The following is a 115023-nucleotide window of genomic DNA, read 5'->3' on the forward strand; positions in this document are numbered from 1 at the left end:
ATCTACCAGTAGATCCAGAGGTGCTTCCAGATGAGGCTTTTTATTGTGCAGCTGCCTCATTCACAGAATTTGGGAGGCAGGGTGTTTGAGGCATCATCGTCTTCCATTTGTAATGCTCCTGTGTTTTCCACAGCTTCTTCCATCTTTTTCTTACCACAGAATATCTGCTAAGGAGGTAAAGAAGGAATCGGTGTTGTGATGTTAAATTTTGAAGTGCAGGTGCTCATCATGATAGCCCCCATAGCCACACCCCCAAGGAGAGTGCAAAAATGCAGGCAGATGTGTTGATCCATCTCTCTCTCTCTTTCTCTCTATATTATAAGAGCCATGCTGGATCAGAACTAGGGTTCATCTAGTCCAGCATTCTGTTCACACAATGGCCAACCAGTTGCCCATAGGGAACCCACAAGAAGGACAGGAGTGCAACAGCACCCACCCACCCATGTTCCCCAGCAACTGGTGTACATAGGTTCACTGCCTCTGGTACTGGAGGTAGCACATAGCCATCAGGACAAGTAGCCACTGATGGCCTTCTCCTCCAGGAATTTGTCTGATCCCTGTTTAAAACCATCCAAAGTGGTGGCCATTGCTACATGTTGTGGAAGTGAATTCCATAGTTTGATTTTATATATATATACACACACACACATAGAGTTAGGGCCAGAAATATTGGAACAAGGATAACTGTTTTGGCAGTTGGCCTCTGTACACCACCACATTGAAGTTGAAAGGAAACACACCCAGATGGGAGCAAAGTCAGAACTTTCAGCTGTAATTCAAAGGGTGTGACAAAAGTGGGGCACTAACCATTCAGGAAGTACAGCCAGTGGCATACACACACACCCATTGTGGGTGACTCATAAGTAATGGAACAAATGGCTGACAAGCAGCTGCATGGCCAGGTGTGGCCTGTTTCCTGGGTGCCCCATGACCAATCAAGCAGATAAAAGGCCTGGAGGTGGTTCTGAGTGTTACATTTGCATTTGGTAGCTGTTCACTGGAACCCCCAACATGACGTCCAAAGAGGTGTCCATGTGAGTGAAGGAGGCCATCATTAGGCTGAGGAAATGACATAAACCCATCAGAGAGATAGCAAAAACAGTGGGAGTGGCCAACACAACCGTTTGGAAAATCCTGAATTAACTGGCAAGCTCAGCAACAGCAAATGGCCTGGCAGACCACGGAAGACAACTAAAGTGGATGACCACAGAATTCTGCTCATAGTGAAGAGGAAACCTTCACAACATCTAGCCAGGTCAAGAATGCTCTTGAGGAGAAAGGCATGTCATTGTCAACATCTACAGTCAAGAGACGGCTTTATGAATGTAAATACAGAGGCTTCACAACAAGGTGCAAACCACTGGGAACGCTCAAGAACCAAAAGGCCAGATTAGCCTTTGCCAGCAAACACCTAAAAAAGCCTGCCCAGTTCTGGAATAAGATTCTTTGGACTGATGAAACCAAGGTTAACTTGTACCAGAATGATGGGAAGAGAAAAGTGTGGAGAAGGAAAGGAACAGCTCATGATCCAAAGCATACCACATCATCTGTTAAACATGGTGGAGACAGTGTTATGGCATAGGCATGTATGGCTGCCAATGGAACTGGGTCACTGGTGTTTATTGATGACCTGACTGCTGATAAAAGCAGCAGGATGAATTCTGAAGTGTATAGGGCTATACTTTCTGCTCAGATTCAGCCAAATGCTGCCAAACTGATAGGACGCCGCTTCATATTGCAGATGGATAATGACCTAAAACATACAGCTAAAGCTACCCAAGAGTTTCTCCAGGCAAAGAAGTGGGATGTTCTTCAATGGCCAAGTCAGTCACCTGACCTCAACCCAATGGAGCATGCTTTTCACTTACTGAAGACAAGACTGAAGGCAGAAAGACCCACAACAAGCAGCAGCTGAAGGCAGCTGCAGTAAAGGCCTGGCAAAGCATCTCAAGGAGGGAGGAAACTCAGCATTTGGTCATGTCCATGGGTTCCAGACTTCAGGCAGTCATTGACTGCCAAGGATTTTCATCCAGGTATTAAAAGTGATCCTTAAGTTTGAAATGATGTTGGTTTGTTCCATTACTTATGAGCCACCAACGACAGGGGTGTGTGTATGCCACTGGCTGTCCTTCCTGAATGGTTAGTGCCCCACTTTTGTCACACCCTTTGAATTACAGCTGAAAGTCCTGACTTCACTCCCATCTGGGTGTGTTTCCTTTCAACTTCAATGTGGTGGTGTACAGAGGCCAACTGCCAAAACAGTTATCCTTGTTCCAATATTTCTGGCCCTGACTGTATGTCTTTTCTAGGGTTTTTTTTTTGCAAAGCAAATTTGTATTTATTGACGTTCAAGAACAAGCCACACCCAAATAATTTGCAATGCGTTACAAGAGGGGTAGCTCACAACAATGGACTGGTTCTTATGGTCACTGGTTGTGGTGTGTGCCAGCAGCTATCTTGAATATTCAACCCCCAGTAGGGGGTTGCCATGGTTTGCTGTGTCATCCGAACCCAGGCGGCATGGCTTGTTGGAGGGGGAAACAACCCTCCACTTCGGCCGCTAGGGGTAAATCCTGGAAGTGTTCTTATGTCACAGGAGAGATCATTCTGGCACCAGTGGCTTCCGCCATCACCACAGCATTGTTGGCCAGATAATCTGAAGCAGGGATTTAAGGCTGCAAGAGGCAGAAGAATGGGGTGCTGAACTGGAGATCCCAAGTTGAATGGAGCAGCCAATCCTTTGGGACCGTGAAGTTCTGGGAGAAAGATGTCCCTTAGCATCATGGTCAGGCACCTGCTGAGGGCCCACACCCCAGCAGGGGCCCACTGACAGAAGCGCCCTGGAGTTGCTCCTCCTCTTCCCCATGGCAACTTGTCTGCTCACCTGCCTCTCACTCTGGCCCAGACTATGGAGGTGGTGAGACAGAGAAACAGTAGATGCCACTGCCTGCTTGCTCACCAGTTCTCTGCCTGTCAAGCAAGCGAGTGGTAGCCATAATGAGGAAGAGGAACAGCAGCAGCTGACAGTAATGCTAGTGAGCAGGTAGAATTTGTCCACACACCCCTTTAAAGCCATCCAAATTGGTGGCCATCGCTACTTCCTGTGGTAGTGAACTCCATAGTGTAACTATGCACTGTGTGAAGATGTCCTTCCTTTTATCTGTCCTGAATCTCCCACCAATCAGCTTCATAGGATGATCGGTTCTAGTATTTTGAGAGAGGGAGAAAAATGTCTCCCTCTCCACATTCTCCACACCATGCATAATTTTGTGCACCTCCGTCATGTCTCCCCTTACCCTCCTTTTTTCTAAGCTAAACAATCCCAGCTCTTGTAACCTTCTCTCATAGGGGTGATGCTCCAGTCAGCCCCTTGATCATTTTAGTTGCCCTTTTCTGCATTTTTTCCTCCTCCTCCTCCCCACCCCCACCCCCACTACCATTGTCTGGGCGAGAGTGAGAGACAGGTGAACAAGCAGGTTGCAATGCTGAGGAGGAGGAGCAGCTCCAGGGGGCACTTGTCACTGGGCTCTGCTGGTGTGTGGGCCCTCAGCAGCTGCCCAGCCATGCCTACCCTTGGCACCATCCCTATACACACGCACACTAGCATGGTAAGGGAAAGTGACAGAAAAAGACAGAGGTTCACTGGCCCCAACATGTCCCACACAGCCTGTAAAACTAGCTGCTTAAACCATGGCCCTGATTAGAGGTGCATCCTGACATTCCTTCCATCACTTCACATCTGCACGGCAATTTAATTTCATCTCCCCCCACTTCCAGCAGCTCCCACTGTGACCCAAATGTCCACCATTGAACACCTGTCATCTTGTAAGCCTTTCTAAGCAGCTCCCTTTTTCAATCAGAATTGTGACGGGAATCATGTCCAGAAGATAATTGCAGTGTTTATAAAAACGGAGTCTTCTCAGCCTGGGAAAGGGTGGGGGAACGGCCTTGGAGCTGGGCAAAATCCAGGTCAGCAGTTGAGCTGCTACAAATGCCTTGACTTGTATGATGTGTTGCCCTCCCCCAGAAAGCCAGCTTTAGTAGATGCAGCATTTCTGGGACTAGATGTCATTTTTTATTGCAAGCCAAAGGGAGAAAGCTCAGGAGGATACTGGTTGCTCACCAATACTGAGTGACCAGGCAACCGATTGATGCATGCAGTATCCACAACCAGGTAAAAGTAAAAAAAGCAGCATGTTCTTTATGGCAGGCTGCTATCATTTATGTTTATTGCTAGTTTTCCTCTTTTCGGCACTGTTTGGTTGGAACTGCAGGATACTTGGGGCAGGGGACTTCTTTCTTTCTCTTCACTTTTATGATTGATAAGGTTGGGTAGCCACTCTTTTCTCCCTCTATAGCACCTGTCACTCAAAAAAAAACCCACCTGCATGACAGGCTGAAATACAACTGGTGCAGCTTTCCCCCAGCAGCAATGAGGAGAGTATCACCGGTTGAATTTCTGGCTGCTGTCATGCAGGGCTTTTTATTTTTAAAGGTACATCATAAATTCTGCCTTATAAAAGGTGTTTAATCTATATGTATTGACATGTCAACTGTATATAGAACGTTGCTGTGCTACAGACCTTAGGGTTAGTTAGAGACCTAAGTCAACATTAAATTTTCTCACCTGTGTGTGTACCCCCACCCCTATATCTTGCTATACGGGGAGTGGAATTATTTTTTTTCCTAAGGCTGCACTTACTAGAGAGTAAACTCCATGGATTGAACACAGTGGGACTTGCTTCTGTGTAAACATGCAGAGGGATTGCACTGCACAGATCTTTCCGATGACAGCCCCTCACCCCTCCTTCTGCATATGTGGGGAAGGAGATCTGCGATCAGTTTTCCTGATGCCTGGGTTGGAGCAACATTGCTGGAGGGAGGGGCTCAGCCTCTAATCTGTTTTCCTGTACTGTTTTCCCAATCAAAATCCCTCCCCCGCCCCCAAAGCTGCTACTAGCCCTGCTTGGCAAAAGAGAGAAGTACAATATGGGGGCAGCTTCAGAGTGTAGGGGAGGGCAATTTTAATCAGGGGACATAGTACAGAGGAAGGGTGAAGCATCCCTTTCTCCCCTGGAACAGCGAAGCAGATCCAGTTTGACACCCTGTGCCATACAGCTGCCTTTAAGCTATGTAGTAGTAGTATTTTATTATTATTATTATTATTATTATATGGGGAGAGTAGTTTACAGCTCTCTTGTATCATGTTTCATTTGGCCATAAGTGACTGGAGAGTGGGGAGATACATTTTCTCCAGTCATTTGTATGGAATCAGGGAAGAGTAGCTACAGATGGAAAAACTGAGAGTGGGAGGTTTATCTATGCAATTTCCAACATCTAGGGAGGTGGGAAGGGAACTGCTGGCTCGGGGATGCTGGGAGTTGTAGTCCAAAACAGCTGGAGGGCAACAGGTTGGGGAAGGCTTGTCTAAAGGGGAAACTGGAGGATTGTCTTGCATAGTCCGGACAATTTTGCAGCTTTAGCCAGGTGCTTGTACCACCTATCAGACTGGGCTGCCTTGACAATCAGTGATCTGGTTTGGTCACTTTATGGTCTGGACATAATGCTCCTACATGCCCCCAGCCCCTTGTACGGTAATATGTCTTAGTTCACTTACTTCAAAATGTGATACGCCAGGTCTGCTGTCTTTGCGGAAGGGAGAAGAGAACCAGCGATGTTTGAACTTGACAGAATTCTCCAAATGTCACTTCGAAGCCCAGTTCCGCTCACTCTTGTTTTCATTTGCGACCTGTTTTGCTGTTCATTCGAATTATAAAAGGGCACATTTCTGTGCACATTTTTTTTAAAGTGCGCATTTGCCTCTCATTGACTAAAGCATGAACATGCATATTTTTTTGAAAAATGCACATCTCAAACTGCACATTTTTTCAAACATACACTTTTTAAAAACATGATTGAAAGTTTGGGAATGTGCAGACTTTTAAAAAAAAAAATGTGCTCCTGTTTGCATTCAGGGTGAATGCAAACAGGAGCACATTTGTGTGAATGGAGTAGGTTCAGATGATTTGCCCCAAAGTCCTGCTATGACTGTGCCACTGTCTGTTCTGCAGGTTTATAGGTGGAAAAGATGAGAATGGTTGGGAGAGAGCCATTATGGAGTGGGATAAAGTAGAGTCAGACGGAAGTGAAGTTGTAGAAGGGGAGATGATGCAAAGGTGTTCTGGAAACATTTGTGAAAGGCTGGGTATGACTGCTCTGGGAAGGTTGCAAGGCTGATATACCTTTACAAATTCTGAGTAATGGTTTGCCAGCTTTTCTTTTCCTAGTGGGGCTCCTGGGCTTTTTACAGGTGTGTAACTAATAAGAAATGCTGCTTTCCCTCAAGCTTTTCTCAGCCCACAGTGATGGAGAAAGTTTTGCCTGCTGAATTTCTGCTTCTCATCGCAGGGTCCATGCCAGGAAGAGAAAGTTGGTAACCTTACTCTGAGGCAGGTAGACATACCATAGGTACAGCTTTTCCCATCACTGGTAACAAAGGGAAGCTGTTTCAGTTTCAGCATTTGTTTCCTAAGGATTTTTAAAATTATTTTAATTTTTAATTTATTTTTTTCATCTAAAACTGACTGGGGGGAGCCAATGTACAAATTTTGCAACTCATTTGCATATTAATTAAGATAACTTTATTAAATCTGAACTATTAGTTGAGAACTAAGGTCATGCAAGCAAACCTGGGAAGAACTTAGATGAGAGAAATCTCCTGTTCAGGCTTAGCAGTAATTTCTAATTTACTCCTAATTCGCCCATTAATTAGCTCCCTCCCCAGCACACTAAGTAGGAGTTGTCTAGACAATTTTTTTTACTCTGTTTACAAATTTTATCTACTGCTGGATGCTCAGCCTTAAAGAATAACTATGAGCACCATCTTTTTTCTGGCAGGTTTTTTTTTTTGGGGGGGGGACCTTTCACAGTTTTGTGACAGGCAGAAATTCAACAAAAAAGCTTTCCTTTAGGAAACTTCTCACCTGTTGAACTTCTGCCTTAGCCATGCAGTTACTGAAAGGAACAGGTGGCCTAATAAAGAAAATGGGAAGGGGGATAACCACAAGCACAGAAAAATGGGCCATCATAAATACATTTGCTATTAATACCAATTTAAGATGGAGTTCCCCCACCCTTAAAAAAAAAAAAAAAGCTTTGCACTTGCGTCTCCAGCAGATGAGTGAGAAATAGATATTCAACCCATGAAGCTTTTCCCACTATATATATTTAGGGAACCAGGTAGAAAGGAGGACATAGCTCCTGTGCCTTCATAGTGGTATGCAAGCAGGTTGATGCTGCTTGCCAAATAGGGATGAGAACAGCTGTATTAGCGAACAAAACCCCCCAACCAAACAAAAACCATCTCCCCTATTAAACATAAAGAGCTCTCATTCTCTCTTGTGCTTGATAGGAGAGCCAATGTAGTGTAGTGGTGAGAGTGATGAACTGGGAGCCGGGAGAGCTGGGTTCTAGTCCCCACTTAGCCACGGAAGCTCACTGGGTGACTTTGGGCCAGTCACAGACTCTCAGCCCAACCCACCTCACAGGGTTGTTGTTGTGAGGATAAAACAGAGAGGAGGAGGATAATGTAAGCTGCCTTGGGTTCCTTGCAAGATGAAAAAAGGCGAGATATAAATGCAATCAATCAATCTTCCTTCCATTTTTTTAAAATCTACTCAGGTTTTCTGGTAGGCGGTGATGGTAATTACATTTATATCCCGCCATTTTTCCTCTTGCAAGGAACCCTAGACAGCATACATGGTCCTTCTCTTCCTTTTATCCAATCTACCGGCAGAAAAAGGTCCAGTCTGCTACTGGGTCCCTAATAATAAAAAAGGCCTATAGAAAAGGTGGAGGTGTTCGCGGCATAAAGATCAACAGGGTCTCCAACTAATGACTGCAGATCCAACTACTGTTGAGTGCAGAACTAAAGGATCCAGTTGAAAAGCTGGTAACTTTAACAAAAGAATGTGTCACATGGTTGTTTTGTTTATATTTATTAAAATAAAAGGTTGAGAGGGGATAGGGAGAAATAATTGTAGGGGTGGGAGAGATTCTAGAAGGAAGTTTATAAGTAAAGCAATTGTCTCTTTCTAAATCCTTTTTGTAAACACATTTTGATTTAACACTCCTGGTTTGGCTGTTTATCTTATGCTTGTATTTGATCTGCTTCTGTAACAATCTATCAGGAATACTTTTGCAAACAGCTTTCATTGGACACAGTAACTGCTGGTCCAAGGTCTTCTGAGAGGCTGAGAACAATGTGGGAATTTACATCATGCACTGGTGCTTTGGAGTTCAGGAGGCCACCTTTTCAGCTGGTGGCCTGGTCTTGAATGGGCAGTTTCATGAGCAAGGCGTTCGCGGGTGACCCTGAACGTTTATCTCCATCCTGTGAAAAGCTTCACTTGCAGATTTGTGTGCATCAAGCCACTGTTACATGCACAAGAGCAGACTAGGGTAGGGTTTTTTCTGAGCAGTTGGCAATCCTATTTGGGGAACACTTTATTCTTTTATTGTTGTTGTTATTACATAGGTGGTGGTGATGATGATGATTATACATCAGGGGTGTGGAACCTCAGGCCTGGGGGCCAAATCTTTCCCTCTGGAGGTTCCAATCTGTCTCTTGGAGGTTCCCCAGATGTCCATGCCCCCACCTTCCAGTTTTCCCCTCCCCCCCAACCATCAATCATTTGGTGGTTTCCTGGCTTTTGTGCAGTTTTCCCCCCATTCTAGAAGACTGAAATGCCTCTCCTAAGGCTTAGCTACTGGGAGTAAGAGCTTTAAGGTAAAACATGCTGGTATTGGGGGGGTGGCCCACCCCTTTTGCCTTTGGACCTGCTCACCATTTGAATGCACCCCCCTCCCCCACCACCCTGAGAGCTTCTCCGAAATGGAACTCAGCCCTCTGGCTGAAAGACGTTCTGCCAGAGAACCCCAATATACAGATTCGGACTTGCCAACTGACTTATTATTCCGCCCATTTTTTAAAAAAAAATCTGAGAATGGATCCCCCTGCCCACTGCCTAAAGCAGAATGATGCTTGTCCAACCTCCAAAGAAGAAATTCCACAACAGCCACTCCCAGCCTGGTGCCTCCCAGATGTTTTGGACCACAACTTTCAGGATTCCTGACCATTGGGCCATGCTAGCTGGGGCTGGTGGAAGTTGAAGTCCAAAACATCTGGAGGGCACCAGCTTGGGGAAGTCCTATTGCTGTACTTGTCTTATACAGCACCTGGAGCTGGTGCAGGATCTGGTCTTGGCCATTCAGGTCCTAGTCACACCTAGATTAGATGGCTGTAATGTGGTTGACATTGGGCTGCCTTTGAAGGTGGTTCAAAAACTCCAACTAATTCAAAATGTGGCCACCAGCTTAGAGCTAGTGTAGGGTGGCCACTTCTGAATCACAAAAAAAGAGGAACCGCATAGCCAAAAGGAGTGTGCTGATTTGCATACAATTTACATATGCTAATTTATATGTATAGATGCAAATTTAGAATGATTATAATTTACACAAAAATACAGAACATCTCACTGTAGTGTGAAAGACTGTAACCAGGTGACCTGTGTGCCTTGTTCAATCTGCTGCCCAGGTGCTGTTGATGGGCAACTTCAAGGCCCAGCTCTTCCTTCCAATGGTTCTTTATCTTTATACCAGACTTGGACCAAACAACCTCGAAACCAAGGATGCCTTCAAAATAGAGGCCGGTCCTTTGGCAGCCTTTCAAATACAGGACTGTCTTCTATAAAAGAGGACACATAGCCACCCTAGTTGGTCAGACCATATTGTTCAGTCATTAAGTCGTTTCCGACTCTTCGTGACCCCATGGACCATAGCATGCCAGGCCTTCCTGTCCTCCACTCTCTCCTGGAGTGTGCTCAAGTTCATATTCATTGCATCGGTGATGCTATCTAGCCATCTCATTCTCTGCCGTCCCCTTCTCCTTTTGCCTTCAATCTTTCCCAGCAGCAGGGACTTTTCCAGTGACTTTTCTCTTCGCATTAGGTGGCCAAAATATTGGAGCTTCGGCTTCAGTATCTGTCCTTCCAATGAGCACTCAGGGTTGATTTCCTTTAGGATGGACTGATTGGACCTCCTTTCATGCCAGGGGACTCATAAGAGTCTTCTCCAGCACCACAGTTCGAAAGCATCAATTCTTCGGCGCTCAGCCGTCCTTATAGTTCAGCTCTCACAGCCATATGTTGCTACAGGGAAAACCATAGCTTTGATTATACAAACCTTTGTGGGCAAGGTGATGTCTCTGCTTCTTACTATGCTGTCTAGGTTGGCCATAGCTTTCCTCCCAAGGAGCAAGCGTCTTTTAATTTCATGGCTGCAGTCACCGTCTGCGGTGATCTTGGAGCCCAAGAAAATAAAATCTGTCACTGCTTCCATTTCTTCCCCTTCTATATGCCAGGAAGTGATGGGGCCAGATGCCATGATCTTAGTTTTTTTCATGTTGAGTTTCAAACCAGCTTTTGCACTCTCCACTTTCACCCTCAACAAGAGGCTCTTTACATCCTCTTTGCTTTCTGCCATTAGGGTGGTATCGTCTGCATATCGGAGGTTGTTGATAATTCTCCCGGCAATCTTAATTCCGACCTGTGATTCATCCAACCCGGCATTTCTCATGATGTACTCTGCATATAAGTTAAATAAGCAGGGCAACACTATACAGCCTTGTCATACTCCTTTCCCAATTTTGAACCAATCGGTTGTTCCATGTCCGCTTCTTACAGTTGCTTCTTGTCCCTCGTACAGGTTTCTCATGAGACAGGTAAGGTGGTCTGGTACTCCCATCTCTTTAAGAATTTGCCACAGTTTGTTGTGATCCACACAATCAAAGGCTTTAGCATAGTCAATGAAGCAGAAATAGATGTTTTTCTGGAATTCTCTTGCTTTCTCCATGATCCAGCGAATGTTGGCGATTTGATCTCTCGTTCCTCTGCCTCTTCGAAACCCCGCATGTGCTTCTGGTAGTTCTCGGTTCATGTACTGCTGAAGCCTAGCTTGTAGGATTTTGAGCATAACCTTGCTGGCATGTGAAATGAGCACAATTGTACGGTAGTTTGAACACTCCTTGGCATTGCCCTTCTTTGGAATTGGAATGTAAACTGACCTTTTCCAGTCTTGTGGCCACTGTTGAGTGTTCCAAATTTGTTGGCATATTGAGTGCAGCACTTTAACAGCATCATCTTTTAGGATTTTAAATAGCTCAGCTGGAAGACTGTCATCTCTGCTAGCTTTGTTGTTAGTAATGCTTCCTAAGGCCCACTTGACTTCACTCTCGAGGATGTCCGGCTCAAGTTCAGTGACCACACTATCATGGCTATCAGGGACATCCAGATCTTTCCTGTATAGTTCTTCTGTGTATTCTTGCCACCTCTTCTTAATCTCATCTGCATCTGTTAGGTCCCTGCCTTCTTTGTCCTTTATCATGCCCGTCTTTCCACAAAACGTTCCCTTGAGATCTCCGATTTTCTTGAAGAGATCTCTAGTCTTTCCCATTCTGTTGTTTTCCTCGATTTCTTTGCATTGTTCATTTAAGAAGGCCTTCTTGTCTCTCCTTGCTATTCTCTGGAAGTCTGCATTCAGTTGGATATATCTTCTCCTTTCTCCCTTGCTTTTCGCTTCCCTTCTTTCGTGAGCTACTTGTAAAGCCTCATCAGACAGCCACTTGGCTTTCTTGCATTTCTTTTTCTTTGTGATGGATTTCGTTGCTGCCTCCTGAACAATGTTATGGACCTCCGTCCATAGTTCCTCAGGCACTCTGTCTATCAGGTCTAATCCCTTAAATCTATTCCTCATCTCCACTGTATATTCATCAGGGATATAATTTAGGTCATATCTGAATGGTTTAGTGGTTTTCCCTACGTTCAATTTAAGCCAACATTTTGCAATAAGAAGCTCATGATCTGAGCCACAGTCAGCTCCAGGTCTTGTTTTTACTGACTGTATAGAGCTTCTCCATCTTTGGCTGCAAAGGACATAATCAATCTGATTTTGATATTGACCATCTGGTGATGTCCATGTGTAGAGTCGCCTCTTATGCTGTTGGAAAAGAGTGTTTGCTATGATCAGCGTGTTCTTTTGGCAAAACTCTATTAGCCTTTGTCCTGCTTCATTTTGTACACCAAGGCTATGCTTGCCTGTTATCCCAGTGATTTCTTGACTTCCTACTTTAGCATTCCAATCCCCTATGATGAAGAGGACATCTTTTTTTGGTGTTAGTTCTAGAAGGTGTTGTAGGTCTTCATAGAACCGATCAGCCTCAGCTTCTTTGGCCTCAGTGGTTGGGGCAAAGACCTGAATTACTGTGATGTTGAATGGTTTGCCTTGGATTCGTACTGAGATCATTCTATCGTTTTTGAGATTGTACCCCAGTACTGCTTTTCCCACCCTTTTGTTGACTATGAGTGCTACTCCATTTCTTCTACGGGATTCTTGCCTACAGTAGTAGATATAATGGTCACCTGAATTAAATTCACCTATGCTTGTCCATTTTAGTTCGCTGATTCCCAAGATGTCGATGTTCAATCTTGCCATCTCATGACCACCTCCAGCTTACCTTGATTCATTGATCTGACATTCCAGGTTCCTAAACAATATTGTTCTTTACAGCATCGGATTTTCTTTTCACCACCAGACACATGCACAACTGAGTGTCCTTTCGGCTTTGGCCCAGCCGCTTCACTCTTTCTGGCGCTACTTGGAAATTCCCTCTGCTCTTCCCAAGTAGTATATTGGACACCTTCCGACCTGAGAGGCTCATCTTCCGGCATCATATCTTTTAGCCTTGTGATACATTCCATGGGGTTTTCTTGGCAAGAATACTGGAGTGGGTTGCCATTTCCTTCTCCAGTGGACCACATTTTGTCAGAACTTTCTGCCATGACCTGTCCGTCTTGGGTGGCCCTGCACGGCATAGCTTATGGCTTCACTGAGTTACGCAAGCCCCTTCACCACAACAAGGCAGTGATCCATGAAGGGGCAGACCATATTACTCCTGTATTATGCCAGCCTCACCAGCCACTGTTTGATTTCTGGGCCCAGTTCAGAGTGGTGCTGGTGCTGACCTTTAAAGCCCTAAGCAGTCTGAGGCCAGGTTACCTGAAGATTCACCTCCTCCCGAAGAAAACTGCCTAAGCTTTGAGATCAACATTTGAAGCTGGACCCTGATCCATATCTCTCTGGTGCTGGAAGTGTGTCAGGCAGACATGAGGGGCAGGCTCTGGAACATTTTCCCAAAGGAGGCCCACCTGGCCCCATCTTTCTTAGCTTTTAGATGTGCTGTGAAGATGATTTTATTTCAATGGCTTTTTGGCTCTTCTTAATTGCTTGGCTGCCCTGATTTTGCTTTATCAGTAATCCTGTTGTATTGTATCATATTGTATATGTTTTACTGTGTTTTAATGGTAATAAAAAACAAACAACCCAAACTTAGAAATGAATGTATGAACGATTCTCAGGAAGCTTTCCCTTTAAGTTTGACTTAAATCTGTATCGGTGTCACTTAAGCTAGAGCTGTGCGCAAATGGCCTCTCAAAATTCTCCAGAGTATTTGCGGGCAGAGAAAGTGCCCTGAATTTCACTGAATTTCTCCAAGGGGAGGAGAAATTCTCCAACAGTTTCTCACAGATAGGGCTCACCATTGGCAGGGGTTGTAGCACAGCTTCTTTCTTTTTTCCTAAGGGTTTTTGCTTTTTTCTGCTGCCACTATTAAGTGTTGAGGCTTCCACTTTTCCGCATAATTCTCAGGGCATTTTATTATTTATAAATTACTGCAATGTGGGGAAGGGTGCTGTGTGTGTGCGTGTTTCTTTCTATTACACATCTCCCAATTGCTCTGCAGCCTCCCAGGCTGCCTGCACTTCCTGATCTGCAAAAGCCCTGTGGGAGGAATTACCTTACGATGTCTTCCCCTGGGCTTTAACTAAAATGTAGGAAGCTGAGGAGGCCTCAGGCAGCCAGAGAGATGATTGTACAGCGAAAAACAAGACACTTGTGCTCACTCCGCAGCCACCTCCTCAGTAACGTAAGCCCAAGAACCCCAAACCCAGCCCATGAGATTTTCTCCGAAATTTCTTCTCCTTTGAATTTCTTTTCAAGAGCAATTTCTTTTCTATCAAATTGAATGAGAATGGTTGAAAAAAATGTGGGAGAAATTTTCAGCACAGCACTAATTTAAACCATTTGCTTGTTCAATAATAAGCCTTATTGGTACAAGAGAAGATGAGCAAGTGTTTTCCTTATTCCTACAGACAACCTTTTATTTCTTTGTAGGAAGAACCTTGTTCTTCCATCTGCCACCTACACACAGGCAGCCTCGTCCTATGCATGTTTCCTCAGATCCAGGATAGATAACAGGAAGTACTTCTTCACACAGCACGTAGTTAAACTATGGAATTCGCTACCACAGGAAGTAGTGATAGCCACCAGATTGGATGGCTTTAAAAGGGGGTTAGACAAATTCCTGGAGGAAAAGACTATCAGTGGCTACTAGTCTTGATGGCTATGTGCTACCTCCAGTACCAGAGGCAGTACACCAGTTGCTGGGGAACATGGGTGGGAGGGTGCTGTTGCGCTCATGCCCTGCTTGTGGGTTCCTGGTTGACAGCTGGGTGGCCACTGCGTGAGCAGAATGCTGGACTAGATGGACCTTTGGTCTGATCCAGCATGACTCTTCTTACTTAGAAGTAAGTCCCACTGAGTCCAATGGGGCATCCTTCCCAGCTAGGATGTGTAGGATTGCAGCCAAATTCTTCTTCCCATGAAAACGGGTGTCACTCAATCCAATTCTAGAGGCCCTTTCAGTCAGGTATGTCTTTGGGCAGAACACCAATAGGGAACCTCCTCCATGTGTTTTCTACCAAGCATGATATTTGAACCACATAATTAATCCTTGGCAGGCCCAGTGCATAAACAGAAGTGTAGTGTTTGGTTTGGCACAAGGAAACTGCTATGTAACCGGAGGAGCGGAATGCCTTGACCTTTTAATACAAACACCTTTCTTGTGGCAGAATAGAATCCCTTTCTTAAAAAAAACAGAGGGCAGCAAGAGAGAGTGGAGCAAAGACTGAACGCCTCCCCTTGAACTAAGCTTCTCCATCAGACACTCTCACATCCAGCTCACATCCTGCTTAAGCCAAGCTAGTTGACGTTTCTGCTTCAGCCATGTCAATTTGATGGGTTAGCCAAGATCCAGTGTGTCTGGGGCAACATTAATCTAGGAACTCGGCCACAGTTCCTGCTGGGTTGCTAAAATCTGTGCATGTTGCAACCTCAAATGAACAAAATAAACTCTCAGGGAGTCCTGATCTGAACCTCATTTTTCACCTTCATTCCCTTTGCCATGTTGGCAGAAATGAGCAAACAGGTAGCTGACAAGCTGAAGCCACGAGTCAGGCTGGGGACCAGCCACAGTAAAGCCTATGGTTGCCTAGGTCAAGGCAAGTCTGGGCTGCCACAGGAAGCTTTTATAGTTCTATCTGGTGAGGAGGGCCAATGGCCAGCCTGGATGGGTGGAGTTATTCTGGAGCCTGGAACACTTTGTTGCCCAAGTTATGCTCCAGACTATAGCAACAATGGTTCACCAAATGGGGCAGCAGTTTCCAAATCCATGGGATCCTGTTTCAACCTACTAACATATGACCTGAAGTTCCATCATCGGATTGTGGATTTCCTGTTTCCTGTGGCCATCTATAATGGCTTCTAGAGAACATTGTGGCAGTCACTAAAGGGGGACATTGAGTACGTAATCAATGTAGTATGACCAGAGCTTCACCATGGGTCATGGCTGGATGAGGATTTGCAGAACCCACATCCAGCCATGTATGCAGAGAGCCATGTGAATTGGTCACAACTTCTGCAAAATGTTTGTCTTCCATTTATTGATTATTGATTTACTGAATGTATTTCTTAACCGCCTTTCAAGACTATACTGTGGCTTATGCAGCGGCCTGGTTCACACATAATGACAACCCATGGGTTGTTTAAACTATGGATTGTCAGGGCCATGAGCACATTGATTTCTGCACACTCGCCACTTCTGTTTTCAATCAGCTTTCATCAACAACCCAGGAATGCCCTCCTGGGTTGTTTGGTGTGGCATCTAAACCTGGAACCATGCGTGATTGTTGGGTTAAACTCTGGGTTGTTTAACCCTACGACAACCCAGAGTTCTGGGTTCTGCTGCCACATCTAACAACCTGATTGAATGCTGGTTGAAAGCAGAAGTGACAAGTGCACGGGAGGCAGTGCGCTCCCTCCCTTGCTTGCAGCCCTGCCAATTCAAGGGTTAAACAACACATTATTGGCATTATGTGCAAACCAGGTCAATATAAAACAGTGACAAAAAATCAAGACATTGATGCGGCTGGGTCACACAGAATGTCCTTTATCTGAGCTCTGCATCCTGTTGCATGAGTAAGAGTACATTTTAAAGCACAAAAGAGACTGTTCCACGAGGGAAGTGACTTCAGCAATTAACCTGGGTGAGCACCACAGACCCGCTTCCCAAAGACAGAAGTCTTGTCCCAGCTCTGAGACCATGAGTGACACCCAGGAATGTACAGATTTCTTCCCTGGAGTTCTGATTTGTGATAATGTTTGGAGAAGGTAAGAAACAAGCATTGGGGGAGAGAGACTCTTTGCTGTATCTAACTTTCTCTGTGTTAGCACCAGGAGCTGAATAACTGAGTCTACAAAGTGAAGGCTGGGCAAAGCAAACTATACTTGGTTGCAAAAGGCACACCCAAATGCTGAATGGAACTGAACTTTTATGTACAACAAGCCCAGGCTTATAAAAACAAACTTATTTGGTTCTACCTGGCTGTTAGGCAGTGCTCTCCACCCTGGTGACCCCTGTTTACATCCAGGGCTCTCAGCAGACATCCAGGGGTGTTGATTACCTCTGCACCCTGGGGGACCCCTGCTACTATATTTTTGAAGCTGTAACAACAAAGTGACCCTTCTTGGCATGATCTCCTGCCATTACTATTCCACCATTCTTTAGCCCTGTATGAATGGGAGAAGGCCTCACCCCTCTCAAGGGAAGAGTCTCATCCCTTTTGTGCTGAATGGAATCTCTCCTGCAGTTTCTGACATTCTCCATACTCTTCTGCAAATGAGAGAAGACCCCCACTTGACTCTCAAGCACTCTGCACATGCCAGAGTGGAAGGAAGGAGGCTGATGGCAACCACAAATAATGACTGGCTAGGAAGCCTAGCCATCATATGTGAATCCCTGAATTAACTGATATGTTTTGGAGGGAACAATCCTATGCGGATTGACGGTTGCCTCTGAGCCCGGGAGGCAACCACCTATCCAGTGCAGGGCAGGAGGAGTGGTGAGGAGCGGATCTCCTCCCTGCTCCCACCATCCTGCTTTCGTGGCTAGACAGCAGATTTCGGCTGCCTAGCCACGGGACCTTGGAGCGCGGGAAGGGGCAGCCGGACGACACATAGAATGTATCGTCGTACTGGCACTTCCAACCACCCCAGGCCAGCCCCCGGGAACACCCTGTTTCCCCCACTCCATGCGGGTCTTCTGAGCGCAGAATATGGGGCTGATCCGCGCTGCCTATGAGGTGGCGCAGAAGGGGGTAGAGGTCGGTTCCTAGGAACTGACCTATCCTACAGCCCTCTAACCGCTGAGTAGTGGGCATAGGATTGCGCCCTTAAGGTGTGTGTGTGATTAAAGCCTAAACCAGGGTGGCCATGTGTCCTCTTTTACAGAGGACAGTGCTCTGTTTGAAGGGTTGCCAGAGGACTATTCTCTATTTTGAAGGGCTACTCAATTCAACTCCGGTTGAAAGGTAAAGAACCATCAGAAGGAAGAGCTGGGCCTTGAAGTTACCCACCAACAGCACCTGGACAGGAGACTAAGCAGGGAAGCAAACAGGTCATCTGGTCCCAGGCCTCCACACTTTGGTGAGACGTACCGTATTTCTATTTAAATTATAATAATTATGACTAAATGTGCATCTATCCATATAAATTATCATATGCAAATTGGTGCCCTCTTTGGGGGCAATTCACATGTGGCCACTCTACCAGTTGGCCTGGCCAATCAGTGTTACTCCGATGCAGTGCACACAAACACACCTCTGTGCCTTCCTGCTAGCTACCGTCTATACCGTCTGGCATCTCTGCTGTTGTTGGTTGCCACTGATCTGGGCCTGGCTATTTGAGGAATAGGGGCCCACAGGCTTGCAATCTCTGGCTGACAGCCACTTCGACCAATCAGAGCAGCACTGTCAGACATTGCCCCCCCCCACCCATATCATAGATGCAGCCTGCAGCACACATCTTGGATTTGACCAAACTAGGCTGTGGGCGCTGATATGGGAAATGCCTTGTGGTTCCTTCAGCAGGTTTGCGGCAGCAGGATTGCAAAAGTGCAGTCCCAAGGTTTTTGAATCGCACCATTAATTGATGAATCACATGGATTGTTGTTCCGTGAAAGCTCGAAGCCATGGTCACACTTGCAACTGACCCTTTAGTTCTGCAAGCTTGCAAACACACACACACACACACAAGCCCAGGGGCGAATTCTTGACTCTCTGCAATCAATAACCGAACTCTCGTTGCCTGCAACAGGGTCAGAATTCCACCTCGGCCATGAAAGCAGTTGAAATCTTTCCTAGATAAGTCTGAGACAAAGTAAACATACGTTACAAATGATTAGCTAGCTTAACCCCGTTTTTCAACAGCAACAATGTCTTTTATTTGGAAATCTTTCAAACACCCCAGTGAACATCTGAGTGTGTGACTGCAATTAACATTGATTATATGGCACTTTGATCCCCACTCCTCCCCCACTTTTTATTATTATTAAAGGAAAAGGCTGGTTATAAAATGTGGTTAATGTTTAAGCTTTTTGAAGGCATGTTGCACATGAAGGGCATGATCCGGCCAATGTTAAGCAGCTTTGGCTGCAATCCTATAACCACTTAGCTGGGAGTAAGACCCACTGAACTCAGTGGGGTTTACTTCTGACTAGACATGCATAGGATTGCACTATCAAAGTCCCATTGATTTAAAGAGGAGAGAGGAAAGCATGTGCTCATGTCTGTCCTACCAAAACTTCAGCTTCCATCATCTCCAGACAGCATAACCATTGGTCAGGAATCCTGGGAGTTGTGGTCCAAAACATCTGGAGGACACTAGGGAAGGCACAGAAAATCAAGTAGATTTTGTGGAAAATCAAGTGGTACAAAGTAGGGCTGTGCACCGCTTCAGCCAAAACCCAAATCCTGAAGTGGATGGGGTGATTTGGACTGATCAGTCCAGTTTTAGAGTGGGTCAGGATCAGGCCGAAGTTGTCAGGATTGATTCTGAGCGCAGGGAGATAGTTAGCAGCTCAGATTCAGAAGAGGAACAGCCAGAACTGGGGGAGGCATTTTCACAAGCTAGTTCAGACATGGGTAGGCGTGCTTCTCAGGTTACCAACTCCCAGGTGGCTGGGCACGAAGCTTCCTCCTTACCCCCCTCTGTGAGAAGCAGTGAGCAGGAGGAGGAGGAGATTGAGGACTGTGACCTAAGAGATGCAAGGCGAAGGTGCAGAGCTAAGAGAGAAATGTCAGGGGCGGAGCTCAGACAGTCAAACCGGTTAGCGATGCGTGAGAGGCTACGCAGGGAAGCATCATGTGACGGGCGGGACCTCCCTCCCTAAGTTAGCCTAGCCAAAAAGCCTCCCTTTCAAACTGCGGGCAACTTTCGGTGATCCCATTTGAATCCCCTGGAGGCATTCCTTTGCAGCCAGAGAGTCTTCAAGGATTTGCATCTGTAATGCATCTGTGAATAATGAATTAAAGGCGTGAGACTGAAGCCTCTCATTTTGTGTGTGTGTGAGAGAGTGCTTAAGGAAAGAGGGGCCCAAGGGTTTTGTGACAGAAGTGGTCCAAAGCAGGTCGGATTGATCCAAAATGCTTCGGACTGATCTGGACAGCTGCCTGCCCAGCTGCGCGAGCCCCCTGCTCCTTACCTGGACCCATGGGGAGCGCCACAGCCTGCGCCCTCTTTGCAGGGTTCCCATTTTCTTTTTAAATGGTGACTGTTCTTCTTCTAGTAATTAAATGTTGCATGGATTGCAGCTGTAGCCATCTATGCAACATTAAAGGTGTAAATGGACCATTTATGCCCGTAATGTTGTGCAGATGGCCCTTTTATGGCTGCAATCTATGCAACATTTAATTTCTGGAAGAAGAGTCACCATTTTAAAAGAAAATGGCAACTCCCTCGAAGGTGGGGGCAGCTAAGGGCACTCCCCACAGTTCCAGGTAAGGAACAGGGGGCTTGCACAGCTGGGCAGGGGTGGTGCACAAGTGGGCGGGGGGGCATTTGGATGTCCAAATCCCACTTCAGCTCCAGAGTCTGTAGTGGGTCAGACCGGGTCTGAATCAGGCCAAGGAGTGTCGGGGCTGATTCGGAAGCCCTGAATCGACCACAGAAGCGGGTTGTGAGGGTCCCTGCACAGCCCTAGTACAGAGTTCCTGGAACTTGACTGTTTCAGACCACAGATTGGGGAGTCACTTAAATTAGAGTCTGATGCAACCCTACACACACCTTACATGGGAATAAATCCATTGACCTCAGTGGGGCTTATGTCTGAGTAGACATATATAGGATTGCACTAATGGGGAGTATCCCTATTTTATTTTCATCAGTGAAATATTAGAAGGTTGTGCCATGGGAAAACCCAGTTGAAAGCCTTGAGTGTTTGCAACAGTTTTCAGTTCCATATTGATAATTGTTTTGCGTGGATGAAGAACCTCAGGCCAGGAGGCCAAATATGGCCATTTGGGGGTCCCAAGCCAGCCCTCTGGAGTTCCCCAGAAGGGCATGCCTCTTCCCCTGGCCTCCTTTCCTCTCAAATGATGGTTTCCCAGGTTTGGGGCAGCATTTTCCCCATCCTGAAAGGTTGAAATGCTTCTCCTACAGCTTAGTTTGGGGGTTGGACTCGATGGCCTTGTAGGCCCCTTCCAACCCTACTATTCTATGATTCTAGTTACTCGCAGTAAGAGTTTAAAGCTAAAATATGCTGGTATTTTGGACCCACCCTCTTTTGCCTTCAGCCCCACCCACCCACCACTGGAATGCAGCCCCCGAGAAGTTCTCCAAAATGGAATTCAGCCCTTAGGCTCAAAGACGTTCTGTACCCCTGCTGTACTGTGCATTCAGATCTGCTACAGTGTTTCTGACTGAGCTTCTACTTGCCTGAAATGACTTACGGCACAATCCTATGCATGTTTAGATAGAAAAAAGCCCTACAGCTCCCAGCATCCTGCCATCAGCCATGTGGGCTGGCGAATGCTGGGGTTTGTAGGATTTTTTCTGTCTAAACATGCACATGTTTGAACCCTTAAGATATTTGTATATGCTAAGCATCCTTACTATCAACAGAGCTCTTATTTTTGGCACAATCCTACTGATTGCACCCTCGCTGTTCGGAAGCCTCTGAACTCAGAGGCTTCCGAGATTCCCATGCCCTGCCATGCTGAAGCTGGCAGGGCAGGAGGAACGGTGGAGGTGATCTTCACCTCCCCATCCTCCATCTTTGGCAACTGAATTCTCAAAATGATCCTGAAATCAGCCAAAATAAACTTATAGCTGAGCAAAACCAAAGCTGACAAATTTGCCAGTCTCAAGCTGGAAGGCTTCAGTGAGAAGGAATGGAAAAGAGCCTTGCCTGCATCCTTGGAGAGCTATAGGTAAACAATGGACTAGATGGGCTAAGGGTCCTTGACTTGCTATGAGACAGTTTCAGTGAAAGTCAGCTTCTTCCCAGCTTCGCAAATGAAATGATAAATAGGCATCCAAGCAAATCAAAAGCTGGCTAAGCCATCAGTCTCACCCTTTCCTCGATGACTGGCTGCCCACCATTTTATTTTTTTAAAACACTATAATATTATTTAACCATTCACCCTTTCCTCCCTAAGACAATAGAGAGCAAAAACTCAACATTTTTAAAAAGTGCAAAATTTTTCTAGACATTGACTTAGTTCACATATAATGCTAACCCATGGTTTATTTAACCCATAGTTTGTCTGGCAGATGATCAAACAAACTGTGGTTTGTTTTCTCAATCTCTGGGGTGTGTTCCCTCCTCCTTCCCAATCCATGATTTAAACAACCTAACACACAGCCTAATAACAAACTATGGGTTCTCTTTCTGGGTTGTTCATGGTTAACAAACCACGGTTTCTTAGTGCAGCCATGTTCACACATCATGTCAACCCAGAATTCACCCATCCAAACCATGGGTTAGTGTTATGTGCAAACCAGGTCAACAGTGGAAGTAGGGATGTCAGAGAAACCCACAGCAGAGCCAAATGAGTTCAGATTTTCATGAATCTGACCAACAGATTCTGCATTGGAATGACTTTTCCCCTGTCTGGCGGATTCCACAAATTTGCGGACCATTTTTCTAACTTTCCCAAATTTTGCACAAATTTTGTCACAGAAAAATACGCAAAATTTTTAAAACAAGGCCAAAAATGTGAATTGCCACCATAGGCTAAAACGTGAAAATGTACATATGGGGGAAATTTGTGCAAATTTGGAAATAATCCAGTTCCGCGATGGGCGGATGACAGAACAAAAGGAGCTTGACAGTCCATGAAACACAGATGGAACAGATTTTACATAGTCCATACATCCCTAGATGGAAGTTTACTGCTTGGTTACAGCTCTTCAAACTTGCAGAGCTTTGGGGGATTTTTTCTTCAGAGCTCAACCTGTAGCGGTAAGAATTATTGGATCAATCACTGTAAGAAGACATCCTCCAATATTGGGGGTGGGGGTAAAGAAAATGTCCAGGTGTCTAACATCTAATCTTTTATGCACTGGATCTTATTGTATTGTGGTTCCCACTTCACAAGCCATGAGACGTTCAGGGGGAAGAAGTGCAAAAATTAGTTTCTTTTGGATGAGACAGCACTGACAATTTGTAGTATCTTTTAAATATCTGTTTTCATCCCAAATATGGAAGCAGAACATAGAGGAAGCAAATAAAGTCCTAAAGCAGGCAGTACAACCACAGATCCTGCATCAGATTACCACAGAACAACTTTTTCTGCTACGTCCAGCCAAAAACCCATCATGGAGGGGGATAATAAGCCATCATAATAAGCCCCACCATCACCCATGCATTGGGGGGGGCATAATTACCCTCAGCAGTGCAGCTTGTCGTGTCATGTAAGCCCAGCTAGAATGGCTTGTTGCCATGGATAACAAGCTACCCAGAACACTACAACATCCCATGGGTTCTGGATGGCTTGTTACCCATGGCAACAAGCCATCCTGGCTGGGTTTGCATGATACCACAAGCCACAGTGTCATGTGAAATCTGCCCAGCATGTGACCAGCATGTGTGGTGAGTGAAATAAATCACTGTGGCTTATTTCCCTCTCCATGATTGTGCAAACTCAGTCACTGTGTCCCTCTCCCAAACTCTGATAGGTGTCACATTCCCAAAGCTGAGAGATTCTAGGCCATGAAAGACCACCAATTCCTATGGCTTACATCCCTGGTCACCCATCATTTGTCATTGAAAAAGGTAAGACAGGACCAATTAATGCTAAAAAAGGCAGCCAAACTTGTAACACCATCCTTCTCTCAAAAGAGGTGTTCTTTGAACCTTTGAAATACTAGATAGCCTACATTTCATCCTGGGAAAATAAAACAAATGGGCAATTAGACAAAAATTAAGAGTGTTAATTTCATAATTCAAGGTTGAGGTTATTCATTTGGTGGCAATATCCAAAATCCAGGGTCTTGTATTCATCCCCCATTCAAGGTTGGCCCATGACATTTTGCCACAACAATTAGTTATACTGCATGCTCGTAGAGGTGTACCCCCAAATCCCTTAAAATATCAAGTCACATGCTGCATGCTGCTTCCTTTTCACCCCTAAAAAGTCCTGTTGTTTGTGCAATGATTCAGGAGAAGTACTGTCTTGGGTATTTGGAATAAATGATTGGGCAAATTGTGTCGATCCAAGAGAAAACAGCTGTATTGGCACACTCTTGTCTCACCTTTTTCCCCAGTTCTTTCAGCCTTGAGTGGATTTGTTGTTCCACTTGGATCGAAAATGTCAGCAAATTCCTGGCTTCTCAAAATGATCAATTTCTTTGCAGAGCAGCATTCCTGAAGTTTGTTCTAGTCAGTTCTGCGCTTTGGACTGGACTTTGGTTCACAGTGTATTTTACACCTAGCAATTGCCTTCTAGGCTCATTCTTTGTAAATACAAGGGTCTTGATTTGTCTTTGAAGGGGAAAAAATGGCCCTTTGCAAATGGTAGTTAGCCAGGGGCTTTGTCCCCAATTGCACAAAACCTAGGAATACAAGAGAGCTTTTAACAACAAATGTTGTTGTTTTTAAAGAGCTACACCAGCAGAACAGAAGTTGGGAATATTTATGCATTGGTTACCCTAAAAGAGTTGGGAAAGTTTGACAAATGATAAATGGAAACATTATTGCCAGCAAGATAAACTGTGCTCCCCTTTAGAATCCCCAGTGGGACCAGCAAAGGCTGCAGTCATAGTTTAGAAAGAATTAGAGAGACCAGGAGCTGGTGTGCAAAACTGAACACATCTATAGGTTTGCTGTGTAAAGGCAGAACATGTTTTCTGGTATGGGGTATGACCCTCCCTCTCGATTTTTACTTTTAACAAATGTTTCTGGCCTCATGGATACCAGCTGAAGCTTTGGCAATATGGAGGTAGTGTTTTGTTCTGGCTCATTATGAGGTTTTTGGAAATCTGGTGGCAATGCATATCTCATTTTGTAAATTAGACATTCAGTAGAGATTATTTCCCGTGATATGGCATCCAAAGACCAGCATGCAACCTGTTGAAAGAGAGGATTGTCTCTCCCTTGGAGCTATCAAATGGAGAGAAATGTTATCAACTACCTCCATTACCAGAGGCAGTGGGCCTATGTAAACCCGTTGCTGGGGAACATGAGTGGGAGGGTGCTGTTGCACTTATGTCCTGTTCGTAGGCTTCCCGTAGGCAAGTTGTTGGCCATTGTGGGAACGGAATGCTGGACTAGTTGGACCCCTGGTCTGATCCAACATGGCTTTTCTTATGTTCTTTGGACTCTTGGACCAGCCACATTTTGGCTGGAGATTGAACCAATCTCTCTTGGAGAGAGACAATCCTTGGAGTCCCACCACCACCCCCATCCTCAAACAAGCTCAGAGAGAACAGCCTAATACAGAGCCCCCCAACCTTTTTGGACCCATGCGCTATATGATGCCACCAGTATCAGAGGTAGTATTCCTCTGTACACCAATTGCTGGGGAACATGGGCGGGAGGGTGCTGTTGCGCTCACGCCCTGCTTGTGGGTTCCCAGTCGACAGCTGGTTGGCCACTGTGTGAACAGAATGCTGGACTAGATGGACCCTCGGTCTGATCCAGCAGGGCTCTCCTTATGTTCTCATGTTCTTATGTTCTAATCCCATGCATGTAGAAAAAGTCCTACAACTCCCAGCATTCTCCATCTAGCCATACTGGTGGGGGAATCCTGGGAGTTGTAGGACTTTTTTGCTGTCAAAACACGCATAGGATTGCACCTTCAGTGCAATTCTTTGTCTTTTGATAAGTTAGGGAGAGAGGGAAGTATAGCTAGCCTCCAGGATGAAGGGGGAGACAGAATTGACCGGCTACAGATGCTAGTGCAAACAAATGCAAGCTTGCAGGTGCCTAGATTTTAGTAAGAGTGCAAGCCCGGATATATTGTACACACCTCTCGATTATGATGCTGTGTTTTGATATCTGATGGTCAATGTGAGCCACTTTGGGCACAGGCTGTTGTGGGGAAGTGGCAATTAAATTAAATCACCTAAGACTCTTTTCAGAGTTAGGCAGAATGAAGTGGGAAACTGAGTTCATTGATTTCTGAGTGGTGACAACCTTGACTACAAGTGGGGTGCGTTCATCGTGTTTGTTAACACTTCTCCATGGAAAAAGCTCCCTGACTGTAATAAACTAGCACAATCAGGAGTGGGCTATGCAAATGCTTTCTTTCTAAATCAGGGGTGTTAGACCTCTCTCAGCCCCAGAATCAAATTGAATTTGGAGATTCTCATGAGGGGCCAGAGAGCCTTTATCTCCTCAGTTAATATGAAAAATTCATCAAGCTTTTCTGTTTTGTTTTGGCAAGCGCCTTTTCCCTTTAAAGTGCATTCTTTCTCCTTGCTTTCCCTGTGCTGGCGGTCCCCTGCTCTTCGGGAGGGCGTTTCTGTAAAACTCTTTTGTCTTAAAGTGCTTTGGGTTCAAAAGCATGAGTTGTTTATTTCCTCCAAGCTCTCCCGCAGGCCCTGTTTTTGGATCGGATACGTTGCAAATTACTCACTACCGTAAGTTGGCTTCCACTGCAACCATTATGAGTCAGTCTTGCCTCCCTGCTCGCAGATGTCACGAGGATGTGTCTACTGTCAGTGTATTGATTCCATATTACTTGGAGTGCTTTGTAAGTTGCCCATTAGGGATACACACAACTGCACCTGAAACAACTGTTCTTCTTTGGAAGATTTATTTGAAGGTCTTCAATTTGGGGTGGTTGGGGAGGTGATATGGATGACAAGACCAATCTCTCACAGACCTTATGCTGATCTCGTTGAGCCTGGGTGGTCGTAATAGTAGCACTCCTTCTAATAGCAAACACGGGGCTGCATGCCAACAGAAATGGAGCCAAAATGGGGTCACTGAGAAAACAGAGGGAGGTATCAGCATGCCTGGGGGGAGACAGTGAGATTTTCAGAAGTCCCCCCCCCAACCCCATAAAAACCTAACTTGAGGACAATAAATAAATAAAGAGCCAATGAGAACGGAGCATGCTCAGTAGCTATGGTATGTTGCATATCAGTTGGAAGAGAAAAATGGAAAACCTGGAGGGGGGGAAGTGGAATGGCCACTTGAACAGAGGCACTCCAGTTAGAACAGAAGGGTGCACTGCAACATTTTGTTGTAGGTCCCCCATTTGTTGGATGGATGGATGGATGGATGGATGGATGGATAGATGATAGATACACACACACACACACACACACACACATGGGCATGCTTCAGAGACAGTGTGACATAGTGGTTAGAGTGTTGGACTTGGGGTCAAATCCCCCAGTTTCCCAAGGGATAACTTTGGGCCAATCATTTTCTCTCAGCCAAACCTACCTCGTAGGTTTGTTGAGAGGATACAATTAGGGAAAGTGAGCCAAGCCTGCACTCCTTGGGGGAGGGGAGTGGTAAAAAACGTAAGAAATAAATCCTTGTGGATACAGGGCTCACATGGGGGGCAGAGGAGGCTGCATTGGGTCAATAACAGCACAGTACATTTCAGATTCTGCCAAGCTCCACCCATGATAACTCAACAGATTGTATTTGGGCTCCGCCTATGACTGGTCTGGTTCTGCCCCAGTCCCCCTGATTCCTTTAGACATGGCCCTAAAACAGCCTGGCTCTGCCATTGGCTTTAGCATAACCCCTCCCTACTTGGGGAGGGGCATTTTTAAAAATCCATTTTTAAAAACCATTTTTTCAAAATCAAACATTGGCAATGCTAAGTAAAGAGAGCCAGTGTGGTGCCGTGGTTAGAAGCAGCCTCCCCCAACCTGGTGCCCTCTGGATGTGTTAGACTACAACTCCCATCATCCCCACCCAGCCATGTTGGCTGGGGATTATCGCCATTCAACACACCCAGAGGGCATCAGGTGGGGAAGCCTGGGTTAATTTGATTAGGACTGGTGAGACCTGAGTTCTAATCTCCACTTGATTATGAAGCTCACTGTGAATTTGCAGCCTTGGCCCAAACTCTCTCTCTCTCTCTCTCTCTCCCCCCTAAACTACCTCACAGGATTGTTGTGAGAATACAATGGCAGGGACCACATCCACCCTGAGCTCCTTAGAGCAGGGGTGGGGAATCGTTTTTTGGCCCAAAGGCCATATTCCATTTCGGGGAAGCTCTTGGGGGCCACATTCCAGTGGTAGGCAGGAGAAGCCCTTATCTCCAATCAGTTGCTGATCGGAGCATTTCCCTCCAGGGCAAAGGGGACGGGGCCAGGAGAAGAAGCTGCCGACCAGATGGGGAATCGGGGAGCTGGAGGATCTCCATCTCTGCCTTAGAGGAATGCTGGGATCAAAGTATAATTGAAAATAATAAGAGAACGTATCAAATGCCTTTGAAAGTCCCATGCCAAAGGTTGCATTTTTCTCCCCTCCCACCTTTTCTTTGAACAGGTAATCACAGAATGCAGAGAGAGGGTTAGAATAACAATGTTTGGTCCAAAAGAGTTTTACCAAGACAAAAGGCCTGTTCCCCAAAGGTCATTTCAGATAATACCAGTTAGACACAATACCAAGGGATCTTGAAAAGCCATGTTACACAGAACAGAAGTGGGTTTTTAAGTTGGCTTTGTTTCCTGGAATAATACCTTGGGAAGTGAGCTTTCACTGCCCCACAAAGCAAATCAGATGGTGAAATAATGAGGCATTTTCAATGCTGGATTTTACAGCTCACTAGCTTCTATGTTAGTACGCAAGGGTTGTGATTTATTGATCACCATTTCCTTATGCTTAATTGTGAGCTGCAATTAATTAGCCAGGGACAATGGTCCAGAAAGCCATGGCCCCATCATTGAGCTCTGTCCGGCAGGGACTTTGAGACACACACAGAGGCCACCTGTGTCCCCAAATACATAGGTTGTTATGAGTTTCCAATCAGATTTCTATCAGTAGGACTATTGGTGTGGGTTGCTGTATTTGGTGAGGCAACACCTGGCTAGCACTGACAATAGGATGGCCACTTATGCATCACTAGAAAAGAGGATAAAAGAGAACACAGATTTGCAATATATATATATATACACACACACATTGACATGCTAATTTATATGTATTGCTAACTGTAGATGGGCAACTTCAAGGCTCCTGCCTGCTGCTCCTTCTTAGGGTCTTTATCTTTAAATTGGACTTGGACTGGTCAGCCCTTCAAACACAGGGTGCCATCAAATAGAGGACTGTCTGCTGTAAAGTAGATGGCCACCCTACCACCAACCACCGTTGAAATGAATTAAGAGGCCTGGGGGTGTATTGTGTTGTGGGAACTATCTGAGGAGCCCTCTACATGGCACCGCTTTCAACCTTCACTCCGTTGTAACTGCGCAGCATTGTAGCTGTGAATCAGCTTCTGTTATGGTACATCATGCACGGTTTACTGCAGAATTCTCCAACAGGAAAATCCGCTGTGCCCTGACACATAGCTGTTGAAGAGATGTAAACTGCTGCAGTCATGCTGCTCTTTTTTTATCATTATATTTAAATGCGCAGCTGCACAGGCATGTGAAGGTGATGGTGCGACACTTCGGGTTTTAGTGGCTGTTTTGCATTTTCGGGGTTCTTTTGTGCCTGTCTGTTCCTCATTAGGTAAAATGTGGGTGGTCTGCTCCTTTGTTACCATCCCAACTGTTTGGCAGTTCTCCAGCCCAAGACTCTCATGATGGTTCACACACGCCAAGGCGTGTGCCCATGAGAGGTATGTGCCTACCCTTCCATCAGAATGGGATCGGAGCCCATAGAGCCCCAAAGCAGTTCTGATTCTGAGGAAGAGATAGAAACCGTGGGAGAGGAACCCACACGCTGTTCAGAGCTGCTGCCGGAGGGAGAGTTCCACCCTGCTCACATTCCTGAGAGTGGTAGTGACCCTGGCAGGCAGGGGGAGGGAGGGAGAACTGGAGCTTCGGGATGCTAGGCGCGGTGCAGGGACAAGTGGGAGATGGAGGGCGCCGAGAGGAGGCGCTCAGCCTGCTTGGCGCGATGTCAACAGCTGTGCCCTGATGCCCCATGAGAAAAGGGTGGACTTTTGCCTCCTAGCCCTTAAGTTCAGAGGCTTCCTGCCTTTACCCTCCAAACGGAGATCAATTGATTCACTAAGGCTGCCCAAGTAGGCAGCTCTCTTAAGTTTCCCTCATTAGGCTCATGCAATTAGCATCTGTAAGCGTCATTAGGTTGAATGGAAATAAAGCCTTGGAAAAGAGCCCTATCGTCTGTGTGTTGATTCTGGGTACTTGAGGATTTCAGAAGGCAGCAAGGGTGCTCCTGACACCATCATTCCAAAATGGTTGGTCCTGGACCTTCTCCTCCCCTGACATCACCCCCCTGGCCCTTGGCCACTGACTCCAAAGCAGCCATTGTGAAGATATGAAACTGAGAAGGTGTGCGAAGCTGTGGTTGAAGAAATGAACGTGCTTCTCTGTGCCTCTGTAACTGCACAGCTGCAAAGGAACGGGGAGGAGTGAAGGGTCATCACAGAGTGACACAAGCACTAGGCACACCTACCACATGCCCACTACAAAATGTGAAGTCGGTTCAAGGAAGGGACAGCTTGCAACCATGAGAAACCCGCAGCAAACCAAAAACTTCACAGCAAAACTCCTCTTTGGAAATCCGCATTTTCTGGGTGAAAACCACGGTTTGGCTGCAAAGTGGCGATTGCGTCATATGTCCCAAAGGACCTTGAATCACAGTAGCCCGGGAGTAAATGGCTCATGTAGATGGGGCCTGAGACGCTTCAGTGCATCTCTCCGAACTATTTATTTTATTATAAAACTATACAGTATAGAAAACCTAAAGCAGGAATTTAGACTGGCACAATAGAAAATAACCAAACACTTAGTTTGTTTTACTATGGAGTCCTGGAGAAGATGGCACAACACTTCGAATATAGCCTGAAAAATGCATTGTTTGTATTAGCTGAATGCAAGTGCTCCAAACACTTATAACACTGTTTGAAGTGATTAGCACTCAGTAGCACTCTGCTATCAGCGTCATATATATTCATAGCAATCTGTATTCTCCAAGCCCTTGGCCAAAATGGCACCAAAATGGTACCACAAGAGGGAGGCGCCAGCATGTTCGGGGACAACCCAAAGTTTGGAGAAGTACAAAAAATCTTTAGGGAAAAACCTTCTAGGGGGGAAATTCTCCCCCCATACACACACACACATACACACACACACACACAGCCCAGTGAGAACTGAGCATGCTCAGTGCATGCAGAATGCTGACTGACTATTGGAGGAAGAACAAAAAAGTGGAGGAAAGGGAGCATGAAACTGAGTGGAGTGGCTGGAACTCTGAAGAACACCTCTCCATGCTGCAATATTTTGTTGCAAGTCCCACCACTGGCAAAGTGTTACTGTTGGAAAATGTGCTAAAGACACAGCACCGTGCATGCAGACTGGGATGCGTGAAACAACCATTCCCAGCTTTGCAAACACAAAGTTCTGTGAACTCACCAAACGTCCCTTTCCACAACCGGCAAACAGGAATGTGCCAGCTATGCAGATGCGCATGATCATCTGGATTGCAGAAAACCAGCCTGTCCTGAATTTCCCCTTTTCTTCTTAAGTCCCTTTCACTCTTCATATTTATGCATAATCCAAGGTGTGTGTGTGTGTGTGTGTGTGTGTGTGAGTGGCATGGAGCAGGGGTGGGGAGGATTTTCATCAGGGAGAAAAGAGTGAAAACCCCTTCCTGTGCACCATGGTCCCAATGAAAATATTCCTCTCCTTCATGCCTGCTATTATTATTTTTTAAAGACAGCAGCAACTGATGTGTTTAGGGCAGGGGTGCGTGACTAGTGGCCCTCTTGATGTTTTGGCCTGTGACTTCCATCAGCCCTAGCCAGCATAGCCTATGATGAGGGATCATGGGAGTTGTAGGCAAAACATCTGGAGGGCCCCAAGTTGCCCACTCCTGGTTTAGGGTCCTGTGTCGTTGGACCCTAAATTTTTGTCACAACATATCTCTTCCAATTAAGACTTAAATGATGGACATTGCTGAGTGAAACTAGGGGCATTCTACATTTTCCAGGTGGGACAAGCATGGCACAGTCCTCTTGGGACTGTACCACTTTTTCAGAGAGTAAATAGGGGATTGTATATCTGAATGCTCCCTTAGGCCAACAACTCTTTGCCTGTGGGAAGATGACATCTCAGGGTGAAGGTTCTGTCTTAGTTTTCTAAATTCAGAGACTGGTTTCCTTAAAAAAAATGTGGCACAGCATTCAAACTTAAGAACATAAGAACAGCCCTGTTGGATCACACCAAGGGTCCATCTAGTCCAGCATTCTGTCCACACAGTGGCCAACCAGCTGCCCACAGGAAGCCCACAAGCAGGACATGAGTTCAGCAGCACCCTCTCACCCATGTTCCCCAGCAACTGGCTCACTGCCTCTGGTACTGGAGGTAGTACATAGCCATGGGGGCTAGTAGCCATTGATGGCCTTCTGTTCTATGATTTTGTCCAATCCCCTTTTAAAACCATCCAAATCGGTGGCCATCACTACGTCTTGAGGAAGTGAATTCCGTAGTTTGTGCTCTCTTGTGTTCACCTGCAAATTTTAGGGATGGACGAAAGTCCCTTACCTGGTCCCGCAGCTTTTTTCGGGGGGGGGGAGGCGCTCTGTTTCTCCCCCCGAAATCCTTGGTGGGTGGGGAGGTGCCCCGTCCCTCCCCACCAAAATTCTGGCCGGGGGGGAGGCGCCCCATCCCTCCCTGCCGAAATTCTGGCCAGGGGGGAGCGCCCTGCCTCTCCGGCCGCGAAAGAAAAAAGTAAAGTAAAAAAAGAAAAAAAACGTGATAGGCATAGGCTACGTAAAGATTTAGCTAGATTTTCAAAAAACGCCATGATAGGCTACGTAAATCTTTATGTAGCCTATCACGGCTGACTTTGGGGAAAAAAATAAAGCGTGTACGCAAATGGCGGCACCCATGGGCGCCGCCATTTGCGTTCCTTATTTTGACACTTGCGTTCCTTATTTTGGCTATTTGCGTTGCCCTTATTTTCGCCGTAATCTACGTCAATCTTTACGTAGACTATCCGTGCCAAAATAAGGAACGCAAATGGCGGCGCCCATGGGCACCGCCATTTGCGTACGCGCTTTTTTTCCCCCCCCCAAAGTCAGCCGTCATAGGCTATGTAAACATTTACGTAGCCTATCATGGTGTTTTTTGAAAATCTAGCCGTGATAGGCTACGTAAATCTTTACGTAGCCTATCACGTTGTGTGGTTTTTTTTTAACTTTACTTGGAAATGGCGGCGGCGGCAGCCGGTCGGAAGACTGGCCACTGCTGCCGCCGAACCGCCGCCGAACCACCGCCAGGGCCCGCCACCACGAGGGACATTCACACGAGGTAAGTCCCATCCCGGGGGGGGGCGGGGGGCGGACCGTTTCTCCACCAATTTCGGGGGGCCGAATGCGTTGGCATTCCGCCTCCCGGAGATTCATGGAGAAATTCTCCGACATCCCTACCTGCAATGCAGAAGCTTTACTGTCTGTCTGCGAGGGCTGTGCCATGTGTGTCTTCTGAGTGCACAGAATGGCTCCAATGGAGCAACCGAACTGCTCTGATTTAGGAGTTTTGTAATAACGAGTCAGGAAAACTTCCCCCTGGTATTAAGAAACAGCTTTTAAACTGTGGAACCCCAGAAGTCTGCTCAGCTTATTGCTGGCAAAACCTATTTTTATTCTTGGCTCGGGCTCTTCTGATGTAGCAAATTCTGCATTTAACTTCCTCTCTAGCACAGTGTACTGAGCACTGCTGAACCGAGGCTGCTTGCCTCGTTGAACTTAAGCAACAGCTGCTCCATACCTTCTACCCAACTCAGTCGACGACTGTGTGAAAACCACATACAGGCACAGTGGGCTGCACATCTAATAGTGTGGGCAGCACTCTCTCATCGCACACTTTCCAAAATAGGTTGGCCGCCACTAAGCTAGTTCAAAACAAGTCTGTCACATCAGCTCACTCTGCATTAAAAGTCACGTCCAGACACGCCTCTGGAGCTGCATCTTGCACTCTCCTGCTACTTGGGAGCAAGTCCTATAGCAGGGGTGGAGAATCTCAGCCGCAGGGGCCACATCCAGCCCTCTTGGGTTCCCCAGAGGGCCACTCCCCCTTATCTTGGCCCCACACCCTTTCTCTGCCCCCCTCCCCACAACTGATTATGTGATGCTTTCCTGGCTTTTGTGCAGTCCCCCCGCCCCATTCTAAAAGATTGAAATACCTCTCCTAAGGCTTAGTTTCTGGCAGTAAGAGCTGTATGCTAAACGATACTGATATTTTTGGGATTTGTGGCTCTGCAACAGTGCCAATGGGGACCAGAAAAAACAGCTGTAAGGCTGGAAACCAATGTCAAAAAAGAAACAGCTGCACCAATTTAATTCCCAACGTGCTTCAACACTTGGTTTTTATAAGGGAAAAACTCTTGGATATTTTCTTGGCGGATTCCCTCTCCCTTGCTTCTTCCAGAGAAGTCCAACACCTTACAGAGTTCAATGCGATTGGTGAGTAATCATCGAACACCAGGCTCTGTTTGGCAACTTCAAATTCTCCCATCTGGCTTTTCTTCTTAGGGCGCAATCCTATGCATGTTTAGACAGGAAAAAGGCCCTGAACTCCCAGCATACCCCAGCCAGCCATGCTGGCCAGGGCATGCTGGGAGGTGTAGGACTTTTTTCTGTCTAAACATGCATAGGATTGCACCTTTAGAAGCATTTCAGGGTTCAATGCAACAAAATAGTTCTATCGTACTTCTCACTGCCCTCGCCCCCACAAGCAGCAAGATGTTCTAGCAGCAGTGCTACAGGGTCGACTGAAGGTGTCTTGTTGGCGATGTTTGCTTTATTTACAGCAGGGTTGCGGAGATTCCTTGGGTTCGTCCAGGGGGCAGAAGCCCTCCAGAGGAGGCCCCGCTGTTATGTTATCTCCAATCTGAGATACAGATATACAAGGTGAGCCTCTTTGAAGCCAGCAGATTCCAGAAAGCACACAAGAGATCTGCAAAGAGCAACGTGAGCAGCCCCATTCCCATACACCTACATCTTCAGTTTCCACTAATTCCAGCTAGAAACTTTCCTATCTGCCCCCACCAATTCAAACTACAAAACTGCCTTACTTTGAGCATTTCTACACCAGCCTAAAATCCCACATTTAAAAGGGGGCTTTCTGCTTCCATTTTAAATGCAGGATCACAATGGACTCCCTTTACACATGCTTCCTTTCCCCCCTCCCCTTCCCCCCCCCTTCTCCCCCTTATCAGAGTCTTCCATATGTTTCATTGATCTCGCTCCTCTTCTTGCAGCTTTTCCTTTTTTGTGGAGGGAACCCAAGTGGAACACAAGCGGGGTAATTTGTTAGCTCATTATCTCTGATCTATTTAAAAACTTAATAAAGGTCATTTAGTGCGGGAGATGCCCTGGGGGATCACAATGTCATCCAAAGGCCCAGCAAACTTCGGTGAGGGAGCAGTCTCAATAGCAGGATAAAAGTGCCGTGTGAAGAAGCCCTTTGTTTCCCCCACCCTGCAAGAACACTGGTCTCAGACTCTGCCCACTGCAGGTAGATTGCACTTTCAGGAGAACATCCTCCATCATCATCTTTTTTTAAAAAAAATTGTCACTCTTCCTCCAAAGAGCTCAGAGCAGCCCATATGGTTTGCCCCATTTCATCCTCACGACAACCCTGTGAGATGGGTTAGGCAGAGAGAGAAAGTCACAGGGCCAAGGTCACCCAGTGAGCTTGACAGCTGAATAGGGATTTGAACCTGGGTCTCTCAGGTCCTAGACCAACATGCTAGCCACTCTACCACACTGTCTCTTTGGCCAAGTCTCTGATGTTTGGCAAAACCATAGTGGGAAACCCATTCACAGCCTTTGGAAAGCCAAAATCCATGACAATATGAACAGGTCATCAACCCACTTTTTCGTCCTTTAATGTGCTGAATTATTATTTTTTTTAAGTCACACTGACATAGCCTAATTCTTAGTCTTTTATGATCAGCTCCAAAGACTACACAACCCCCATTTTTTAAATTTCTTTTACTTCTACCAATCCTAGAAAAGTGTATACTTGATAAAAATGGAATGGCCTGCCCGTTATGTTAACAGACCAAATGGAGAACATTAAATACATTCCATGCAGAGGAGGTGATTTGATGTGTGTGTGGGGGGGGGGGGTTTAAAATAATAAAAAAAAAGTGCTGCATTTTATTCCTTATCCATTTTCTTGAGGGACTTTTCCAGCTAAGGTGACATAAATAAAACATCCTCTCTGTTACTAGTGGGATGCACACACACACACACACACACACACACACACACACCCCTGGATAGCTCAGCATGCCTTTGTTTAGCATGATTTTGGGCTTTTTCCTGCCAGTAACTGGAGTGAATCATCAGCCCTTGCAAGTCTTAACCTTGTGTCTGCAGCCCAGACACTCCTTGAAACCTGAGGCAATGTGGTGCAAGGCCATCTTAAAGTCCTGCAGGATGTGGTGATTCAAAGCCCCATGACTGACAAAAGGTACATGAACTGGAGTGGCCTGAAGACAGTTCACAAGTCCCAAAACCACCTCTGCACATCTCGCATTGTCTTCAGCTATGCATACCTGTCAGTTCGCATAGAAGAGAGGTTGGCAGAGGGTAGATCTATGATCTACTGATAGATCCCTGTATGGTTTGTCCCAGCTTTCCCCAACCTGGTGCCCTCCAGATGTGTTTCCCTACAATTCCCAGCACCACCCAGCCAGGTGTAGTCCAAAACATCTGGAGGACACCAGGTTTGAGAAGGCTAGTTTGACCTAATTCAGTCTTCCCCACCCTGGTGCCCTCTAGATATTTTGGGCCACAACTCCCAGAATTCCTGATCCTTGGCCATGCTGACTGGGGCTGATGGGAGTTGAAGTCCAAAACATCTGGAGGATGTTTTGGACTTCTCCAGGTTGGATTCTCCAGGTTGGGGGAGACTCATAGAACAGTAGGGTTGGAAGGTGCCTATAAGACCATCAAGTCCAACCCCCTTCTCAATGCAGGAGGGGAGGGGAAGCTGTTGTAATTATTTCATAATAGCAACAACAAAACACACACACAGTAAATTATTTGCTATCAGGCCAGGTAAGGTTTCGGTACTAGCGTACAAACGGGGCCGCGGTGGCTTAGTGGGTAAGACACTGAACTGCAGACTGGAAGGTCGGCAGGTCAGCAGTTCGAGACCCGAGTGCTGCTTGACGGAGTGAGCTCCCATCTTCAGTCCCAGCTTCTGCCAACCTAGCAGTTCGAAAGCAAGAAATTGCAAGTAGATAAATAGGTACCGCCTCGGCGGGAAAGGTAACAGCGTTCCGTGCACCTCGGTGTTCAGTCATGCCGGCCACATGACCACGGAAGCGTCTTTGGACAGCGCTGGCTCTTCGGCTTAGAAACGGGGATGAGCACCGCACCCTAGAGTCGGACACGACTGGTTGGGGACACCTTTACCTTTACTTTACTAGCGTACAAAGCCTTAAACAACTTGGGACCAGGATACCTGAGAGAGTGCCTTCTCCCTTACCAACCTGTCCGTTAACTGAGATCATCAGAGGGCATGTTTGTAGTGGTTCCACATGGACCTATGGCCTGACTGTAATCCACCCAGTGAAGCAGTGATGAAAGTAGTTAAAAGGTGACTTTTCTTTCTTTCCTTTCTTTCTTTCTTTCTTTCTTTCTCTGTAGAACCTCTGTGGTCCACGGGGTTGGTTACCTACACAAAGCAAGAATGTTCTCTTACCAGATAAAGTATAGCATGTCTGTGTTAAGGAGCCACTCTTGCATACGAACATAAAAAGTTAGTTGCTGGATCAGACCAAGGTTATCTAAGTATAGCATTCTTTGTAAGGCTGTTAAGCAGGGCTAGCTCCAAGCTGTGGGAGGACTTTGACATGATGCCATTCAGCCTCCCCCCACCAGGCAGTGAAGTGCCAAGGGGCTAGGGAGGGGGCAATTCTCCCCAAGGGGCAATTCCGCTGCCATCCCTAGAAAGGGCCAGTGTTGGTGGTGGTGTCAGTGATGCAGTAGCAGGTCAAGCGTCAACAGTGGGCCCTCTTTGGATACTGGGACCTCTGCAGTTGCCCAAGAATGCTGACCCCTCCCCCTAATACTGGTCCTTTCTGTTAGCAGCCAGTAAATACTAGGTGGTCCAGTGGAGATTCCCCAGTTGTCTTCTGGTGGATGGTGCTCTATTGTCTGCCCACCTCTGAATTAGGAGATAAGTAAATAGCAAGCAAGCAACACATTATAAGACTAACACTAATCTCATTTCCCCATATTGGAGAAAGAAAGAAAGAAAGAAAGAAAGAAAGAAAGAAAGAAAGAAAGAAAGAGAGAGACAGACAGACAGTTTAATCCTAGTTGGTTACTACAGTCTTAGTGAAGTTCCTATGATTTTATTTTTTATTCCCTTCTAAGAGTTGCCCACCATTTGTACATTCCTTAGCAACCTTAACCTCTTATTGATTTCATCAGCAGCTAATGCTACACATGCAAGATCACACACATACTCCATGTTAGTTAATATGCAAGAACTACCACATCCTCATTATAAGAACATAAGAAGAAACATGCTGGATCAGACCAAGGGTCCATCTTATCTAGCATCCTGTTCACACAGTGGCCAACCAGCTACCCACAGGAAACCCACAAGCAGGACATGAGTGCAACAGCACCCCCCTGCCCATGTTTCCCAGCAACTGGTGCACATAGGCATACTGCCTCTGATACTGGAGGTGGCACAGAGCCTTCAGGACTAGTAGTCATTGATGGCCTTACCCTCCAATCCCCTTTTAAATCCATCCAAATTGGTGGCCATCACTACATCTTGTGGAAGTGAATTCCATAGTTGAACTATGGGCTGTGTGAAGAATTCCTTCCTTTTATCTGTCCTGAATCTCCCACACATCACGTTCATGGGATGACCCCATTGGGTTCTAGTATTATGAGAGATGAGGGAAAATGTCTCCCTATCCACTTTCTCCACACCATGCATAATTTTATACACCTCTGTCATGTCTCCCCTTACTCGCCTTATTCATTCCATATTTACAATCAAGTATAGTGGGTTAGAATTCCCATTTCCTGTGCCTGTAACTGAATAGACTGTGAGCAATTAAAGGATGTTGGAAGGTGATAACTAACCTGCATTAAGTAATCTTAAGTATGCATCCTTTTTCCTTCTTTTTTTACCTACTCATTCAAATGCAGTTTCCAAAAGAAAAGATTCCAGTCAACTCTAAGCCCAAAGCAGCACCTGCAGACAAACCCCTGATCCCATGTTCCCTTAAATGGAAAGAGAAGTCTCCATTCATCCAATGACAAATGTCTCTTCCTAAATACAGAGCATATAAACACATTAATCAAATTAACCTTAAAAGTGGTGTTTTTATTGCTGTGTATGGGGTGATTATATTTTGACTCCAGAAAAAGTGCATGAGTTCTGGATTAAGGGCATGGGATTACATCCTTTGTTGATGAGGATCCAGGGATCAGGTGATAAAGCTAGTTTCTTTGTATTAGTATACATGTATGTAGCCAGTGAAACTGTGTGCTCAGCATTGATCGAATGCAACCTAGTAACCAAACAGACTAAAGCAGGGGTGGGATGACTTTGGGCTTGTGGGATCTACTTTGTTTTGTTTTTTACTAGAGTCCAGAAGTCCACTAAACAAAGCCAGGGACATGTGTGTGTGGCGGGGTGGGAGTGGGGGTGGAGTCGATTACCTACTGCATCCCATGAACTGTGTATACAAATACAAATCTACATTTGAGTTACCATAGATCAGGGGATTTTCAGACAAAACTCCCAATGTGACCAGTTGAGTGAGTAGACTCACAAAAACCTTGTCAAAGGGAGCCAATTAATTAGACTAGCTGCCAGCAGTTGGAGCCCCAGGCGAACCATGCAGTTGGTGCTCCCACCCCCCAAACCCCCAGGCAGAAACTGGGAAACATTTTTTTTTAAAACTAAGCACTATATCAGCACAGGGGGTCTGATAAAATCAACAAAGGAGAAGAGCAGAGCTGTCTGCTCTGCAAAGGAACAGAAGTCCCATCCACATTGCCCAAGGGAGGTCCCTGGAAGAAGAGTCCTGGTTGCATCCTTGGGGTGACAGGGCCACAAGGACAAGGCGCTGCCAGCCCCTAGGCTCAGCCCTCCAAGGGCGAAGGAAGTGGCTGCTCTCAGGGGCCTCTCACTCCCTGCCTCCAACTGGGAGCAGCAACAGAGCAGGAGGATATCCCACGATGCCTGAGGAAGAACCCAGTCCCAAAGGCGGGCGGGCACCCACCATCCCCAGTCGGTCCCTCACTCACCTCCACAGCCTCAGTTGTATTCCCCCTGTACACACACAGAACTTGGAATAATGACATATTCGTTATTTGTATTTAAAAAAAAAATTATTTCCCCCCCTCAAATGTGGCACCCCTAGTTCGCCTATACGGACAGGCCGCCTTGCTCCCGTTCTACAGGTGAGGATCACTGAGGCTAAGGGATAAGCAATTGGTGCAAGGCCAACCACTGCAGAAGGTTTTGGTGTTGTTGTTTTCTAACTTTCACCTAGACTTGCTATTGTGGGAGTCATAAGCCCTTGCTAATCTACTGCAAAGCACTCAGATATCTACTAGTAGTTCCCAATCTATGTCCTGCCCACCCCGGACTAAAAGTCTGCATTTGATTTTGCGCACATATGCCCCTGACCCATGCATGTTTGGGAGCTGTGCTAAACAGGTAAAAGTTAGCTGGTCTGAAGGACAAAAGTCTGATGGGCACAATCCTATGCATGTTTAGAGAGACAAAAGGCCTACAACTGCCAGCGTTCCCCAGCCAGCTATGCTGGCTGGGGAATGCTGGGAGTTGTAAGCCTTTTCTCTGACTAAGCATGCATAGGATTGCGCCTTAAAAGACTTTAAGTCCTTCACCACCACCCCAACAGGGAAGTGAGCGACACCTTTATCTCCTGTAAATTCTTTCTTCACCTAGTCAGGAAAACCTGCCAGAAGCGGTTTGGTTTCCAAACTATAGGTGGGAAATTCTGCTGGGACGTGAGCAACCACAGGTGAGCCTCTGACTCAAGAATGAAAACAAGGGCTCTGAATGCAGCGACTGCATCTTTCGCCTGGCAGTTTTGATTAAATAACGACATGATTTCAATTCTGGTAATTGAGGCCAGCTTCCCCACGGCAAATCTGCAGTGGGTTTGCTAGAAGGACAATTGATCCAATGAGTGTATGTCAGCTGTCAGCTTGCCCAAAGGGGAAATCAACCGTGGTGATGCGGAGAGTAAGGAAGAGCAAGCTAGATAATACATAGGGGAACTGCAGTTTGTAATTTTTTTTCCAATAGCAGCTATGGGAAGGAGTGGGATTTGGATCAGGACAACAGTACTGGGGAGGGGTTTAACCCCCCCCCCAACACACACACACCATTCCCGATGAAAATCACCCCACCTCAGCTATTTGCTCCACAGGGGAAAACATGCAAGTACCCGTGGTGTAAAAATATGACTAAGTACAGAGGTCAGTGATTCGAAGCCCACCAAGTATTGTATTCATTTCATTTTTATCCTACTCTTCCTCGAAGGAGCTCAGGGTGATGTACATGGTGCCCGCACCTTCATCCTCACAGCAACCCTGTCAGGTAGGTTAGGTTGGGTGAAGGCGACTGGCCCAAGGTTACCTCATGGGCTTCCTGGTTGAGTTGGTCTTGTCCCAATGCTCAGCTTGCTTTAAAATGGATCCTTACTAAAAGCATCACACTTCAGTGACTGCCAATGGGAGCAGGAAACACATTCTTGAGGCTAATAGAGACTGTTCTCCTATAGCACTTTCCTGCCACAGTCCCAGTCAGCTGTAGCTCAGGGGTAGGATGCATGTACCAAAAGTCCCGGGTTCAATTTTGAGCAACTCCATATAGGAAAGGCTTCTTTCTCTCTGGAACCCTGGAGAGCTGCTGCTAGTCAATATTGAGCAGGGGCAGGCAAATAGTCCTCTGGAGATATTTTGGACAACAACTCCCATAATCCCTGATCACTGGCTATGCTGGCTGGGGCCAATGGGGGTTGTAGTCCAAAACATCTCAGTGGTGGCCCCCATTTATAGAACAATCTCCCCGACATTGTCCTCTCTTTTGGGTGCCTGGTTAAAACTGCCCTCTTCTCTCAGGCATTTGGCAACATATAATGGGTCTTTTTGATCAGGTCCTGGATTGTCCCTGGCTGATTGATTGTTTTAAATTGTTTTAGATATATGTGTATGCTGTCTGTTTTATGTCCTGATGTGAGTGGTTTTTATACTTTATATAATGTATTTTAATGGTTTTTAATTTTTGTGAACTGCCCAGAGAGCTTCAGCTATGAAATATAATATAGAAATATAATAAATGAAATGAACATCTGGAGGACTACCTATGTCGTAGACAAGACTGAGCCAGATGGACCAATGGTCTGTCTCAGTATAAAGCACCTACCTACGTTCTCAATGGGGCTGTTCACACAACATGCTAACCCACACTCAGTGGTTGAGTGTGGGTTGTTGTTGCACTGTAAGTTGTTTGTTGGCGTATGGGTTAGCCCAGGACATTTTCCTCAATGTGCCTTGTTAACCACCCTAAACAACCCAACAACAAACTATGGGTTCTCAAGGTGGCTTGTTCAAGAAAAAATAAGCCACACTGCATGATTAATAAGCCACCCTGTGGAAAACGTCCTGGGTTCAGACAACATGCTAACCCATAGTTCAAGAAACAACCCCGGATTCAACAACAACCCACACTCAACCTCTGACCCTGTTCACCTGTACCAGGAAGCCATGATAGTTAGAGAATTTGCACTAACCATGGTGGCTTAGCATGTTGTGTGACGGGAGGAAAACCTGCCAACCATGGTTACAAAACCACTCCAGCTAACCACCCCACTGGAGCAGGGATAAGGGCCTCCAGGATGGCTTACCATAACATGATTCTTGCTCTCCAGTGGTTAAAATGGGCTCCAGGTGGTTTCTAGGCTGTGATCATAGAGACAGCGCCCTAGAGTGTCCCGCACTTCCGGCAATGCTGTAGCCAGTGTAGGTTTTCTCTATGGTCACTGGAGCACTGCAATGGATAGAGCAGCCAGCTCATGTGTTTTCGCAGTCTGAGGGCCACTGGGATCACCAGCAACAGCAGGAGGGTGGTTTAAGGATGGCGGAGAATTTCTCCACGAATCTCCAGGAGGCCAAATGAGTTGGCAAAAAATTGGTGGTGAAATTCTCCGCCGGCCCCCCGCCCCCCCCCTCAGGATGGGACTTACCTCATGTGAATGTCCCTCTCGGCGGCTGGTCCCGGCGGTGGTTCGGTGGCGTTTTGGCGGGGGCAGCGGCGGCGGCCGGTCTTCTGACTGGCTGCCGCCACTGCCATTGCAAAATAAAAAAGGTAAGTTAAAAAAAAAACCACACACACACCCGTGATAGGCTACGTAACGATTTACGTAGCCTATCACGGCTAGATTTCCAAAGTCAGCCATGATAGGCTACGTAAATCGTCACGTAGCCTATCACGGGTGACTTTGGGAAAAAAAAAAAAGCACATACGCAAATGGCGGTGCCCATGGGGCGCCGCCATTTGCGTTCCTTAGTTTGGCACATCTAGTCTACGTAAAGATTTACGTAGACTATGGTGAAAATAAGGGCAACGCAAATAGCGTGCCCTTATTTTCGCCGTAGTCTACATAAATCTTTACGTAGACTAGACGTGCCAAACTAAGGAACGTAAATGGCGGCGCCCCATGGGCGCTTTTTCTTTTTTTTTCAAAGTCACCCGTGATAGGCTACGTGACGATTTACGTAGCCTATCATGGCTGACTTTGGAAATCTAGCCGTGATAGGCTACGTAAATCGTTACGTAGCCTATCACGGGTGTGGGTGTTTTTTTTTTTACTTTACTTTTTTTTTCGCGGCCAGGTAGATAGGGCGCTCCTCCCTGGCCTGAATTTCGGCGGCGAGGGATGGGGCGCCTCCCCCCCGGCCTAAATTTCAGCTGTGCAAGGCGGGGTGCCTCCCCCCCTCGCCTGAACTTCGGGGGGAGAACCAAAGCACCCCCCCACCGCGAAGCAAGCTGCAGGACCAGGTAAGTCCCTTTCATCCATCCCTAGGGTGGTTACAGTAATGATGGGGGGGGTGATGTTAAGGGAACCATGCTGCACCATATGGTTCCCAGTCATGTGACAGGTGCATGTGTCATGGTTTCATTACCCCCCCCCCCAGTTACCCTAACCACCCTCTCTCCATGCATGTCTGAACAAGGGCCACTGAGTGTGAGTTAGTGTGTTGTACAAACTCCGTCATAGACAAGGACCATGGATTGACTGGCCCAGTAGATGGGTCACTTGTAGGGATGAGTGAATCTGTCAGTTTCACTTTCTTCTGCATTCAGATTTTTTTTTTAATTGCAAGTTATTTCTTTCCTGAAGATGAAGAACTTCACACAGTTTTGTAAACTCTTATTAAAAAAAAAACTGAAACAAAATTCTCACCCATCAGGCACCAGCCAAATTCAACAAGTAAATCTGTTCCCAGCATGAAGAGGACCACGTTGAACCTTCCTTCCTGCATAGGCATTAAAGATGAGCAGCCTATAAGAAAAAAGAAGTGGCAACCCTAATTCTGCACTGACATGGGTGAATACACAAGAATTCAAACCCAGATTTTTAAGAGCAAAGCACTCAGCACCCTGAGCCTTGATTGAGGAAGGTTGGGTTTCTCCCATAGTCATTTAAAAAACAAACATTCAACTTCCCTTTTTCCTGAATATGGGGAACCTTTAGCAAATTTTGGTAAATTCTTATTAAAAATCCAAACTTAAACAAATTTTTCACCCATCCCTAGTCACTAAGGGAGGCTTGATGGATGAGGTTTTCCACAATTCCAGACGTTCACAGCTGGGCTAGCTAGATCCAGATCCAGCAAGTTTGTCTTGCATTCTTAGGGCTGATGATCAGCTGGCACATCGAAGCCACTAAAAACGGCTCCCGTATGGTGGTAGCCTTATCACGAAAAGAAACACTGATTCATAAATGGTGGTGTTTTCTGTAAGCATGAGCTAGGGTCACCACAAAAGGCTTGTGTTTCGCTTTGACATGGCTGAGCAGACATTTCTTTCAGTTTTTAACAAACCGCGTAGTAAAAACACAGTAATTGCAGCATGGTGAATAAATGGAAAACCCCAGAGTTGCTCATGCAGAGGCTAATCACATTGCTAGTGTTTGGATGTAAACAGTGTATAACAATATGACACATTTAAATAATACACATTATTCTAACTGTAAAAAAACTTACCTAGTTTTTTCTGTTTTTATGGAAGACTTTTGGCCTCCTTGCAGGTCATGATAGTGGCATATTTTAGAGCTTTTGCAGATTTTTTTTTTTTTGCATTGAAGTGAGGTCTCGTGGAAGTTTCATTAAACTGTTTCCCACTCACCTTTTTCATTGCTGTCACCACCTGTTTTATGGTCCATGCACTCACTGAGACTGTTTCTTTTGGGAATACTGGCTGTAGAAGGGGACCATTTATTTTACCCACAAGGCCACACAACAAGGGCAGAAAGCTCTGGGCAACTACCAGCAACCAACATCGCCCAAGAAAATCATGATAGTATGCTAAAGAATAAACAACTGCTTGCTGGTTTGTGCCCCTCCTCACACATACACACAAGATGGGGTAGCATTCCAGATGTTTTAGCCCAGAACTCCCATCAACCCTGACCATTGCCCATGCTGGTTGGGGCTGATGGAAGTTGTAGTCCAAAACATCTGGAGGACAATGATGTAGTATCATGATGAAGCCATATTAGGTTGAAGATAATGGGATGGATCCAGACTGTCACACTTTAGTCCCATTGGAAGCAATGGATATGTTACTCGCAGCTCACTTACATTCCATTGATTTCAATGGGACTAAAGCATGACTAACGTAATCTGGACCCATGGCTTCCTGATGACACTACATCACTGTGTGGTACTATCAAGAGTCACCTGGAGGGACAATACTGCCTCCCCCCCTCACTCTAGGGCAGGAATCCCCAACCTTTTGGGGTTGGCTGGCACATCTGGAATGTTGAGAGAGTGTCATGGGTGCTCTCACAAAATGACTGCCATGGGTCTTTGTTTCTTTGCTCATTCATAAAATGGCTGCCATGGTGGGCATGGATGGGCACAGAACACTCATTTCCCAGAAGCCGCACTGGTAAGACTAAAGGGAAAGTCACTTGCCCAAGAACCTAAGGCAGAGGTGGAGTCTGAGCTCTAAGGCACAAAAAACCACTGTTTTGAACCCAAATAATGCTGGCGCTAGAGTGGCAACCCTTCACTTTGCAGTATACTAGCCTGTGCTGCAGGCAATCTCCCAGGACCCTCTCCTCAGGAACAGTGGCCATCCTCTGCTTGGCCAGAGCTGGCAGAGCACGGGCAGTTGCTCTGGAGGAGAGGTGTCCTGGGAAACCAGAAGCACAGGCGATCTGCTGGGACATCTCTCCAGTCTCTGCAATGCCTGGTTCTGAGGAAGAAACCCATGGGCGAAAGGGGCAAGTGGAGGGGGGAGGGGCAAGAAACAACCGGAGGGGCAAGCAGGGGAGGCAAGTAGAGGGGGGAGGCAGGGGAGGTGAGCAGTGGGGGGGAGGCATGTGGAGGGTGTGGGAGAGGGAGTGGCGAAAGCAGGGAGGAGGAGGAGGCCTTCAGTGGCACCAGGTCCGAGCGCACCCAGAAGTGCGGCACCAGCCCTCGCTCTCCCCTCCTCTTTTCAAATCAAAAATTCTGGTACCTGAGCAAGGTCTGGGGATGGAACCTCTGGGTTTGGGGAGGAGTCCAAAGTGGGTGCAGTGTAGAGCAAGAGGTTGAAGCCAGCAGTTTTTGGCTGGTCCAGGGGCACATCCCAGTACAAAAGCTGGCTGTTCAACAGATAGTAGACACACACGGGTGCAAACCGCAAATCCATGCAACGCAGCAGCCCCGTAGTTCCCTGAGCTGACCAACAGGGCCAGAGTGTGGTTCCCTTCAGCTGCGCAGTCCTGGGGCAATTGGCAGTTGGAGATGAATGTTTTTTCTGGCTCCCTGCAACTGCTCCTTCATTGCCTGATGGATCTGTCCAGGTTGGTCTCCCCCTTGCCATTATGTTCTTCTTAGGAGGGAGGGGTTGCAACCTCCCAAAGGCTCTTCATCCCCTTGCTTGTGGCAGATGCCAGTGTGTTTCTTAATCCACACAGTCGTCCATCTGATGCAAGGATATCACATTTTCCCATCAATCAAACCATTTTATTTGTTGCTAGGAAATGCAGTGCTGCATGAGATGGACCAATGGTCTCAGAACAAGACAGCTTCTTATATACACAGAGTGCAGAAGCTCAGGTCCAGGGGCCAAAACCAGCCCTCTGGGATCCCAGTTTAGCTGTCTGAGGTTCCCCAGATGGCTAACGCCTCTTTCCTCCAATCACCAATTGTTTGGTGGTTTCTTGGTTTTTGTGCAGTTTTTTTCCCCATTTTAAAAGGTTAACATTAGAGCTGTGTGCAAACTAGGGATGTACAAATCCCACTCACCCATCCATTCCAGGGCATCAGCAGTGGGGGGGCGCTCTGTCCCTCCCCCTGGAATCCTCCCTGCGGTCGCCATTTGCGCCCCTGCTCTTTGCCGTGATAGGCTACATAAGTATTTATGCAGCTTGTCATGGCAAAAGGAAGCCACGCAAATGGCAGCTGCTATGACGGCCGCATTTGCGGCTGCAGCAACCCGGCAGCAGCCGGGAGACCAACCGGAGCCGCCGCATCCGCTGCCAGGTAAGCTCCTTTCCAGGTGAATTCCGTGGGGTGGCGGGGAGGCCATTCCACCACGGATTCCGTGGAGCTGGATTCTAAAGAATCTGGCCTCATTGGAGTCCGTGGCGGAATTCTCTGACATCCCTAGCACAAATGGCCTCTCAAAATTCTCCACCCTATTTGTGGACAAAGAAATTGGGGGGACAATTTCATTGAATTTCTCCTAGGGGAGGAGAAATTCTCCAACAGTTTCTCACCAACAGGACAGACTATTGGCAGGGGTTGTAGCGCAGGTTCTTTCTTTTTTCCTAAAGGTTTTTGGTTTATTGTACTGCTCCTGCAAGTCACAACAGCATCAACTATGGTGAGGCTTCCAATTTTCTGAGGCAGAATTTTTTATTTCTTTTGGTTTCTGAGCTTCCCTAATCACTGCGAGGTGGCCAAGGGCACTGTGTATGTTTTCTCTCTCTGTTAACACATCTTTCCATTGCTCTGCAGCCTCCTAGACTACCTGCCATTCCGGAACTGAAGAAGCCCCATGGGAGGAATTGCCTTATGATGTCTTCCTCATGCTTGCTTTAATTGAACTCTGGGAAGCCGAAGAGGCTACAGGCTGCCACAGAGATTACTGTACAATAACAGACAGGACACTCATGCACACTCCTCAGCCACCACGTAAGTAAGGTAAGCCCAAGAACCCCAGACCCAACCCATGAGAATTTCTCTGAAATTTCTCCTCCTTTGAATGTCTTTTTTGAAAGCAATTTCTTTTCTATGAAATTGAATGAGAACGGTTGAAGAAAATGTGGGAGAAATTTTTGGCACAGCACTAGTTAACAGTGCTAACTAATTAACTAGTTAACTTCTCCTAAGGCTTGGTTACTGGCAGTAACAGCTTTAAAATACAATATGCTGGGATGTCTTTGTACTTTTAGCTTGTTTCTTTTGCCTTTGGCCCCACCCATCCCTGGAATGTGCCCCCCCCAGATCTTTTCTAAATGGAATTCTGCCCTGGGGCTGAAAGAGGTTCAACACCCTGATATACGCAAATGATTTCTGCAGATCGTTGAAAGCACCAGGTAGGTTTTTCTTTCTTTTCTTCTTTTTTGGGTGGGTTTGCAACCCTAGTGATCCCCAGTTCTCCTAGCAGCCAGTTACCGCATCTTTTTTCAAGTACATTTACTCAAGAGTAGGTGAGGATTTATCAGGGTGTCTCAAAACAAGACCACTGTTCTCCCAAACCAAGTCAAAAAGAATTCTCGCGTAGAAATAACACCCAAAATTTAAGATTCTTTTGTTTTCAGTGCAAAGGTTTTTATTCCAGCTGTGGGTTACAAAGGGTAAATCTTTGCAACTCAACCTTACAGCTCTTGGGAAAGATGAGCAAAGATGACAAGTCCAAAGTTGGAGTCCAGAACTGTTTTTAATTGTCATGTTCAAAGTTACCTTGATCATTGGTACCAATGGGGATTAGAAACAACAGCTGTAAGGCTGGAAACCAAAATCATAAAAGGAACAGCTACACCAATTGAATTCCCAATGAGTTTCAATACTGGTCTTTATCAAGGGAAAAACTCTTAGGGATTCTTCCGGAGGATTCCCCCTCCCTTGCTTCTTCCAAAGAATTCTTCTTTTTTCCCTTGATAAAGACCAGTGTTGAAACATGTTGGGAATTCAATTGGTGCAGCTGTTCCTTTTCTGATTTTGGTTTCTATGCCTTGGTCATAACCCATTTTGTTGCTCTTACAAAGCTTTAGAACTGCAGGGGTGTGTAAACTCATGCCCTCTGGATATTTTTGATAACAACTCCTGGAATCCCTGACCAACAGCCATACTGGCTGGGGATTATGGGAGTTGTGGTACAACACATCTGCAGGACACCAAGTTTCCTGCCTCTGGCCTAGTGGAAGGAAAAGCCATGCAGCTGGGGATGTTCTGAACTTTCTTTTCTTTTTTGAATGAAACTGAAGAGTGTGCTCGATCATACAGGTGATTAACTGCCAGGTATCCTATGGCCTTTTACCATATGAACCTGCCCACCTGTTCACTTCATCATCACGGCCTTTGCTTTTCTGTTCCACTATTATCAGAGGTACAATTGGCAGTGATGCAGGATAGGACCTTTTCAGTTGCTGCTCTTAGGTTGTGGAAGTCCTTCCCCATGGAGATCTGTAGTCAAGATTCCCCTTATGACCTGGACCCCCTGAGCAACTCCTTAAGGATCTTGTGCTTCCTTAAGAGTCCCACCTTCCTTCTTTTAATCCACTGTTTCCCAATAACGTGGGGTTTAGACTGTAGACTTGGGGTGATTAACACACCAGACACAAAGTTTAACCACAACAGTCTACTGGTAAATCTAAAGCTAGCAAATCACAACTCAATTGTATTTACACAGTAGAGCTGAGTGATACAAAAGGCCTTAAAAGAAAAGAAAATTTGCAAAACACATGTTTCTTTACCCTAGCTGTCCTTAAACTTTTCTAGGCTGCTTCTTCCTGTTCACTCTTCAGGCTCTGCTCTCACTTCAGGTTTTGGCTGTCTCTCTGCTCTTATTGGCTCTATCGCTCTCTTTATATACCCTCCTCCCTCAAAACCAAAAGTACTGCTTCAAACCTGAAGAAATGAAATTTAAGTGGAAAAATGAAACTGACAAGGAACTGGAGAAATGAAACTGCTCCTCTCAGGGTTACTCCGTCCCAACAGAAAACTCCAGGCCTCTATGCCTGACTTTTTCCCCCTTTGCCTCTGTAGGCCTTCACACCACCACACAATAGGCCAGGGGTACAGAACCTATTTTAGCCCAAGGGCTAAATTCCATTGAAGAGAAGCCTGGGTGGGGGGACACATTCCACTGGTGGTGGGGCAAAAGGGGTAGGAACCAAAGGCAAAAGGAGCAAGGCCAAAACTATCAGCATATTTTAGCTTGAAGCTCTTACTGTCAATAGCTAACCCTTAGAAGGGGCAAATCAACCTCCTAGAATGGGGGGGGGGGAATGGCACAAAAGCCAGGAAACCACCAAACATTAGATGGTTGGGGGAAGGGGGTGGATCCAGTGGAAGGGGGCATGGCCATCTGGAAAATCTTGGATTTTCCAAAATCTTGGATTTTCAGACCTGAGGTCCTGCATCCCTGCTATAGGCATTCTGATAATCTGTAACAGTGGTTTTGCTTTATTGAGAATTTGGTTCTGAATTTTCTTCTTCCTTTTTGCTTCCTCCATTTATTGTCATAATTTTGTTGCTTGATGTTAATTTTCTGGTTCTCATTGCTGGTTTATGTATATTTCATACACACACACACACACACACACACACACTACATGATGTTATGTTGTTGTTGTTTTCAATTTGTAAGCCGCTTTGAAGGCTTTGGATCTTAAACAACAACAACCTAAACCCCTAAATTAATAAGTTCTACTCACTTGTCCCTGCCCTGACTAAGAGTGTGTCCTATTTTTATAGCCTTAAGGGTGAAAAGCCAGCTTTTTAAAAAAGAAAGAGAAAGGTGAAATGCTCAGAATTCTTACAGCACAATCCTATACCTATCTACTTTGAAGTAAGTTTCACTGTTTTCAATGGAGTTTACTTCCAGATAAATGTGTATAGGATTGAACCCTTAAAGGTTCAACAACCAGTACTAAACTCTGTACTATTTATTTGTTTGTTGTTTGTTTGTTTGTTTTTTCATTTATTTTTTCATTTCATTTCATTTCTATACCGCCCAATAGCCAAAGCTCTCTGGGTGGTTCACAAAAATGGAGAACTGCATCTCTTATGCAGAACTGCAGAATATTCCCAGAAAAATTAGTATCCCTACTAGATACTTTTTTTTTCTTTATTGTGTTTGATGCTGGTATTGCCAGCAACCGGGTGGGAAGATTTGACTTCGAGGAACTCAGCTTGGCAACTTTGGTATAATTTGGACTGACAACTTCATGAAAAAGCAAAGGAAACACTTTGTTGCTGGTGCTTTGCTTGCCTGTCTCCAAACATTCAGCTGGCAAATGACAGAATATATAAACAATTTACACAACCTCAAAATGAGGAACACTGAAGACAAAATGTCAACATCTTGAGTTTTAAACATATTTTTTTAAACTTCTTCAGTGCTCTCAAGTTGTTATTCAGTATTTTTGTAGCACTGACAGTGACTCAGAATTATGAGAATCGAACGGTCTCTCCTCGAAGGAAGCTTAACCCATAAACATGCTGTCACCCATAAATATAATGAACTCCAAAATCACATCTCCGTCCAAGGAAATCTTAACCCAGCCTATCCCAACACATGGCCCTCCAGATGTTTTGGACTACAACTTGCATAATCCATGACCATACTGGGCTGAGGCTGATGGGAGTTGTAGTCCAAACATTTGGCAGGCACCAGGTTGGGGAAGACGGTCCTAACCTTGCGCCAACATGGCAAGACCAGGTGAAACTCTAAACTGTGACCATTTCACAGCTGCTTAATATACCAGTGAGTTTTATGTTCATTGCCAAAGTACTGCTCGGGACTAAGATTATCACCAAATTCTGCCAGAAACAGAATTTTGGTCGAAGGTTTGGGACTCTGTGAATATGGAGTCATGTTCTGAAACTGCAGGAGACCTAATTCCAGCATCCTGTTCACACAGTGGCCAACCAGCTGTCTACAGGAAGCCACAAGCAGGACATGAGCGCAACAGCCATGCTGCTTGGGGAATGCTGGGAGTTGCAGAACTTTTCTTTGTCTAAACATGCATAGGATTGCACTCTTACTGTTTTTAGCCCCGGGGCAGCTAGCAACAGCAAGCTCTGAGAACAACTATTTTGCTGGCTCTCCCCAGGATAGGTGGAGTGGGGGGGAAATATGCAACTTAACTGATGTGCATGGTGTTATGCATGGTGGCCATGCATCTGTTAAATGCACAATGCCACTTGTTGGGGGGGGAGGGGGGAAACTGAGAGCGAATTGCTACGTTGCAAGTTTTAAAAGGATCTCTTGTGGCTGCAGGTCAGTCTCAAATGTGTATATTGTTAAATTAATACATGAAAAACTAAATATTGCTAAATGAATGAAGGGTACCATCAATGCGCCTGTGTGCTCTCCCCCTCTCTTGTATAATTGTCATACCTACTAGGCATCTTTGAATTATACTGAACAAGCCAAACATTTGGTTGTTAGCCAGGTGGATCCTTCAAGTCTAGAGGCACTATACCAGCTGCTGGGAAGGAATTTGGCCAGTTTTAGCTGTAGGGTCACAGCTCTGGGATATGTAAATTAGACTTGGGGAACTGGAAGCCTTCCAGAGGTCATTAGATTTCAGCTCCCATCAGCCGCAGCCAGCATGACTGGGAGAGAAAGTGGATAGGAGGACAATTTTCTCCACCTCTCATAATACTAGACCCAAATAGGGTCATCCCATGAAGCTGATTGGTGGGAGATTAGAGACAGATGAAAAGAAGGGCTTCTTCATACAGCGCGTGGTTAAGCTATGGAATTTCCTACCACAGGATATAGTGGTGGTCACCAATTTGAATGGCTTTAAAAGGGGGTTGGACAAATTCATGGAGGAGAAGGCTATCAAGGGCTACTAGTCCTGATGGCTATGTGCTACCTCCAATATCAGAGGCAGTATGCCTATGTGCACCAGTTGCTGGGGAACATGGGCAGGAGGGTGAAGATGCACTCATGTCCTGCTTGTGGGTTTCCCCTGGGCAGCTGGTTGGCCACTGTGTGGACAGAATGCTGGACTAGATGGACCCTTGGTCTGATCCAGCAGGGCTCTTCTAATCTTCCTATGTCTCACAACCTCTGGGGACGGGAGGGCCACCAGTTCCCATCCAGATTTAAATAAGAGACATGCAACAGGTGGCCTTTTCCTTCTCTGTCTGCATCCTCCTGCCTGGGCAGGGAAAAAGCCGCGCCTGTTCCATTTCTGCCTGCCATGCTGCTATTCAGAAGCACAGGAGCCCTGTCCTGCGAAAGGAGGCAGGGGTACTAAAATTCACCATTCACCTGGTCAGGCACCTGGATGAGAGAAAGCAGAGGACGAGTTCGACATGGGCTTTAAAATATGATTCCCCGCCTCCCCCCACCCCAAGTCCTGTACAGGAGGAGCAGCTCTTTTTCCTCCAGCAGCCCGATCCTTGCATGTGCTTACTCGTAAGTAAGTCCCGCTTGAATGCTATGGGGGGGGGGGAGGCGAGGAGGCGGCTGGCTCCCAGTTAGTCAATCTGACTCCATCGAAGTGCAGCCCCGATCCTTTGGCGCGTCTTCTGTTTGGTCGAAAGAGCGGCGGGGCGGGGCGGGGCGGGAGGAGAAGCCCCCCAGCAATGAATTAAAACTCCCCAATAAGCGCGCACAAGGATTGACCTTTCAGGATGCGATCCTCCGCGGCGCGTTTACCTGGGAGTAAGCAGCAGCCCCCATTTAAACGCCGCAGCGGGAGCGAGTCGTGAGCCACGCGGGGGGGGGGGGAGCAGGAAAAAAGAGCAGTTCGTTGTTTCGGGGCCACTCTGGGAAAGCAGCAAGCGGCGCGGGCTGGCGGCTCCTGGGGCAGCGGGGCAGCCAATCCACGCTGGGTTACAGTCAGAACCAGCCAGAACTCCAAAGGAGCTCTCCAGGGTGTTGAGCGCATTTGGGGGGGGGGTCGGGCTCAGCACTCTGGAGAGCTCCTCCGGCGCCCTGACTGAGCCCCAGGGCGAATTCCCTGCCCCGGTGACGCAGGCGCGGCCAGCGGCGCCCCGCCCAGCGAGCGGGCGCCGCGCCGCTGCTTGCGCCGCAAAGAGGGAGGGCCAGAGGTGGGCGGGGCCAGGGGAGAATAGGCGGCGCCCCGCGAGAGGCGCCGCCGGCGCTGCGAAGGGGGCGTGCGTGCGTGCGGTCGGTCGAGTCGTCCCTCGGCGGGGCGGGGCCGGCGGGCGGAGAGGGGCGGGGCCGGCGGGCGGAGGCAGAAGCCTCGGCAGGGGGCGCGGCCCGAGGCGGCAGCCTATAAAAGCTGCTCCGGCGGCGCCGCGCGCTCGGACGTCAACAAAGCTCGCGGGGCGGCGTGGTCGGGCGGTTGGCCGGCTGTGTGGCGCTCGCGCGCGCGTTCTTGTCGACCGTTGGAAGGCGGGCGCGCGCCTCGGAGGAGGGCTTCCGCGGGGCTCCCGCCATCCGCCAAGCCCCCTCACCCGTGTGGGGCCCCTGCCGTTGCGCTGACCGCTTCAGGGCTCCTCGCCCAGGTAAGAGGCTTAAGGCCTTCTCTGTCGCCCTTACAGGGCGCCGGCAGCCTTCCTCCCCGAAACCTGGGCTGGACTACAGTGCCCATTGTCCCCAGCTGGGGGGAAGGCTGGTTAGGGCTTGGGCTGGGTGAGAGCCAGTTTTGAGACCCACCTCAGCCGTGAAGGGTGGGCTTGTCTGGCTGTCCCTCTGTCCCTCTCTCTCTCTCGCTCTCTGTCAAGCCTACCTCGCAGGGTTGTTGTGAGGACGCTATTTATTTATTTATTTGCATTTCTGAACTGTCCGGTAGCCGATGCTCGCTGGGCAGCTCACGAAACAAAAACGAGGAACATACATTGTGGTAGTGTAATGTAGCGGTGGTGGGGAGAATGGTGTATGCTGTCTTGAGGCCTTTGGAGGAAAATTAGGTAGGATATGAATGCAGTAATTGAATCGATAGCACCCCCACCGAAGGGTGCCAGTCTCCTGGATGAGGTCCTGGTTTAGCTTCCTCTTACAGGGTGTCTGGGGTGGGAAGCTAAAGCCGTCTCTGCCCTCCTGTACTTAACTTTTCTTCCCCAAAGTCTTGTGCATTTGTTTTGTTTTCCAGTTCCTCACTTCTAAGTTGGTTGTATCTTTGCTGCCATGGATCTTATTTTGTTTCCTCTCCTCCCTCTGTGCCCCCATCCCAGTGTGAAGTTGGCAGGCTTGATACCTTGTCGTACTATTGGCCCATCTGCCTTCCTCTGCCTGGTGCCCTCCAGATGTTTTGAACCTCAACTCCCATCAGCCACAGCTGGCATGGCAAGTGGACGGGAGTCCTGGGTGTTGTAGTCCAAAACATCTGGAGGGCACCAGGTTGGAGATGTCTGCCTCAGATCATTGATCTTCTGTTGTCGTTTTAAGCCATAGGTCATACATAACCTAGTAGGAAGCTTCACATAGAGTATTAAACAGAGGCTGACAATCCAGCTTTAAAAACACATGCACAAAATGAAGTTTATAATTGGTCATATGCCTAAAGTTTTATAGGGAGGCTACAAAGATGTGGAAATCAACAAGCAATAAAGAGTAGCCTACTGTCGATCCACATTTGGTTTTAGAGCGAGAGTGTCTCCGTAAGAGAAAACTGAATGCAGCTTCTCAGCCCCACTCTGGTTGCAAATAATAGCATTTCTTTTTCAGTGAGGAGGGAAAAGGATCTTTTCCCTGTCCTCAAGTATTTTGAGTTGGAGAGAAAATAGGATTGGTGTAGTCTATCATCCTATTTCATTTTTAAATGGTTTTACTAAGAAGAAAAAGAGCCCTGCTGGATCTGGCTAAAGTAAGTTCCATTTAGTCCAGCATCATGTTTCCAAATAATGGCTAGCAAGATGTCTCTGAGAAGCTCATATGCAGGGCATGGAGGCAGCAACAGGGTTGTTTGTTTGTCAGCGATCTTTGAGATATATTGTATGGAGGCTCCACTTAGTTCTGATGGTTACTTGCTGTTATTCTGAGAAGACAATAATTTAGATTTGACTAATACTATTCAGGTGGTGTTTGAGGGGTGGGAAGCCCTTCAACCATTTTTTCCTTGATTAAGTTTTTTGGGAGGGGAGGAGGAGGAGAGGAGAAAAGGTGTTGATAAATCTTCTTTTCAAGGACAGTCTAGTCTTTAGTCCAAGATAACGGGGGGACAAATGGGCATAGCCTTCAAGCCTTTTGTGAGGCATATCCAGCTGGCAGAATTCGTAGACCAGAGTGAGTGATATGATTCAGGAAAGGAACTTGTATGGCCTATGCAGGGGTTAAATGCTAGAATGCACCCCATGAAAAGTTGACGGGGGGAGGGAAGAGATGGATTTCAACATAATTCATCCTTGTTCCAAAACAGCCTTCCCCACCCTGGTGCCCTCCAGGTGCATTGAACTATATCTCCCATAATCCTCAGCCAGCTGGTTGGGGATGATGGGAGTTGTAGTCCAACACACCTGGAGGGCAACAGGTTGAGAAAGACTGTTCAAAAATGAAGAGGGGGCACTCTCATTAATCTCTAGAGTCTGCGTGCTCTGGAGTGCATGTAAGGGTATATGTTTGTTTGCACTATGCATCCCATGAAGCAATGGAACATTTTCCCTTCTACTGATGGGTATGACTTCATAGTATATCTTATTTTAAAGTGTACAGGCTCTGTCCCATGTTCAGAAGGTGAGCGGACTCTATTCCACTCTCAAAAGTGGAGGAGGGGGTTCTATATGCTATTTTTCCACTAATGGTTATTCTTCCAGGTTAGTGGGGTGAGCAGCTTTTAAATTCAAGACTTCTCTCAGGTAACATATCCAAATCTCAAGTTCCAGAGATGTAGCTGGGAATTTGTTAGAGCAAGCACAAAAACAAAGTGGTGGCATCTTTACAACTAACTGCTTTATTGGGGGTATAGACTTTCATGGACTTGAGCCCTCTGTAACAGTTGAAATGAGCTCTAGTCTACAGAAGTGTGTGTCATAGTGAGTCATTTAAAGTGCCACAGGAGCTTTTTTGGGTAGATATTTAAATAGGTCCAACCACATTCACTCATCTTCTCTTGGATTCTTAATGTTATTATTAAGCAATACCCTTCATTTTTGCTGCAACAGGCTAACATGGCTACCCTTCTGGGATTTGGCTAGTGGGCGTGGTTTGATTTTTCTTATCAGCCAGGATAGGGGTGTGGCTGCCTGAAGTAATGTAACAATCTTGCTGGCAAAAGCATACATAGGATGCTAGATGCCAGAAACAGCTGCCTGCTTGATGAATATTGACAAGGTGTCATAAAATGGGATATTTGGGTGACTGTGGCTATGATGCAAAATGTACTCACTTACTTACTGGAAATTAAGTTGGGATATAATCAGGGATTTTCAAGCCTAAACATGTTCTTTTCAGTGAATGAACATACAACCACCCATGAGCTTCCAAATGTACTGCCTTGGAAAAAGGCAATGCATGCTCATATACCTGGATTGCAGGCATAAACATATGTACTTCATCAGTTGGGGGGGGGGGGGCGGCAGGAAAAGAGGAATCATATGCACAGAGGTGGGGAACCTCAGCCCCTCTGCAGTCCCCCAGATGGCCATGTCCCTTCCCATAGCCCCACCCTGTGGGAGGAGCCATAGCTCTGGTAGAGCACATGCTTTGCATGCCAAAGGTCTTCCATTCAATCCTTGGTATCTCCAGGTAGGGCTAGGAAGAATCCTGAATGAAGCCCTGGAGAGCTGCTGCCAGTCAGTGTTGATAATACTGGACTAGGTGGACCAGTGATCTGATTCAGTATAAGCCAGCATCCCTTTCCCCCCAACCACGGATCATTCGGTGCTTTCCTGGCTTTTGTGCACATTTTCCCCCATTCTAAAAGGTTGAATTGCCTCCAGTAAGGCTTAGTTACTGGCAGTAAGAACTTTAAACTACATTACGCTGCTATCTTATGTATTTTTGTCCCCACCCCTTTGTTCCTACAAACCTTTAACTTCACCTTCACCCACTGCTGGGATCACAGTCCCTAAAGCTTCTCCAAAATTAAATTTAGCCCTCAGACTGAAAAAGTTTTCCCACCCTTGCTTTAGCAAATAGCTGAAGTTCCCCCTAAGAAACACCTTAAAATCCTGTAGAACACCTGACAAGGGCACTCAAATTTGTAAGCTGCTCCTTGAGGCAGGATTTCTCACATTTACATGTAAAACTGAGAGCAAAAATAAGCTGTGTTCGACTGAGTTGGAGAAGGTCACTTCAGGAAAGGAAATCCTAGCGGTTCCCGTTTGGACAGCAAAGACTCGAGATCTCTTCCTTCACCCTTCTTAGAAAAACGGTAGAAACAGCTGGAATCCTCTAGTTGTTGGCCAAACTGGGCTGGGCTTGGAACGGGGAAATGGGTTCTGTCTCTGTAGGGAGGCGGCAGCAGACACTGAAATTACTGCTGGCAAGTTGCAACCACTTTTAAGCACAACAGCTTCCTGTGACTACAACAAATTGCAGCAGGCTGTGGTTTCTTGGCTATCATGGGCCCCTTTGCTGCTGTCGTAGTTTAATAGTCATTGCCTGCTGTAGGAATTGCGCCCAGATGTTGAAGTCAAAGGAGAACACAAGAAACGAGTGCACACTTATAGCATTCCTTGAATCTGTATATTCTACCATTTGTTACCCTGTTTTCCTTTCTTCTATAAAAAACTGAAGGGGTGGGGGAGCGCCCTTATGTTACTAAACAGTAGTGAGGAAAACAAATTCAAACTGATGGCTTTAAAACAATGTGTCTATAACTTTAAAAGCTTAGTAGGGGTTTTTATAATGCTGAACATCTCAAAGCTGAGATACAGATAATTTGAGTTGTATAGATTTGTATCATAATCACAGCTCATGACATTGGGGGCTAAGTTGCTCCAGATGGACAGCCAAGTCCTATATAAACCCTCCCATATATTAAGATATTCTGCCAAAGCCCAGCTTCATGATCATGTGACTCCACCTTCCAAGATAAAATGGGTGGCCACACAGAACAGAACCTTTTCTGTGGTAGCACCCAGAGTTTGGAGCATCTCCCTGGCTTCATTGTCGGGAGTCTACATTATTACATTTTTTGTGCCATTTAAAAACCTTTATTTTTGCTAAGGCTTTGGCAGGTATTTGATTTGATTGGCCGCTCTGTTTCCCCTTTTATCTGTTAATAGATAAGGGCATAGAGTTGGAAAGGCACTTGGAGGTCATCTAGTCCAACCACCCAATCCACAATGCTGGATGCAGCTAGCGTTGATTCTCATTCTGTATGTATTTTTTTTAAAAAACCTTTTTAATTGATTATTTGGAATGATGTTGGCCTCTGTGGAAATCTGTCTTTAGCAGAAAGATGGAATATAAATATTTTAAATATTGATACAGAATTACATAGCCGTATGGGATATTCAGCCACAGTAGTTAAATGAAACCCCTATATAAAGGCAGTTTAGCTCTGAATATCAATGCTGGGCATAAACAGGGGAAGATAATTTGTTTTCATGCTTTGCCTGTAAACTTTCAGAGACATCTGGCCAGCCACCGTTGGACACAATGCCGGACTAAATGGGGCTTTGTCTAGTCTAGCAAGGCAGTTCTTACATTATGTTTTTGTTAGAACAAGCAAAAACCAAACTGAGTGGGAGGCACTCTTATTTGGGATTTCTTATGCAAATTGTTCATTTGTAATCAGTCTTGGGAATAGTAGTAAATTCTTCAGGGACAGAATGGTAGCAGGATGTGCACCTTGATGTTTTGCACAGTATTGATAGTTCTACATGAAACACCAATTTAAACATTTAATATTTAATTAAAAGTGCAGAGGCTGATGAAGTAGGCAAGTAATAGGCTTTAGAGCAAGGGTGGGCAACTCATGGCCTTCCATATGTTTTGGCCTATAATTCCCATGATCCCTCACCATTGGCTATGCTGGCTAAGGCTGATGGGAGTTCTAGGCAAAAACATCTGGAGACCCACAAGTTGCCCAGCTCTGTTTCAGTTGGGCACTGTTAATGGCTTCAAGGCGAAGTGTGCATGCTTTGCAGAAGGTCACTTAACCCAGGTAGCCTGATGAGATGTGCTGTCTATTAGCAGAGCTGTCAAAAGCCCACATTTCTAAACACTGCTTCTGGTTCTTAAGCTTGGACAAGGCTACAGTGAGTTTGTGCATCTCTGAAAGTGAGAGCATTCATTTGGATGTTGGACACAGAGCACAGAGATGGGCGTGAGTGGAATCAGATGAGCTGCCATGTGGCAAAGTAGTAAACAACTAGAGCGGCATGGTAGATCTCTGCCAAGCTTGTGGTAAGCCCTGGTTGGCTGGCTTAATTTCTGCTAGAATTAGTTGTGACAAGTTGACTTTAGCAATTTGATCAGATAATGGGCAGTTCTTGTACAAAAGAATAAGTGGAGATCAAAACGATGCATTAGATCAGTTCACCTATGTGGGGGTTTTCCCTCAGTGAATCTGTAATTCAGCAGATAACAAGGGCACATTTGTTTAAACAAGCAAGTAGCGAGTGATCAAGGATTACTGTTATTGTTTAATTGTAAAATAATAAAGAAGCACCCTTGCATGCCTGAAGAACTCTGCTATGCTTTGTCAATGGACCAGAGAACTGATGTAACATTGTGGCTGAGAGCTCAGCTAGCAGTTGAGAAATCCCAGATTCATATCACGTTGTTGTTGTTGTTGTTCAGTCATTCAGTCGTGTCCAACTCTTCATGACCCCATGGACCATAGCACGCCAGGCCTTCCTGTCCTGCGCACTCTCCCGGAGCGTGCGCAAGTCCATATTCATTGCATCAGTGATGCTAACTAGCCATCTCATCCTCTGCAGTCCCCTTCTCCTTTTGCCCTCAGTCTTTCCCAGCATCAGGGTCTTTTCCAGAGAGTTTTCTCTTCGCATTAGGTGGCCAAAATATTTGAGCTTCAGGTTCAGTATCTGTCCTTCCAATGAGCACTCCGGGTTGATTTCCTTTAGGATGGACTGATTTGACCTCCTTGCAGTCCAGGGGACTCGTAAGAGTCTTCTCCAGCACCACAGTTCAAAAGCATCAATTCTTTGGCACTCAGCCTTCCTTATAGTCCAGCTCTCACAGCCATACATTACTACTGGGAAAACCATAGCTTTGATTAGACGGACCTTTGTCGGCAAGGTGATGTCTCTGCTTCTCACTATGCTGTCTAGGTTTGCCATAGCTTTCCTCCCAAGGAGCAAGCGTCTTTTAATTTCATGGCTACAGTCACCATCTGCGGTGATCTTGGAGCCCGAATTCATATCACGGACTAGTTGCAAATGTGTTGGATGGTCTTAGGCAAGCCATTACTTCTTGAGCTCAGCTCCTCATCTATAAATGGAGATAATACTGGCTTAGCTGTCCTGCTGTGGTGTTGTACTGTGGGGGTTTTGCTGATGTAGATGCCAAAAGGATATTCTAGGTTAGAGCCATTGTTAGCAAAGCATGATGCAGGCAGGCCTAGGTGCTAGAAGAGGAAGGTGCTTCTCTGACTGGCCCAGGAGATGTGGGAGCTCTGCTCTTCCTATTTCTTGCCTTTCTCAACAGAGTAGCGTTGGTTCATATATTCTATGCCTACAGTGGCTTGAGCGATGTGGCAGTTTCGTTTACATAACATCTGGTAAGACTGTACCAGCATTGGCATCTGTGCCAGCTAGACAATGTCCTGTGTTGGGCTTCAGTTGATGCTCATGCTTAATACTTCGTGGATTCAGTGCTGAACTGTGAAATGAGCTCACAGATTGGCATAAATCAAATTGGGCTTCATATTGCCCCTGTCCTGTCTTATTTTAAAACCTCTATCTCACTGATTGTGTCTCCACCTATACAACAGCATTATATAAGGCAGAGGCGGGCCACTTGTGACCCTCCAGATGTTTTGGCCTTCAGCTCTCATCATTTCTCACCATTGGCTATGCTGGCTACAGATGATGGGAGTTGTAGGCCAAAATATCTGGAGGGCCACAAGTTGCCCAGCTCAATATAAGGCTATGTACAACATAAGGTAATCAGCACTACAGCTTAAGTGAAGATGCCCTGGTGCCTGAATCTTATCTCCTATCCTGTGTTTGTAACTTGTTTATGTTGCATTTTTGTGGTATTTTGTAAGCTGCTCTGAGAGCCATGGTTGAAGAGCAGCTACTTTTTAAAATTAATAATATCCTCTGTCTTGCAGATCTGATCACAGGGTCAGGCTATCTAATATTTTCAATTCCAAATTCACTGGACATGTTTTGAACTTCATCAGCAAATGGCTGTGCTTTGCAGATATCTTTCACATGCATAGATACCAGCCCATGGTTAATGGGTGGGTTTTTTTGGGGGGGGGGGCATTTGTGCAGCTTCTAATAGCAGTAATATGAGCTTTTGAAGCTGTAACATGACTTCCCCAGGTCTTACAGGAGATACCTGTTGTTAGGTGTGGAATTTCCTTTAAACTTAAGTTTCTATATATGTGCCATACATCCCTGCTGCTGCTCCTTTGTGGAGATTCAGATTCATGAAATGTGACGAGCCTTCCTAGCAACTGAATTTTCCTGATACTTATTGTGATTAAGCTCCATGTCATAACCATATATCAGGAGAAAGGTTTCGAGAAGAGAAATCAAAACATAAGATGTTGAACTTTGTCTTTCCTTCTGGATTCTTAGGCTTTGGTTACATAAGAATGTTATGTCCTAATCATTCCCAATATGACATGCTAATGGTAACTTTCAAGATTACTACAGCCGTATAGAAAGCTAGTTTAAAGTCTAAACAGCCTGGCACACCACCAAGCAACCACAGCATATGAATCATGGCCCCTGCTGTTTCATATAAAGTAGAATGTGGCATCATTTGCCTTTGCCAGGTTGTCATGTTACAAATGTTGCCTTATGGGAAGTTGGAACTAAAATCCATGTAATATTTGCAGCAAAGTGAGATGCTGTTCTCAAACAGTATGTTGTGTGCCAACACTGCTAAAGTAAAACCTGGGTTAATCTGCTCTGGGGATCAATGGCTAGCAATACCATTCACTACAAAATTCATAGCAGAAACAAAAGGTAGTGCAAAGGGTAGAATAAAACAATCTGTCAGTTGCATAGATCAGTGGCATGTAGATGGTAGGTGGGATCTACTGGTAGATCTCCAGGTGATTTGTAGTAGATTAGCAACGGTTTCAAACTCCCAGTGTTTTAACAGTGATAACAAAAAGACTTTTCCTGCGCCTAGGCTGCTAAAACAAAGAAACGTTGTGGGAAAACAAGAGTAGATTTTGTGCAGGGAAGGATTTGTTTGTGAACTCTAGTTCTGGTTCTGAAAAAAACAAATTCCTAGGTTGAACACATACTCAGAGGCATCTTGGTCCACAACTCTATGTCCCTCTTCCTGAGGTGCTGTTTTGCATCTGGCTCCTCTTGGTGGACTTCGGGTTTCTGATGAAAAAAGTAGATCCTGCAAGCCTAAATTTGGCTCAGCCCTGTGATAGATAAAAGCATGCGTTGTCTCTGATGAGACAATGGCAAGAAACAGAAACAGGCCCTGAACGCAGATTAATTTTGATTCCTCATGTGGTTGTGCGATCATGGTACAGTCCAAGGGAATCCAAAGCAACCTTGTACACATCCTGTTATTTTTATACAACAGAACAGGTTTCCCCAACCTGATGCCTTCCAGATGTTTTGGACTTAAAACTCCCAGTGTTCCTGACCACTGGATCTGCTGGCTCAGGCTGAAAGGAGTTGAAGTCCAGAAATGTGGAGGGCTCTGAGTTGAGGAATGATGCAGTAGAAACTGGGGCTGCTAAGTGATGTGTCCTAACCTAGGAGACCGCAAGCGATCCACAGTGTGCACTTAAGTAGCTGCAAAACCGTAATGGCAAAAAAAGACAATGAAAAAAGATGAAATATAAAGAGTTGGAGGCTTTTTTGACCCTTCCATCACCCCTGGTTGGACTGCTAAAGCAACCCTCTTTAGCAATGCAAGCAATGGCAGTGGACACTTTAAACAAATTCTGTTCCATGCACAGCCCTCATTTCTGAAAGGTGGTATATCTTTCAACATGGTTGCTATAATGTGCAAAAGACCCGAGTTCAACATGGCATACCAATGCTTTTTAGCTCCTAGCTATTTAGTGGGTATCATGATGGATGGTCACACTTGATTTACCTTTATTGTGGTTTGCAAGGCCAATGTGGCCTGACTCTACTTAGCTGCATATAAAATGTGTGGCCAAAGTCCTTAATCTTGGCACTTCTATGTACTTTGTTCAGAAAACCAAACTTGCTGATAAACCTATTCGATAGCAGGAAGTACTTGGCATGCTGGGTATATTCAAGCGTGTTAAATACTGCGGCATACATCTAGGTTATGTTAACAAGGATAGGGAGGCGTATTAAAAACTGTTCGCACAGAAAAGTGCTTGTAGTAGATAAATGTGAACTCCTGGTGTCATACAGTTGCTAAGAGGATTTTGATATTTCGGTAGGGAAATGCAAATAATCAAAAATGCTTGAGTTGGAGAGTAAGCGTTCAGACTGGATTATTTCATAGTGTTTGTCATCCAAGATGACTTCTAAATGTCATTAACCTTGCCAGTTGGAATATGCAGAAGCAGTTACCAATGGAGAAACACACCCTGTTGTTGCACAATGGCCAGATGCTGAGGTGTCAAATGGATCCCAGGGGCTGCCAGGATGGGCTCCTTGTTTAATACGCAAGTACTATAATTTTGCATTTCCCAGTATTTCTGGAAATTTATTTACTAGGCTGGCTTCTCAAATCAGATTACAAAGTAAAACCCTAAAACAATGGAAATATAAATACAATTAAAATAGCACAAATTTTTCATTTCTATTTTTTTAAAAAATAGAAATCAGCAATAGATAAAACTACAGGTTATAAAAGAACTTGCCGGACTTTAAGGCTATATGAAAATAGAGAGGGAACCAGATCTACCTCCCACAGAAAGGCATTATTTTGGGCCATCACAGAAAAGGCTTTGTGCCTGCCAGGCTGATAGATCTCACTGGCAGGGAGGTTACACTGTCAGGGCCTCTGTAACCAATCTTAGGGCCCAGGCAGGTTCATAAAGTTGCAGGTGGTCATTCAATTAACCTCGTATCAAACCTTTTTAGGGCCTTAAATGTAATCGCCAGCACTTTAAATTGAGCCCAGAAATGCACTGGCAACCAATGCAGCTGTTACAGAATTGGTGTTACATGCTCTGATCACCTAGCCCTGTAAGTAACTGGGCAGCTGCATTGTGAACAAGCTGAAGCTTCTGAACTGTCTTTAAAAGCAGCCCGCATAGTGCACTTTACAGTAGTCTGGATGTAACCAGGGCATGAATAACTGCAGCAAGGTCCACTTTCTCTACATTGGGATGCAGCTTGCAAATCAGCTGAAGCTGATAGAAGGCAACTTTGGCTACCTGGGCCTCCATACGTAGAGCTGAGTCCAGGAGGACCCCCAAGCTGTGCACTTGGCCCTTTGGGACAGTTCAGCCCTTTGGAACAGTTCAACCCCATCCAAAACCAGTTGCATACCTCCATCCATATCAGTGGATTTCCCTATCCACGATACCTCTTTCTGATCTAGATTAAACTTCAGCTTGTTTGCTTCGTCCATCCTGAAGCTGCCTTCAGATACTTGTTTGTGTAAGCTGAGAAGCATTTAGGTGCAGGGATGGGGGACACTTTTTTTGGGGGGGGGGAATGACCCTTCCTACCCAGCCCTTGATGGGTTGGATGATGTCAGTGGTGGTGTGGCTTATGCCTTTGATGTCATCCAGTTCCCGACTGAAACTCCAGCTCATGCTTCAGCTGGAGACCGCCTTTGCCTGTGCTGCATACCCCCAAATGGGGGAAGGCATAATGAAGGCAAAGCTACCCTGACTCTGCTGCCTCACAGGCTGGAGATGCTTCATCTGAACCTTGTCCTTCTGAATGGATGAAGCCATAGTACAGGCAAGTTCCCAGCTTTGTGCAGCGCATGTTGTCCCCATGGGTCGACATGTGCTGCGAAGAAGAACTGAGCTGGTACTGGGAAGAGCCACTCTTCTCAGAGCCTGCTGAGCCCTCCACTGCCCGCATCCCCACTGTTATCTCAGATTGAAGATGATGGCAGGGATTCCCCTGCATGCCACTCCCCCTCCAGTTGGGAGGGGGAGTGGTGCACAGGGGAATCCTTGTTATCTGATCTTAGATATTTTTGCAGTGATCTCTGAAGGGATAGTTTACAAAGCAAAGCCAAACTAAGCTAAAGCACTTTAGTTTTTGGATCTCTTAAAGATATTAAGTATTGAAAGTCAAAATTGTTGCTGAACAATCTGTTGATTGCAGCAAAATGTCCTGGCTAGATATTGGAAAGCAGGCAATACACCTTTAATGATGGAATGGTTCGCAAATGTTTTAGATGCAACACAATGAAAAAATGAGCAGATGGGAATTGATGGGAAGTGGGCAAAGGAGCATGATCGTTTGCAGAAATGGCGGGCTTTTATTTATTTATTTTTAATATTCATCTAGATAGAGAGACTTTGGATTTAGCTGTCATTAGAGTTGATATGTTTTAACTGTATAAAATCTAATTGTTTCTTGTCTTTATGGATGCATGTTGTGTGATTGGTTTTGTATTCTGTGTTTTTTAACCAGCAAATGCATTAAAATGCAAGGTAGGATCTAGAAATAGTAATGCCACTGCTTGGAAATAATTAGATTTCCAGCTCGCAGATTTGGTCTTCAACTGGAGACAGAAAAAGTTTTTAAGGGATGATAGTGGTTTTAGAGATGCTTCACTTTTTATGGTGTAAACACCTTTTTCTCCTATTGTTGCCTCTGATCAGGGATGCTTTTGTATTGTTTCAGAGGTGAAGCGGGTGAGTATACGTATCGCAAGCAGCAATTGTGGGTTGGATCCACAGTTAGTTGTGCCTAGAGTAGACCCATTGAAACCAGTGGAGCAACTTAGTCATGCCTAATGTCAGTCCCATTGATTTAATGCGTTTACTGTATGCATGACTGTCTGAATCCCCTGTTTTCAAACCATATTCTGTTCTCCCACCACAAAAACCCACACACACCTCTCTTCTATACATGCTCCTTCCTTAAGGCTATCATTTTGGTCTCCTGATAAAATACTGGGATGTTCAAAATATTTTTTTTTAAACCATCTAAATGCTAAGTAACATGTGGGGGTTGATCTCAGCAAGATGAAAGCCCCATAAAGAAATCAAATATTTTTGCAATGATCCTTGAAGGACAGCTCACAACATTTTAGATAGCAAAGGCAAATTAAGTTAACGCACAATGAAATAACACAAGATGTTCCTTGTAACAAAGTCCTAAAGAACATAGCTGAACAATAAGCTAACAAGAAAGGAGTGGGTTACAAGGGCAGTAACAAAGTTCAACATTCTTAAGGTTAATAAAGGTATTTTATTCAAACCAAATATAGCAACCTGGTATGTGAGTTTTCAGGTTAGAGAACTTCTTAGGCTGGGTTTAAAAAAAAAATAAAAGGGAGAAGATGTTTCTGGACAGGGAGCATGATACTAGTGGAGCTAAAATGAGATTTACTGCTAGAGGATACTCCCCTGAGCAGGAGCACATCAACAGTTATGACTCTTATGGTAGTGGTCTCAATGTCCACATATGATTTTAGCTAAACTAATCTGTTCATGATAACTGTTCATGTTGAGTTATCAATGTGACACAGTAAAATGCAAGTGGTCCTGAACTATTATCTCCATTTCCTTCTCATTCTCTGAGGTAACTTGCCCATCCTAAAATACTTTGCTTAGCAGAAGAATTGCACGTAGGTATTTTGCTATTTATTGTCTGACTGTTTGCTCCACCACCATGAACAAAAAAGCTGTATCCATATTGCAAGTGAATCAGCTGTTAGCAACAGCCACCATTTTGGTGGAGAAAACCAATAAAAAGCTGGTGGATCATCCAGATAGGCACAGAGGTATAAAAATTCATGAACTACAGATATATATTTCAGAAAGGTGTATGAGATATCAATAGTACCCATATAATTTGCATAAAGATGATTTAAAAAAAAATAGCTGATTTGTTTGATGCTCATGATGATCATTGTGTGTATATGCTTCTAAAGGCATTTCTAACATGTAATTATTACACTGTTAGTTAAAACATGACTTACAAAGGTATTGGTCAAACATCAGAGAATTAAGTGAAGATGATGGAACAAAGCCAGCCAGCCACCTCTATACTTTTGGGTATAATGAAGGTCCTAATCCTGTTACGACTTGGAAAAAAATGGCATATGGATTTGAGAAATGGTTGAAGTTCTCAGCCCAAGGCCTTATTCCTGTATACTATACACTTGGAGTAAGGCCCATTGAATTCAGCAGGGCTTATCTTCCACATAAAATAGGGATAGGATTGGACTGGAAGGTGTTCAGTTTTTTCCTTTCCATAATTTTTAACTACTTCTTCAAGCCTTCTGTTAGAACAGTTACCAGTGTCGCATATGTTTTTTACTAGCCAGTGTAGTGGTTTCAATGATCTGTAGTAGTGGAAATAGATAGTAGTTACAAGTCTGATTCAAGACTTCTCAATATCTCCCTGTGAATCCTTAAAGAAAGGAAACCTCACATTTGAATGTTTTATATAAAATGTCTTAAACTAGCTTGCTATGGAGAGGGATTGTAGCCTAGCCTTCTTGGTGACCTCTCACAGCCTGGCCCTGAGCTGGAATCCAAAGAATGTAAAATTCTTTAAATGGAAAACGCTTGGCTTAACAGAGTTCATGTCTATTACATTTGTCTTAGGGATGGATTGAAGAAAATGACTTCTCTTAGCAGTTAATTCTATTCTTTAAAGATAAGTACCTTCAAGAGCAACTTAGGCACATGTTAAATGACTATGTGTATGACAAATTGGGTGTTGTTCCATATTCCCTTTAAATGTGTAAATAGTGACTATGCAGTTAAGAATGAGCCTGTTTTTTACCTATTTTGTCAATGGCTTATTTTTTATGTCTGTCCTGGCTTAGAGCTTCTGTTCTATGGGTAGAATGAAAACTAACTTTTCACCTACTTTGAGTTGATCAGGTGACTTGCTAGGAAAAGACAACAGTAAAGCTATGTATCCAAATACACGCCTCCACACCCCCTTGTGATGATGCAAATTTGGGATGTTTAGATGATCTGATCCAGGGGAAGGTGTTATAGGTGTACCTTAGAACTGGGCCGCTAAATTGGGAATAGTAAATTTGGATCAGGAGGTTGAAGTTGGTTGAGTTTTGGCTAGAACAGTTTGATATAGTTCGCTGCCCCTGTAAAAGTTGTAGACTGTGGCTGTAATGAAGATACAACTGAGAGGCCAGAATCAGTGGACAACTTAAGGATCGCTTATTATCCTCTATAGCTGCCAGGATATGAAGAATTTTGTTCCAAAAGGTTTTTTCGAGACATTAGATTCTTTCCAGAAAGAAGGTTGTAGGGGCTATTAACCACGAGGTGGACTTGGCTTGTGTGATTATGGCTCCTAATTCCACTTTATGCAACTTGCGCCAACAGGACAACAAACATTTTTGGGAAATCACTTGCATAATCAAACACAAATAACTTTAACAGGTTGTCTCTTGATTCCTAATGGGTCATTTTCAACTATGTAAAACTGGCATTAATATTTATTATTTATTTATTACATTTCAATACCACCCAATAGCCAGAGCTGTCTCGGCAGTTTACAAAGATTAAGTCATGTTTAATTGCAAAATGAACTCCAGTAATGGGACCACTTCAGTTGAACTATCCAGCTTGATAGTAAAGGAGTAAAAACTACTTCACAATTGTTGTTTAGAGCTTGGTCATAATGAAACAGTGAAACCTATATTCAGAAGAAAAACCTGAATGGCAAAATTACACCCTTGACAATCTAGGTTTTAATTGTAACATGTTCATTGGTGATCAGGAAATTAGTTGACACAAACACTATATAAGATCTTCTGTGTCCATACATAGGAACAAGAAACTTTATTTATTTGATTTGATTTTTATACCACCCAATAGCCAAAGCTCTCTGGGTGGTTCACAAAATTAAAACCACAAAAATACAACAGAAAATGCAATGTAAAATATAATAGTTTAAAACTACAGAATAAAAATACAACTAGAGTAAAACCTAGCAGCAGTGCAGATATTTAAAACACAATAGCAGATTTAAGACAACAGAGCTAAAAAATCTGGAATGCTAAAAATGCCTAGGGGGGAAAAAAAGCACCTTGTGCCAAAAAGAGTACAACGTAGGCACCAGGCGAACCTCTCTAGGGAGTTCATTCCACAACCAGGGTGCCACAGCAGAAAATGCCCTTTTCTTGATAACCACCTCTTTTGGTGGGGGATCCTGGAGAAGGAACCCTGAAGATGATCTTAGGGTCTGGGCAGGTACATATGGGAGGAAGCGATCCTTCAGATAACCTGGCCCCAAGCTGTTTAGGGGCTTTGAGAGGTTTTAGTAATTGAAAGTGGGTATATACACTTGTACCCTGATTCTGATACTTGGGGCAGTAGAAGACTAGGGATATGCATGTACACAGATGGCTATCCCCTCTTTTGGTCTGTGTTCCATGCAATAAGGCAGTAAAGGATGGAACACTCTGCAGATGTGGATATCTATCCGCTTGGATTCCCTATCCATATGAACTGGTGCAGAGATGTACCCATGATGAAAAAAGTAAACTACACTAATGGTATATTACAGCCTTTCCCAATGTGTTGCCCTATAATTCCCATTGACCATGCTGGCTGGGGCTGATGGGAATTGTAGTCTAAAACATCTGGAGGGCACCATATTGGGGAAGGCTGGTATAGTATGACTTTGTAATGCCAAATTGGTGCCATCACCATGTAATCTGGTGATACATTTGAGGGCTCACTGTGGCCTTGTGTTTTTCCTTACCAGTTTGGCAAATTTGTGCGATCCATTTGAAAAGAATGTGTAACTCAATTAAGAGTCATTATTTTTAACAAGTGTGACAGTGTTGAGCTTTAATCCTTAACTAAATTGGCAGGAATTGCATTTAATGAGTCTGAAGTTGATGGGAACCTATGAGGACTACGTAAGCAGGCTATTCTGTTACAAGACCTGGTGACCTCTGAGTTGGCAAAAGGGGATAGGAGAGAACCTTGTTTAGCATTCAGCTGTACATTTGCCAGCATGAACAACTACAGCTATAAAGCAAGCTTTGTATTTTGACCTTTTGAACATAGGAATAGTTCTAAAATTCTATATATACAACCAGTGTTGCAGTTATGCAATTAAGCTAACCCAAAGTGACAGTACTGTGAGAAAAGTATCTTGTTCAGTGATTTGCACAGAGGATACGTAAAGCAAATCATATTCTCACAGTGACATCCATTAGAAGTGGCAAGATAACCTACTGATTTGTAGATGTTGATGCATCTTAATGGGAAGGGACCAGTTTTAGGGCCAGAATTCTCAAACTCATCCTAGTATGACCTCCAACCAGTTAAGAAATAACTTGGGCCTTCCAAGCAATGCTACTCTCTTGGTTCCATGAAGCTGTAATATTTCCTGATCGCTACACTCAGGGTAGCAACCCTTTGTATTAATTCAGTATTGTTCGAAGACTCACAGTCTTCCCACATCATAGGGAGCTAGGCACAATTCACCCACTGAAATGGGATGTGGAAAGTTATTTGTGAAACAACTTCCTGGGCGATCTGGTGCCCCTTTGCTGTTATACTACTACACATATGAATCATTGAACCTGCCTTATATACTGAATCATGTCATTGGTCCTCCAGTATTCTCTACTATGAAAGGCGGTGGCTCTGGGATCTCAGGGAGAGGGTCCAGTCCTGCTGCCTCATAGTCTTTAACTGGAGGTTCAGCTGAGAACTCCCTAGTATAAAGGGTGTGCCTTGCCAAGGACCCATGGGCCATCCCTTGTTAAACTCAAGTTTTGCTTTGGTGAGAACAGCATGGAAACCTACTTAATATAAATGGCATCCCCCAGCCTCCCCAAACCTAGTGCTCTCCAGATGTTTTGGACTGTGAGTCTCAGCATTCCTGGCCATTGGCCATGCTGGATGGGGCTGTTCGGAGTTGAAGTCCAAAGCATCTGGAGGATAATAAGCTGGCGAAGGTTGGCTTTCCACATGAAGTAAGTTGCACAAAGTTCTGCTTCAAGTACCCACCCCACTGCATGTGTAAATTGGGGCCTAGATACTGGGGGGGGGGAGGGAGGTGGAGAAGAAGGCAAGATCAGGAGGTACATGCTATTTAGAGAAATATCTATAGCTTCATGATAGAGCACATGCAAAAGGTCCCAGGTTCAGTTCCTAAGGTTTCCATGTAGGGCTGGGAAAGACTGAAGAGCCCAAAACCCTGGAGAGCCCCTCCCAGTCAATGTAGAATAGATAATACTGAGCTAGATGCGGTCCCATCTTCTTGAGTCTCTGACTCTTTATCTATAGAGACATTGTTTATGCCATTTGTTTCTGATTTTATGATTTTCTTCTAAACATTAGGAATGCTTCCAAAAGTGCCTTTGTGCCTAATCTTGTAGAAGTGCTGCCCTTTGTCATAATATGGAGTTGCAGAAGCATTCACATGACTTAAATTTATAATGTAGGATGCTGCCCTAAAGGAACTCTTGTCCTTGACTGCTTTGAAGGAGTCAGAGAACTCAGAGGAGTTTGTCCATGTGCTCTTAACTCCCTCTAGAGGCAGGAAGTTGTTGTTGTTGTTGTTGTTCAGTCATTAAGTCATGTCCGACTCTTCGTGACCCCATGGACCATAGCACGCCAGGCCTTCCTGTCCTCCGCTCTCTCCCGGAGTGTGCTCAAGTTCATATTCATTGCATCCGTGATGCTATCTAGCCATCTCATCCTCTGCCGTCCCCTTCTCCTTTTGCCTTCAATCTTTCCCAGCATCAGGGTCTTTTCCAGTGAGTTTTCTCTTCGCATTAGGTGGCCAAAAAATTTGAGCTTCAGCTTCACTATCTGTCCTTCCAATGAGCAGTCAGGGTTGATTTCCTTTAGGATTGACTGATCTGACCTCCTTGCAGTCCAGGGGACTCGTAAGAGTCTTCTCCAGCACCACAGTTCGAAAGCATCAATTCTTCGGCGCTCAGCCTTCCTTATAGTCCAGCTCTCACAGCCATACATTACTACTGGGAAAACCATAGCTTTCATTATGCAGACCTTTGTCGGCAAGGTGATGTCTCTGCTTCTTACTATGCTGTCTAGGTTTGCCATAGCTTTCCTCCCAAGGAGCAAGCGTCTTTTAATTTCATGGCTACAGTCACCGTCTGCGGGGATCTTGGAGCCCAAGAAAGTAAAATCTGTCACTGCTTCCATTTCTTCCCCTTCTATATGCCAGGAAGTGATGGGGCCAGATGCCATGATCTTAGTTTTTTTAATGTTGAGTTTCAAACCAGCTTTTGCACTCTCCACTTTCACCCTCAACAAGAGGCTCTTTAGATCCTCTTTGCTTTCTGCCATTAGGGTGGTATTGTCTGCGTATCTGAGGTTGTTGATAATTCTCCCGGCAATCTTAATTCCGACCAGTGATTCATCCAACCCGGTGTTTCTCATGATGTACTCTGCATATAAATTAAATAAGCAGGGTGAAAATATACAGCCTTGTCTTATTCCTTTCCCAATTTAGAACCAGTTGGTTGTTCCATGTCTGGTTCTTACTATTGCTTCTTGACCCTCATACAGGTTTCTCAGGAGACAGGTAAGGTGGTCTGGTACTCCCATTTCTTTAAGAATTTGCCAGAGTTTGTTGTGATCCACACAATCAAAGGCTTTAGCGTAGTCAATGAAGCAGAAATAGATGTTTTTCTGGAATTCTCTTGCTTTCTCCATGATCCAGCGAATGTTGGCGATTTGATCTCTAGTTCCTCTGCCTCTTCGAAACCCCGCTTGTACTTCTGGTAGTTCTCGGTTCACATGCTGCTGAAGCCTAGCTTGTAGGATTTTGCGCATAACCTTGCTGGCATGTGAAATGAGCACAATTGTGCGGTAGTTTGAACACCCTTCTTTGGAATTGGAATGTAAACTGACCTTTTCCAGTCTGGTGGCCACTGCTGAGTGTTCCAAATTTGTTGGCATATTGAGTGCAGCACTTTAACAGCATCATCTTTTAGGATTTTAAATAGCTCGGCTGGAATAGTGTCATCTCTGGTAGCTTTGTGGTTAGCAATGCTTCCTAAGGCCCACTTGACTTCACTCTTGAGGATGTCTGGCTCAAGTTCAGTGACCGCACTATCATGGCTATCAGGGACATTAAGATCGTTCCTGTATAGTTCTTCTGTGTATTCTTTCCACCTCTTCTTAATCTCATCTGCTTCTGTTAGGTCCCTGCCTTCTTTGGCCTTTATCATGCCCGTCTTTGCACAAAACATTCCCTTGAGATCTCCGATTTTCTTGAAGAGATCTCTAGTCTTTCCCATTCTGTTGTTTTCCTCGATTTCTTTGCATTGTTCATTTAAGAAGGCCTTCTTGTCTCTCCTGGCTATTCTCTAGAACTCTGCATTCAGTTGGGTATATCTTCCCCTTTCTCCCTTGCTTTTTGCTTCCCTTCTTTCCTCAGCTACTTGTAAAGCCTCATCAGACAGCCACTTGGCTTTCTTGCATTTCTTTGGGATGGATTTCATTGCTGCCTCCTGAACAATGTTATGGACCTTCGTCCATAGTTCCTCAGGCACGCTGTCTGTCAGGTCTAATCCCTTAAATCTATTCCTCACCTTCACTGTATATTCATCAGGGATATGATTTAGGTCATACCTGAATGGTTTAGTGGTTTTCCCTACGTTCTTCAATTTAAGCCAACATTTTGCGACAAGAAGCTCATGATCTCAGCCACAGTCAGCTCCAGGTCTTGTTTTTACTGACTGTATAGAGCTTCTCCATCTTTGGCTGCAAAGTACATAATCAATCTGACAGGAAGTCGTTAGGCAACCATTAGTGTTCTGTAGACCTCTGTCCTTTTTTTCATTATGGTTGATATGTCAGGTCCTAGTTCTGCTTTTGCAATTCCTCTTTTGCAGCACATCTATCTAATACAAAGCAACCCAGTATTTAACACAATCTATTTTTTCTTCTATAATTAACTCTACTTGGACAATATTACAGGTTAATAGTGTGAAAATACCTCCTTCTTTTTCTTTCTTTTTTTTAATCCAGAAGTCCTATAAAAAGCTTCATTGACAAAACCTTTTTCAGACTTAATGTTTCGGCTTTTAATTATATTGAGGCAATGTTAAAGGACTGCTTTTCTGTTTAATGCAGCTGACCCAAAGTAATATAAACTTCATTATGTGTTGCACAGTCTGCAGGCTATCTCTGTGAACCACCCCCTGCTGGAAAATGGCTGCAACCCATTCGTCAGCTTCCTCTCCTGTAGTTCCCTTCATTAGTTTTATGCCGCTTACTTGAAATGAATAGACTGGTATGTTCCCTTCAGTGTGCTAGTAGAAAACTAATAGGCCATAATGTTCTAATACTTTGTCCTAACCTAGCTTCTTTTTAAGCAAACTAGGGTGAAGGTGTTATAACAGTGTGATTTGTAGTCCATATCCATGGATCCCCAGATAACAGTGTAATCTTATGTCTCTAGACAACTCTCTTTCTCACTCTCACTGATTTGCTAACTAGGGTCATGTCTACACAAATGCTGGTAATATACTTGCAGATAGCTCATAATAACATGGTCATTTGTGATGGACATAACCATGTAGGAGTAGATCTTGGCATATTTTAAATTGGCCTTGTTCAGCCTTATGCCCTCCAGATGTTTTGGACTTCTCGGCATTCCTGATGATTGGCCAAGCTGGTCACGGCTGATGAGGGATTTGGAGTCCAAAACATTTGGAGGGCACCAGGTTGGGAGACGCTGTGTTGAATAGAGGAGGGGAGATAGCATCTGAAAAAGATTTCACAAGATGGCCATGCAAACTAGTCACATCCCAGATGATGATGGAGGATAACTCCTATCACCCCAGCATGGCCAGTGGTCAGCAATGATGGGAGTTGTAGTCCAAGGACATCTGGGGACCCACAGTTGAGAATGCCTGAGCTAGGAGATTAAATTGATCTCCACCAATCTCAATAATTGAATCAGCGGTTGTTGTGGGGAAGCAATATCCAGCACCTCCAAATAAGATGCGCTCTTCAGACATTGCAGGATTCATTGTGTAGTTGCATATCACCTGTTTATCTTTGCTGCCTGCTATTAGCTAGTGACAAATTTGACTCCTACTGTGTCTGACAATCATGGCTGTATCCCTGGTTATGGAAAATGAATAGCAGTGATGCTACCAGTTAATACTGACTACCCTAGTTATTACAATTCCCATTCTGTAGTGTAATTCTAACTAGGCAAATTGATCTGCAGTTGTTTCAGACTCTTGGCTCAAATAGCCACTGTTGTGGATCTCAGCTCCTGTCAGGTTCAAAACAGTGCTGACAGAAAATTACTAATTAGCTTTGAAAATCAAACATTGATAACAGGAAATGCTGGAACTGAGGTTATTCTTTTCCATGCAACTTTTCATTGCATTACCTAGCACATGCACCACATGTCACATTTTGCCTCAGCAGTGGTTTATACAGCTATACGTCCCCCACTTTGAGGAATTTCATAAGCCCAAAATTCGCAGAAACTTCATTTTGTGTATATTAAATATTTGATATAATCAAGATGAATATCCTTGGCTTTTTTAGGTACCAGCTACTGACAATGTCAGGGGAAGGTCATGACTCGCATATTACGGAGGTGAAACCGTTAGTGGACAGAGAAGAGGTAAGCTTGAACTGCCGTGCTGAAGGATCACCGACACTCACGGAAATCTTCCTGAATGCCCCTGCCTTCAGAGCTTAGGTGGCCCCTGGAGAAAGGGCCTTCTCAGTTATGGGGGCCTGTTGTGGGATACTCTCCCCGGGAGGTTCATGGTGCTGAACTCTGTGCCTTTTCAGCACCATGTAAATAACTTGTTTACCCAGACCTTTTATAACGTAAGCTCTGTTTTAATGCTGCTGTGTAGCATTTATCCTGCCTTGCTTCTTTTAGAGAGAGAGAGAGAGAGTGTGTGTGTGTGTGTGTGTGTGTGTGCGCGCGCGTGTATGTGTATGTGTGTGTGTGTGTATACACACACACACACACACACACGGGCAGAAATATTGGAACAAGGATAACTGTTTTGGCAGTTGGCCTCTGTACACCACCACATTGACATTGAAAGGAAACACACCCAGATGGGAGTGAAGTCAGGACTTTCAGCTGTAATTCAAGGGGGTTGACAAAAGTGGGGCACTAACCATTCGGGAAGTACAGCCAGTGGCATACACACACTCCCATTGTTGGTGGCTCATAAGTAATGGAACGAACCAACATCATTTCAAACTCAAGGATCGCCTTTAATACCTGGATGAAAATCCTTGGCAGTCAATGACTGCCTGAAGTCTGGAACCCATGGACATGACCAAATGCTGAGTTTCCTCCCTCGAGATGCTTTGCCAGGCCTTTACTGCAGCTGCCTTCAGCTGCTGCTTGTTGTGGGTCTTTCTGCCTTCAGTCTTGTCTTCAGTAAGTAGGGATGGCGGAGAATTTCTTCCAGAATCTTCGGGGGGCTGAGCGCCAACGCATTCGGCCCCCCGAAATCGGTGGTGAAATTCTCCCCCCCCCCCCCGGGATGGGACTTACCTTTGGCGAATGTCCCTCCCGGCGGTGGGTCCCAGCGGCGGTTCGTCGGCCTTTCGTCGGGGGCAGGGGCGGCAGCCGGTTGGAAGACCGGCTGCCGCTGCCGCCATTACAAAGTGTAAATAAAAAACAAAAAAAAACCCATGATAGGCTACGTAATGATTTACGTAGCCTATCATGGCTAGATTTCCAAAGTCAGCCGTGATAGGCTACGTAAATCGTTACGTAGCCTATCACGGGGTTTGGTGGTTTTTTTAGACTTTGTTTCGCGGCCGGGGAGACGGGGCGCTTTTCCCCGGCCTGAATTTTGGCCGGGCGAGGCGGGAAGCCTCCCCCCCGCCTGAATTTCGGCCAGGCGAGGCGGGACGGCTCCCCCCCCTCGCCTGAACTTCGGCGGGAGAAGCGAAGCGCCTCCCCCCCACCGCAAAGCACCCCTGCGAAAAGGTAAGTGACTTTCATACATCCCTATCAGTAAGTGAAAAGCATGTTCCATTGGGTTGAGATCAGGTGACTGACTTGGCCATTGAAGAACATCCCACTTCTTTGCCTTGAGAAACTCTTGGGTAGCTTTAGCTATATGTTTTGAGTCATTATCCATCTGCAATATGAAGCGGCATCCTATCAGTTTGGCAGCGTTTGGCTGAATCTGAGCAGAAAGTATAGCCCTATACACTTCAGAATTCATCCTGCTGCTTTTATCAGCAGTCAGGTCATCAATAAACACCAGTGACCCGGTTCCATTGGCAGCCATACATGCCTATGCCATAACACTGCCTCCACCATGTTTGACAGATGATGTGGTATGCTTTGGATCATGAGCTGTTCCTTTCCTTCTCCACACTTTTCTCTTCCCATCATTCTGGTACAAGTTAACCTTGGTTTCATCAGTCCAAAGAATCTTATTCCAGAACTGGGCAAGCTTTTTTAGGTGTTTGCTGGCAAAGGCTAATCTGGCCTGTCTGTTCTTGAGCGTTCCCAGTGGTTTGCGCCTTGTTGTGAAGCCTCTGTATTTACATTCATAAAGCTGTCTCTTGACTGTAGATGTTGACAATGACATGCCTACCTCCTCAAGAGCATTCTTGACCTGGCTAGATGTTGTGAAAGGGTTCCTCTTCACCATGAGCAGAATTCTGCGGTCATCCACTTTAGTTGTCTTCCGTGGTCTGCCAGGCCATTTGCTGTTGCTGAGCTTGCCGGTTAATTCCTCCTTTTCCAGGATTTTCCAAACTGTTGTGTTGGCCACTCGCACTGTGTTTGCTATCTCTCTGATGGGTTTATTTTGTTTCCTCAGCCCAATGATGGCCTCCTTCACTTGCATGGACACCTCTTTGGACGTCATGTTGGGGGTTCCAGTGAACAGCTACCAAATGCAAATGTAACACTCAGAACCACCTCCAGGCCTTTTATCTGCTTGATTGGTCATGGGGCACCCAGGAAACAGGCCACACCTGGCCATGCAGCTACTTGCCAGCCATTCATTCCATTACTTATGAGCCACCAATGATGGGTGTGTGTGTATGCCGCTGGCTGTCCTTCCTGGATGGGTAGTGCCTCACTTTTGCCAAGCCCCTTGAATTATAGCTGAAAGTCCTGACTTCGCTCCCATCTGGGTGTGTTTCCTTTCAACTTCAATGTGGTGGTGTACAGAGGCCAACTGCCAAAACAGTTATCCTTGTTCCAATATTTCTGGACCTCACTGTATATAGTGATTGTTTAAATTTTTGTTCTTTTGTACCCTGAGAGTAGTACAGCCTTCTCCATCCTGGTGCCCTTCAGATTTGTTGGACTACAGCTCCTAGCATTCCTGACCATTGGCCATGCTGGCTGGGGCTGATGGGAATTGAAGTCTCAAACATCTGAAGGACAGCAGGTTGGGGAAGGCTGGAGTAGTAGAATGAAAGGGCCAAGTATAAATAAATAGGAGTTATCAGGAATGGCTTCTCATGACTTAGCATCTCCATGGAAAAGGGGATATTGCCAGCAGCCAAATGTTCCATGCTGGCTCACTTGGAAAGTGATGATAGTGTTTGAAGCAGGGGTGGGGAGAATAGTGCAAAATTATGTTCTTGGCCAGGGGGTTGTAGACAGGAAAAAAGTCAGCTGTCATGCTGCTTTAAAAAAAAGAACACCATTAATCACTTAGACTGCATCATATTGTTGTCTCTATTGTCCTCTGTAGCTTCTGTTCTGGTATAAGAATGACACAGGTGGAGGTGACAGGGCCTTGGATATGCTGCATATGTAACAGCCATGCTGACTGGAATATCCAGATGGTTTCCATGGAGTACTTGGATGTGGTGCGTGTGTGCTGAAGTGCAAGACACTCTCACCCCCTTCTTTATACTGTAATTCCTTGAGTTGGATCCAGACTTAGTCATACCCATTGATATAAATGGGATTTAAAGTGTTTGTTATTAACTTCAGTTCCACTTATTTCAGTGGGTTTACTCTTAAGTATGTCTACATCTGCATCCAACACTATATCTTGGAGTCCATATTTCACAAAACTTAATTCTAAAGTAAAACGTCTGAGCTGTGAAGCCGATATTAACATCTCTACAGCTTTTGTGTTTTAGAACTGAAATGAAACCTTCTGTGTCCTTTTCTCCTGACATGCTGTAATTAGTATACACTCTTTTTCTAGGCAATCACACAACTCCTGCCAGACGTTGATGTTCAGGTAAGTGTGTTTTCAACTTCAGAACTGTTAAATATTGGAACACATCTAATCATATTGTAGATTCTTAACTATTTGTGCCAGTCTTCCCTAGCCTGGTGCCCTCCAGATGTTTTGGACTACAACTCCCAGCATTCCTGACCACACTGGCTGGAGCTAATGGATGTTATAGTCCAAAAGACCTGGAGGGTACCAGGTTTGGGAAGGCTGATCTGTGCTATGCTTAACAGAACTAAAAATGTTCTATAATTATGCTAAGAAACCTTCATAAATCTTTGTAGAAACACAGAGAAAAACGCCATTACAGCAGTGTGAGTGGGAATATAGCTACAGATACACTAGCAGTTTTCCAATTTGTTGTGATCCAGAGTATAATCGTCACACAGCTCTTGTATTGGCTTCAAAAAACCTATGAACAGTGAAGAGTGGTGGCTTGAGAAACCAGCAAATTGAATTGTTGACTGGCCTATATTAAATGTGTCAATGGGAATGTTCACTTGTAATGATAAACAAGGAATCCTGGCTTATTAAACCATGATGTGACTGCGTTGGTGCATGCAGCCTATTCCCCTTTGTGCAAACAGGTAAACAAACCAGGAAGAGGAGAGCTTCACTTTAGGGATGTATGAAATGACTTACCTGTTTTGTTTCATGACATCCGTGGTAGGGGGGAGGCGTTCTGTTCCTCCCCCTGAAATCCTTGCTGGCCAGCTCCGCTCAGCGGCGACTCCGCCCACAGCAACATCCGGCCGCTGCTGGGCTGTGCAGGGACGCAAATGGTGGCCGCTGTAGCCACTGCCATTTGCGTTTCCTTTTTTTCGCTGTGATAGGCTAAGTAAATTTTTACATAGCCTATCACGGCCTCCCATCCCTGTGTTAGCCATGGTAGGCTACGTAAGTATTTATGTAGCCTATCACGGGAAAAATCGTGAAGCGAATGGCAGCCACAGACGCGGCCGCCATTCGCAAAGCAGCACTAACAGCACCAGGTAGGTGCTCCATTTCGCGCACCTTTCGTGGGGGTGGGCAGGGGGGCTTCATTCCACCACGGATTTCAGGGGGCCGAATGCATTGGCATTTGGCCTCACTGAGATCCGTGGCGGAATTCTCCGCCATCCCTACTGAACATGATCTTCAAACCTGAAATTATGGTTTACTGTGCCCAAGCAACCCTGGATTTGGAACTGAAAAACAAACCCTATCTTAAAGCTTGGTTATGATCTGACTTGTTTGGCTGCACTTAACTGTGATCGACATCACGTGAAATCCTCCCCTTCCTGATGTCTTTACCTGTTCACACAGAGGGAGGAACAAAGAAGGGGCTGTGTGTACTAGCACACAGATCATTTGCATTGTGGTTTATTAAGACAAGATTCCTGGTTTATTACATGTGAACGTGGTCAATGTTTGTACTGAAGAAAATTAATGTTGGGCAGATACCTTACTTCGCCTGTTTTAGATTACGTATTTCCTAGGTTTTGCAGTATCCTAGACTTAAAACTACGTGGAGATATTCCAAGCAGCAACAAGTAACCCATGATTATACATGTTTCTCTAAATCTGTGTTTCCCAGACCCTGGTAACAGGCACCTTTCTGAATTAAGGATGGGGGCATAATTCACTCTTAGACTCAAAGTTTTACTTTTGATGTATAAAAGTAAGATTAACCTCAGATAAGTCATACCTTGTATGTCTGCACATCACTGATTTGGAGGTGCATCTTGATTAAGAGGCAAGCTCGGATCAGGCAATCATCCAGAGATGCAGCAGGCAGCTCCTCTGTGGAGGGTTGCTTGGATCTCACAGGTGCCATTGATTTAAGTTCTTTCTCACCGGATGCTAATGTGCTCAAGCACACAGTAGGACTTGCTGCACAGAAGCTAAGTTATGCTGTCAATTGAAATAAACTTGTTGACTCGAGATTTCTTCTTGAGTATCACGCAAGAGATTATCTTTTTGTGTTTGACTGATTCTACTTCAGAAATTAGTCAAGCCACAGATGAAGCCTGACGGAGAATCCTACAGACGTATGTTGAAAACACAACTAGAAATGAGCAGCCTAGTCCTATAGTTCCGACAAGATGACTGGTGTGGTGCTGTTTGCTCAGCACAAAGCAAGCAGCATTCTGTGCTCAGCAGCACCACAGCAACTCAGAACCTATAAAGCAAAAATGGCAACAGCCACTCCATTGACCAGGGATGGGGAACGTGTGGCCCTCCAGCTGTTGTTGGACTTCAACTCCCATCGGCCCTAACCAGCATAGCAAAAGGTGAGGGATTATGGGAGTTGCAGTCCAGCAACATCTGGTGGAGGCCACATGTTCCCCATCCCTGCCATAGACCATAGCAACTGTGCAGCACTTCCACCTATATTGCATCCAGACGACATTTATGTAACCTGCTTAGGGTGAGCACCAGTCAGCGCATAGTGATGTTGTAGCTGTTGGCATTACCTAACCCGTTTCTTCATCTATGGTGTTGCCTTCTAGAGAACAGCCACTGGGTTGCAGGGATAAGCTCAGCAGCCTTCCTCTTGGATTTCCACAACCTCATATCATAGCCCAGTGTTTAGGAGTCCATCTGTAGGCATTGGCAAATGGAAGTTAAAATCCTGCTCATGATCTCTTTTTTGAGAACAAATGATAGATGTGGATAGACACAGTATTGAGATCAGTTTTGCAACAGTAAGGTTCGGAGTAGTATCAAAGCACCATAGCCATTAAAATACAGCTTGCATGAAATCACGGTGTCACAACTGCCTAACAAAGTTACATTACTCCTAGCTTTGTAATTGCCTTAATGGACAGAAACCATACTGGATATAGGAGGTTTTCCAGCTCTTTATTTTGTTGCCATGATTTCAAGCGTTCCCTTGAGTGCCTATGTTTCTGTGGTCAGAACTTCCTGCCACAAAGTTATAGGTGGCATTGAGGAGTTGAACACTGTGGCTGTAATGTCCATTAGCTTAACTCTTCCTCACACCTTTTTTTGGTTTGCTACAAAGCTTTAGCTGTACTTTGCCAAGATGAGTGCATTCCCTTCTATTGAAATAGCTGAACTGAAATTTTATGTGGTGACAGTGTAATCGAGGTGGAAGGAGGGGAAACTCGAGCATAATGGAGGAGTGTAATCACATGATGTTCCTGAAGTTTCTTATCTAGTACCAAAGTAGACACACAAATGAGTACCTAATGTCTGTTGAGAGCTGTCCCCTGAGCATATAAGAGCATTAAAATTGCCAGATATAGCTGCTTGGAGGACAGTGTGTACTCATAGTATGTTAGTCAAACATGATGTGCTTATGCCTGCCCAAACCAGGCTACTTAGGCCTCGGTGTCACTGAAGTGGGCAACCTGTGTCTGGCTGAATGACCTTCCATGCAAAAGAATTTCCTCCACATTATAAACAACAACAACCAGAAACTAGCACACTGGGAGGAAAAGGTTCTAGTCTAACACTTCCTTTTTTGTTAGATTTTTTTTTCCACCTGCAGGAGAGCATTCAATTATGTAATACAGACAAGACATAGGTTATCCAACTCCATGACACGGAGGCCTAAGTTCTGGTAAATTTGCATTGGGTGCATATCTGTAGAAAATTGTTATTAAATAGAATGGCTTTGAAATGTAGGACCTGCTTTGGTTGTGCGGTGAGTGGACTGCTGCTTGTTTAGAGAGAAACTGATGGTGTACAATGCTGTAACTTTCAAAGCAGCAACTTTACAGATGTGTTACACCTGTGGATTAAAAGGACACAAAATATCCTTTGTTAATGTTGCACTGAAGAGTTGCTAATTTTTTGTTTGCCATTTGAAAAACATATTGGTTCCACAGAATATGCAAGTACTTCTGTTAAAACATACACACTCCTAAATTAAAAATAAATCTTAAGTGTTACACTCTCCACACTAAGGATACTATAACTTGTAACATATACCTGACTGTTTTGATCAGACATACTGAAAGTAGGCAGGATTGTAGCCGAAGTTCCCATGTTGCAGCTTTGGCTGATGCTAGAATTTTGACTTTGTGCCCCACATGGACAACACTGTAGTAGCGTGTTGCTTTTATCACTTACAAAGTAACAATTGACATGTTGCATCACTTTCAAACAAGTAAATTTTCATTGTAGTCTTGCTTAGGCATCTTCTTACACTGGCCTGTTTTCTTTATTAGCAGTTGCTTTGGTTGTTTTAATAGAAAAGCAGGATACAAATGAGCCAGGAGAGCAGCCATTAGCCACAGACTGCAATGGTTAAAAGTACCACCAATACTGAACAAACTGTGGTCAATACTACATCTCCAACGAGATAACTACATGGTCCATATTCACTTGAGCAGCCAAATTAAAACTTGTTTTAGGGTTGTACCACTGCAAAAGCCTATTCAGAACATGTAGCCCATAGATTAAAAGATTTAAACAAAGGGGCTTTGTAGGTATTTTATGATGCATTATTTTCTTGCCAGTCTGTCATCCTAGAACAGGGGTGGGAACCTATTTCAGCCCGAGGGCCAGAATCAATTTTGGCGAAGCTCTCAGAGGTATGGCATTCCAGTGGTGGGTGGGGCCAAAGGCAAAGAGGGTGGGGCCAAATATACAAAAAATGCCAGCATATTATAGCTCAAAGCTCTTACTGCCAGTAACTGAGCCTTAAGAGGCATTTCAACTTTAAAATGGGGGGGGGGGAATTGCACAAAAGCCAGAAAAGCACCAATCAGTAGTTGGGGAAAAGTGGGTGGTGCCAGGGGAAACAGGGTGGCCATCTGGGGAACCCTGGAAGGCTGGATTTGGCCCCCACCCCTGAGGTTCCCCACCCCATCCTAGAATATAGCAATAGCATGGTTTTATCCATTTACCTTGTCAATTACCAATACTATTGCTTGAGTGTTAATCTTTGTTTGCCAAGAGGGTATATATGAATACTGTGTGTAGTGGTGGATGAGGGATGGTACTGAGGACAGGGCTTTTCAGTTGTGGCCCCAAGGTTCTGAAGCTCATTCTGTCCCCTCTCTGCTGGCATATCAGTGCCACTTAAGGACCATGCTTATCCATAGAGTTTTGGGGGCAGTTTCATCTGTAATGGCTCCTTCATACATGTAAGTCATCACTCGATGCTGCAGTCAGGTGACAAACATGGATGCCATGCCTGAATTGGCTTTATTTCTTACATTTATGTGGACAGTCTCATCAAGCCAGGAGGCATTTCCAGATAAGGAGTATACAAATACAGCACAATAACTAACGTGGGATCTTAGACAAGGTCACTTAGTGACTTCCTGATTTCTGCCAAATAAAAAGGCAACCCCCCAAAGTGCCATTGGTGTTCGTACATCCATGCTGTTGATGTGGCTGGTTCATTTGAAATTGGCAAACAAATGTCTTCTCTAATGAAGACAGTTGTCAAACTAACTGATGTAGTCCAAACTCTGATGGCAACCCTCAGACTTGTTTATCTAACAGCCACGTGCAATTGTTTAGCTTCCTGAGCAGGAATCTGCCTTTACAAAGCAGATGCATGAGCAGATGGCATGTTTGTCTTTATCCTTCTATTGGATTAGTGTACCTTGGATTTTTTCCCCCAAGGTAGCGTTTTAATACAAATTGGTCAGTAAAGAGCCTCTTACTATAACACTGACATTGATTAGGATGCGTTCCCATCTGTTTTCAGTGTGCCACATCTTTAGGAGGGAAATTCTTCTTGAAGTCGCATCAGTAGATCTCTAGGTCAGTCTCATCATCATTGTGATCGATGGTTTCGATTTGGCTGTGTCCTTGGTGCTGTCTTGTTTTCTCTCTTGCATGTAAACTCTTGGGAAAGTGTTCAGCCCAGTTATGGTGACATGATTCTGAAATGCATAATCAAAAAGGATGGTGCTGAGGAGGAAGGCAGCAGTTAAACTCTTATGGTGGTGGGGACCATGTTTTCTGCCACAGAACCCAAAAAGCCAAGTAGTGTTGATGCCTGCAGCTAAGGCAGACAAAGAGCCAGTTTGTACCACAACAACGTTGACTACATTATACAGAGGTCTGCTGCTGCAGTGAGCACACTGCAGACACACATCGACTGTGACTTTGTGGCACATGTCCATTGTGTGTGTTTTAAAAAATACGTAGCTTCCTTTCTCACTTCATACGTGTACCCCAACAAAACACCATTGCTGCACAAGCTGTTAACCAACTACACGTTACTTCTCATGACATGACTGTTTTGCAGAGGCAACTTGAAAATTCCCCATAGCCACCTCTTGAGCCAACCGTGTGAGTCCTTCCTGGCCAGTCAGCACCCTTCCATGTTGTTGTATTTACTATGGCATGGGTAGTACCACAATAGTATGGGTTGGAGGAGAAATTCGTTCTGATCTACTATGCAGTCCAAAAGTCTGTTATCCTTCAAAATGTGCACTTTTCCAAATTTTGTAATCTCCAATCAAAAATGCATATAAAATGTGTGTACATTAGGGAAAATGTTCAAATATTAATTATGTTTGGAAAACGACTTGCAGAAAATGTGTGTATTATGCAAAAATGCATGTGTTAGAAGAAATGTGCACACAGATGCTTGTCATGGAAGCTTTTTAAAGACAACTCAACGTTCAGGATGAACCGAATTTAAGACTGGAAAAATTAGAAACTGGGAGAAACCAAAACTGACAGATTTGTCCATCCCTAGTTAGGAGCACCACAAATAAGCAGCTCCCATGCAGCTTGGGGTAGGTGTGTGTATCTCTTTGTGAAGGCCAACAATATATACTAGTAAAGGTACTTTTTTCCCTAATCGGCCTGGCTTTATCCTTAGGGCTTAGAGTGAGTTGCAGCTATTAATAATCTTGGATATATACTAATCTCCAAAGATGGGTACAAAGCAACTTCTAGGTGGAAGGTATTGAAACTCATCATCTACAGTATCTGTATTCCCTAGGCAAACAGTTATGTGTGCTGATTTTGCTGCATGGATCAGATAACTTCCTATATTGCATTCTTCCCAAATGCCCATACCATTTTCTTTTGACCATTCCAAACACTTTTTGATGCCATCTACGTGTTCTTCTCTCAGTCACTAGAGCACTAAACCACAGCTGGGTTTTTCTTAACCCTCCTGCGCCATTTTTTGACATTCAGTGCTTCCAGATGGAGGGGTACTAGTGCTACCAGTCAAAAGACATTGTGGAGCTATTCCATCTGCCTCTCAGTGGATTTTCTTTGGCAAGAAAAAGGGTAGAAGAAGTTGTAGGAAAAGATGGGGTGTTACAAATGAAAGATGTCATCATCTGGATATCCACACACTCCATAAAATTGTAATAACGAGGCAGGGCAACTGCGTAATAAAGGCCTCATCTGGAAGCACCCAGTATCAGTCTACTGTTGGGATGCAGTGAACTCTTTTAATGTCCTAACTTGGAAATAAAAATGATTGATTCCAAAATTACTCCAGTGTAACATAAAATATATAGATTTTATTGGTATCACATTCCAATAACATAGTCTTAGCACAAACTGTTGGGGTCCATTGAACCCCACAATATTAACACCATTCTCATCACCGAACCCCAAGAATTCAGTTTTCCATCAGATTTTTGAGTTCCTTTAAAGAAAGATTTGTTGCTGTATTTCAGCTCCAAATGGCACATACAGAGAGCAATGTGCACTGAGCAGAGTATCGATTTGTTTTACAAACAAGCAATGTGTGATTAGGGGAAAGATGCATCCCAGCAATTAGGCACTCCTTATTGGACTGTTAGGAAGCCCTGGAGGAGAAAATAGAAAAGAAAACAGAAACCTAAAATGTATAGGTGAAATACTGGGCTCAGAGTAAATAATGGAAGGTGTCCAATGTACTCCAATAGCCTAATAGGGGATTTCCCCCCCCCCCCCCCAGTATTAGAAATAAGGAATTGGTGTTGCAAGTTTGCACTGTGAGTCAGTTTACTCCTGTATCAAGATAAGTCAACTAGAAACAGCATTAACCCCTACGATAAAATTTACTTCTGGGGTCCAAAAGACCTATGCAGTGCTTTATAATGTTGTTGTTGTTTGTACACGCAGGAATGTACAGGGGGAAATCCAATCCCCCCCTCCCAAAAAAGCTTTTTCAGTGTTCTTGAAGTGGTATATAATTACAAAAATGGAATTTATGACACAGAAAAATGTTTCCCCCTGCTTTATTTTGAGAAGCTACAGGTGATAAAATTGATCCCAATTAGCTTAGGTGTTTAGTAGTTCCACTTTCCCATTCATTTCAGTAGGAATAAATCAGATCCCTGATAGCTTAGTAAGTTAAATGCAAATTGAAAAAATTGAAAAGCAGAAGTGGGGAGGAGAGAGAGAAGAAAATGCCACAGCACAACTGACCCTGTAATTGTGGAGGAGTGCATGGATATGAAGCAGTTCAGTTTTGCTAATAAAATAAAAAGTTCCACAAAAATTTGGAACTTCTTCTGGGATAAACAGCAACCCCATCAGCTTAGGAAGAATAAAACAGTACTGTTCCCTGCCACTGCCCTACCCGGGCCTTTCATGAAACTTGGAGGCATTGATGAACAGAAGGCTTTTAGGAATGGTATTTTTGCAACTCTGTTAAGAATATCTCATGCGAGTATGCAGCTCCACATAAGAGCTGTTCCAGACAATGAAACCTCATATTGTCTCCTCCCTACCCTGCCCCCACAGTTGATGTCTGAGCTGTATGCTATGGGCTTTTGCAGTCAAACCTGTCTTAAATCTGAATGACGTCCCTTCTGAACTAGTTTCTGTTAGTTTTTCTGATGAGGCATCATGGGAGTCGTGGGCTTAGGCAGAGCAACAGCTTGGCTATATAACCCAGCTTACCACTGAGTCCAGGTAAAATCTGATCCTTATTTTCTCTGTGGACTCCTTGAGATTAATATCAAACTGCACTGTCTAAAAATGGTGCTGGATGTGGAAGATACTGCCTATTTATTACATAATGCTGTAAGTACTTTCAACAAAGGAAGGGCAAGCAAAAATCAAAATGTTTAGTTATATTTCACTTCCAGTTTAGCATTGGGGATACTTAAAGGCTGATTCTGGGGTTAAATGCCTTTTTATTGAACCACCTTTCATGTGCTTAAAATCTGCAGTTAGATGAACCTTTGTCTTGCAGGTCAGTTTCCTTGATGGTGTGGAATACTGGATGCGGGCAGGGGGGGGGGGTGTTCCTGAATTATATGGTCTGGAATTAACTTTGTGCACCCATTTTTAAGATTTATGTGCAGCAAGCAGCTCGAATTGTACATTGTATAGTACGGTGTAGGATATATATTTTGTGGGCCTTCCAGAGTGCTAAATATTGATGGGTTTGACTATCAAACAATTGCATAATGGATACTTGCTACCTTGCTAAACGTGGGAGCATATTGTAGACAGAATTGTAGAACAATTGTTCTAGATGGTTATTTTTTGTTTTCATAACAAATAAAATTATTAAATGCTATAACATCAGTAGCTCTGGTCTCTCTACACATCAGTGATTATTTTAATTCTAGTAACAGGAATAAATAGATTACTAGAAAGTGGCAGTCAGTATTGCAGGGATGATATTTCTCATATGAACGGATCTGTCCTCTCACAAAATTTGATGTGGTATTGCCTCAGGAAGGTAGCAGTCCATAGTGCAAACAACACCTTTCTAAATTTGTAGCTACTAATTTCAGACAGCTACTTAAAATATCTTTTTTTGGTTTCAGGAATAGACATGGAACAAAATCCTTCCTGCTAATTTTTTGTAGACGCTAGAATTCTATAATAAATCTAGTCTCCTATGACTCCTAAAGCAAACATACCTAATGAACAGATAGTTATATTTCTTTATTTCATTTATTATACTTCTATACTGCCCAATAGTCAAACCTCCCTGTGCAGTTTAAAAAGTATAATAATCGCAACAATAATAACATTTTAAAAATTCTATTCTCCTTTCCACCAGGAGGCTTAGGGTGGTATACATAACATTCCCAGATGATCTTCATCTAGGCACTGATCAGATACAGACTCACTTAACTTCAGCAAGGTGGCTATATCATGTGCTTTCTGACCATACCCTGGGCCTGATTTAAAACAAGCAAAATTGTAATTCCTTAATATTTTCAGCATAATGAAGACTTAATAGCGTTCCAGGTTTTGAAGTATTTTTTATACTTTTTTTCAGGCTTTAATTTCTTAGTAAAAGTTAGAAGGGGTGGGGGAACAAATACTCAAGCGTGTATCTGATATAGGCTGCCATCACAGAGCACTTTGTGTGCGTGAATTACAGGGATTTGAAATGTGAAAAAAAAAATTCCTATTTATGTTGAGGAATACTTCACCACTACCAAATTGGTACCCACCTGGTAGAAAAGCAAGGCTTTGCTGCTGTAGTTGTGCTTGAGGAGTTTTGCAACTGTCTAACACAGCTTTGATTAGAGTTATCTGATGATTAAGGAATTTAGTTCACCTTTTCTTGGATTTGAGAGCTTTTTTGTTAGCTGCTGAGTGGAGTGCTCAAACAACTATCTTTTCTCTTGCAGGAGCAAGATGTTGAGACGGTACATGGGTTTGTCCATGTCACCATGTGTGGCACTCCCCGGTTAAATAGGCCTGCCATTCTAACTTACCATGATATTGGACTGAATCGTAAGTGTGTTCATGAGCTGGTTCAAGTGGGATGTGTCTTGGCCCTATTCATAACTAGTGTGCCTTGAAGAGTTGCTTTGTCAACCTCAGCTGCTTTACATCCTGCTGCATGATCTAGTGCAAGTAAAACATTGAGTAAGATGAAGTGCTAATGTAAGTGAACCACTGGGTAATCATGATGGGCAGAATTTTCCCAGGTGCAGGTGTTACAGAGAGTAACTGAGTCGATAGTGGCAAATCTGCCGGTGAAGTAGACACTTCTAGGAATCCCACACCAAGTTTTAATTTTGCCAAAGTGTATTAATTCTGGCTTCCGTCCTCTTGTTCATGCTGATGGATGTGTGATTGCATAATAGCAAAGAATCCAAAGCTGCCTTTTAAATCAGGGTCCATGTGTATGACCCAGCATAAATGCATCTGAGTCTGTGTTATGTCAGATGGAATTCCTGAATCTGTATGCCAAATAGATGCCAAATAACCGTGAAGCAGATTTGTCTACCTAAATTCCCCACCACCAACACCATCCCTTTTCTCCCCTGTAGTTCCCTCTTCCCTCTCTGGGTGGGGTGGGATGGGATGGAGGGAAGGGTAGGCAAGCATTCTGTGTATAACCAGGAAGGGGGCTCTGAGCTTTTTAAGTGCCCATCAAGCAAACTTCTTTGTTTAATACTGACTTGTCTTGATAAGTCCTGTTCAGAGTTTGTTCTCATGAAGTTCCAAGATGTCAAGGAGTGAATGGCATTTTCACTCTAACTCTGAAGTAAAATATTAAGGTGCTCTTTCAGATACTATCCTGCTAACATACTTGTTGTAACTTGAGTATTCCTACTTCAAATGCACACAAACATTAATGCTTGTACCTTCCTCCCTTGTCCTCTGCTCTTCTTCTCTAAAGACAAAACTTGCTTCAACCCCCTCTTCAATTTTGAAGACATGCAGGAAATCACACAGCATTTTGCAGTCTGCCATGTGGATGCCCCTGGGCAGCAGGATGGAGCAGCCCCTTTTCCAGCTGGGTAAGAAGATTCTGCAAACTTCATTTTTTAAAAATCTGTGTGCCTTTGTTTCCCCACCCCATCCCTTCCCCAGCTATTCAAGGTGGATTCCAACCATCAAGTTAACAATAATAAAAGCTGAAATGCAAAATATGAATCCTAGTTTAAAAGAGCAAAAGCAATTTACCATTAGTAGCCTATGAAAATAAAAACCTTTTCACATAGTACTGAAAACCCCCAAGGTCAGCACCCTGCATATTTTGGGAGGGTATATTTCAGGTCCCCATAAAAAAAGGCTCTGCTACAGAGAAGTCCCTATCCCCAGTAGCCACCTGCCTAAATTCTGAAGGTGGGAGGTACATTTAGACCAGGGCTGGGCACCATGAGACTCCCTGGTACTGGACCGCTGAAATTTGTGGTAGCGGCAAAAATATTTGGCCATTTGGTGGCAGTCTGCCATAGAGGGGTAAGCTGGACAAATTTAGTTTGAAAACAGATTTCAGCAGTGCAGCAGTGGCAGGAGCGCAGCTCGCAGGCCGAGCCACCCGCACTCACCTGGGTGGCCTCATTGAGCTCCACGATCGCCATTTGGGGGGGCAGGGATGGCGATCATGAAAATGTGCATATTTGCATATATGCAAAATAGGACCATGACTGGCCCATATACACAAGATTACAGGCAAGCAAATGCCTGTAATCTTGTGTATATGGGTGATTCATGGCCCCATTTTGTGTTTCGCCAGATTCCCAAGCAGAATCGGGCACCCACACTATCTCTTCTTGCTCCCAGAGATTCTCATACAGATTAATCTTTCCCTGCTGCCACTAGCAGCGAGGGAAGAGCAGTCTCTTATCGGGATCCCGACATTATTAAATCCATTTCATCTGTGTTTCACAGATTGTTTGATGTCTTTCATTCCGTTGTCCACTCTTTGATGGAATCAGATTTTTCTCAATTTCCCAAACTTGTGTTTGCATTGGAAGTACACGCTTGCAGAAATGTGCACTTCTGAAAGGGCGCATTTGCCATTTGTGCAAATATCCTAAAATGTATGTTTTCAAGCTTTAGCCTATGGAGGGAAATGCACACTTTTATATTTTCTGTATTTTTGTACAACTACATTTGCATACAATTCCAGAAAGTAAAAAACCAATTCACAACTCAGCAGAATCTGTGCAACATGGAAAAAGCAAGTCCATTGAGGAATCCATGGGTTGGATTCATAGAAATCCAACGTCATTTGAATCCATTGAATCCGGTGGACTCTTATGTGCAGGCGTTTGTGCTCAGGTGTGCATCCCCTAAGCCAGCAACACGTGCTTCCCTCAGGACCAAAATGATTGTGCACCCTTGCTGTAGATGAGCCTCACTTCTACAAACTGGGAATGATTCACATGATAAACGAATTGAGCTACCTTTTCCTGACATTTTTTTTTTTTTGCTTCTGAAGAAGTATTATCTTGTAAGTTATAGTCCCAGTATGGATGTATGGGCATAGTTTGTTTTCCATCAGTGGCAATCAAAATGAGGTTAGATGACTTCTGGCTCTTGTGTTGTCTGTTTAGGAGTAGCATCCAAAACCAAAGCTTGGCTAAATTATTCCTCTTCCATTATTTTTATAGATACATGTACCCTTCCATGGATCAACTGGCTGAAATGCTGCCTGGAATTCTAAAACAGTTTGGGTGAGTAAAGGTGTTCACCTGTAGTGGAGTCACTTAGGACAGCCTTTGCTAACCTCGTGCCTTCCAGGTATCTTGGACTATGCCTCCCAGCACTACTGACTGTTAGCCATGCTAATTCATTTTGGACTTCTTCTCCCAAATTGGCAGCTGGTTGGAGAAGGCTGACTTAAGATTTTCAGTGTAGATTTAAGCTGTTTTCCCATTGCACAGCAATATCCCAAGACTGCCTGAAGAGGTTTAACACCTGATGAACACTGTCACCCTTGCTTCTTGTTGAATTCTCTCAAGCTTATTTGAAGTGACCCTGGAATCCATTGTGTAGTGGGCCCTTTCATTATAGACTGGTTCTACAAGGATCCCAGATCATTTCAGTTGCAGGGAAGTCACTGTGCAACAGGAAAAATCTGGTTGTCTCAAACTGATGGGGGCTGACGTGTTAACAATAAATAAGAGACAACATAGTGACTTCAGATATCTTTCCTTCTTTTTTAAAGTGAGACTATCTGCTTAAAAAAACAAATTATGTATGTTAGAGGTTATGGTGACTTGGTTTTAGCCTAGCTTATTATCCCTTAAGAATTGAAAAATAAATGGGCATTTAGTGCCCCACATCTCTCTCTCTAGTTCCTGCAGCAAATGCTAAGCAAGCCAAATATAAGTCCACCAATTTCACATGAGGGTATTCGGAAGCATAAAATGAACTGCTTAGCCTGCTAGTCATCTATTTAAGACAGGCATGTCTAGAACATGTGGTCACTTTTTTCAAAACCTGGTCCTCATGCTGTCTGTGGTGGTTTGCACCCTGCCTGTTTTGGGGGGGTTGTTGGTGGTAGGGTGGTAGCAGGGCTGATGCAGTCTGTTGAAAGTGGAGTGTTGCCTTGACCTAACTCATTCCACTGTAGTCTGATGTGACATGGAGCCTCTACTGGGTACAGAGTTATATGAAATAGGAGGTGTCAAGAAGTGTGGTGATGTTGAACCTGTTGGAGATCCGAATTTGATTTTGTATACCATTTTACAAAAATAATGTATTTGTTCATAACTGCCTTTTATAGATTGAAAAGTGTGATTGGAATGGGAACTGGAGCTGGTGCCTACATCTTAACCAGATTCGCCGTAAGTTTTTGTTTGTTTGTTTTGGCCAGGGGTAGGAGCTTTCCTAAAGTCTCAGAGTTGCTGCTCATTGACTGTAGAACCATATGTAACATGTTTTCTACAGTCTCTGGCATGGTGAATGCCAACTAGCTAGTGTATGGCTTGTTCTAAAAATCAAAGCCCATAACTTCCTTACTATTTTTTTTATATATTAGGACCTGTATAGCAAAAACACAGGATGCAAATGCTTTACAATCTTGTATCCTGGTCACAGTGTGGACCATTGTTCATGTTTTGTTTTGTGTTGCAGTATTCTCCATACCGAGAATACTGTTTTGAGTAGTACGAGTCCAGGATTAGTTTGTCCTACGGATTTACATGAAATCCACTTTTTTCCACTGGAACACAGTGGCTGAAGACTACTCTGAAATTACCTTCACAAAGACAAATTTCATTTTCCACGGGCATTCAGAAATGAAGATATTAGAGTGTTCTGTGTCCTTCCCCAAACCATTTAAGACCTCCTCCTCCTAAAAACAAAGTCTTCCATGTTATCCTTGCTTCTCCAACACAATCTGGCTGCTTGTTCACACGACTCTTCAATCCTCAGCTTAACTATCCTGATATGGTGGAAGGACTCGTTCTTATCAATGTCAACCCATGTGCCGAAGGATGGATGGACTGGGCAGCAACCAAGGTAAATATTGCATTCGTTGAAAGTTTTAAAATGTTTAAACACATATAAATGCCCATTGTTGAAGGAAAAGCTTGGACAGTTTTGGTACCCACACCCAAGCATCATATCTCTGAACCCAGTACAAACTTCTAGCATGCACCCACTCCTCTCAGTCCCTTCTGTTTTGAAAAATTGGAGGATTGATTGTTGCCCTGTTTTGCTTTTTTTAGTTTGTGTAAGCTCCTTGAATTTGCTAACAGCTGCCTGATGATCAGGATATTAGTTATGTACAACCAACAAATGCACTTTAGACACTTACCAGGCTCTGGGATCTAGCGTCAGATCTTCTATGCACTTTGGGAACAAGGAGCCCTTCTTGTTTACTGTCACATGTTTTGGGGGCACTTGTAAATCGCATCAGCAGCACTGGCTCCTAGTATCCTTGGGTTGTTATAGTGCTTGTCAGCTACCATGTCCTGTTGGTTCCATGTACGTGTGTGTGTGCGCGTGCGCGCACACACAGGAAACGCTTCAGGATCTAAGGAGTTCTGAGATGTTTAGTTCTTGAGGTAGCATGGTAATAGGCTGGCACACTTCTCTCCATCTCCCAAACTCTCCTAGACTTTCCTGTATGTGTGTGATTCTGTGCACTGTCCCTGTTTTAGAAGAGGACTTGGGCCAGATGTTTCATGCTGAGAATGTTTGTGCTATTCTGTCATTGCTTCTGACTAGCTCCACCAACTCTCACAAGATCTGGGTACATAAATAGATACATATAGGGAAATAGGTTTGCATAAATATCCTCAAACATGATCTGCAACTTATCCTCATTTTTTTTCTTCATGATAATTGGCCAATGCCTTGTCAAAAAAACAGGGTTATAGTGCTCTTTGAGGATGGTTCCTCATAACTCAGAAGGCAGAGGTGGCCTGCATGGAGTAACAAATTGACTCCACGTGGAATATTGTGTCTTCCCAGTGGTACCAAATCACTAACACAACTAAACTACTTTGCTGGCTGGTGAATTCTGGGAGTTGTAGGACTGTTTAAACATGCATAGGATTGCATCCTGAATTACTTAAAATCTGAAATGCCGTTGTTAAACTGGTGTTAGTTTTTGTTAAATTCTGGAGCTTGTAGAAATTCTCAGCAAAATATTTTGTCTTTAAAGTTTATTGATCCTTTTGTACTGGCAATATTGGAGCCATAGGAACATGCAAATGCAGCTACTTAAAGGGCTACACATCTAATGAATGAGGTATTAGACTATTCAGTGCTTAAAGGAAAGATCTTTACAGCATGCCATAATTGGGTATATGTTGTGAGTGCATGGGTGGACATTGTACTGTGTTTTGTGAGTTTGATTGGGTATATACTTGACCACTGGAGCCTGGGAGACCATGTAAAGTATTTGAAGTCCTAATATGCATTTTTCTGAACTCTCTAGATTTCTGGGTGGGCTCACGCCTTACCAGATATGGTCATCTCACACCTTTTTAGCAAGGTAAGTGTGTTTTATAACACTGAAATTACAACTTTAAGGTTCAGCTTTCCCTCTAATTGACACCTTACTCAAATGGGGAAAAGGTGGTAGTAGCTGATATGTAACTATAGTTTGCCATGCATGGATTCTAAGACTTAAGCAGCATTTACTTTTTGCTAGGGTTTATTATTTTGTTCAGTTGGACTGAATAGTTCTTCCCTCACTTCATGAAAACTTCTGCTTTTAAGTAGTGGCTGGCTCTCACTTGCCTGTTGCTTCTGTTGGGTTCTCACATGAGTTTTTAAGAACACTGCATCAAACTGGGAAGACTTAGAAATCAGGCTGTTTGAATAACTGAAGAGTAGGCATACTGGCTGTGTTGCAGGAAATATAGCTTGAAAAATCATTAAAATATTTAGTTGCATAGCATGACATGTGCACTGTGCCTTTCTGAAACAGATTTTTGTGTTGTATATTTCTCTGTCGAGTATAGAATAGCTGTATGTATGGAGGTGTAAGGAAGGATTTCTACTCTTGAAACGCTACATGGTATATGTAGCTTGGCTGATTATTAATGCATTGGGGAGTATTGGTATTGAAGTGGATCTTTAGATTAGGAAACAGCATGCTAGCTATAAACAAAAGCCAGTATTTCTGTTTAGAATATAAGAGGAGTTGTGCTAGATCAGACCAAGGTCCATCTAATCCAGCATTGTGTTCACATAGTGGCCAACAAGCTGCCCACAGGAAACCCACAAACAGGACATGAGTACAAGAGCACTCTCCTGCCCATGTTCCCCAGCAACTGGTGGACATAGGCATACTGCCTCTGATACTGGAGGGAGCAGATAGCCATGAGGACTAGTAGCCATTGATAGCCTTATCCTCCATGAATTTGTTCAATCCCTTTTTAAAGCCATCCAAATCGGTGGCCACTACATCTCATGTAAGTGAACTCGATAGTTTAACTATGCGCTGTGTGAGGTCCTTCCTTTTACCTGTTCTGAATCTTCCACCAATCAGCTTCATTGGATGACCCCACTGGGTTCTAGTATTATGAGAGAGGAAGAAAAATGTCTCCCTATCCATTTTGTCCATTTGTTGCCAGATGTTATGCCCCTTCTGGTCTGTTAATGATATTTATTGAGAATTTTTCTTAAATTTAGGAAGAGATTCACAATACCCAGGATTTGATCCATACTTACCGCCAGCATATCATCCATGATATGAATCAAAACAATCTGCATCTCTTTGTCAACTCCTACAACAGGTAATCTACTATCGGGGCCTCCAGTGCTCTGTGATCATTTGAAGGGAACGAGTAACAGAACCTCCAACTGCCTCGGAGATCTTCTGACCAGGGATGGGCAACTTACTGCCCTCCAGTTGTTGTTGGACTGCACTCCCATCATCCCTCACCATCGGCCATGCTCGCTAGGGCTGATGCAGTTGCAGTCTAAACTTCGGTTTGTGTATGTATGCATATATAATCAGTTCAAATGACTAAAAATGTTGGAAGAACTGATTGTTAAAGGTTTAAACCTGCGTTCTGAATTACAGTGCAGCTTCAAGTTTGGGAGGGCCCTTGGTCAAGACACCCTCAGTGCCTTCCCTCCCACAGTGAATCCACAGACTTACCAGCATTATTGCTAGCTGCTCCTCCTTTTTATCCCCCTCATTACTACCACCTGCTTGCTTGTCAGGCAGGGAACCAATGAGCAAGTAGGCAGTGGCATCTGCTGCTCCTCCTTCACACCACCACCATTGTCTGGGCCACGGCAGAATGCGGGTGAACAAGCAGGCTGCAATGGGGAATAGGAGGAGCATGTCCAGGGGGTTCCTGTCAGTAGGCCCCCTACTGGGGTCTGGGCCCTCAGCAGGTGCCCAACCATGCCAACACTTGACACTGTTTTATGTTTGGCCTTCTAGATTTTGCAGTTGGGTTTCCAGTTGACAGCTACCCTCAAAATGTAGAACCTTGTTTCAGCCCCTTGAAAGGAGAATTGTGGGGAGAAGCGGGGGGGGGGGGAGCTAAGAAACTTTAGGATTTAAGATGATACATGTGGAGACCTTGTGTGCCTTGTTTTGCATGTGCTTTTCAAACACTGACCATGTCTCATCTTCGAAGGCTCAAACATTGCTGAAACATAGAGGTTAAAAGTGACACACCTCCATGTTCCACAGATCTGCCTTAGAGATTCCATGTTGCCTCCAAGTTGCATCTTGCCAACTCTGAATCACAATGACCTCTTCCTCCTTTTTAAGGAAAGAGTGGGTAATAGTTGCACAAAAGGCCCTGTGTTTAATTTTCTCCTCCTTGTTTTTCAGCCGAAGAGATCTAGACATTGAGCGTCCAGTGCCTGGAACAAATGTTGTTACTCTACAGTAAGTATTGTCATCATCCATTTTAACTCTGTGGGTTCAGGAAGGGGAAGAATGAATCTTCTGAGGTTCACTTTCTGTGAACAGTAAAAATACTGGTAGGCAATGAACATGTTATAATGCACTGGTTTGATGCAAGCTTTTTTGGTCCACTTGGGGGTGGCTTGTACAAGCAATGGTAGTCACAGCTTAACACCATCTACAATACATGTTAAATATAGAATCATAGAATAGTAGGGTTGGAAGGAGGCTATTTGACCACTGAGTCCAACCCCCTGCTCAGTGCAGGCATCTAAGTCAAAGCATCCCTGACAGATGGCTGTCTAGCTTCATCTTGAATGCATCCAGCATGGGAGAGCCCACCACCTCCCTAGGTAGTTGATTCCATTGTTGTATTGCTCTAACAGTCAGGAAGTTTTTCCTGATGTTCAGCCAGAAACATATGAGTCCAGTGAGTCATATATGCGAGTCCAGTGTAAGCATTGTACAGTGTAAGAACGTCCAATAGTAGGCACATGTGAGCTCATCACTTCAGTGTTATGGAAAGTTTCTGAAAGTAGAACTAATAAATGTGAGCTGTGGAATAAGAAATGTTATGTCTTGAAGTACTTAGGTTCCTAGAGGGGTCCTGCACTGAGAATCTTTTATTCTCATTAGTTTTCTAGAGCTGAATCCTTGGAATAGCAACTGGGGCACTGTTTGCAGGTCAAAAAGTTAAAGCTCCAGTGGAACATGTGCACTTGCAAATCCCACATTTGCTTCTAAAAACTGCATTTGTGCAGGTAAAACTAGTATGTCCGAACTGGCCTTTAAATCTCAGGAATTGTCCTTTTTTAGCCATTGGAGCTGAGAGTGGCAGTAGATCTCAATGGGCAGGGCCAAGGGGCCAGTGTTCTACATGATAAACAGACATGTCAGGCATAATTAGAGCATCTGACTGTCTGCCCTGTCCTCCTTCTGGTATCCTAGCAAGCTCCTCCCCACCCGCCATCTGAACTACTTCCTCTGCAGCTTTTAAAGTGTTAACTTAAACAGTAAATGTGAGGAAGTGGTCCATTAACGGTGCACCAAGTTGCTCTTTAATCTCATTTAGGAAGAAGGTGATGTAGGCAAGTCTTAAGTCTCTTGACCTTTTGATGGCTCAACAGACTGAAGCTTACAGGACTTAGAAAAATGAGAGGTAACTGGCTTATTCTTGAGCTGTCCCAGTTACTGAGGCACACAGCAATGTGTGTCGTGACTTGTCATAGTTTGACACCTTGGTTATCAAGTTGTGCAAAAACATGATCTTAAAACCTTATTCTCTTGGTTGTAAAAAGACAAATAACTAGAGTATATCTTTTTTTAAAAAAAAAACAAAACCTTGAAGCAAAATAGAATCCTAGCTTACGACAGCTATCATGATGCTCTTGGACAGAATCAGACCCACAAGCCTGCTTGTCAGAATGGCAAAATGTGGACAGTGTCTCCCCACTGCCCCTCCTCCCAGACATAAGGCAGTTTGGGATAGAGAGTTCTGCTCAGGTTCCTGATAATGCTGGGCCTTAATGCTGGTGCGTTTAGCCAACATGGCAGTCACAAACCTTCCCCCTTCTTTGATTTACATATAAGAGAGTTTTCCTCCACTTGTCCCCACTCTAATAGTGCACATGTCCTCTCTCCCTGCTTGTTGCTAATGGGGCTGAATTTTTGAGCTTTGCTACTGCAAAGTAACTTATACTGACAGAAGTCCAGATCCAGAGAGGCAGAGAACCAAGGGATGCAGAAGCTATATGTTGGCTTCTGCATCCCTTTTAGCAGAATGATAGGAAATTCAGGGGAGATTAAAGGAGGTGCTTCTTCACAGAGTACATAGCTGAACTATAGAATTTGCTACCTCATTATCTAGTGATGGCCACCAGCCTGGATGGTACTAAAAGGGAATTAGAAAGATTCTTGGAGGATATCAGTGGTTTCTAGTCATGATGTTATGTATTACCTCTAGTGTCAAGCAGTATGCCTCTATATACCAGTTGGTGGGGAGCATTAGTGGGAGGGTGCTATTGCATCCATGTCCTCCACATGGGATTTGTGTAGGCATCTGGTTGGCCACTCTGAAAACAGAATGCCAGTCCAGGTAAGCCTTTGGTGTGGTCCAGCTTGGTTCTTCTTACATTCTTAAATAGCTTTGTGTAATGCCTCTTAGTGACAGTTAACCCACTAACATGCATCCTTTTGGGATGTTATTCTTAGATGCTGTATGATTCTTCAGTAATTGGTTCATGATTCCTAAAAATACTTGTACCTTTTGAGATGGCATCATACCTGAATCAACCTAGATATAACCTAGTTCCCTGCAAGGCAAGTTTTATCAACCAATATTCAGTAATATAGCATCATCTAAACCAGGGGTGGGCAGAAAGTAGATCTCCAGATACTTGGACCTCAACTGCATCATTCCTGACCATTGGCCATGCTGGCAGGGGATTTTGGAAGTTGGTCCCAAGATCTAGAGATCTACTTTCTGCCTACCTCTGATGTAACACTAACATTGTATCCAATGTTAGTCTAAGTTAAGTCCCAATCATTTCAATGGGTCTATTTGAACATTGGATACAACCCAATAGTATATTACAGATCAAAAGCCATCCAAATGTGCCTATACAGAGGTGCCTGTAAAGCAGCTATAGCTTAGTAAAGGAATTCTATTGGCTCAGACCCAGTAAGGAGGCAGTTCAGCTTCTCAGCAACACTACAAGTTTAGTGTTAGGTTGCTCAACTGACAGCCTAAAACTTTCTGTGATGACAGTTCTAGCCACTTCCTTAAAGGCATGAAGCCATTAAGAGTTAATTATAGAAATGACTGCTACTTCACTTATTTCTTTTCAGATGCCCTTCACTGTTGGTGGTTGGAGACAGCTCTCCTGCAGTTGATGCTGTGGTATGTACAGATAAACTTGTAGTTTCGTGCTTGTCACTCATGTGACTCCAACAATACTGACATCAGCCCTGTGAGACAGCCCATAATTCAATGCTGCAGATGGGAAAACAAGATCTATGTGATGGCAACTGGTATACTGGATCAAGGTCAAAATGCCACTAGCTACCAGATGGCTAGAGTGAGGCTGATCACCTTCAGAGGGTTGGGGGCCATATTGCCCAGCTCCCAGAATTGGGAGCAACAAGGGAACAAGGGGCACTGGGAGTGCATGCCTCGTTTCCCAGGAGAATCACTGTGGTAGCATGGCAGCAATGAGACAAAACGGCCTTGGTGGGCCACATGTGGCACACGGGCTGTGTGATGTCCACCCCTGGGCTAGAGGCTAAGGGATTAAGTACACTCATTATTGCGACAATCTCATCTTCAGCTGTGGGGAAGGGCAGATGTACAGTTCTTGCCCCAGGCACTTCCAACATCCTCTTCTCCCCCTCCCCACTTTTTAATCCTTATAACCTTATGTACTACATTAGACGAAGAGATAGTCAGCCTCACCCACTGAGCTCCATAGTGGAGTGGGTATCTGAGCCTGGGTCTCCCTAGTCCTTGTCTTGACACTCTACCACTACATCATACTTCCTCGTGGATGTATGCCTTGGGAAGAAACCTCCATGTCTGAAAAAAGGGCCATGTGATACAGCTCACAGGAATGCGAGAGGACAGATCGTGCAGTAACCAGTATTGGAAAAGACTGCCCAAAATGAGAGTTCCCAACTATTAAAGTTTGGAGAGGGATAACAGGCAGCATGTCTGAATTTGTTTGTAAGGAGGTAGATCTTAGGAACCAACTGCACATGATGCCAGTAGTGTAATTTGAAGTGGGGGGCGGCGGTGAAATAGGAGGTGCAGGGCATGTGAATCAGGACCATAGCAGAGGGAAGAAAGTTAACACTTTTCCTCCCATTTCACAGTTCCAACAAAAATCATCCATCCAGCTGCTCTTTTTCTTTGAGAGGGAAGCTCGTAGTCTCTAGTGTGGGTTTCCCACCCAAACCAAATAGCACAGGGCAGGGGAGGGAGGATTTCAATGGGAGTTCAGTGGGGAGGGGAGGGGTTAAACCCCCACACACACCACAGTCCCTAAAACCTACTATATCTGGGTTTTTAAAATAAAAAGTTACAAGTGATGCATAGCATGTAGTTTCGCTCTTAGTTCCGTTGTTCGCAGGCTTAATCTAGCTGTGGAAGCCTCCTGAAATTTACGCCAATTATTCATTGTTTGAAGATGAGAGGGGATGGCTTTGAGGACCTTGTCCTCTGAGAGCTGTTGAAATGAAAGCTACAGGACATTGTATGCAAGACGTTTTGCTATTGAACATAGAGGGAAAGCTCACCCCTTTCTCCCTGTTCCCTTTCCAAACAGGTTGACTGCAATGCTAAACTCGACCCAACGAAGACAACGCTCTTGAAGGTAATAAACATAAGCACTGTGTCCAAAAGCAGAGTTCTTCAGCTTTTATAAAGATCTAAGCCTTTTGCTGAAAGTGTTTGGAGTATCTGAACTTAGTGGCAAGGGACTTCCTCGGGCACAGAATATACTGGATCATTGCTGTAAAAGCACTGCGGAGCATGGAGAAAGACACAGAGGTGTGAAGGCCATAGGTTGTGGAGCTGGTCCTTCTTTCTCCGCTATATTCCAAGCGGCTGGCCCATATTCCTCATCATGCATTAGGACTCCAAGCATTTTTAGAGGTCAAAAGGTAATGCTACCAGTACTGCATTTAGAAACTCATTCCATAAAGGAGTTTTAATCCTGCCAAGGGTTAGTTTCAGAAGGTCAGATAACAAAGGGCAACAGTTCATCTCCTCCCACCTTTGCCCCCTATCTGATGAGAAGACACATCTGTACCAAGCCTAATATGGGACAACTCTATTGTTGGCTTTGGCTGGGGGTTCTTCCAATATTTGACAGTGCCCTGTACACTGCCTTGCTATTTTGTGGCTCATACCACTTATTCTAGAGCTTCTGCCTTTAAAAGTTCTAATTAATCTAGTTAATCAGAAAGTCTGAAATGAGCAATGGTCTTCTGCAGGCCCAAGCCTGCTCTTCTGCTCCTATTCAGAATGCATAAGCTCATTAGTTTACCTAAATATATACAGGATCTTCCTTTTTATTCACAAGCAAACCACCTTTCACCAGAGTTAGCAACTCCCTAAGAGAGAGAAACACACTTGTGGTAACAAACTGGCAAATGGTGGTGTTTGCCAGACACTTTGCTCTTCGGTTTACTGAAGAAAATAAGTATTCTGTTTCAGTATTAAAACTTTTGCAATGATACATGTGTAACTAAATGAAATAAGAAAGGGTCATAACCTGAATTTAAAGGCAATAGTCATGTTGTCATGGCTACCTTCAATAATGTAATTCCTCAGTTTGAGGGATTGTGTTAAGGAGAAAAACTGAAATATTCCACAAGCAGGGAATGCCCAGGTCAACCTTGACAACCTATAATTTTTAGATTATACTTTTTTCATTTTTTTCTTCATCATCCAGAAATCCAACTAGATGCTGTTAGCGTGACTGAATGCGCAATACAGAACTTGAGTATTACATGCAGTGTGTAAAGATCCGTACAAAAGTATCTTAAGAACAAAAGTTCCTAAGATACTTTTGTATGTATGCAAGAATGGGAGTGGATAGCCAGTGCCTGCAGCATAGGGGGGGATTAAAAGCCCCGAACAATTCATTTTCTTAAAAAGCTAGGCAGAGCGGTTCTATGCTGTAGTTGAGCCAGGGCTTGCGAGCACGCTGCCACTGTGCTGGTGGAACAGTCACCATGTCCAGTGTATGCCCAGTACGTATCCAGTGTGGGATACACAGCTGAAAGAAACACTAAAAGGCACTGCAAAAACTCCCAGTATGTCATAGAGTAGTCATAGAATAGTAGGGTTGGAAGGGGCCTACAAGACCCTTGCAGGCCCCAAGGTCCTTGGCAACACCACCGCTGCCCAGTAATCCCTGGACATGGCAAACAATGCTCACACACTATCCAGAAATGGGAGGGAGCCACCCTACTCCGACTGATGTGGGTATGTGGCCGCAACAAAATATGCATGCTTGAAGCCAGAGCAGGAGAGCCCCATGCAATACACCCTAACACCTAAGCCTTCCTCAAAGTGGTGCCCTCCAGATGTTTTAGGCTACAACTCCCATCATCTCTGACCATTGCCCATGCTGGCTGTGGCTGATGGAAGTTGTCGTCTAAAACATGTTGAGGGCACCCTGTTGGAGAAGGCTGATCTAAGTTATAGTCTTGCTGTGTGGGGCTTGTATACTGGTGGTGTGCCATGATGGGGTGCTGAGTTGCACCATATCCTATGTACTGTCATGATGGCATGTGTGGGGGCAGCTATTTAATCCCCCCTCCCCGGGTTGAAGTCAGTGGGAGGGAAATTCTCGGTGTACACAGTCTGGGGTCTGTGTATAGTTCCAACGCCAACAGAAATGTGGTTATGGACTGAAGGAGTGTACGACACTGCATAAGCCCTCGGCTGTTCCGCCAGTATATTGCAGCAGTATATGTAGCATATCGCTGTTGGATCAGGGCTTCTGCTAAATCCTACAGCACATCAGCTGGTGTAACTCAAGTTTGCTCCCTTAGGGTGCAATCCTATGCATCTTTAGACAGAAATAAGTTCTGCAACTCTCAGAATTCTGGGAGTTGTAGGACTTATTTCTGTCTAAGCATTCATAGGGCTGCACTCTAAATCTGTCTCTTCTGGTTGCGCATGCATTCTGGCTGCTACTGGGAAAAGACTGGCGCACACACAGCTTCCTTGCAGTGACTGTTCTTGAATCCACAATGGGGTTATTTATTTCAAATGATGGCTATCTTGCACATTCAGCATAGTTGGACTTCCTACAATATAGGTAAACTCTAATCCAGCCACTTCTTACTGTCTAGGTGAAATCTATTTCCAAAATAGTTAAAACGTTCAGACAAAACCAGCTAAAGCAGAAATAGTCTATTACGCAGGGTTAAGCAGTGGTATACAGAGTTTGCTTCTGGCCAAGGTGAATGACATGTTCCTTCTGAGCCAACTGCTGCCTTGAGCAGGGCAATTGCATGCATGAGCATCTGACCTAGTTTCTGTGGCCATTGCACACAGCTAAGCCTTGGCGCCCTTGTTAGAAAAAAAGAGTGTGCATCTAGTTCTTGATGAGGAGTAAGTTTATTGGTCACATCATTCAGGAGATGGCACTCCCCCTGCCCCCTCCCTGAGGTTACGGATTAATGTTAAATCCCTGTGCTGTCCTGGAAGCCTAACATGCTTGTAACTAATCCACAAGAGGACAGTGGGATATCTGTACCAGAATGAAATGCTATTTTAATTGTAAAGATCATATATATATATATAGAGAGAGAGAGAGAGAGTCAAGTCTGCCTCTTTCCAATTCATTTTTGCAAAAAGTTCTGGGTATGGGCTATTGAATTTTCACTTCTTCTGTTCTTTGTCCTTACATCAGGGGTGGGTAACTTGTGGCCCTCCAGTTGTTGTTGGACTTCAAGTCCTATCATCCCTCACCATTGGCTATGCTGGCAGTTGCAGTCCAATAACATCTGGAGGGCCACAAGTTGCCCACTCCTGCTCTACATCTTCCCAAGTGGTATCTTGGGACACATGGCTTTGCATGAGGGTTATCCCAAAGGAGAAACATGTTGCCCCCAAATCAATCCACAAATCATGCTTTTCTTATTAAAAAACCCACTTTCACACATCTCAAGACTCAAAGATATTATGGCACCATGGTTTCTGTTTATTTCCTGTGCTGAAGCTCCTCAGACTTCTGATCAAATCTCAACCAACAAGAGTTGCCTATATTTTTCTGCACATACATAGACACACAAAATAACATACACTAGCACATGCTCATTTGATATGCTGTATAAATTGTATTTTTACTTTTTCCTTAGATACTAAGCTCCTACTTAAGCCATTTTACTGTAAATGTTCCATAAACTTATTGGTTATAGACTAAGAATTATATTTAGGGAATTACTTTCTTTCTTTAGTGATCTTTATTATGTGTGTTCTTCTTTTTGTTGCCTTTATTTTGTTAATTTATTTCAAAATAAAATTTTGTGGAGGGAAAGTATCTACTCCTGAGGTGTACAAGTAGATGCTAAACTTCTATGTAACAAAATAGGGAGTATTTATTAAGTAGCCATTAAATATAAAAGGACCCCCTCAGTTAAAAAAACAACAACAATCTTTTTTTCCCCAGATGGCTGATTGTGGTGGTCTTCCTCAGGTTTCTCAGGTAAGATTTGACTCCCTGGGGGACTCCAGTTAGTTCATCGGGGGGGGGGGGGGGGGGACATAGAATTCACTTTGTACAAGTAACTGAAGTCTAGTATTGATGGGTTGAACTTGGATATTATAGCCTGCAGTGGTGAGCTTCTTAGAACCCCTGCTACAGGATGCCAGCCTTTGTTTCCATCCCTTTCCTAAAATGCTCTCATGGTAGCCCCTTTTCCTCTCCTCCCCCCTCCGCCCCCAAAATCAGCTTAGTTGCAATGCAGTTCTCTCTGGGATGGTGCTGCATACATCACAGCTTGCATTGTGATGTGTGGCAGCTTGCTTGATAATAGATCTTGTTCACTGGGGTTTTAGACAGCTTTTTTAGGATAACATTTGTGCCCAGCCTATCAGAGCTGACAGACCAGGGTAGCATTTGCCATAGATCACTGTTGCTGCACTGGCATGTTGTCATCTTCTCTGGGATAGGGTAAGAACTGATATTAATGAGCTGTGCTGTTAATGGTATGCAGATGGGGGAAGGCCCTGTGTGGGAAGCTAGTCTCTCTATTGGTTGAGGCCTTCTAGCCTTGCACAAAAACAGTGGTGTTTAACACCGCCCTCATTCCAATCCAGTAAGTGCATGCACATTGATATCAATCTTCTGGGCATCTCCTGGCTGCTATGTCTGCATGTTGTATTCTCCTGTTCCTCAAGAATTTCGGAGGGGCATATATGGGCTTATCCCCTGTCCCCTGGCATGCAGATAAGTGACACAGGCTGAGCAGGGGGGGGCAGAAGGTTTCAGCCATAGCATCTTGAGGGATCAGCTGTCAAGTGCTGCTGATGTTTCAGGCCTCCCAGCCCTTAGGCCGGGGTGGAGAACCATATTTGGTCCGTGGGCCGATTGCCTCCCATGGAACTGGGTGAGGTTGGTGGGTGGTCCTCTGGGGGACGTCATCAGGCAGTGCTCCTCTGCTTGGTGCTTCAGCCAGAAAGGCAGCTTCACTTGTCCTCCTTGTGGGAAAGGTGAAGCAGGAGTACAGTGCACTTGGCTGGTGCCTGCAGGAGCTGGCTGAGCCACGACCTCAGGAATACAGCCAGCTCCGGCATCTCCCCTCCCCCTGCAAGTGCTAGGGGAGGACTACACCCAGCACTTTGGCTGGAACCAGCTTCCCCCGGACCCTAAAAGCCGGCACGCAGTGAAGCAGCTGAGTCTTCGCCTTCCCCCATTGGGGAGGACACACGGCAGGTGAAGCGCATGGCGCTTAGACTGATTTACCATTCAGTCAAAGACGTTACCAATGGCGTTTTCCAGCTCCAGGCCATTTGTGGTACCCTGGGGCTACTGAGGCGGCTAGTATTGCTGCCCAAATGGAGTCCACGATGGTCTTCCACCGACAATTTGCCATGTGCAAATATTTTAAAAAGTTGTGCCTTTTCTTTACAGCCCGCAAAACTTGCTGAAGCTTTCAAATACTTTATCCAGGGAATGGGATACAGTGAGTATAAGTCTGAAATAATCTTCTTTAAGTTGCCATACTGAATTGCACGTAAAGGCAATTTGAGTTATTTAAAGCTTATTTAACCCATGAATTGCCGAAATCTACCGGGAGCGAGCAAGGGCACTGTCTCTGCCACGCTCTTTGCTTCTGCTTTCAATTAACAACCTACAATCGCCTTGTTTGTAGGTTCATGACATCCGAAGCCAGGCACTCCAGATGGTTCAGAGATTAACAACCCAGAGTTAACCTAACAAGAAACCATGGGTTTATTTATGTATTTATTTCTTGTTATTTACAATATTTGTATACCGTTCCATTTCTAAAACAGATTTCGGAGCAGTGAACACAAAAGATAAAACAGTAAAAGAATAAAAAGGTTCAAACACCACCTTAAAATCATGCTTTTAAAAAAATATATTTTTATTTATTTTATCTTTATAAATGAAATAAACAATACCAAAATTACCAACAACCTGATCAATACTACAATTTCCCAACAATACAATATTCTGATGAGGACACCACAATAACAAAAAGAGAAAGGGGGGGGGGAGGAAAAGGGAGGAGGAAAAGAAGTGAAGAAAAAAGAAGATTCTTTCCCCTTCCCTCCCCCTCTCCCTCTCCCTCCCCTTTAACAAATTAAGTTTAAACTCTAATACCCCTCGGCCTCCGATGCCATTCTATTTTAAAAACTAGATAACCTTAACAATCTTACAATTTAATAAACAACCTTACATTTCAATATCATATCATCAATCTTATATCAAAGAAACAGGTCTACAGTTCATTCCCAGTAGCCAATTATTATTATTATTATTATTATTATTATTATTATTATTAGAAGAAGAAATATAGTGTTATATAATAAACTTAAAATAAACCTTCAACAATCAGTAATATATTTTATATATAAATGCACGTACACAATTACCCTCAAACGATAAATTTAAATACAGCATACCATATCTATTTTGAAATAAAAAATATAAAGAAAAGCAAGAAAAAAAGGAAGATTAAAGAATAAACGAATATATGTATAATCATTTATCTTCTGACCTAGCCTGAATCATGTAGACTAAACACAAGCAGTTAACAAAGCTTGTTTAAAGATTCCAGTTCATGGGGTTGTAACAGAATTCTCATGCATTTTTATGTTCAGCCATGCCTCTGCCATTTCATGATTTAGAAACTTCTTCATCTGACCTTCAGACACAATACAAAGTGTAGCAGGATATTTTAAGTAATATTGTAAGTGCATTTGTTTTGCCATATTTTTTGCTTTGATAAATTGCCTTCTTTTATTCGCCACCTCTTTGATGTAGACTGGAAATAACATAACTTTATCTTGTTAAAAATCATGCTTTTTAAAATCATGTTTAACCCCTAAGCATCCCAGAGTGTCTGGGTTCAGACGTCATGTTAACAACCTTACAAATGGGAGGGTCCTAGATTGTTAATTGAAAGCTTGCTTGGGTTGTTGTAACATAAGTCGGGGGCGGGGGTGTCTCATTGGCTGAAATTGCAAAAGATGCCTTAAGTTGCTTTGTCTTAGATTTCTTATTGGGATGTGAAATGCTCAAGAATGAGTATACCACTGTACCCTATTAATAGTGAGCTGGTGTGAGGAGAGGACATCTGTCCTTTTGGATTCCCAGTAGACTCTGGTGAAGAGATGGAAGGTCCTGGATTATCCAAGATGTTTGGAAACCACAGTTGTAGGGCATGCAAAATAGTTCTTGGATTGTAGCAAAATATTAGCCCCCTTCATGACTTACTTAAGGGAAGGAGCATTGTTCAAAGGAGCAGTGGGGTCACACATTTAGCCATTCCCCTGACGTTGCACAGCTCCCAACTGCACCATCTCTTTGTTCGTGTGGTTGTCTAAGGCAGGGAAGGATTCACCTGTAGACCTCTGTGCACAGAGATTTTGTCCAATTCTGGAACCCTGATAGTGCAGGGATGGTTTCTTTCTCCCCACACCCTTCTAGATAATTTCCTTGATTGTGAATACTTCCATACCTGTAAATCTGTCTCATATGTTGCATTCTGTGGTCGCTGATCTACATAACTAACATTTTTAAAAAGCCTCCTGCCTTGTGTTTTTTCTTTGCAGTGCCTTCTGCAAGCATGACCAGACTAATGAGATCCCGCACAGCATCTGGTTCCAGCGTCACATCCCTTGAAGGGGGCAGGAGCAGATCCCACACTGGTGAAGGATCCCGAAGCAGATCCCACACTGGCGAGGGGGCCAGGAGCAGGTCCCATACTGGTGATGGTGCCCGGAATCGTGCTCAGACAGACACCCGCATTGAGCTCACTCCTAACTCTGCAAACAACACAGAACAGTCAAGCCCCAAGTCGATGGAGGTTTCCTGTTAAATTAAAGGGGCTTGAATTGGAATCAAGACATAACAGCCAACCACTCTGTATCACAATATTTAAACTAAAGTGTGTTTTTTAACACATGGTTCTGTCCCCCTACCCAGAGTTGAACAGGGACCAATAAAGCAGACATCTTAATTGCTTTGTTCCCCTAACAGATGTTGCTGCTATTCTTTCCTCCAACTAATTCTAGATTGCTTTAAGACATGTTCAGTGGTAAAGCTAACAGCAGTTATAAGCACCAAGACTGAAATCTAAACTGCCTCGGGTCTTGCTCAGAAACAAGGTCTTTGAGGCAGATATTCCACCTCCTGTTCTTATCTGACACTTTTAAAAAAGCAAAGAACTTGCCTAGTTTGACTTTAAGGTTTTGTATTGGGAAAAGCAATGCACAATGGGAGGCTTTTTAGAAAAAGCTGCCATCTCTGGTCGAAGCGGGAGTTACTCAAATCTGTATATACTAATCGATGTATCTGGCCTTGTGAGTAGTGTTCAAGGCCTGTTTTCCTACATCGATATGTAATTAAGACAGGGAACTTGATGCAACTTTCAGGCAAACAAAATGTTTGTTTCATGTTACCTGACACTTAGTTGCAATTTTTCCCCTCTTAGAACTTAAATTGCTTAACTTAGTAAGGGTGAGGTTCAAAAGCCTGTCAAAAGCATGCTGGCATTCGGTCTTTGGTTTTGCAGTTCAAAGGATATCTGGAGATGGCAAAGCTAGTTGGCCCTAGTTGTACTAAGGGTAGTTTTGCATGGCAGTTGGATGCCCGAAGGCTTCCCTGCTGGCAAGCTTTTTCCTGATCTCTGCTTACTTGAGGCTTTTGGGCAGTCATAGCAAACATTGGGTTCTCCAATCAGTCCATCAGTAAATTGTCTTAGAAGTGGGGACATTTGAATAATGGTTATAAAGTATTCTATATAGGCAACTGCCATAGTCCTCAGGCTCTAAAAACTGAGGACTGACGCTGGACAAAGTGTATACCACAATGTTTATGAGGGAGAGAGATGCAAGACTGTAATGGAGATTTATTTTGATGACTGTAAATATAGAGAGATGTATTGATTCTGCAACTTAAAGCTATTCACTTGATGTCTGCAGAGCTGTATTTTGGGAAGCTACAGCGAACCCAACAGATTTCCAGCGTAGATGGGAATTTTAGTTTTTACAGATTTATCTTTCCACTGGCTTTTCTATCTATTTGCTGCATCACCATTCTTAATATAGCTAATGAATTTTGGATATCAAGCATTTAAAGCATCAAGCATCTCTACACCTGAATATATCAGGTAGTTCAAGAGGACTGATCTCTAGTGTAGTTTAATCACCTATTTTTAAAATGACAACTTCAGAGTTTCCTAGGTGGTTTGTAAGGAGGAACAGCAGACTGTAATTGAGAGGCTAAACTCATCTATTTGGAGAAAGTTTATTAATGAATTATTTGTATTTATTTCAAAAAGAAAATAAATTTGTAACTTTGCAGTGGTTGGTATCTGTTCTGTGTCCGGAGCACAATCGTGGGATAAGGATTATTTTTTATTAAGAATGGGTTTAACTCTTCCACTTCAGTTGACCCACCACAACTGATAGAATCCATACAAAGATAGCCTAATCAGAGGCTGAAAATGCACCTTCCTACTCAAGAGCAGTGAAGAGTTTAAGCCCCTGCAAATAAGAACCAAGACATCATGGACCAGTAGGACTTCTGCATCTCTTGCCTGTTGTTCCAGTTGATTGTTAGACTGTTCCTGGCCAGTGAGAGATTAGATGGGCACTGTGCCAGGGTAGGAGACTGTCCCTGCTTTCATTTTCCTGTCCTGGACTTCTACACTCCATTCCCCTGCCCTCTATTAAATCCTGCCACTTTCCCCCAGTACAGCTCAACCCTTGTGGGGAGGAGACAGGGAATTAGGATGGGTAATTTCTGTTTCATATATTTTAACATAAGCAAAATCTGCCAAAAGATCAGACTCATTTGCCTGCTGTCAGAGCCTCTAGGGAAGGAGGGGTGTGTGAAGAATTTGGATCCTACCCCAGGTGTAGATAGGACAAGTTTCAGTGCTGGCTTCAACCCAGGAGGTAGTGGCCAGGTGTGGTGCACAGTTACCCAATGGTTACCTAGTGCCATTGTTTTTGTAGCCCAAATTATCAAGGGGTTGGCAAACCTTTTCTTAAGTGGAAAATCTAAAGCAGCCTTCCCCAACTCAGACCCTTCCAAATATTTTGGACTACAACTCGCATCATCCATGACCATTGGCAATGCTGGCTTGGCCTGATGGGAGTTGTAGCCCAGAACATTTACCATTGGATCCAGATTTAGTTGTACTTAGCTCATTGATTTCAATGGGTCTTTTTAAAGTTGGGTATGCCAGAAGTCCCATTGATTTCAATGGGCCTACTCTATGTATGGCTAAGTTTGGCTCCAACCCCTGGAGGGCAACATGTTGGAGCAGGGTGGTCTAAAGCATTTTGCATGGGGGGGTGTTAAAAGAGGGTTGCAAAACCATGGGGGGGAGTTGTAGCTCAGTGGTAGGGCACCTGCTTTGCAAGCAGAAGGTCCCTGGCTCAAGCCCCTGGCTTCAGGTAGGGCTAGGAAGAACCCTGCCTGAAACCTGGAAGAGCTGCTGCCAGTCAGTGTTGACAATACTGGGTTTGATGGACCACTGGTCTGACTCGGTATAAGGCAGAGAAGGTGGAGCTTCTCCCCCCCCCTCCAATTATGCCAGAAGACCAGGTCAGCCAAGGAGATGGATCTGCAGTGGTTTTGGAAGAGAGAAGTAGAAATGGTTATTTCACGCAACACATCTTGATGGAATTCATTGCCATACGATGCAGTGATGGCCACCAGTGCTGATGACGCGTATTTCTAAAAGCCACATTCAGACAGGTATCCTCTCTATGGTGACTGAATTCCCACATGTGGAGTCAGTCTGCCACTGAATGCCGATGTTGGCCACATACAATGAGGGCCAGTGGTTGCCTTGGGGTCCTGCGTGTGATCTTCCCCTGAAGCATCTGGCTGGCTGCTACTGAAAAACAGGGTGCTGAATTAGATGAGCCTGCAGCCTGATGCGACAGAGCTTTTAATGCTCTTATGACTCCATTCTGATCCAGCAAAGCTTTGGTTTACTCTGGACGGTTATATCCAGTCCCTGAAAGATAAATCCCGCCCTCAGCTCTATTGTAGTGGTGGTTAAATTATGTATATAGGGCAGTGATTTCCAGATTCAGCTGGGATATGTTAGGCATG

At 44.6% G+C, this 115023-nt stretch overlaps 1 protein-coding gene across 16 annotated transcripts; it reads left to right on the forward strand.

Annotated features, from left to right (window-relative positions):
• The first annotated feature begins 4067 nt into the window (after positions 1-4067).
• On the forward strand, positions 4068-113264 carry NDRG1 (N-myc downstream regulated 1). 16 transcript variants are annotated; one of them, XM_084848777.1, is made up of 20 exons: positions 4068-4174; positions 17792-17934; positions 34703-34802; positions 44388-44524; positions 48150-48335; positions 77069-77147; positions 80689-80724; positions 91245-91350; positions 92246-92366; positions 93969-94031; positions 95087-95147; positions 95737-95823; positions 97250-97306; positions 98452-98555; positions 99614-99670; positions 102536-102587; positions 104008-104055; positions 107872-107907; positions 109336-109387; positions 111504-113264. In XM_084848777.1, the coding sequence occupies exons 6-20, from the start codon at positions 77085-77087 to the stop codon at positions 111767-111769; spliced, it is 1209 nt and encodes a 402-aa protein (XP_084704903.1). In that variant the 5' UTR covers positions 4068-4174; positions 17792-17934; positions 34703-34802; positions 44388-44524; positions 48150-48335; positions 77069-77084; the 3' UTR covers positions 111770-113264. The 16 variants fall into 16 exon arrangements, with proteins under 16 accessions (XP_084704903.1, XP_084704907.1, XP_084704904.1 ...); XM_084848781.1 differs by having other exon boundaries at positions 48150-48326; XM_084848778.1 differs by lacking the exon at positions 44388-44524.
• Positions 113265-115023: the final 1759 nt, after the last annotated feature.

The sequence above is a fragment of the Heloderma suspectum genome, chromosome 4 (assembly GCF_057233095.1).
Source record: "Heloderma suspectum isolate Gila_16-S chromosome 4, 16-S_ref, whole genome shotgun sequence".
NCBI classification, from domain to species: Eukaryota; Metazoa; Chordata; class Lepidosauria; order Squamata; family Helodermatidae; genus Heloderma; species Heloderma suspectum.

What these genes read in the sequence shown, in the direction of transcription:
- NDRG1 (XM_084848767.1), top strand. Translation starts at nt 77,046, where the DNA reads ATGAATATCCTTGGCTTTTTTAGGTACCAGCTACTGACAATGTCAGGG. An exon ending in TGCCAGACGTTGATGTTCAG is followed by an intron (nt 80,725 to 91,244) that starts GTAAGTGTGTTT and finishes TTTCTCTTGCAG; the next exon opens with GAGCAAGATGTTGAGACGGT. An exon ending in TGGACTGGGCAGCAACCAAG is followed by an intron (nt 95,824 to 97,249) that starts GTAAATATTGCA and finishes TGAACTCTCTAG; the next exon opens with ATTTCTGGGTGGGCTCACGC.